This window comes from Oncorhynchus mykiss, chromosome 6 (genome assembly GCF_057628025.1).
Source record: "Oncorhynchus mykiss isolate SJ-2025 chromosome 6, ASM5762802v1, whole genome shotgun sequence".
Lineage (NCBI taxonomy): Eukaryota > Metazoa > Chordata > Actinopteri > Salmoniformes > Salmonidae > Oncorhynchus > Oncorhynchus mykiss.
This window is the reverse complement of record NC_143027.1, coordinates 36893427-37036690: the sequence shown is the minus strand read 5'-3', so window position 1 is coordinate 37036690 and position 143264 is coordinate 36893427. Positions and strand designations below refer to the sequence as shown.

The following is a 143264-nucleotide window of genomic DNA, read 5'->3' as shown; positions in this document are numbered from 1 at the left end:
CCTGCGTCTTGGTCAGAACAGCTCCCCTGGGCAGAATACGCCCACAACTCGCTTCCTTCGTCTGCGACCGGGCTATCTCCTTTTCAGAGTAGCCTCGGGTACCAGCCTCCGTTGTTCTCATCTCAGTTCGCCGAGTCCAGCGTCCCCTCCGCTCAGGCTTTTGTCCAACGTTGCGAGCGCACCTGGAAGAGGGTCAGGTCTGCACTTTGCCGTTATAGGGCGCAGACTGTGAGAGCTGCTAATAAGCATAGAACGAAGAGCCCTAGATATTGTCGCGGTCAGAGAGTTTGGCTCTCCACTCAGAACCTTCCCCTTAAGACGGCTTCTCGCAAGTTGACCCCGCGGTTCATTGGTCCATTCCGTATCTCTCAAATCATTAACCCTGTCGCAGTGCGACTTCTTCTGCCGCGATATCTTCGTCGCGTCCACCCGGTCTTCCATGTCTCCTGTGTCAAGCCCGTTCTTCGCGCCCCCGCTCGTCTTCCCCCCCCCCCCCCCATCCTTGTCGAGGGCGCACCCATCTACAGGGTCCGTAGGATTTTGGACATGCGTCCTCGGGGCCGTGGTCATCAGTACCTAGTAGATTGGGAGGGGTACGGTCCTGAGGAGAGGAGTTGGGTTCCCTCTCGGGACGTGCTGGACCGTGCGCTGATCGATGATTTCCTCCGTTGCCGCCAGGCTTCCTCCTCGAGTGCGCCAGGAGGCGCTCGGTGAGTGGGGGGGTACTGTCATGTTGTCTTGTCTCTGTCCTTTCCCTTCACCCTGTCTCCCTCTGCTGGTCGTTGTTATGTTACCTTTTCTCCCCCTCTTTTCCCCAGCTGTGCCTTGTCTCCTCCTAATTACCCATTCACCCCGTTCCCCACCTGTTCCCTTTTTCCCTCTGATTAGGTCCCTATATCTGTCTCTGTTTCTGCTCCTGTCCTTGTCGGATTCTTGTTTGTTTGTTTATGTGTCTCATGCCTGAACCAGACTATCATCGTGTGTGCTGCAACCTTGTCCTGTCCTGTCGGAATCTACCTGTCCATCTGAGCCCACGTATGTTCGTCATTAAAGTACTCTGTTTGTTAATTCGCTTTTGGGTCCTCATTCACGCACCATAACAACTACAACATCATACAACTACATCCCACTACTATATCCCACTGCTACATCCTACTACTACAGCCTACTACTACATCCTACTACTACATCCTACTACATCATCCTACTACTACAGCCTACTACTACATCATACTACTACAGCCTACTACTACATCCTACTACAACATCATACAACTACATCCCACTACTATATCCCACTGCTACATCCTACTACTACAGGCTACTACCACGTCCTACTACTTCCTACTACTACAGCCTAATACTACATCCTACTACTACATCATACTGCTATATCCTACTGCTACATTCTACTACTACAGCCTACTACCACGCCCTACTACTACATCCTACTACTGCATTCTACTACTACATCCTACTACTGCATTCTACTACTACATCCTACTACTGCATTCTACTACTACATCCTACTACTACAGCCTAATAGTACAGCCTAATACTACATCCTACTACTACATCCTACTACTATGTTCTACTACTACAGCCTACTACTACATCGTACTACTACTTCCCACTACTGTATCCCACTGCTACATCCTACTACATCCTGCTACTACTACAGCCTACTACTACAGTCTACCAAGTAAAAGTCATGCATCTTTACACAGTGTTTTGGGGCACATGCTTTTTATTTACATTCACTATGTGTAGTGTCAACATTCCTTGGCACTGCTGCTGCTGTTGTTGATATAAGTCTATCAGGCATGTTTTTGGAAGAGCATTGGAAGTGAAGGAAACATGTTTATAGTTCATTTTTCTCCATTTTTTTAAGCGCTCAAAAAAAGGTAAAGAACAGGTTTTCCATCCAAAGCAGCTGCCTGCATCTGCAGTTTGTTATAGCGAGCAGCAGGCAGATCATCAGGAAGACCATCCATTGTGTTCATTAGCTGGGCTTCCAGTCAGTTTCCCACTGTGTTTGTGTGACGTGTGTAAACTATGGCCTGTGAGCTGATACTATGGTACACAACAGTCCCAACCTCAGAGTTATGCATCCTAGTCATACCCCCAGCCCAGAAAGCCCCCCCAGCTAGCACATAATGTTCTGAGAACCATATGTTTCTTAAAGCCTGGTGAGAGCATGGTTGTCCTATGGTTATTTAGCATACAACCTTCCCACAACTTTCTGAGAATGGTGCAGGATAATTCCTTGGCTTTAGCACATTCTCAGCACATATAAGGAACTTAACATAAAAAGCGTTTTTCTTTTTCTTGGTATTTCAATAGAACGTTTCCTAGTAGTTCAAACATGGCATGCTAGCTCCAGCCTGGTGCCGCAGCAGACTTCATAATTCCATGGATAGAGATCAGAAGATTATAGGTTTGAATCGCACTGATGACGTGTCACAATAAAAAATACATGTTTTTGCATGATTAATACCTCAGGAAATTCATTTCCATGTGTCCTATCTGTGCTTGGAGTTCTAAAAAGTTAACCCAAAATAGAAAAGTTAAGGAAAAGTTAAGGAAATTATTCAAAAGCCTCCGAATAACCTATAATTTCCGTTCTCAGAACGCTAATAAAACCTTTCCCAGGAAAACTTTCAAATAACCAGAGTAAAATATTATCAGAACCTCCCTGCAACATAAAAATAAAAGTTGCCAGAACAGGCAACATTTTCACTTCTGTTCTCAGAACGTTTAAAAATCTTTCAGTTTTACTGGTCAGGAAACCAAAAACATACATTCCCGCAACTTACAAGGAACCAAATGTGCTAACTGAGCTCTTTTCTAAAGATAATTAGGCCTAGTAGGGAGGTTCAGTTTTGCAACCTGTTTATAGTTGCCGGGCCAGGAGAGAAATGAATTATGGTTTCCGATACAGATATTATTATGATAATATATGTACAATAGTCCTTTTTTAAAGTATTCATTGTATGAAAATATAATGATTTGTGAAGCCTTTTATGCACACTAAGTTTAAGTTTCGCCTCTTCAGTATTTTACAAAAGGATTCACAAAGGAACCACAACAACAGGTAACAAAATATAATATTCATAAAATATTTATAAATTAAAGACATTCTACAATATGGTCAGGGTATGTACTGTATGTTCACCCTCTGTATGCATATCCATGTTGTACAATTTTACATAATCACCTACTTGTCATAGTAAAATCAATAAATTAATCAATAAATAGGCTTTCACGTTACCCAAGCAGCAGAGAACTGTGTTACATTTGTATTACAAGAACACAGAACAACAAGAGAGGACTCCACACAGGACTCTCAGGGGAGGGGAGGAGAGACATGAAGTGCCATACTCTCCACTCATCTTCTCAGCCTGTCCATGATAACAGGCCAAATATATGGAAATCTTTTCCTTAAACGTGAAGGATTTCAGGGCCAGGGGGAGAGGGATGTATGGAAGGTAAAGACACAAAGGGAGGGAGAGGAGGTTGGAGGGGGCACATGATGGGGGTAGGTCAGTGAGTTGAGCCTGTAGAATCTGTTTCTATTAGTACCCATGGAATCTTGACAGGCCATCCCCCCCTCTCCTCCCCCCGCCGCTCCTCCAGCACCTCCAGTCCTGAGTGGTGGAGCACATGTTTCTCACCGCCAACACCTCCTTATCGGCACGGTGCGGAGGAGTGGGAGAAAGTGGCTCGCACGGCATGTGACTGACTCTGAGGCCGATGTGGGAAGGTGGGTGAGGGCTCGAGGGAGATAACCCAGCCCACCCTAACTGCTGCCCTGACCTCAGCCCACTGTCCTAAATGCCAGGGGGAGGTGGTGGGGATGAGGATGAGGGCAGGCCCCTACCAGAAGTCCAGTCCAGTCAGGTTTGTATTTCCCTTGGGAGGCCTGTTGCTGTTAGGGAGACATGCTAAATGAGGTGTGGATTAGTGTTAGCGTCTAGGGAGGGGGAAAACAAAGATAAGTGGAGAGGAAGACAGGAGATCGATGTCAGTGGAGAGCTAACTGTGGAGAACCCTATGTGGTCCCACCAGCTAGGCCTATTGGACATCACTGTATGGCTGGTTGCTGTATTGCCGGAACCCTTTGAGAGACCTAAGGATAGTTTATTTTTTAAGGTCCAAACTTTTTTCCTCAAATTCTTTAGCAAATTCCAAATGTGTTATTTAGCTTCAAATGGCATCCAACTGATTCTATTACAGAATTATGAATTGGTATCATAGATATTTTACTGTACAAAACAAAATATACATTTTCCTGAAATACAAAATATACATACACAATGTACAAACTGTTTAGTTTAGATCCATCTTATATACACATACATGTCATAGCTGTTTTTCTGTCAACTGTTCTCAACGGTGATTCTAGATTCATTTCAGAGTCCATCTATTCTAATACCAATCCTGCTTTAAAAAATGAAGTCTTTGCTTTGTTCCATCCTCACCCTGTCATTTCTTTTCACGAATGTCTCTCTCCGTGTCCATATGAACAGCAGGGTGGACTAGCTATCTGCAGCCACACTCTGCCACCACCATGCCCTCAAACTTATACTTGTACGTGACTACTCCGGTGTCATCCATGTAAAGCAGGGAGATGGGATCCAGCTTGGTGGGCACGCAGCAGGCCCGCGTCACCTTCTGTGGGCTCTTCATGCTCACCAGTGTCTGGACGATGGCGTGCTTGGTGGGCGTCACGTGTTTGGTCAGCGGGTATGTACAGATGCCACTGCACTCAAAGGCCTCGTACCCGGCAGGCGCTAGGATCCAGCTGTCCCAGCCGATGTCTTTAAACTCCACGTACAGCGACTGCTTCTTACACTGGTTGACCTTGGCGTTGCGGCGGATTCTGGAGGCCGTGTCATAGATCAGATTGGAGCGCATCTGGAGCAGGGCCTCTTCGTCCTGCTCCTCCTCCTCTTCCTCCTCTTCCTCGCCCCCCGCCCGGCCCAGCTCCCCCCACAGCCTATTCAGCTCCAGGTCACCCTGAAGCACCGCTTCCGAGGTCTCGTGTCCAATCATCTCGTTCAGCTCCCGCTTGTCATCGCGGTGATCACCGCTCTGGTCGTCGGAGAAGATAATCATCAGGGGTTTGTGTTTGTCATCTGGGCTGGTGTCTATCTCCATGTCTCCCCTGAATATCCTCCTCCCCTCTCCTTCTCCCTCACCGTCTGCTAGTGTCGGCCCTCTTTCCCCCTCGGAAGTCAGGCTTGCTATGTGGACCTCCAGCCTGTGGGTGGTGCTGTACTCTGACTTGCGCCAGTGTTGGACGGCAGCAGTTAGGTCAAAGGCCTCCCAGCCGTTATCAGTACCATAGACCTGCCGTGATGCCAGCTCTACTAACTCCTCCCGTCCTCCACCTCTTCCTCCTGCTCCTCCTCTCTCGGTGTCCTTCGCTGTTCTGTTGTCCTCTCCTGTTCCGTCCTGCTGCTCCAGCTCGTAGATGGTCACCTTGCGGTCGACCCCAGCGTAGAGGTTGCGATCGGTCTGGACCAAAGTATAGAGACGCAGCTCTGCGGCGGTGATACGCTCATTGTGGGGTATGGATACGTTGAAGAGCAGAGGGTGTTGTCTCACCCCTCTACTACCCAAACTGCAGGGAGACGAGTCTGGGGGAGAGGAATACACAGAGATAAAGGCTGTTAATGAATCAGTAGTTCTCCATGTTGATGCTTTGAATACACTGCAGAATTGATAGTACAGCAAAAGCCAAGATTTTGTTCAAAACACTTCCGAGGCAATTGTAGCATTCCAATTAACATTAAACTAGATCAAGTTGAATGAATATATTATTGTAAAAAAATCTAAATGAATAATGAGATATTCACAGTTTCATATTCTTGTCCAAATAAATAAAAACGTTTTTTTTTATTTGCACAGTGCAGAATCTCAAAAATGTAAGGTGCTACACTATTTGTAAGATGAAAAACAAACGTAAATGAAAATGCATAAATTATACTTAATTGTTTTTACACTATGCATGTTGACCTTCTACAGGTACATTTTGATACGTAATACATTTCTGATGAACAGTTCTGATATTAATACTCTCATTACACAGGGATAAAGGGCTTACAGTACTTTAATTAAAAAAATTCCAAAGCAAAGAACACCACAGCATAATGTGAAGCTAGTACGGCATAAGGACACAGAGTACAGTATAGTGGCTCTCTACCTTCGTTCTTGAAGCTGCGGATGATGTTGGCGGTGGGCATGGCGGTGTGGTCGTTGGCGAAGCGGTTGTACAGCTCCATCATGTACTCGGGCGGCTCCACACGGACACTGCCAGGTGCCTGGGCGGGAGGGCCCAGGCCAGACAAATTGAAGGTCCGGAGGCTCTCCAGCAGGCTCTGCATGTCCACGTCCCTGTCCTGCTCCAACAGAGATGGGTCTATGACGCCCCCGTGGCCATCTCCCAGACCTGGAGCAGGGCGATGTCTCTCTGGGGCCAGGGAGATGGGGCTGCCCTGCCCAGACAGGGGCCACATCAGGAGCAGCAAGGGGAGCAGGGGGAAGGGGGTCCTGGTGATAGAGGTGGCCTCTAGCCTGGAGAGCCCATTGTCCGCCATGGAGAGGAGTGCTACTGTTCTTGTGTTGTATGGTATATCCACAGGGACTATCCAATGTTGAGATTAAACAGAATTATATCTAACAAATGTGTTAATCCAATGGTCCACTGGAGGTTGGATTCAGCTTGATGAAGGGTGAGAAACAACAACCGTGTTTTTCTCTTGCTGATCCGGGTGGTTGTCGGTTCTCTGGTGACTCAAAAGGTTCGGTTGACCCTTGGAGTTGACCAGTGAGGAGGTCTGTGTTCTGTAGCTCTCCCCGTGTGTTCCTCTTGCTGTGTGTGGAACCCTGATAAATGACTCTCATGCCAGATCTCATGCCATTTATCCTAATTCACACCTTTTGATGTTGTTTTCTAAAGAGTTGGAGTCCCAGCTAGAGGGTGGCTTTGCTGTGTCCAAAGGAGGCATCCCTTGTGTTTTTTCTCTCAGTTTCTCCCTCTGTTCTCTCTCTTCTCTCTCTCTCTCTCTCTCTCTCTAGCTCTCTTTCTTTCTGTCTGTTATCTATGATATGGTAAGCTCTGCATTTCTCAGTGTTTGTGTCCCTGTGTTTGTGTGTCCCTGTGTGCGTGTGAGTGTGTGTGTGTGTGTGTGTGTGTGTCTTATCTCACCACTTCCTTAATGAGGACTTTGTAAACAATGTCCTGTAGCCTGTTCCTTGTAAAAGGGATATTTTGTTTTGTGTCGGAGCACCAGGCAAAGATGAGATTGTTCATGTGTTTATTTGTTTGGTAAATGGGGGAACTGCAGAAACAGGAATTTGCTCCATTGACCATTTGTTTTTGACAAATCCATAAAGGATCTATTGATGTTGGATGCTACATGATATGTCTGTTGGACAGTGCCTTCCCAAATTAAATTGAAATGTAATGAGGTGTGAGATGTAATGGGCAGTGATGAGAAATTATGGACTTCTGCAAGTCTGAAGAACACATAACAAACCAATTGAGATCAGCTGATGAGAACAGCACTGCACAGATGACCGTGCATTTCATTAGTATTTTATGACATAAGTTGTAATAGTTAAAAATAAAAACTTGAAAAGCATATATTTCAGTTGGAGAAAAAAAGTTGTATTATGAGAGCAAGAATTTAAATTGTGTCTTCGTCTGTTGTGGAAACAAAGTCGACCACACAACACAACTTTTCCATAATCTACTCAGTACCCACTTGTGTTTCAAAGTTTGCAGCACTTAAGTGCACTTCCTCTTTTAGTTGGCGAACACGTTGCAGATGTCACTGGAGTGTTGGAAATGGATTATCTCTGTCTGAATGTCTGACCAAGAGGCCCAACTGCCTATTGAATGCACAGGAGCCAAGACGTACAGTTTCCAGTGTGCTCTGCGCTATACCCTCACATGTCTGTCAGACATCAGTACAGTGGTTCTGAGGTCAGCTTTAGTCCAGATTCCACAGCCCAGAATGGATTGCAGGAGGGAGAGGGCTTTTCAAGAGCAGACTCCATGCTTTGTAAGGGCAGACTAGTCTCCTTGCATTCCACTGTGATTAGGGAGACAGCATGGAGTCAAAGGTGACAATGGAACTAGAACCTGGATGGCTCAAGCTAGAACACATCTCCACTGACCAATGACCAGAGGAGTAATCTACACTAACCTCCCCTTTAAAGTCACGTGCCCACTCTCTCTTTTCTTTCCCTCTCTTTTTAAGATGAACGCACGAACGGTATTTTAATGAGTGATTCCAAAACCTGAGAATCCCCTCAATACCTCATCATAACACCTCGTCATCTCAGATTTGCCTTTAAAGATGGACTCCGCTAGATTAATTAATGTTACCGCCAGTTCCAGATTCTCAATTCGGACGTATAATTTAACTGCACTTTCAGAATCTGTATGGCTGCTACTGTTTGTTTCCACATGAATTCAGGGGTCCTCATTCCTGAGTCTCTGACAGTGACCTGCAAAGATACATTCTTGATAGTGAGGAGGAGATGACATGGGAGGGAACAGGATCTTCCTTCCCCCGTTACCCATCCTCCAGGGTGACAGTTGACAGACGTGCTGTTATCTCCCCTGCGGTCCCTTTTCCGCAATGCCTCCTTTGTACACCGCCAGTCCCCATCTCTCTTCAATCTTCCTGCAATGCTGAAGAATGCTTGATAACACCAGTGTCCCACTTTCACTAGCTCCCGGTTTTTCTCACAAGCACAGACATGCCCGAACAAACGTGCTCCCACACACACACACACACACAGAATGCACAAACAGACTTGCACACACGCGCACACACATACGCACACATTCCAGCCATTTTCCCACTGGCCTTACACTATCTTTCCTCTGACCCCTTCAGTGTGTGACGACATTCTCTTTGGCCCTGATCTCATTCATTCTTTCTGTCTCTCTCACTCTATCTCACGTGCATATTACACATATCACATGCAATCCCTCTTAAAAGGTTGTAGTTCAACCATAATAATGACAAACTGTGCAGATTGTTGGTCAGTCAACTTAATCTGTTCTTCTTTATTCATTTGCTGATCAAAGAAATTTAAACATGATTCGGACCTTAACAATTGAGCCGACATGCGCAGCGTTTTACCATGAATGCGATCTCCGCGAACGTTGGCAAAATGCCTTTAAAAGCCGCATTGTTGGCTGTCCAGCGCGCAGCGCTATGAATTGAATCGCAGCCATACTAATACAGTCCATTATAGTCCAAGTGTCCTGGACATGATCTTAACCTGGACACTATGCACCAATAGCTATTGCATTTACATGCTGTATGTTATCCACAATAGAAATGTAACAGCCCCTGCATGGTCAGCAACCATCAGCATCTTATAGGATAATACACACATCACGTCCATAATCAGCTACACCAAGCAAAGGCCATTTACATACATTTGCAGCATTCCTCATTGTATGTCTATGAATGTGAAGTGTAGTCAACATCTGCTTTAGATAAAGAGTTTATACATGGTTTTTCCCACCAAACAAACTTGACAAGCTAGCAACATTTTTCAGGTCCCAGCCAGGGTTACATCTCTGGCCAAGACACTGACTCTCTACCTCTCTCTCCCTTGTTAATAGATCTCTATGTTAAATATCCATATACTGTATTGAGGGATCTCTTTGATAACTTAAGGGTAAAGGCAGTTCTAGGTTCTAGGTTGGCCCTCGTGGTTCTCTGGTGGGGAACTACTGGATCTAGGTTGGCCCCTTTGTGGTTCTAAGTTGGTCTTCCTGGTTCTCTGGAGAGGAACTGCTGTATCTCCTGGTCCAATTCCTGGTTGCGTCTCTGGGCCTCGTCTCGGCTGCGTTCTGCGTTCCTCAGCCGGATCTCCAGAGCCGACACACAGCGCTTCTCTGTATCCAGGGCTGACTGCAGCTCCGCTACTGTGGCACTCAGCTCTCTGTTCCTCTGCTGCAGGCTGCATGGGAGGGGAGAGGAGAGGGAGAGAGATTGCATTTATGAATGCAGAGTACAGTACACTTGTGTTGACATCGTGTCCTTTCCAATAAAATAGTATTCCGCATCCTAAATGACACCCTATTCCCTATAGCCTTAGTCAAAGTAGTGCACTATATAGGGAGTAGATTGTCATTTGGGAAAGAGACAGTATTCCATAATACAGACCTGGTAACGAGGTGCTCTGTGTCTCCCCGTCTGTCCTCCTGCTGTTCAACCTTACTGTCTGGTTGCTGGGCTGAAGATGAAACCCCAGCTCTTCTGGCCTCTGTCTTCTTCTCAGGGGTCGCTGGCTGAGACTTCCGCTGGGGGTCCCTGCTGGGTTTGGAATAGGGGACTGTGATGTCATCATAGGTGACTGTGATGTCACTTCCTCTCCTGGCCGTCCCTCTGTCCTCCCCGTCCTTCTTCTGGACCTCTCCGAACAGAGAGGTCCTCTGTAGGTCCAGGATCTTAAAGATGTCCTCTGAGAGAGTCTTCTCCCCCTTCTCACCTTTCTCCTCGCTGCACTCATTGATGTGGCTCCAGCACTTTATGGCCTCCAGCTTGCCGGCCATCCCGGGGACTGGGCAGTTCAGGGTGGGCAGGGTCTGGGTGCGTTTGCGGGGACTCCCGGACCAGAGGTCCATGGCTGAGGATGAAGAGGGGGCGTGGGGCTGCTGGGGCCCTGCCTGGGGGATGGAGATGGTCACTGGATCTGGCCCCAGTGTGTCTGTGTCCTCTTCCTCCTCTGGAGACTCGGACAGAGACCCCTCACACTGCAGGGACAGACAGAATGGATTTAGACCACAGAACTAAAATGAGAGAGAGATATCAATTTCTTCTCCAAAACATTCTGAAATTGAATCAAGCTTTATTTAAAGTGTTCTTACACACTGCAACACACATTAACATTTACAGAAGTGTAGCTATGCAATGCTTACTGATATAATAATGTATCATAATATACACTGAGTATACATTGAGAGGGTGAATGGTCAAGACACAAGATCTAAGTGCCTTTGAGCTGGGCATAGTAGTAGGTGTCAGATGCACCAGTTTGTGTCAAGAACTGCAATGCTGTTGGGTTTTTCACTCTCAAATTGTCCCGTGTGTATCAAGAAGGTGTTCCTAATGTTTGGTGTACTCAATGTATTACTCCTTTAGTTGTGCATGTGTTGTACCACGTTCCCGGTATGAAATAAGAGAAGAACCTCTTTAAGGTTGCGACCCAAATAGTACCCTATTCCCTTTATAGTGCACCGCTTTTGACCAGAGCCCTATGGGCTGCGTTGAAAATGATTGTGTGATGTTGTTACCTCAGCAGACTCCCAGCCCACAAAGCTGCGTGGAGCGCTGTTCTTCTTCTTGTCACTCTTCTCGATGGGGGGTGAAGGAGCCACGTCTTTAGACGGAGGGAACAGAGCCTCGTGCTGCCTGATCATCACTGTCATCAGCTTCTGGATCTGAGGAGTACCTGTGAGGAGAGACAGCCAAGCGCACAGTCGGTTCATGCAAAAGACAGTTCTGAATGGGAACGAGGATACAGAAACCATTTGTTGACATAAATGATACCGTATCTATGCATCTGCATTTCATAAATAATCAAACTGTACAGTAAGGTCGGTTTGTCATTGCGTCAAGCAGAAGTATGTCAAAATAAAGGTATGACTTTCAAAATAAAGGCATAGGCCTACTGCTGCTGATAATGACAATTACACCCCGTTGCAGCATGCACTAAAGGCCTTTTCACACCAGGGTTGGGGTCAAAACCATTTCAATTCCAGTCAATTCAGGAAGTACAATGAAATTCAAATTATTTCCACTGTTTTTCAATGAGGAAATGCTGTAATTAGAATTTGGTTTACTTTCTGAATTGACTGGAATTAAAATGGAATTAACGTCAACCCGGGTTTCACAGTGCAATTTCTTAGCCCAAGTGGTCTGGTCTCACCCTTCATCATGGTGATGGGGTCCTCAATCTGGGGCTTGAGCAGGTTGATCCCAATGACCGTGGCCAGGTTTTCAACACTCATCTTGTTCACCTTGGAGTTCTGCTGCACTTCAAATAAGAACCTTCACAGACACAGTTCACAGTTTAGACAGCAAAGTCACACAGGGCGAGTACCAAATTATACCTTATAACGTGCCCTAGTTAGGACTTAGAATCACTCACCATGCAGATGCTTTTATTTTTTGGGGTCAAACACAAAATGCTGCATGAGCAAAAGCTGTAGACTAATCATTACAGGGTAGTAATCAAATTGCTTTTCAAATGTTTCAATGGAAGCTCGTTCGTCAATCGGTTCTATGATATGTCATTCAATTGAATATTCACTACCCTGGTGTGTGATTGTGTAAGTATAAGCTCACCTGCATATGTAGCTGAGGAGGTTGTAGTTGGCTCTAGGAAGGAGGCTGATCTGCTTCTCCAGTCTCTCACGACCCTGGGTGGAAAGTGAGTTGGAATATACAAAGTTCAACTAACGCACTCTTACTCAGCAGGCCTGCATGTAGTCATTTTGGCACAGTTGATAGAAATAAAGCTAAATTACAAATGATTGTGAGAAAACAAAAATGCCCATGAACATTTGGCTACGGTCATCATTAAAGGAAGTCACCACACTTTGATTCAGTACATACTCATTTTGGCACCGTGGACAGATATAGAGCTAAATCACAAATTGTAGCCTAGAGGACATGTTTATTTATAAGAATATTTGGCTAACTTCTTTATTGAAGTAAATATTAGTTCCTACTGCAGTACTGTTGGGGTCCAGCATGGGGCTGCAGTCCAGGAAGTCTTGGTACTGTGTCCAAGGCACCACCGGCTCAGGCAGCTCCCGCAGGTACAGCTTGAGGAGCGACGCCACTGTGTGGACATCTGTGTCACTGCAGGGCACAAAACAGTCAGAAGCGGTGCACGAGCACACCCACACACAGTCACACGTGCACACACATGCAGGCACACATGCATACACATGCACATGCACACACACACAAACAAAAACATACAGTTGTGCTGAGTGCATTTCTATTTTGTGTTGAATCCAGCTACAAATCAGTTTGTCCCCCTTTTCAACAAATGTGTCACAATAGAGAGCTCCGCGTGGGGAGAAGGTTCTTATAAAACTGTCTTTCTCTGTCTACTAGGACAGGATGTGGTGTAAGCCACAGAGCACTAACAGCAGAAAAGTGTATCAGGCATCTCTGTACTATCATCCTCACTGCATCTCTCTCATCTTACTATGCAACCTTTAGAAAAGAAGCCAACGGGATTTCAGTTTGTATAAAAAGGGCGTAATAATTGTCTGTTTGTACATTGGCGCCCTTGAACGTTCCTTCAAACGCTCTTATGTAAGTTAGCTTAGCTTAGTTTAGCGCTGAGACATCTCACATTGGGAAGGAAGGTCTCTCTCCGGCGTTGAACGCGTCCCTAAACTGTTTGACTGTGTTGTCTTGTCCCGGCAGTCTGAAGATGCCTTCCTCGCTTAGTCCGTGTTCTCTGATGAACTCTGCACACTTTTGCACCAGGATGGGCACCATGTGGGGGCCGAATCGCTGCTCGTAGGTTACCGTATCACCCAGGCCCTTGCCAAATATTGCTGAGAGGGAAGGAGAGCGGTTAGAGTAAGTCACAGACCAAACTGGAGAATCAGAGACAGGGTTTTTCAAGTTTGTGGCTAGTTCCTCATGGGTTGCGGCTTTATGTCATGGGCCCGAGGACAATTCGAAAAAGAGTCCTTGAACCAAAAGTCAAGAAAATAAGTTCAGATGACTAGAGACCCGCTTTTTCCTGACCATGTGACCTGACCAGGAAAAACCTATTCTGGGTCCTAGTTATATGTTTTGTTCCTGGTCAGGTCCCTTGGTCAGGGAAAACTCTTGTCCTTTAATGTCAGCAGACTATCTGTACCTCCACTAGAGGGTGATCCAACCACCCTGCGCAGCGTGCGGACCCACTCCTCCATCTCACTGTGGGAGTTGGCCATGAGGACGTACGGGTGCCGCTCCCGATCACCACTGCTGCCTGGAATACAGAGAGGGTATGACTATCCAACATACTGGGATACATCATACATAGATTGAAAGGTATATCTTTCATTACTCTCTCAACAGAGAGACATGGTGAGGTGGAGGCTGAGAGAGAGAAATGGTGAGGTGGAGGCTGAGAGAGAGACATGGTGAGATGGAGGACGAGAGAGAGACATGGTGAGATGGAGGCTGAGAGAGAGACATGGCGAGATGGAAGACGAGAGAGAGACATGGTGAGATGGAGGCTGAGAGAGAGACATGGTGAGATGGAGGACAAGAAAGAGACATGGTGAGATGGAGGGCAAGAGAGAGACATGGTGAGATGGAGGACAAGAGAGAGACATGGTCAGATGGAGGACAAGAGAGAGACAATTGTGAGATGAGGCCAAGAGAGAGACATGGTGAGATGGAGGACAAGAAAGAGACATGGTGAGATGGAGGGCAAGAGAGAGACATGGTGAGATGGAGGACAAGAGAGAGACATGGTGAGATGGAGGACAAGAGAGAGACATGGTGAGATGAGGCCAAGAGAGAGACATGGTGAGTTGGAGGGCAAGAGAGAGACATGGTGAGATGAGGCCAAGAGAGAGACATGGTGAGATGGAGGGAAAGAGAGAGAGACATGGTGAGATGAGGCCAAGAGAGAGAGAGAGAGAACACAGAGAGAGAGAGAGAGAGAGAGAGAGAGAGAGAGAACACACAGAGAGAGAGAGAGAGAGAGAGAGAGAGAGAGAGAGAGAGAATGAGACAGAGAGAGAGAGAGAATGAGACAGAGACAGAGACAGAGTCAGAGTCAGAGTCCGAGACAGAGACAGACTGAGACCGTCTTCTGCTTACGTGGTATAATCTCAAAGAGGAATTTCCCTGGATCATCTTGATTCTGTGGGAGTTTGTTGACTTTACTGAACCTCAGCTGGATTACACCCTGGGGACAGAGAGACAGACTGTCACTGACATCTTAGTAAACAACGCATACATGTCTAGGCTACAGGAAACACAGGGAAGGACTTCAATAAAGATGGAAACATGCTAACTGAATATTGACAGCAGTAGTGTTGTTTGGATGCTTGAAGGTTTTCCTAACCACATGACCAGATCAGGAAAAGCCAAAGTTAAAGGCTATAACTAGAGCCTAGACCGATCTGCCTTCTTCTCTACCCCATCTCTCACCTGGACAGTCCCCTCCTTTTCGTCTTTATGGTAGGTCAGTGTGCTTCCTCTCAGCACAAAGTAGCGCAGCTGCCAGTTCTTTACGATGGACCTCTGCTTCTTCAGCCAGCCAGCCTTCAGAGGCCTCTCCATGGACCTCCTGGTGGAGCCGGGCGAGCCTAACCCTGGGCTGCCCTCTCCAGGCATCACACTCCTAGACCGCGCTGCAGCAGAGCAGAAACAAACAGAACAGCCGTACTGTTAACGAGAGCCTTATTAAGAGACACTTCACTAAACACAGCCAGGATGTCAACAAGGCTCTCAACATCCGTCAAGTCAGGTCTTCCTCTTTTATTAATTTGAACACGCATCAATCTGACTTGCGGCAGATAGAAGTGGTGGCCTGGCAGGAAACAGGCCGCCCCTGTCTGACCTGCCAAGCTTCCTGTTTAAGGTGCATGCTTCTAGATTCTAGTCGTGATTGTTCAATGGTAGGAAAATAGTGACCTACAAAGACACTGTGCCTTCAACAATCATGTACAATAGACTACAGGGAAGGGCAACACAAGAACAATAACACAGTACATGGTCTCAACTAGGCCTAAATGTAGACACGGTTGAGTCATTTGTCCTTTACTAACAGGCCAGTCATTGCTCAACAACATGATGACTTACTGTCTAAGTTGTCTGTGGATGATCTCAGAAGAGAGCATGAGAGAGATAAACGGAAGAGTATGAAGAACGGCTGGAGATGGGGGTAGAGTTGTAGGCTACGTGACACAATATGGAGAGAGAAAATCACGCATTGATTGGCACGCAGGGTGGTACTGTAGCTCGCTGGACAGATGGTGTGATTGTGATTGAGAGTGTTCGCTCACTTGTCGTGTAATTCACCGTGATCTCCCAGGCCAGATGAAAGAAGAGAAGAAGACGAGCCTGGCTATATAAACAGGACGTGACTGCATCGATGGGGGAAAGACTTTGAAGGCCCCCACCTAAAACGCAGACCCTTTGGTCTGTTTTAACAGCGTCATCCCTTGAAGAGGGCCATGTCAAAGGACTCTGGACAAACCTCTGGCCCACACACAGTGAAGGATGAGACGCCACGAAAAAAGGAAAGACGGACACAGACCCTTGAGGAACTTTTCAACTGGACCCGGGACCTCCTAGACCCAGGAGTCCCAATGGAGGCATGAATAAGATGTTCAACTTCTCAATCAAACAGAGCTTGTTGCAAGAATGCCAGCTCTTTCACGTCAGTGGGAATAGTGAGGGGTTGAACGTGCGTGGCCGTGGCACAATCCTATTGAGTGTACAAAGAGTCAGCAGAAATAGATGTAGTTCCAAATAAGGGTCTCAGTTACATGAATATTTAACCCCTAGAGACCAGTCCTAAATGGCACACTATTCCCTATGCAGTGCACTACTTTTGACCAGAGCTTTATGGGCCCTGGTCAAAAGTAGGGTACTAAATAGGGAATAGCGTTCTAACTTCAGCAGTTGAAATGACAGAACACACTGGCCCCATTCAGTTGCATGACTATACATATTCATTCTGTGTACATATTTCTTATCCCTCCCTACATAATGCCATTGACATGTATGGCTTTTGATCCTCTGATGAACAATCAAGGGTAGCCATGCAGTAGATAAAATGTGTGTACAGTGTACAGGTGTGAGAGAAATTATAGAAGTCATCAGGCCTTCTCACACAGTCGCTCTCATACACAAACACACACACACACACACACACATACACACACACACACACACACACACACGAGTCTGCAGAGTCACAGCTACTGTTCTGACATTTCATCAACTTCCTGCTGAAAGTACCCAAAGGGCACAGAGAAAATGAGAAACGCCTTGCTGCCTGAACTATAGCACTACATTTTCTTGAGATGAGGACTGGGGTTAAGTTCTCAGGGTTGTGAGTAACTGACTGGTAAAGTATACCGTGTGATAAATTAAGCAATCCTAGAAGTCAATCAATCAATCAATGTATTTATAAAGCCCTTCTTACATCAGCTGATGTCACAAAGTGCTGTACAGAAACCCGGCCTAAAACCCCAAACAGCAAGCAATGCAGGTGTAGAAGCACGGTGGCTAGGAAAAACTCCCTAGAAAGGCCGGTAACATAGGAAGAAACCTAGAGAGGAACCAGGCTATGAGGGGTGGCCCTCGTAGCATAAGAAGTCACTTCTTTTCATAGAAATAACAAGTCACTTGTCTCCCAGCAATGCTGATGTGTATCCACTAAACTACATAAACCTGTTCATCATAAATAGAAGTATCCACACTGTTTTCACTGACAGGTTGAGGACAACTGCACCATTCCACTAATAGTTTCAGTATGAAGTCATGACATTGCCATATAAGGCTGTAGCGGCTATATATGTATTCACATGCACTCATGCACTGTCTTGTTAAGTTATAGGTGCACCACACCTGCTGTAATCAGGTGCATGATCCTTCTGTAAGCCAGGGCCCTGGACCACAAACACAGCTTAACACAGAAATATAACCAAGTATAAGAACAACAGTCTAAATAAAACACTCTCAGTATGCCGCTGGCACACACAGTGCCACAGTCAACCTCATGTCTAGGGATGGCTGGGTTACATTGTAAATGTAATCCATTATAGTTACTAGTTAGTTAGCTGTCCAAAATTGTAATCACTGACGTAACTTTTGGATTACCCAAACTCAGTAACGTAATCTGATTCCTAATTCCTTTTAAAAAGCATTAGAAGAAGACAGAAGGGATCCATCAAATGCATTCGGTGTGTCATCATAGTAGTCTCTGACTTGTGGTCATACCCACTCAGATGGATCAAAGTTAAAGGTCCAATGCAGCTGTTTTTATCTCAATATCAAATCATTTCTGCGTAACAATTAAGTAACTTAATGTGATTGTTTTAAATTAAACTGGTCAAAAAGAAACAAAAGTAGCTTCTTAGGAAAGAGCCATTTCTCAAGCAAGAATTTTGCACGGACTCTGGGAATGGTCAGAGTGGGGAGGGGAAAACTGAACATTTGCTGTTATTGGCAGAGAGGTTTAGAACTCTCTTATTGGTCTAGTAGCTAATGTACTCCCTGGTGATATCACCAGGCAAGCCAAAACTCCATTCCACCAAAACAGGCTGAAATTCTAAGCGTTTTTTTCTACATTCTCACAATTTCACAGCAATTGTTATTATTCCAACCACAAAATGTGGAAATATAACTTTAGAAAATCCTATTTTTGACTGCACTGGGCCATTAAACCCACAGGTCCAGTCTCTATACCTCTTCATAGACGCGTGTAACACACATGCACTAGTGTACAATGCAACTGATGATACAACAACACATTTTCCTATTTACGCAAATGCAATGACTCCCAAGAATGCTAAATGTTTAGGATAACATCCAGTAACTTACCTATTCTAGATGTTTCAGCTTTGAGGGTACTGAAGTCCCAGTTCCGAGGTAGCTTGAGAGACATTATTGCTCCTTCATAGAAAAGATCAGTATCTCACTTCACAACACACGCACACACACACACACACACACTCACATATATACACACAGCACACACACATGTATGAGGGGTTTTGCTGTAGATCTCCAGTCTGTCTGTCACATTAAAACCTCTCTGTATCTGACTTCCTACTTCCTGTATAGCTGCTAATCTATCTTTTCATTTTTTTTCAACATGTCAAAACACGTTCTTTCATGTTCCCTCTACTTCCCTCTAGATACATGTTCTGCTAATCTAATACTTCGCCACACTGTAAATACCCCCTCTCCAGGTAGGTATATCATAGCAAGTGCTCTACGATAGCAGGTTTCAAATGACGAACCATTCACCAGTGTCACTTAACCACTGGTCTCCCTTTATTCTCTCTCAGGAGGAAGTGGGTTTTGTTTCTGGGTTGCAGTCTCTTCAAGCGGTGGCAATGTCGCTTAAAGGCAACATGCAGCCTAGGGTATGTGTTCACAGCCATACATTTCAACTAGATTTTTGTACATCTAAAATTGTAACATTGTGGCTTGCTGTTACAGCATTGGTGATTTATTTTAGAAGTTGTGCACTGATTAATATACTACAAAACTGCCCTAATGAGAACACACTCTGAGGAAAACTATAGTCAGGGGTGAAAGTAGACTGTAGTGTTCCTGCCTCATTCAAAGATACAGCATTCATTCTTAAAAGTCTAAGCTATTGCGGGGGGGGGGGGGGGGGGGGTTCCAAGCTGACATATAGAATTGTTTTAAGATGGTCATACTATAAATCATTTAGCTATTTGATTTGACATTTTAGGATTTGATAAAATATTGAATTTGGCCTTTACTACTGTAGGCCAGAGAAACTCATTGAATAACATATTCATTAAAGGTCAAAAGACAGTCAAAAAATACACAATAAGAAACTCGGTTTTGAAGTGTTGTCCTATATCTAGGAGATATAAAAAAGATCCGAAGATCCAATCTTTATTTTTACTATTTTCTACATTGTAGAATAATAGTGAAGACATCAAAACTATGAAATAACACATATTAAATCATGTAGTAATCAAAGAAGTGTTAAGCAAATCAAAATATATTTTAGATTTTAGATTCTTCAATGTAGCCAACCTTTGCCTTGATGACAGCTTTGCACACTCTTGGCATTCTCTTAACCAGCTTCACCTGGAATGCTATTCCAACAGTCTTGAAGGAGTTCCCACATATGCTAAGCACTTGTTCGCATACCACCCCAACAGATACACAGATGATGTAATCTCAATCGCACTCCACACCGTCCTTTCTCACCTGGACAAAAGGAACACCTATGTGAGAATGCTGTTCATCGACTACAGCTCTGCGTTCAACACCATAGCGCCCACGAAGCTCATCACTAAGCTAAGGACTCTGGGACTAAACATCTCCCTCTACAACTGGATCCTGGACTTCCTGACGGGCCGACCCCCAGGTGGTAAGAGTAGGCAACAATAAGTCTGCCACGCTGATCCTTAACACTGGGGCCCCTCAGGGGTGTGTACTTAGTCCCCTCCTGTATTCCCTGTTCACCCACAACTGCGTGGTCAAACACAACTCCAACACCATCATTAAGTTTGGGGCCAAGCTTCCTGCCATCCAGGACCTATATAATAGGCAGTGTCAGAAGAAAGCCCATAAAATTGTCAGAGACTCCAGTCACCCAAGTTATAGACTGTTTTCTCTGCTACTGCACGGCAAGCGGTACTGGAGCTCCAAGTCTAGGACCAAAAGGCTCCTCAACAGCTTCTACTCCCAAGCAATTAGACTGCTGAACAACTCATAAAAACCGCCATCGGACAATTTACATTGACCCCCCCATACACTGCTGCTACCCGCTGTTTGTTTGTTACCTATGCATAGTCACTTCGCCCCCACCTACATGTACAGATCACCTCAACTAGCCTGTACCCCTGCACGCTGACTCGGTACCGGTGCCCCCTGTATATAGCCTCGTTATTGTTATTGTGTTAATTTTTATTATTACTTTTTATTTTAGCCTACTTGGTAAATATTTTCTTCTTCTTGAACTGCACTCTTCACTGTAAAGTCTTCACTTGTATTCGGCGCATGTGGCAAATCAGGTTTGATTTGATTTAATTTGTTGGCTGCTCTTACATCCCTCTGCGGTCCAACTCATCCCAAACCATCTCAATTGGGTCGAGGTTGGGTGATTGTGGAGGCCAGGTCATCTGATCAGCACTCCATCCCTCTCCTTCTTGGTCAAATAGCCTTTACACAGCCTGGAGTTGTGCAGGGTCATTGTCCTGTTGAAAAACAAATGATAGTCCCACTAAGCGCAACCCAGATGGGATGGCATATTGCTGCAGAATGCTGTGATAGACATGCTGGTCAAGTGTGCCTTGAATTCTAAATAAATCACAGACAATCTCAACAGCAGAGCACTCCCACACTATCACACCTCCTCCTCCATGCTTCACGGTGGGAACCACACATGCGGAGATCCTCCGTCCACATACTCTGAGTCTCACAAAGACAGGGCGGTTGGAACCAACAATCTCCAATTTGGACTCATCAGACCAATGGACAGATTTCCACTAGTCTAATGTCCATTGCTCGTGTTTCTTGGCCCAAGCAAGTCTCTTCTTATTATTGGTGTCCTTTAGTAGTGGTTTCTTTGCAACAATTCGACCATGAAAGCCTGATTCACGCAGTCTCCTCTGAACAGTTGATGTTGAGATGTGTCTGTTACTTGAACTCTGTGAAGCATTTATTCGGGCTGCAATTTTTAAGCCTGGTAACTCTAATGAACTTATCCTGTGCAGCAGAGGTAACTCTGGGTCTTTGTTTCTTGTGGTGGTCCTCATGAGAGCCAGTTTCATAACGCTTGATGTTTTTTTGAGACTGCACTTGAAGAACATTTTCCGCATTGACTGATCTTCATGTCTTAAAGTAATGTTGGCCTATCGTTTCTCTTTGCTTATTTGAGCTGTTCTTGCCATAACATAGACTTGGTCTTGTACCAAAGAGGGCTATCTTCTGTATACCACCCCTACCTAGTCACATCACAAATGATTGGCTCAAATGCAATAAGAAGGAAAGAAATTCCAGAAATTAGATTTTAACAAGGCACACCTGTTCATTGAAATGCATTCCAGGTCACTACCTCATGAAGCTGGTTGAGAAAATGTCAATAGTGTGCAAAGCTGTCATCAAGGCAAAGGGTGACTACTTTGAAGAATCTCAAATATAAAATATATTTTGATTTGTTTAACACTTGTTTGGTTACTACATGATCCAATGTGTTTTATTTCATAGTTTTGATGTCTTCACTAATATTCTACAATGTAGAAAAAAAAATTAAGGAAAACCCTTGAATGAGTTGGTTGGTCCAAACATGTTACTGATACTGTATATATATAATTTTTTAAACCCTTTTTTTGGGTAGGCACAAAACTACCTTCATACTTCCATCATGTTTTTAACTGATACCGGTTTCCTTCAGAAGAGTCCCGTGACCCCTGTCATCGTGTTCGTGAGAGTTTCCCCTTTCCATAGAGTGGTCATAATAGTAGTAGATAATAATATATTTTTTCGGGATGTCTCATGGTCTGAGAAACACGGCTCTAGCTCTGCCTCCTTTCATCGCAGATGCGTAAATGCGACATCGGTGGATGCAGTGGATTGAGACGCCTCCGACGACAAAGGGGAGATTATTTTATTATGTTTCTTAGATTGATGCACCAATGCGTCAATCGACTCTAGAGGGCTAATGATAACTGGAGCTGTTAGCAGATAAGAAAACGGGGAAGTTCAGAGATACAGGGAAGAACACACAGATCATGCCATCTAACATGAACAGGGTATTTACTGAAAGGCAAAGCACATTTTCTGGCATTATCAAGAATGTACAACTTCAAACGGTTTCCTAAATCAAATACAATTGAACACAAATCATTACACAATATACAATGATAATGATAACAATACATAGAAATCATCAAATATCAATATCTATCACAGCAAAAGTGAAACAAGACCCACAGGAGGGTATATGCGACGTGTGAACAGCAAAACATAGCAGGTACAGTTGAAGTAGGAAGTTTACATACACTTAGGTTGGAGTCATTAAAACTCGTTTTTCAACCACTCCACAAATTTCTTGTTAACAAACTATAGTTTTGGCAAGTCGGTTAGGACATCTACTTTGTGCATGACACAAGTCATTTTTCCAACAATTGTTTACAGACAGATTATTTCACTTATAATTCACTGTATCACAATTCCAATGGGTCAGAAGTGTAGGTAACTAAGTTGACTGTGCCTTTAAATAGCTTGTAAAATTCCAGAAAATGATGTCATGGCTTTAGAAGCTTCTGATAGGCTAATTGACATAATTTGAGTCAATTGGAGGTGTACCTGTGGATGTATTTCAAAGCCTACCTTCAAACTCAGTGCCTCTTTGCTTGACATCATGGGAAAATCAACATAAATCAGCCAAGACCTAATAAAACAAACATTGTAGACCTCCACAAGTCTGGTTCCAAATGCCTGAAGGTACCACGTTCATCTGTACAAACAATAGTACGCAAGTATAAACACCACAAGACCATGCAGCCGTCATACCACTCAGGAAGGAGACGCGTTCTATCTCCTAGAGATGAAAAAAGTGAAAATCAATCCCAGAACAACAGCAAAGGACCTTGTGAAGATGCTGGAGGAAACAGGTACAAAAGTATCTATATCCACAGTAAAACAAGTCCTGAAAGGCCGCTCAGCAAGGAAGAAGCCCCTGCTCCAAAACCGCCATACAAAAGCCAGACTACGGTTTGCAACTGCACATGGGGACAAAGATCATACTTTTTGGAGAAATGTCCTCTGGTCTGATGAAACCAAAATAGAACTGTTTGGTCATAATGACCATCGTTATGTTTGCAAGCCGAAGAACACCATCCCAAACGTGAAGCACGGGGGTGGCAGCATCATGTTGTGGGGGTGCTTTGCTGCAGGAGGGACTGGTGCACTTCACAAAATAGATGGCATCATGAGAAAAAAAAATTATGTGGATATATTGAAGCAGCATCTCAAGATATCAGTCAGGAAGTTAAAGCTTGGTCGCAAATGGGTCTTCCAAATGGACAATGATGCCAAGCATACTTCCAAAGTTGTGGCAAAATGGCTTATGGACAACAAAGCCCAGGTATTGGAGTGGCCATTACAAAGCCCTGACTTCAATCCCATAGAAAATTTGTGGGCAGAACTGAAAAAGTGTGTGCAAGCAAGGAGGCCTACAAACCTGACTCAGTTGCACCAGCTCTGTCAGGAGGAATGGGCCAAAATTCACCCAACTTATTGTGGGAAGCTTGTGGAAGGCTACCTGAACCGTTTGACCCAAATTAAACCATTTAAAGGCAATGCTACTAAATACTAATTGAGTGTATGTAAACTTCTGACCCACTGGGAATGTGATGAAATAAATAAAAGCTAAAATAAATCATTCTCTCTACTATTATTCTGACATTTCACATTCTTAAAATAAAGTGGTGAGCCTAACTGACCTAAAACAAGGAATTTTTACTGGGATTAAATGTCAGGAATTGTGAAAAACTGAGTTTAAATGTATGTGGCTCAGGTGTATGTAAACTTCCGACTTCAACAGTATGCATACGTTCCATAATGTCCTGGCTAGCTTGGTAAGATTCATATACTACTAAAATAGAACTGTGTGATAGGAAATTGCACAATGATAGCCTATTTCATGAGCTGCATAAAATAGGTATGCTCAATATTATGATTAACCTATTGCTGAGGGAAATTCTCATTTATGTAAGAGCAAGTCGCTAAGGAGGAATAATGATGCTCATTTCCCCCTATAAGTGGTTTCCTTTCAACCTTCAGGAGATGGAATGCATCGAACTGCAGTGTTGCAGATGGAATAATAACCTTGCTGCTTTTAAGTGCAATACCGGCAGAGGCTCAAAAAATAGGCCAAAGAGGACTCTCAATTATGAAAAAGCTATTTTAGCCTTTAGCGCACTCTAGTGGCAGCTATCTGTAATACAGACATGGTATTGGCACAGTACTGTTAGTACCACCAATGAAGTCCAAGGGAAATGTACCCCCTTCTCACTGGTTGGGTTCCGACTTTACTTCTATTAATACCTCCCTTAACTACACATCATGAGACATCGCAATAGGTTCCCTTTCTTGAGCGCATCACACAGATAGCACATACTCAGTAAGAGCTTCTATAGACAGACAACACCAGCCAATATCAGGAAATACAAGACTAGCTAATGCACCAGATACCACAGCAATAAGAGAGAAAATAGCGACACGCGTATTTGAACAAAGTCTCTCCTCTAGTCCTATATTACCTGAATATTTCTCTGAACATTAGCTAAATGTGTGAGTTATGTAAATGTACAAAACAGAAGAATATAGAGAATATAATTTCTAAACTGCTGGATTTGGATGATATAATAATAATAATAATATAGAAAAACAAAGGTAAGTTTAATACCAGTACACTAGAGTATACAATTCACAGAATAACAATAACAGGCAAGGTAGAGAAGACTGACATAACATCAAATAATTATCACAAAAATGTATAGGGGGTAAAAATCATGTAACATGTGGGTACTGTGTGTTTAAAGTAGGCATTTCAAGGAGTAGAGCTGCATGGTTTTTGGAGTGTGTAGAGGTCTCCCTCTGTCGAGGGGCTTTCCATATCAATGGAGACAGATGGGATGGAAGGTGAGGATGTGAAGCACAGAGACATAATGGCAGTGGAGGTGTAGAGTAATGCAGACGCTTGCCCAATACGAAACATACCTCATTGTCTTTTTAGTCACCGGATTCCCCATTATCCCCCCTTCCTGTAAGTATAGGATCCTACATGGACTTTTCACAGCCTACATTTATACTTGATATTGCTTTGTTTCTTTTCCTGTTACATTCACAGAATAAAATGTGATACTTATGATACTCAATCCTACATAAAACATTTTACTGACAGAAACGGAGGTACCTTTTCAATATCTTTGTAGCTAGTGATTGTTCAAGTTCAAGATGCATGAGGCTTGGCTTGATATAATTAGACCTAGGCTACTCCAAATATAATGTATCAGTCTACAACATGGGCCCAATCCCGAGTTACTGTACACATATGGCATCAATTGATGATCGACTGGTTATACAGTAAATCAGCATCGGGCCCTATGTGATCAGTCAGAGTGAAAGATAATCTGTATGTGGGTCAGTCAGCCTGCAACACACCCATCTATTCAATTAAACACATAAAATCCTAATATTCATAGATAGATGAGCCTCGGGCCGTATTTGTAAAGCATCTCAGAGTCGGAGTGCTGATCTAGGATTTTGTCCTCGCTGTTCATATAATTTTATCCACTATGATCTTAAAGGCTTATCTGATCCTAGATCAGACAGCACTACTACTCTGAGACACATAAAGATGCAGAAATTGCTTCATCATTTCCTGGTTGCTAAAATGCTAATAGTTCGCCTAATTTCAGTTTATGTTGCAAAACAAGCAAGTATAGTGTAGTAGAGAATCATTGTTCCATCTAAAACGCTGTGAAATATATTTTCCATAAACAAAAATATTGTATTTTCAGTTGTTTGAAGCTGGTTTACAAAACTTAAAGTAAAAGACCCAAAAACAAAACTTAAGAACGCGAAGAATAGAAATAGATAGAACATATCTACCGCTTTTTAGACGTACTTTCAATGAGAATTACAGACCTATAACTCACATTTCGATGTGAATATGGTTGGGTCGCCCAAAAAGTTACATATTGTAGCTTTAAAGAATACAGGCCCTGGTTTCCCCACTAACACCATTAATGTCATATCACACTCAGATTGGTCTATAGACTGGTCCTTGTAAATGAACACTTGACACCGGGTACAACCAAGGAGAAGAGTTTAACCATTTATGTTCATGTGACCACAAAAGCCCCTTGGTGGTGATCTCACAATGGCAACCAGGAGGAAATACATCAACAGCATCTGTAGCTTTTATGTAGCTTTACAAAATATATTCTTAGTTCACCTGGTGAGATTGATTATGAAATAGGTGTTACTACTGTTCTCGACCCACAGGAGGGGTGTGTAACCATGAGCACTATCTGTGAGCCTGGGGTTGCATCCCAAATGGCACGCTATTCCCTTTATAGTCCACTACTTTCGACCAGGGCCCACAGTGCTCTGGTCAAAAGCAGTACAGTATATAGGGAATAGGCTGCCATTTGGGACACACTACCAGAGTTTGTACTATCAGGCTGTGGTAGTGTGGTCTGAGAGGGAACAGACTTGGCAGTGCAAAAATCATTAGCATGAAATGCTAGCAAAGTGATTATGTGACTCCATTACTGTCCCATAGCTTTGGAAACTGTACACAGCATTCACTCCACCAGCCTGGCACTTCCTATATAACACTCTATAACAGCTGAAAACAAGTGTGTGTCTGCCTCTTAGAAGATTAAAACATATATTTTTTTAAAGTATGGTGGTCATTTGTAACTATTCTTCAATTACAAACGCTGATGTAAACATGGACGGTGTCCCATCTCACTCATTCCTATGAGAACCTCAACAGTGGCCATCGGAACCAGAAATACATGGCGCATATAGAGAGAAAGAGATACAGTATATATACACTGAACAAAAACATAAACGCAACATGTAAAAGTGTTGGTCACATTTTTCATGAGCTGAAATAAATGATCCCATAAATGTTCCATATGCACAAAAAGCTTATTTCTCTCAAACTTTGTGCACTAATGTGTTTACGTCGCTGTTAGTGATCATTTATCCACCTGACAGGTGTGGCATATCAAGAAGCTGATTAAACAGCATGATCATTACACAGGTGCACCTTGTACTGGGGACAATAAAAAGCCACTAAAATGTGCAGTTTTGTCAAACAACACAATTCCACAGACCCAGTTTTGAAGGAGTATGCAATTGGCATGCTGACTGCAGGAATGTCCAACAGAGCAGCTGGCAGATAATTGAAGGTTCATTTCTATACCATAAGCCACCTCCAACATAATTTTAGATCATTTGGCAGTACATCCAACCAGCCTCACAACCGCAGACCACGCCAGCCCAGGACCTCCACCTGTGGGAGCGTCTGTGTGGAAAAACACATTCTGATTGGCTGGACCTGGCTCCCCAGTGGGTGGGTCCTACAGTATGCCCTCCCATGGCTGCACCCCTGCCCAGTCATGCGAAATCCATAGACTATGGCCTAATTAATTTTTATAAATTTACTGATTTCCTTCTATGAAGTATAACTCAGTAAAATCTTTGAAAGTGTTAACTTTATATTTTTGTTCAAAACAGCTCTGGCTGTCATCCACCATGAACTGATCTTTGATAACGGAACTTGATTGGCAAATAAATAACCATCGCTAAAACCCTAACATATCAGTCCCACACAAAAATAATTGTTTTACATAAAACCTGTGTAGTAAACTATCAGAAATGGCAATGAAATATTTTTTGAAATACCAACTAGTCTTCCTATACTATTCATTTGTCATTTTACAACTGTGTACTCCATCCAGTGCAGGAAACAGTTTGACCCTTGACCTCCATTCCGTAACACTAATGACATACTCAATAATCCGGTCAAATCCCTAGTGGTGTTTTGTTCCTAATTTAGACAGTCCACTTCCTCTAATGGTTCTACCCCCACATGACATCACACACACACACACCATTTAGCTGGATGTGAACGAAGCTGCAGGTGAAGCATGAGTGGCTACAATGACACCCTTTATAGTGCACTACTTTTGACCAGGGAGCCAATAGGGCTCAGATCAAAAGTAGTGTAGTGTATAGGAAATGGAGTGCCATTTGGTAACCAGAGAGACACACACATATGCAGCATGACATATGCCATTAGCAGAGTGAATCTCTGCGGGGTAAAATGCACATAGACAAAACACAGATTTAATGGAAGATACCAATGTAAAAACTTAACCACCAATATTATAAATACAAACAATTATTACAACGAATGAAGTAAATAAAACAGGCAGGGTGACAGGATGAGGACAATACAGTGTGAGTATGTTGAGCAGTGCATTAAAACATATATGTATCATTAAATATTCTCACACACACTAAAGGTATAGAATATTCTGTATACATGTGGAAATGTACATCTGACCTCATTGTGGTACACAAAGTGGCATGACTGTTGTAGATAATATGGCTGACATGACTAAATAAACAGGTACAGTAACTCAGACAACCTGAAACACTGAAGGAAAACAGTTTAGGACACACTGTCATAATGTACACATTCTCTGTCACACACACACACACACAAAATGGAATGACCCAAAGGCTGGAGTTATTTTCTCACACAAGCGCTACACTACTTCCCACACCTCCAGGGCTTTCTGGTGCCAGGGGGCTGCCCTCCCAGCCCCAGTAGGGTGACCCCGGCCCTGACCGTGGGGGTCCTAGGCTTCCTCCTCCAGCAGACCCCTCTCTGTCAGGTGGGTCTTAAGGGAGTTGAAGATGTGGAGCTGCTGGTCCAGGCGCAGGGCTAGGAGTTGCTGGACCACCTTGGCAGGGTTAGGGCCCCTGGAGACAGAAGATTACACAACGGATCACATACAGGGCGATATTTTGACAGCACAAAGAGGTCTCCAAGAAAGGCCTGGTTAGTCAAACTGGTTGAGGCTGCAGCTCATGTCTCTATACAACAGCAAATCCACTGGGAGAGAATCACAAATTATAAACTGGGTGGCTGGAGCCCTGAATGCTGATTGGTTGACAGCCGTGGTATATCAGACCATATAGCACAGGTATGAAAACCTTTATTTTTACTGTTGTATTTGTATTTAAGGCAGCACCTACTCCTTCTGGGGTCCAGCTAAATTAAGGAAGTTCATAACATTTTAAAAACATTACAATACATTCACAGACTGTGCCATCAGGCCCCTACTTCACCACTACCACATATATACAATAAAACATCCATGTGTACGTGTCTATGTTTGTGTTGCTTCACAGTCCCCTCTGTTTTTTTTATCTGTTAAAAAAAATATTTAAAAAATATAATTTTACTGCTTGCATGAGTTACTTGATGTGGAATAGAGTTCCATGTAGCCATGGCTCTATTTAGTACTGTGCGCCTTCCATAGTCTGTTCTGGACTTGGGGACTGTGAAGAGACCTCGTGGCATGTCTTGTGGGGTATGCATGGGTGTCCGAGCTGTGCGCCAGTAGTTCAACGATGGTGACCAGTTTATAATAGCAATAAGGCACCTCGGGGGAGTTTGATATGGCATTCAGAAAGTATGAATGACTTTTTCCACATTTTGTTACATTAACGCCATATTCAAAAACTAAAACAATTCTACCCCCATAATGACAAAGCAAAAACAGGTTATACATTTTTGCAAATGTATTAAACATAAAAAACTGAAATATCACATTTACATAAGTATTCAGACCCTTTACTCAGTACTTTGTTGAAGCACCTTTGGCAGCGATTACAGCCTCGAGTCATCTTAAGTATGATGCTTCAAGCTTGGCAGACCTGGATTTGGAGAGTTTCTCCCATTCTTCTCTGCAGATCCTCTCTGTCAGGTTGGATGGGGAGCGTTGCTGCACAGCTTTTTTCAGGTCTCTCCAGAGATGTTTGATCGGGTTCAATTCCGGGCTCTGACTGGGCCCCTCAAGGACATTCAGAGACTTGTCCCAAAGCCACACCTGCATTGTCTTGGCTGTGTGCTTAGAGTCATTGTCCTGTTAGAAGGTGAACCTTCCAGTCTTGGGTCCTGAGCAGGTTTTCATCAAGGATCTCTCTGTACTTTGCTCTGTTCATCTTTCTCTCAATCCTGACTAGTTTCCCAATCCCTGCTGCTGAAAAACATTCCCACAGCATAATGCTGCCACCACCACGCTTCATCGTAGGGATGGTGTCAGGTTTTCTCCAGACGTGACACTTGGCATTCAGGTCAAAGAGTTCAATCTTGGTTTCAACAGACCAGAGAATCTTGCTTCTCATGCCTTTTGACAAACTCCAAGCGGGCTGTCATGTGCCATGTGCCCGCTTGGCTTCCATCTTGCCACTACCATAAAGGCCTGATTGAGCTCCAGAGTTCCTCAGAGTGGACATCTGGTTCTTGGTCACCTCCCTGATGAAAGCCCTTCTCATTCGATTGCTCAGTTTGGCCAGGCGACCAGTACTAAGAAGAGTCTTGGTGGTTCCAAACCGCTTCCATTTAAGAATGATGGAGGCCACTGTGTTCTTGGGGAGCATATACCACACCCCCCCGCGCCGTATTACTTAAATATAATTATATATGTTTTCACCTGTTAACACATCAGCATTGTCAGCCAAAGCAATTAATAAGCCTGTGGTGTTCTAGCTAGTTACCTGATGAAGCTGGCGATGTAGACGTTGACGAACGTAGCCATGAGGTACTGGCAGTCGAAGCGGTCCATGATGCCACCGTGGCCGGGAATTGTGTTGGCAAAGTCCTGGAATAACAGGCCAGACGGACATGGTGACATCAGGGCAATAGGGCATCAGAGCAGAGGACAACATAACACACAGCTGGTGCACTGCGGAGACCCTTTGCTCAAGCAAAGTCAAAAGTAAGGCAATGCAGAGACTGCGTGAAACTGCAGTGGATCACAAACTACGGTGAAACAACCAAGTGGTTCCGGAAGCATAGATCATGAGCACGGCCAACTAAGGCTACTCAATTCTAGTGAGTCCACCGGGCCCAGTGATAACAGTGGTGAGGGGTTCTGACAGTCACCTTGATCTTGAAGGCCCTCTTAAAGCCGCTGGCAAAGAAGCCTCCGAAAGGTCCCATGAGGGAGGCAAAGGCAGACAGGGAGATGCTGTGAATCTGAAATGGGTAGAGGCGCAGTGTGGGCTGGAGACAGAGAGAGAAGAGAGACGTTAAACTGGTCTCACATATGGTCAAACCGTTTCGACAAAAATAGGACAAATAAGGAGACATTTAGGACAGGGAAGGGAAACTGTTTTGAAGGCCCTCAGATCAATGTATTTAATTTTTTTGGAACTCAGTCTGGGTCTCAACTTAACATTGGAGTTAGAATAGTAGAATGCATAAGGTGCCATTTCAAAATGTGGTTGTGTATCAACAGTTTCTCTCTTGTTATGTCGGTCACTGATAGTCACTCAGCCCATGTCGGCTAACATTTTTTCAGATTGGTAATTTAGTCTAGCGGCCAGCTATCTAAACTCATAGTAATCAAGGTCAAATTAAAGCCCGTGGGGCCACCATTGATTTCGTTAGTCAGTCTCACTCAGATATCATATTAAAAACTGCAAATCTTCTCTCTGCCCAATAGCAAAATGTGTATAATTGGAGCAAACTAGCTTTAAAACAGCAACATTCTCTCTCCACCCCATGGCAAAAATGTGTAGACTTGCACAAAATTAACTCTAAAAATGTTTTGTTTTTTTAAATGTTCTCTCTGGGGCACCTTAGACCAGACAGAGATCATAAGCAGAGACCAGCCAACCAGACGGAGAGAGAACAGATCAGACTCACCCATCCAGTGAGTGACTCGAGGGCGGCAGGCAGGGCATAATCCTGCAGCTGGAACAGGTCAGAGGGTTCACAGTCCACCTCAAAACTGTTACGGTCGCTGTTAAACTCCACCGGACACACAAAGAAGCTGTAGCCCGCCATCACATAGGACAACTGGATAGAGCAGGAGAAAGGGAGTAAGATAAGACTAATAGACACATTTAAATACAAAACTTTTGCACTTAGTTATGGCAATTTCTTACCAGGATCCCAAACACAACAGTTGAAAAGAATCCGCCAATGAAGCCCTCCCAGGTTTTCTTAGGAGACAGCTGCACGGAAAACAGCCACGTTAACACATTAAAGAGTGTTCAAACCTTGGAAGATGCAACATACCCATGACATATTCATAGGATCGCTACGTTGCCTGTTGACCATAGCTGTGTGACTGACAGTGCCAGTCTTGCTAACCTTAATGAGTGGAGTACGTCCAAAGAAGAAGCCAAACATGTAGGCCATGATGTCATTGCAGATCACACAGGAGATGGGCACGATGAACCTAGACAGAGAAGGAGAGAGGAACTGGTATCAACAACTGGGGCATATTCAATGGAGTGTCGTACGTTGTGCATAGCGCAGACAACTATTTACTCTACAAGAGACAGAGCGTGTCTCTTCTACATCGTTCATTTCCCTGAATGTTCTGTAAATAAGCCCCTGCCATGGTGCAATTACATCAGCTAATAGTATTTTTCACTCTGCAGTCGGCTCTCCCACTAGAGGCCTTCACGGATCCACCGTACCCGAATAACCGAGAACTGACCTGGGACCAGAGCGGGTCCGGATCCAGAATTCTAAATAAATGTCATGGATCTGGATCCGATCTGATATGATTGTCACTGGTGTGTGTAAATTGGACTGACCGTACAGATCTGAACGCGACTGCTGCAGTAGAGAAATGTTATAATGTATGCTGCTGCTATTGCGTTTCACGAGAGTGGAGGGTGGCGCGTGTTGCCGTCCAATCACAAAGCGGTCAATAGGCTACAGTCATAGATCCACCGTGCATGGCGAAAGTTAGGAGATATCTAATCAATGGAAGACGGAATTAAAAGTTAAAGGAGGAGGATAGGCTACAACGACCAATAGCCAACAGGTAGGCTGCTACTTTACATTCTGAATTAAGTTATTTGTAACGGTAGGATGAGATGGTGCATGAACTGCAACCTCAATTAGCCTAACGTTAGCTAGCTTAACTAACTTCTCCCGGTTTGACGCTACTATAGTGCGAGTCGGCTTGTTGCAGTCTCCTCTCTCCATGCCTGCTCCCCAGGATCACTCGCTCACAGTACAGCCCCTCCCCAGCATGCTAGAGCGGCACCTCTCTCGTCGCTCCCTCCTCACTGACTTTATTAGCTCCGGAACTTCTTATGGATAGGCGTTCAGTCAACAGGACAGTTGTAAATCATGTAGCGCCATCTGTCATGATCTCACATTTTAGAGAAACAACAAATGTCGGTACATATAAATGTCTTATATCGGCTGAAAGCTTAAATTCTTGTTAATATAACTGCACTGTCTAATTTACAGTAGCTATTACTGCGAAAAAAAATGCCATGCTATTGTTTGAGCGCTCCTAACAACAAACCACTTTTCACGTGATAGGTTTGATAAATTCACCATGTAATATAAATGTGTCCTTCACGATTTGCCAAAATGTGCCTGGGTGACATCACACTAAATGTCATGTAGCTTACTCATACTTCAAGTTATCAGTCTGAAACTTGGCACATACACTGCTGCCCTCTTGTGGACACCATCGGAATTGTGATGGCTAGATTTGGGACCTTTCTGTTGCATTTCAAAGATGGTGGTAGGAAAAAAACAATTTTTTCCACCCTTTGTATTTTCTTCTACCAGATCTATTGTGTTATATTCTCCTACATTCAATTCACATTTCCACAAACTTCAATGTGTTTCCTTTCAAATGGAACCAAGAATATGCATATCCTTGCTTCAGGGCCTGAGCAGGCAGTTAGATTTGGGCGAAAACTTTATTTAAAAAAAAAAAGATAAAAAAAAGGGGGCTATCCCTATAAAATAGCTTAAAACATTTATTTTCTGCTGTTCCATCACTCAGATCCGATTGGACCGGGTCTGGATCCGACCAGGTCTGTTCGGGAACAGGCCCGTGAAGACCTCTACCTCCCACTGTACAGAACAGAAAGAGTGGGCTGAGTGAAAACACTCCATGTATTAACCTCTGGGTATGTCCCAAATGACACCCTAGTCCCTATATAGCCCATTTTAGACACAACCACTGAATTTGCCCTCCCATACAGTGGAAACCAACTAGTGGTCAGAGATCTGATTAGCATTGCTGTTTACAATAGTTATGTTCTCTGTGTGCTATATGTTGTGGGCTGTGTGTGTGCATGTGAGAGAGGAAGAGACAGGGACATTCCTTACCAGATCATTCCCTCAAACAGGTTGTGGATGATGAGGTGGGACTGGGTCACAACGATCAGCAGAGTTACGTGAGTCCAGCCAAACTGTCAGGGAGGAAAAACAGAATTACATACATATATATATTGTCTTAAGATCGTGTAGTATAGGATCTCTATAGAAAAGTGATATTGAGGAACCCAAAAGTTGGAAGAAAATGATTCAATTACTGTGGTATTTACACATCTCTGCTTATTTCTAAGTGTTAATGACGTGAATGGCATTTGGCAGAGCAATCCTTACTTATAGGCGTGTCATCATTGCTCTGTGGTCTTTGCAACAACACAAACAGATCCTAGAACCACTCACGTTCAAATCTGGACCTGGAAGCCAGTTTCACTGCTTAAACCCCCCCCCTCCCATTCTTGTCCACTAATGAGGGTCTGATTTAGACCTGGGACACCAGGTGGGTGCAATTAATTATCAGGTAGAATAGAAAACCAGCAGTACTCTGGACCTCATCTGACCCTAAGGGTCATCTATGAATGTTTGAACATCTTGCCCATGTTCTGTTATAATCTCAACCCCGCACAGCCAGAAGAGGACTGGCCACCCCTCATAGCCTGGTTCCCCTCTAGGTTTTGTCCTTTCTAGGGAGTTTTTCCTAGCCACCGTGCTTCTACGTCTGCATTGCTTGCCGTTTGAGGTTTTAGGCTGGGTTTCTGTACAGCACTTTGTGACATTGGCTGATGTAAAAAGGGCTTTATAAATAAATGTGATTGGGTAAAATGTAAATACCGCTGTAGACGAAGTCCTCAGGCCAGTCAGTGTGTGGCAGTTTAGCTTTAATGCAGTGTTCAGAGCTCACTCCCTTTCACCGATTGATGTGTTACTGCAGTGTACGGTGCATTCGGAAAGTATTCAGACCCCTTAACTTTTTCCACATTTTGTTATGTTACAGCCTTATTATAAAATTTATTAAATAAATTGCTTTCATCAAGCTACACAAGGACAGAGCGAAAACAGGCTTAGAAATGTTTGCAAATAAAAAAAATACCTTATTTACATAAGTACTCAGACCCTTTGCTATGAAATTCATATTTGAGCTCTACAACTTGGAGTCCACCTGTGGTAAATTCAATTGATTGGATATGAATTGGGAAGGCACATACACCGGTCTATAGAAGGTCCCACAGTTGACAGTGCACGTCAGACCAAAAACCAAGCCATCAGGTCAAAGGAATTGTCCGTAGAGCTCAGAGACAGGATTGTGTCAGAGCACAGATTTGGGGAAGGGTAGCAAAACACATCTGCAGTTTTTAAGGTCCCCAAGAACACAGTGTTCTCCATCATTCTTAAAATGGAAGAAGTTTGGAACCACCAAGACACTATCTAGAGCTGGCCGCCCGGACAAACTGAGCAATCGAGGGAGAAGGGCCTTGGTCAGGGAGGTGACCAAGATCCCGATGGTCACTGATAGAGCTCCAGTTGCTCTGTGGAGAAGGGGAAAACCTTCCAGAAGGACAACCATCGCTGCAGCACTCCAACAATTCAGGCCTTTATGGTAAAGTGGCCAGACGGAAGCCACTCCAAAAAGGCACCTAAAGGACACTGACCATGAGAAACAAGATTCTCTGGTCTGATGAACCCAAGATTGAATGCTTTGTCCTGAATGCCAAAGGTCACACCTGGAGGAAAACTGGCACCATCCCTACGGTGAAGCAAAGTGGTGGCAGCATCATGCTGTATGGATGGTTTTCAGTGGCAGTGCCTAGGAAAATAGTCAGGATCAAGGGAAAGATGAACGGAGCAAAGTACAGAGAGATCCTTGATGAAAACCTGCACCAGAGCACTCAGGAGCTCAGATTTGGGCAAAGGTGTACCTTCGAACAAGACAACGACACTAAGCACACAGCCAAGGCAACACATTAGTGGCTTCGGGACAAGTCTCCAAATTACCTGAAAATAGCTATGCAGCGACGCTCCCCATTCAACATTTGCATTTATTAATGGATCCCCATTACTCTTCCTGTAGTCCAGCAAAATTTAGGCAGTTTATACCATTTTAAAAGCATTAAAATACATTCACAGATTTCCCACCACACCATGTCCCCTCAGGCACCTACCCCACCGCTAATCTAAAGTACAAAATCCATGTGTACGTGTGTGTATAGCGTGTGTGTTATCGTGTGAGTGTATGCATGTGTCTGTTCCTATGTTGGTGTGGAATCACAGTCCCCGAGGTTCCATAAGGTGTATTTTTATCTTATTTATTTAAATCTACATTTTACTGCTGGCATCATCAGTTACTTGAAGAGACCTCGTGGCATGTCTTGTGGGGTATGTATGGGTAGCCGAGCTGAGCGCCAGTAGTTCAGACAGCTCGGTGTACTCAACATGTCAATACCACTCATAAATACAAGTAGTGATGAAGTCTCTCTCTCCACTTTGAGCCAGGAGAGATTGACATGCATATTATTAGATCTCGGGCTATGTCCAAGGACCAGCCGTGCTGCCTTGTTCTGATCAGGTGTGACAAAACTAGGCCTGTAGGACCTGCATTGTTGATAGTGCTGTTAAGAAGGTAGGGCAGCGCTTTATTTCGGACAGACTTCTCCCCATCTTTTAGGTACTGTTGTATCAATATGTTTTGACCATGACAGTCCTCAACTTGCTTAATTCCCACATGTTTTATTACAAGATTTAGTTGAGGATTAGGGTTTAGTGAATGATTTGTCCAAATTGTATTTACTACTTACAATGCTTTTAGTTTTAGAAATAAATTACTTTAAACTTCCCTCTAAGACTGGGGGCACACACTTTATAGTAAGTAGGCTTAAATTGAACATATGGCAAATAGGAGTGGCAATATCGTCCTCTATTATCCTCAAGTCATTTTCCATCAAAGTTGTCAGACCCCAGTGGCTTGTCATTGTTGATAGACAAGGACTTTACGGAATTCAAAATTACAATGCTTGTCTTTCATAATTTGTTCAGATATACTTGGATGTGTAGTGTCAGTGTTTGTTGCTGGCATGTCATCCCTAAGTTTGCTAATCTTGCCTATGAAAAAAATCATTGAAGTAGTTGGCAATATCAGTTGGTTTTGTGATGAATGAGCCATCTGAGTCAATGAATGATAGAGCTGAGTTTGCCTTTTTTCTCCGAAATGTAATTTAAGGTGCTCCAAAGCTTTTTACTATCATTCTTTGTTATTTATCTTTGTTTCAGTGTAGTTTTCTTTTTATTCAGTTTAGTCACATGCTTTTGAAATTTGCTTGCCATTTTGTTTGAACAGCCAGACTTATTTGCCATACCTTTTGCCTCTTCCCTCAACCATACAAATGTTCAATACTTCATCAATCCAAGATCCAATCCAAGATTTAACAGTTGTTTTCACTGACATGTTCTTAATGGGTGCATGCTTAGTAGTTACTGAAATAAACAATTTCATAAATGTGTCAAGTGCAGCGTCTGTTTGCTCCTCATTACACACAACGGACCAACAAATATTTACATCAACATAGGAATCACTACAAAACGTATTGTATGACATCTTATACACTATATTAGGCCCAGCATTATAAACTTTGGTTTTCCTAGATATGGCTACTATATTATGATCACTACAGGCAGTGGATCTGGATACTGCTTTCAAGCACATTTCTGGTTCATAGGCACATGATGACAGTATACAATATCTGTAGGATCAGCAGAGACATTCAGGGCAGTTAGAGGGACATAAATTAGGTTAGTTACATTGTATCTACCAACGCCCCTGGTGTAATGTACATTTGCTGAAGAATTATGGCAATTCTGCATCACAAATGGTAGGGATTAGCTGAGCTGGGCTTGGGTCATTGATAAGTCATTGTCTCAACACAGCCTTATAACGCTGTGAAAGGATAAAGGAACCCAAATGATTTGGGTGGATCCCATCCTCCTTATAAAATGTGTTTTGTTTCCAAAATGTATCGAAATTGTCAGAAGTTACACTCACTGAGCTGCAATAATCACGTAGCCAGTTGTGAGGAGAAAGAATCCTGCTAAAGCATTCAATGCCACGATTGAGAGGGCACAGGTCCAGATATGGGTCTTTTGTTAGTGTCTAGCAGAGTCAATCAGCTCTTTTAAAATCCGTTCATAATGTCATTAAAAACCCACATGGACTACGATAGAGTCGATTTCCATGTCCTGACGTAGTACATTCGGGAGCAGCTTAGTAATGTAAATTTACTTGAGCTCCGGGATAGGACATTGTTTTTGCACCAGGAGCGGTCACATTTCTTACCATGGAGCTGACAAAAATCACAGCTGGCAAGAAGGACGAGGAAATCTGCCCACTCCCACGGTTCACAGGAGTCGGAGAACCTTTTATGGACGGGCGAGAGGCATGATAACTTGAGCCCGTTGCAGGCGTCTGACAGATGGAGAAGCCCCGTTTGATCCAGAGCAGGGCTGAAGGTTGCCGACGTCGACATCGTAGTAGTAGGCACTGCGGCCGCAGACACAGGCACCCGAAGCGATGAACGTGCAGGAAGCTCAGGCTCCAGGAGAGCGAAACTATTCCTTGTTTGAATCCACTCTGGGCCTCTCGTTGGGAGTTTAAACTGCTTTGCGGGAGGTCGCTGTCTTCGACTTCCACGGCTTGTGACATGTGACCATCGTTGATTGCCTTGCTCCTCTTGCTGTGCTCCTTCAACTGAATGGGGAGCTCCGGGCAACACCGGCAAGTCGGATAACGACACACAAGGAATCCAACAAGCGTGAACGCCATCCAGCCACCGGCTTAGAAAATGTACACATTCCACTCTGCGTTTTTTCCAGTTTCTTACGAAGGCTGGCGACCTGTGTGATCAAGGAAGCAATTGCTGCATTGGAACTATCAGTGATCCGGATTGTCCCGAAACAAAGCGTAGTAGATACAGCTCCTACAGCGCTGAAACCATTCATTTATTTCTCCAGACAAAAAGGGCTCCATTGCAACACTAATTTAGTACCAACTTCGTTAGCTTGATGGCTAGCAGATTAGCATCTCTATCAAGCAGGCCTCAACCTTTGTTAAGCAGAATTCCGGGACAAGACATAGCGGTCCTAGCTGTTAAAAGCTTGTAGCGTCATACCCAAGAAGACTTGAGGCTGTAATCGCTGCCAAAGGTGCTTCAACAAAGTACTGAGTAAAGGGTCTGAATACTTGTGTAAATGTAATAGTTATTTTTTAATATATATTTGCAAACATTTCTAAAAATAACTGGTTTTGCTTTGTCATTATAGGGTATTGTGGGTAGATTGACGTTTTAATCCATTTAGAATAAGGCTGTAACGTAACAAAATTCCGAATGCACTGTGTTTCCTTGCAGCGCTCAGCTCTTTCACTGCCTTACATGGTCAAGCCAGAGCTCAGAACACAAAGCCTCGAGCTGTGTGTGAGTGTGAGAGAGAGAGAGAGAGAGAGAGAGAGAGACAAAGGCAGCAGATAAAGTGCCTTCAGAAAGTATTCACACACCTTTTTTCCTCATTTTGTTGTGTTACGAAGTGGGATTCAAATTGATTTAATTGTCATTCTTTGTCAACGATCTACACAAAAAACAAACCTCTAAGTGGAAGAAAAATACAACACTAATATATCTTTACTAGATAACTATTCAACCCCCTGAGTCAATACATATTAGAATCACCTTTGGCAGCAGTTACAGCTGTGAGTCTTTCTGGGTAAGTCTCGAAGAGATCTCCACACCTGGATTGTGAAACATTTGCCGATCAAAATTCTTCAAGCTCTGTCAAATTGGTTGCCGACGATCATTGCTAGACAACCATTTTTTTTTAGGTCTTTCCATACATTTTCAAGCAGAGTTAAGTCAAAACTAACTTGGTCTGTGATTAGCATCATTCAGTTTCCCATTTCCAGTCCTTAATGATTACAAGCATACCCTTAACATGATGCAGCCACGACTATGCTTGAAAATATGAAGAGTGGTACTCAGTAATGTGTTGTATTGGATTTGCACCAAACATAACACTTTGTATTCAGGACAAAATGTGAAATGCTTTGCCACATTTTTTGCAGTATTACTTTAGTGCCTTGTTGTAAACAGGAAGCATGTTTTAGAAATATTTTTATTCCGTACGTTTCCTTTTCACTCTGTCAATTAGGTTAGTATTGTGGTCATTTAACTAACTGTTTTAGAGTCCCCATTGGCCGCCTCCCGAGTGGGCAGCAGTCTAAGGCACCCGGGTTCAATCCCAGGTGGTGACAGAGCCGGCCGTGACCGGGAGACCCATGAGGCGGCGCACAATTGGCCCAGCGACGTCTGGGTTACGGGAGGATTTGGCCGGCCAGGATTTCCTTGTCCCATCGCGCTCTAGCAACTCGTCGCGGGCCAGGCGCCTGCAAGACGACTTTGGTCACCAAGCTGGATGGTGTTTCCTCTGACACATTGGTGTGGCTGGCTTCTGGGTTAAGCGAGCAGTGTGTCAAGAAGCAGTGCGGCTTGGCAGGGTCGTGTTTCGGAGGACGCATGGCTTTCTACCAAGTACGTAGCGGAGTTGCAGCAAAGGGACAAGACTGTAACTACCAATTGGATATCACGAAATTGGATATCACGCTTTGTAAATAAAAGTATACCATTGACTACAAGTGACTAGAGAAGACCAGCCAAGCCTGGTATATAAAGTGCGTGGTGCGTAATGGTTTTACAGTTTAAAATAAATCTCACTGCTCCATGGTAAAGGGTGTCAATTGACCTCAAACACTGAGTGGAAGCATTCATATATAAAATATCACCATAGTCTAGTATAGGGATAAATGTAGCAGATACCAACCGCTTCCTTGCTTCCAAAGAAAAAACAGGCCTTATCCTAAAATAAATTGTTACGCAAATGTTTTGTCCCGAACTTATTTAGGCCTGACATAACAAAGGGTTTGAACACTTTATTAACTCAAGACATTTCAGCTTTTAATTAGTACAATTTTCTAAAAACAATTCCACTTTGACATTATGGGGTAATGTGTGTAAGCCAGCGAAAAAAAATAAATAAATTGAATCCATTTTAAATTCAGGTTGTAACAACAAAATGTGGAGAAAGGGGTATGAATACTTTCTGAAGTTACTGTAGATCTGGGGTTCCCAAACTTTTTCCCTCAGGCCCCCATTACAGCATTGGGGAACCTTGTGCATTCTGCTATTACAACTTTCAACAGCAAGTTGAAAGTAGGAATGTGGTGGAGAGAAGAACCCCTACTGTGGATGAGGCCCTGGTCTTATGTCCTGGAACGGACCCAGAACACTGTTGGAGGGCTTACACGTTTTTAGGCCGGGCCACATCAATAACATAATAGTAGCCAAGAGGAAGAAGGCTCATATAATACAGAACACACAAACACTATGCCCAGTACACTACACATGCACACAAACACTCACCATGTAGAACTGCAGGCGATAGTGTTTCTTCACCAGGCTCAGCACAAACATGCAGAAACCTGCAAAAAACACAAAGAAGAGGGGAAACAAGTCAACAAAGCATTTTGGGGTCAGCCTGTTTTTAGTAGTTATTGTCATTGTTTGCTTTCAAACTGAGGACCGGTAACTGCATCCTTGTATATCATCCTGAAAACTCAATCTTCAGTGACGCATTAATGCCAATTTGGTTCTGTGTTCAGAGGATAAAAGCCTGCCAAAGTCAGTAACAGATAAAAAGACAATAACGTGAATGTGCAGCATCGAACTCTTCATTTCTTACAGTTCCAAGAATTCTATTCTTCCCCAAAGCAGAGTAAGAAGACAGCCTTCTGAGTAAGAGGCTTTTACTGAATCAAACAAATTAGATCAAGCCAATGTGACTATAATCCAGTTAGGACAACTTGGACATCTGAATATTGGATGGCAAGACATCCATCCAATTCACATGATTTGGTTAGATGGGCTTCATCAGAGAAGAACACAGCTAGCCTGGTCCCAGATCCGTGTGTGCCGTCTTGCCAACTTTATGGTCATTGTGGCGGCCACGTCACAAACAGATCTGGGACCAGGCTAGAACAAAGCACACAGTGTTCTGCTAGTTTATCTTTATAGAACTAGCTGACCCTGTGAGCTCATTCTATATTATCTGGCAGTGGGGAGATGGCCCGATTACCTTAAAAGCCTTTTCCTGTCAGCATTTCCACAGTAAACGACCTGGCCTGGTTTTTATATGTACCCAAAGGGAGGAGTGAATGAAGGAGGGGTGGGGTATTTACTTTCCTCTCCTTTCACCTTGAGGCACGGAGTCGAGGTGTGATCATGCAGTCTAAAACAGCCGTTAGCAAGTCAAGTGCTGCCTGTCTTTACCACATCCTGCTGCCATTAACTGCCATACTGCTGCACCAACTGACTGAAAGCGGGAGGAGCAAGTGAAGCACAGTGGATCTTCCGTTTGAGACTTGTACCAAACCCGTAGTCAGGTAAAAACTGATAGAAATTGCAGAAGCTCCAATAGTGACTAAAGCAACACTAAAAGTGGAAAAGAGGACTGCCCTTCTCCCTCCCTCCCGTCTCACTCAATACTCCCTGAAAGCATATATCCATATATCCTGCCTGGCCAGATCAGTGATCAGGAAGGAAAACACAAGGAAGCTAGTTAGAACTTGAGCCACAGCCTCACCAGTGAGGTACATGGCAAAGGAGATGAGGCGGTGGTATTTGCTGAGGATGCGCAACGGCTCCTCCCTCTGCACCAGATTAGAGAAGTAGTCCGTCACCGTCTCGCCGTAGAAGAAATAGTTCACACACAGTAGGAAGTACCTGAGGGGGAGGATGAGGAGGGGAAGGAGGAAGGGGAGGTCAGAACTGTTGCAACACAGAACACAGATCAACTGCACTATGCACTCCAGTCTAGAAAAGTCTGGTGTAAAGGTGAACTTTGGGGTTTGCATGCATCTGAAGCCATTAAGGGACATTATGGGTTCAATATTTACATCAATAATGTTAAGAGCTTTTCACCAGGTTTTTCCAACATAGTGCAATGTGAATGGCAGGAGATCATACTACAAATACCATCCCCACTACGTTGGTTAAAAAACTACACTTCTATATACTCAATTTGATCAGCTAACAAACATGATATAGTCTATCTGCTGATTGGTTTAATAAGCTAGATAAACACTAAAGTGGGTAAACATTACCAAGACCAACAAATCTCAGGAAGTCTGCAATGAAATAAAACATGCAATTCATTATTTTGGGTGGCCAAATGGTTAGTTGCAGTTTAACCTTAAACACAGTCATAGAACTGTGTATGTGTGTGTGTGTGTGTCTCTCACCAGCTCAACGTTCTGAACCAGGGCAGGTGGTAGGAGTGGTACACACTGTAACCAATGTGGATGATTTCTTGGAAGCATTTGATCTGCACACACAGCACCTGGGCAGAGACAGATAATCCAATATTACTGCAAATATACAACAGGTCTGTAATAAATTACAGAGGTTTGCCGATGACTGTCTGAGTGTTGGTATCATCTACATGGAATTCCCCTACCATACATTTGATATCGCTCTGACAACAGCATCTGGTCTGTGTATGATTCCTCATTGCTCAAAACCATCTAATTTAATCATACACATTTGGACATGTCTTGTGCTATGACCATTTAGAGTTTGTGTTCTCGATTTAGTTCCTGCAGTGTCGATGTGGCAGCATGCTTTCTCCCTCCCAGCAAGTCCAACAGACCATTAAAGCAGAGCAAAGAAAAGCATGTTATTTCCACTGACCTACACTCTGAACCTGAAACTATTAAAGGACAGACCCAATTAAATCCCTCACCCTCTCCTAACGCTTTGTTTCTGCAGATCTGTAAGATGTGTTAGCAACATGGTAGAAGCGCCACCGATGCACTGCTTTTACCTATCCTGAACCTACTGATCTGGAAACGGCGAGGGGCCAAGGGAGCGGGGTAGGGAGCGATTTGGGATCGGCTAACAAACTGGACTGACAGGAGGCTTAGGGAGGGAGGAAGAGCACTCACAATCAGCATGAGCACCATGGGGCCCAGGTAGATGATGAAGAAGAAGAAGGAGATCATGGCCAGAGTCAGGATCCCTCGCACCCACCAGTTCTTCCATCTGAGAACACACACAGTTAATACCCGTATGCGGTGTTTAATAGATCGTGAAATAAACACAGTGAAATGAAGAGGGGAACAATAAGCATCCAAGATATTTGTTGACCAACACATTCCTAAAGAATGTCAATATAGGCCGACACAGATCAATAGGAATTCTATTGAGTATATCAGGTGCGGTTTCATAAGCATTCAATTATCCATGACTGAACAGCAGGATGTTGTTAGGAAGGAGGAAAAAACAGAAGACAGTACAAAAAAAAATGATTTAGGCTTTGTGTGTCCCAAATGGCACCCTATTCCCTATAAAGTGGCACTACTTTTAACCCGAACCCTGTGGGACTCAGGCACCGTGTGTTGTGAAACTATGATCTTTCCCTTGCTCTAAACAATTCCCAAACTGGATGTTGGGATTACCATGAGAAGGTAGTAAATAGAAATCTGTTACTTTGGTAGTGTTTACCGTGAGGACAGTCCAGAAAGGGCTTTGTTGAGGACTTCGGGGGTGTCATCAGCAGGGACTGGCACTCCCGGGGGTCCTGTATCAGGCTTGCTCTCACTGTCAGATGCCCCATCCTTCTCTGCTTTCCCCTCATTCTCAGATCCCTAAAGAGAGACAGAGAGACGGGGAGAGAGTGAGTCAGACAATGTAAATAAACACAGCTAGCTACCTATGAGGAATGCTCTCCCACTTCCTTTCTAGCTCAATTTTTTTTTGTCAGTGAATAAAAACTTTGCAAGGAATCTTGTAGAGCTTTCCTGATTTGGTGTTAGGATATTCTGCATGATAAATGTAGGTCTGATAGCGACAGAGAAATCAATATATTTCAGTGTCTGTCTGCCCCTTGATGCTCTGAGAGCTTTTGTTGTGAAACTGCATTAATCTGGATGACCCTCTACTTTTCCGTGGTAACAGTCACCAAAATGTGTTATCAGGAGACAGCAGACTGCTGTAAAGTCCTCGTTGTCGCTCCCCCCCCCGGGCGCTACCAAAGTAACACTTTTGTCTAACCTCCTAATAACACAACAGATAGCTGTTAGCCTACACGATTTCTATCTTGGTTGCAAACACACACACACACACAGCAGTAGCCATCAAGCTGATGGATCCTCCAGGCTCGCTGGTTTCCATGGAGACCATATCACGTCAGTCAGGATGCCTTGGTTAAAAATAGCCCCTCCTTTCACACAAACAACACTCCTGCTACTGAAGAGACCATTTTCATGTTTCCTGTGTAGGAAAGAGTACCAGTACACTCTTTCCCGTTTCACATCAGAAGCAAAAGATTTATTCAACCATGTTAAGTAAGTAATGTAGGCCTATGCTATTTCTACCTTGTCTTTTGACTCCTGTCAATCATGCAAGCTTAGGCCTACTCTTCTAAATTTGGCTCATATGGTTTCAACAACAACAAAACATTGAGGGTGCAGATGACAGACAACTTGTTTTCCATGGAAAGTTGCATCTGCAGTCAGGGAACTCCTACAGTGACATATGACTAAACCGAACCATAGACAGAGCTGTGGTGCTGTGCTATACCACTAGCACAACACAGGCCTGCCTGACAACAGTTGTTAACACTATCCTTCTCTTCACCAGTCAAACCCAGATTGGGGGTAATGTCAATTACTGATCAAAAACCACAATGCAAGGCCCTATGCCAGGCCACCCAGGACTACATTCTACTGAAGCAGGAATGCAAGGCGAAGTGTAGGGACACTGAAAATCTAATAAAGCCCCACACTGTGTCGACTTAGAGAACAGGCAATACACACCAAAGCTGCTGGACACTATTTTTATTAGAACTTATGAACACCCTTGACTTTAACATATAACTAATGTTTCTTTCTTCAAAAGAGCCCACAACTGGCATCAAATCACATTTTATTTGGCACATGCGCCGAATACAACAGGTGTAGACCTTACAGTGAAATGCTTACTTACAAGCCCTTAACCAACAATGCAGTTAAGAAAAAATATATATGAAAAAATGAAACAAATAATTAAAGAGCAGCAGTAAAATAACAATGAAGAGGCTATATAGAGGGGGTACCGGTCGGTACAGAGTCAATGTGCGGGGGTACCGGTTAGTTGAGTTATTAATGTGACTTATGTATAGACTTATGCATAGATAATAACAGAGAGTAGCAGCAGCGTAAAAGGGGGGGTATGGGGAGCAATGCAAATAGTCTGGGTAGCCATTTGATTAGATGTTCAGCAGTCTTATGGCTTTGGGGTAGAAGCTGTTTAGAAGCCTCTTGGACCTAGACTTGGCGCTCCGGTACCGCTTGCCATACAGTAGCAGAGAGAACAGTTTATGACTAGGATGGCTGGAGTCTGACAATTTTTAGGGCCTTCCTCTGACACCGCCAGGTATAGAGTTCCTGGATGGCAGGTAGCTTGGCCCCAGAAATGTACTGGGCCGTATGCACTACCCTCTGTAGTGCCTTGCGGTCGGAGGCCAAGCAGTTTCCATACCAGGTAGTGATGCAACCAGTCAGGATGCTCTCGATGGTGCAGCTGTAGAACCTTTTGAGGATCTGAGGACCCACGGCAAATCTTTTCAGTCTCCTGGGGGCGAATAGGTTTTGTTGTGCCCTCTTCACGACTGTCTTGGTGTGCTTGAACCATGTTAGTTTGTTGGTGCACACTAGCTAAGTTGAGGCAGTCGTGGAAGTCTATTTGTATGTGGCTACAAATGTGTATGTGGGTTGTCCTTCCTGCAGAGTTGATTGGCCTTTTCATTTCAGCCTAGCTATCGTTTGAGTTGAAATCCAACCCATACATTGGAAAAACTAGGCAGAGTTTATGACTAAATTGAAGGTCGTTCCACCTCAAAAAGAACAAGAGGATTGACACCCACCATCAGATTGTTCTGAAATCGTTTCTGTTGATAGAAAGTAAACAGATAAGATTATCATTCCAGCAACATTATTTTTGTTGAAATAATTTGATCAAGTGCATTGATTTCTCAGAGATCAAATTATATTTAAACAAAATAATATTGCGTGAATACTAATCGTACCTGTTTCTAACTACAGAAACGATTTCAGAACCATCTGAGATGGTGGGTGTTATGGCCTGCTGAAATGACATGGAACGATCTTCGATTTAATCAATTGAATACCTAACTTTAGCTGCCCTCTTTGACCTGGCAACACAGGCAAACGTTAACGTTAGATAAGATAGATAAACAGCTAACCACTGAAGTAAACGAGTGCCTTTCATGTTAGAACTAATGTTAGCAGCAAATCAGCATCCATATCATGTTGTTAACATTTTATCTATGTTTTGATAGCAAGCTAGCGCAAATGTATTAATTGCAGACGTGGCTGGTCAACTAGCTAACTTGCATTTTACACTAGATATAGTTTACTAGCTAAAACATGTGCTATAATTACTATATCATAATGTGTGGAAGGGTCTCGCTGCATCATGTGCATGTAGCGGATGTTTCTCTTCCCTTGGCTAGCTAGCTAGCGGTCTGTCCAAACGGCAGTCCATAAACACTCCGTACCTTGTCTTCGGATTGTTGATGTTGTAGGTCGTTTTCCGTCGTTCCGCGGTGCCGTAGCTCTGTCATTTGTGCAACTCTTGTCCAGGCTACTACAGAGGAGTGTATGTTACGGCTTGCTAGCTATTTTATAACCTTTGCTAGCTTGCTAAATAACAAATACGCCCGTTTGGTTCGACAGAAATTATTATTTGCCCCAGATGATGCACGTTCCTTTCACTGCGTTGCCCCTCCCACAAAGTCGTTTCCCGAAGTTGCTAAATGGTCTGAGTTGCATTCTGTATCGCGACGTTTTGTAACGTTGCTTTGCATTTGGTGCGAAACACTCTTTAAAATCCACTTTCTCTTGTCTGTTCTAATCTAGACTTGAATGAATTCCAGAGTTGGTCTGCTGGTTGTGGTTTTTGGGTTGCGTATTTCATATGCATTATTGTATATATCACTCTGCTGGTAGTGGGTTACAATTCATTTATATCGAATCTATCCCGGCTGACCTTGGAGGCATTTTGAAAATGATATATTTTTGTTTTGCAATTGGAATTTTTCACGCTATGTGGCAGCAAAGGCCCACAAATGTATTGAATGAGTACTGTGTGAGCGTGTGTGTGTGTGTGTGTGTGTGTGTGCTTGCTTGTGTGAGTGTGTGTGTGCCTGCATGCTTGCTTATGCGTGCATGTGTGCCTCTCCCTCCCCAGGAGCACAGGGATGTGTTCAGCCCTGTGGCGTGATAGGGGCACAGAGCTGTATAAATACTTAATGGCTTCCTGCAGAGTCAGAGTGAAGGGAGAGCAGCACTGCAGACAAAACACAAATGCTACGTTTTTAAGCTTCTCAGGGCGTTTCCCCTCTTTCCTCCTCTTAATAGTCAATGTGTCATCTATGTGTCATCCACAGAGCTTCAAAGTCTGAAAAGTAGGCTAATAATTAACTACAATTTCTACAAAAACATCAGTGCTCATGTGAAGTAGGTCTACTGTGAAGTAATGTTTTTTGTTTGTTACTTCATTTGATTCTTGCGTAAGTCCATTGAGACCCCTCTCACCACTGTAGCCCATGCTGGAGCACAGCACTGAGATGTACGACTCATCAAATACCCCTGTAGTGCTGAAAGAGATCAACCAATCTATAGCGATGCAGGTGTGCAGCATGTTACATTTCATTTTTGGATTATGACTGCAGTGTTGTGTATGTGATCTGTGGTATGTGGCGTTGCTTCTCCTGCAATATGTGGCACCCGACTTTGCCCAGTCATGCTATATTACGTGTTGGGTGCACGGTGGTGTGATGTCTTGCTGTACTGTCTGTCAGTGGCAGAATTTGGCTGGGATTCCTCAGGAGCTCCAACGCGACTGCAGGGCTCTGGGACATCTGCAATGCAGAAGTCTATATAAATAGCGGTGGAGAAAGGGTGCCAGAGAAACTGAAAGAGAGGGGGTGAGAGAGAGAGAGAGAGAGAGAGAGAGAGAGAGAAAGAAAGAGAGAGGGAGAGGGAGAGGGGGAGGGAGGCTGAGAGGGTGTGAAAGAGGAGCCGCTGAATTGTGGATACATGAAAACTATTATTGTGCAGAAAAAGCAGAAACACTTGGAGGAACACGTTTTTGCTGTAATTTTACCCTCAATTTGCCCATTTTCTTTTGACCTGCTGTTTTCTCCTCCATCATCAATAAGTTGCTAAAGAAAAGTTAAGAAAGCCCTTGGACGATTTGAGAAGCCAAAAAGCAGGACACATCAGTGGATAAAACTGCCCTAAGGGGCAGACTGAAAGACTGTTAAGTTGGTAACTTCGCTTAGATATAATCAGCTTCACCTGCCACATGTGCTAATGAATTCTGTAGTACAGGAGTATGCAAAAACCACAACTAAGCCCAATAAGAGATTGTATTTGAAAATAACAATAATTGAATACCTTGATTACATTGAGACATGATCACTTATGTCTATTTTTTATTTTATTTGTGAGACTACTTGGTAACAGATTTCCTAAATGTAAGTAATTATTTTAGCTGAATTCCTGGTGGTTTTACAGTCTTTTTTAATTTTGTAACGCTTGTCTTCGTCCTCCTCAGACGAGGAGTAAGAAATGTCAGACCAATGCGCAGCGTGGTAGGTGTCCATATCTAATACGAATACTGACCACTTGAACAAAAACAATAAAACGAACAGTCCTGACCAGTGACGCAAAACACAGAACAGAAAATAATCACCCACAACTCAAAGGTGAAACCAGGCTACCTAAGTATGGTTCTCAATCAGGGACAACGATTGACAGCTGCCTCTGATTGAGAACCATACCAGGCCAAACACAGAAATCCCAAATTATAGAAAAAAGAACATAGACTGCCCACTCCAACTCCCGCCCTGACCATGCTAAAACAAAGACAAAACAAAGGAACTAAGGTCAGAATGTGACACCCATGATGTAACACTTTTCCTAGATACAGAGGAGTCTTTTCTCTGATTAGCAGGATGTCTTGGTAAGTTCATTACCTTATTGTAATGTAGTGCCTTCGGAAAGTATCCAGACCCCTTCACTTTTTCCACATTTTGTTACGTTACAGTCTTATTCTAAAATGTATTCAATCTTTTTTTCTCAGCAATCTACACCCCATAATGACAAAGTGAAATCTACACCCCACAATGACACAGTGAAATCTACACCCCATAATGACAAAGTGAAATCTACACCGCATGATGACAAAGTGAAAACAAGTTTTTAGAATTTTTTTATTAAAAATATTCATTTATTAAAAATAAATTACAAATGTACATTTATTAAAAATAAAATACAGATACCTTATTTACATAAGTATTCAGCCCCTTTGCTCTGAGACACGAAATTGAGCTCAGGTGCATCCTGTTTCCATTGATCATCCTTGAGATGCTTCAACAACTTGATTGGAGTACACCTGTGGTAAATTCAATTGATTAGACATGATATGGAAAGGCACACACCTGTCTATATAAGATCCCAGAGTTGAGCAATGTCAGAGCAAAAAAAAAAAAAAAAAAACATGAGATCGAAGGAATTGTCCGTAGAGCTCAGAGAGAAGATTGTGTCGAGGCACAGATCTGAGGAAAGGTACCAAAACATTTCTGCAGCATTGAAGATCCCCCAAGAACACAGTGGCCTCCATCATTCTTAAATGGAATAAGTTTGGAACCAACAAGACTCTTCCTAGTGCTGGCCGCCCGGCCAAACTGAGCAATTGAGGGAGAAGGGCCTTGGTCAGGGAGGTGACCAAGAACGTAATGCTTCTTGGTCACCTCTGTGGAGATGGGATAACCTTATAGAAGGGCAACCATCTCTGCAGCACTCCACCAATCAGGCCTTCATGGTAGAGTGGCCAGACAGAAGCCACTCTTCAGTAAAAAGCACATGACAGCCCGCTTGGAGTTTGCCAAAAGGCACCTAAAGACTCTCAGACCATGATAAACAAGATTCTCTGACTTCGGAGCAAGTCTCTGAATGTCCTTGAGTGGCCCAGCCAGAGCCCGGACTTGAACCCGACCTGAAAATTGCTGTGCAGCAACGCTCCCCATCCAACCTGATAGAGCTTGAGAGGATCTGCAGAGAAGAATGGGAGAAACTCCCCAAATACAGGTGTGCCGAGCTTGTCGCGTCATACCCAAGAATACTCAATGCTCTAATTGCTGCCAAAGGTGCTTCAACAAAGTACTGAGTGAATGGTTTGAATACCTACTGTATGTAAATGTGATATTTCAGATACTTTAGCAAACATTTCTAAAAACCAGTTTTTGCTTTGTCAGTATGGGGTATTGTGTGTAGATTGATGAGAAAAAACAACAATTTAATCCATTTTAGAATAAGGCTGTAACTTAGCAAAATGTGGAAAATGTCCAGGGGTCTGAATACTTTCCAAAGGCACTGTTTAATAGTAATAGCATTTCATATAATTAGGCTACTGACCATTTCCCAATGTCTCAGTGAACCGTGCTGGTGATAAAGGGATAAGCAGTGGCAAGGTCAGAGAACTGTCTCCCTGCCAGTAACCATATTTAATTTAGTTTCTAGTGGAAATGTAATTATTGGGCCGTCAACATGGTTAGCGATTACTGAAGCCAAGATTTACGACCTTATCGCAACAGGTCTCGGGAGTGCAGTAAGAAGAAGATGCAATTAAATTATGTATTCATCTCAAGAACAGCAAATTTGCTGACAGCATATCTACCCACACCGTGCCAAGCTGCATGGCCGCCAGACAAATCAACGACAGCTCCACCACGGCCCAAACACAGACCACAGAAAGGGATTGATCACATTGCAAAATTATTTTATCAATCTGTCCGAATAGTGTGCTCTGTTTTGCTGTGTGCATGTCTTTTTTTCATATTTTTTTTACTATCCTTGTGGGGACCAAATCAAATCAAATGTATTTATATAGCCCTTCGTACATCAGCTGATATCTCAAAGTGCTATACAGAAACCCAGCCTAAAACCCCAAACAGCAAGCAATGCAGGTGTAGAAGCACGGTGGCTAGGAAAAACTCCCTAGAAAGGCCAAAAACCTAGGAAGAAACCTAGAGAGGAACCAGGCTATGTGGGGTGGCCAGTCCTCTTCTGGCTGTGCCGGATGGAGATTATAACAGAACATGGCCAAGATGTTCAAATGTTCATAAATGACCAGCATGGCCCAATAATAATAAGGCAGAACAGTTGAAACTGGAGCAGCAGCACGGCCAGGTGGACTGGGGACAGCAAGGAGTCATCATGTCAGGTAGTCCTGAGGCATGGACCTAGGGCTCAGGTCCTCCGAGAGAGAGAAAGAAAGAGAGAAAGAGAGAATTAGAGAGAGCACACTTAAATTCACACAGGACACCGAATAGGACTGGAGAAGTACTCCAGATATAACAAACTGACCCTAGCCCCCTGACACATAAACTACTGCAGCATAAATACTGGAGGATGAGACAGGAGGGGTCAGGAGACACTGTGGCGCCATCCGAGGACACCCCCGGGCCAAACACCCCCGGGCCAAACGGGAAGGATATAACCCCACCCACTTTGCCAAAGCACAGCCCCCACACCACTAGAGGGATATCTTCAACCACCAACTTACTATCCTGAGACAAGGCTGAGTATAGCCCACAAAGATCTCCGCCACGGCACAACCCAAGGGGGGGGGCGCCAACCCAGACAGGAAGATCACATCAGTGACTCACCCCACTCAAGTGACGCACCCCCCCCCCCCAGGGACGGTATGAAAGAGCCCCAGTAAGCCAGTGACTCAGCCCCTGTAATAGGGTTAGAGGCAGAGAATCCCAGTGGAAAGAGGGGAACCGGCCAGGCAGAGACAGCAAGGGCGGTTCGTTGCTCCAGAGCCTTGCCGTTCTAGGGACAATTAGGAGGCCTGCGTCTTGTGACCGTAGCGTACGTGTAGGTATGTACGGCAGGACCAAATCAGAGAGATAGGTAGGAGCAAGCCAATGAATGCTTTGTAGATTAGCAGTGAAACCTTGAAATCAGCCCTTGCCTTGACAGGAAGCCAGTGTAGGGAGGCTAGCACTGGAGTAATATGATACATTTTTTGGGTTCTAGTCAGGATTCTAGCAGCCGTATTTAGCACTAACTGAAGTTTATTTAGTGCTTTATCCGGGTAGCCGGAAAGTAGAGCATTGCAGTAGTCTAACCTAGAAGTGACAAAAGCATGGATTAATTTTTGGGGCCAGAAGGGGTTGGGGTTAGGGATGGTTATGGTTAAGTTCATGGCTAGGGTAATATCTAGGTTTAGGGTTAGGTTAAGTGTGTGTGTGTGTGTGTGTGTGTGTGTGTGTGTGTGTGTGTGTGTGTGTGTGTGTGTGTGTGTGTGTGTGTGTGTGTGTGTGTGTGTGTGTGTGTGTGTGTGTGTGTGTGTCAAAAACAGGTTCTCATATCCCAGACCACCATAAATACGAGGCTATAACGGTTTAAATGTGTTCTTTATCTCAAATTATTCACAGCAAACCATAGGAAATCATTCAAAAGTATCAAATAAGGCACATACTATCTTAAATAAGTGATCTCTCTGTCTCTGCTTCTTCTTGTTATTTTCTGTCACTCGGTTTGTCTGTGCTTCTCCTTGTTCTCCTCTGTTGTCACTCGGTTTGCCTGTGCTTCTCCTTGTTCTCCTCTGTTGTCACTCGGTTTGCCTGTGCTTCTCCTTGTTCTCCTCTATTGTCACTCGGTTTATCTGTGCTTCTCCTTGTTCTCCTCTTCTGTCTGTCTGTCACTCAGTGTGTTTGCGCTTCTTGCTCTCCTCTGCTTTCACTCGTCTGTCTGTGCCGAGCCTAGCCACATCCTCGTTGTGAATGAATAAACACATATATACTGTATGTTTTATTGTAATACATGATGACTTGTGTTTAATAAAAGCACTGTATTAATGTCTAGTAGATGTTTATTGGCTTCTGTGTTATAAAACTACTTTTTAGGCTATATTGATGTTAGTGCCTGTCATATGTGTTCCTCTGAATCCCCCCTTCCTTTATTAAGTGTTATTTAGCCTCCTATTTCTGTCTCGCCCTGACCTTAGTATTCTTTGTTTTCTTTATTGTTTTGGTTCGGTCAGGGTATGACATGGGCGATGTATGTGTTTTTCTACTGTCTAGGGGTTTTATAGGTTTATGGGGTTGTTTACCATCTAGGTGTTTATGTATGTCTATAGTTGCCTAGATTGGTTCTCAATTAGAGGCAGGTGTTTATTGTTGTCTCTGATTGGGAACCATATTTAGGCAGCCATCTTCTTTGGGTATTTTGTGGGTTATTGTCTATGTCTAGTTGCCTGTGTCGGCACAGTTGTAGTATAGCGGCACATTTTTTTGGGGGGGTAGTTTGTTTAGTGTCCATCTTCATTAAAATATAACATGTATTCAAATTACGCTGTGCCTTGGTCTCCTACATTTGACCAACGTGGCAATTTCATACCATATACAGCCAAAATATGAACTGGCAGCAGTAGGCTACATCTGTGTCAGTTTGTGTGACAGTGTGCCTCCCTCTGTTTTCTTCCTATAGTGACTGCACTGTCCTCTGCTGCCTCAGCAGCTGATGATCTGTCTGTGTGATAGCCTGGCATCATTTCTCACATTCACAGCACTCAGACCAGCAGAATAACCAGAACTTTTAGAAAATAAGTTGTTTAATTTTACACACTCAGCAGCGTTGGCTTCAATAGATATTTTTTGGTCTCTAATTTTTTTCGACAGCACCTTTTACAATCCATGATCTTGGCTGACTAACTGATGACAGAGTCAGAGTGGGTCTCTTTTCTGATGAACTGTTTGACTGAATGTGAATTTCTGCAACCTCAGTTCAGTCAATCAGAAAACCGGGGACCAGTCGTTGCACACTGATCAGCCAAATGCTCATTATAGATTATTATGACAACAGCAAAAATAATTTTAAAAATCTTAACAGGCCCTTGGGCCAAAGGAAATGTCACCTGTTTTTGCCGGACCAACTGAAAGATGGTCCGGCCCATCGGGCATTTGCCAGAATTGCCAGGTGGCTAATCCACCCCTGTGTGTGTGTGTCTTCTATTTCAATCCCACTGCAGAGCGATGTGTCGCTGGACTCTCCTCATTCACCCCACCGGCCCTGCCAACCCATAACTCTCTCCATGGCACACCGACAACAGGGAATCAGTCATTCTGTGCCTTGGCTTACATACAGATGCGAAGGTTGACGTTTGCATGGCCACACATGCACTGTATACACACACATGAGGAAGCTACTCTGCAAATCTAGTTTACCAAGCTACCAATTACTTCACACTGGAAGAAGTTAAACTACACTAAAGCTACCCTTAAGAAAACTATAGTATACTTTTTATTTTTACTAGGCAAGTCAGTTAAGAACAAATTCTTATTTTCAATGACAGCCTAGGAACAGTGGGTTAACTGCCTGTTCAAGGGGCAGAACGACAGATTTGTACCTTGTCAGCTCAGGGGTTTGAACTTGAACTCCACCGCTCTTAACCACTAGGCTACACTGCCGCACTTTACTAAAGTTACTTTTAAAAAGTAGTTAATTACATCCAAACTACTTTGTAAATATTTATCATTTGTAAATCGGAAATGTCATAGATGACCAATTGCAAGAACAGTTCACTTTGGGGTCCTAATGTTAACAGAATGTGTAATATAGCCAATTAGAAGTGAGAGAAAAGAAGGTCTGATGCTAGACAAGAAAAAGTTTTCTGTTTAATTGATCTGGCCTTTTTGCTGATGGCCTTTGGTCAATGCGCTGATGCCTATTTGCCCACACAGTATTACTGAGTGGCTTTGCAAAGAGTAAAGATTTCCGTTCTGAGATAAAGTATTTGCTTCTGACAGCAGCGCTGGTGGACACTCTGCTGCTGTCATCCATCTTGCATTCTCCTCCCATCCTATACCTTTGAGTCAGACAGGCAGCAGAGAAAGAGAGTGCTGAGATGGGGAGATATCGTTTGCGTCCCAAATGACACCCTATTCCCAATAGTCCCTGGTCAAAAGTAGTGCACTAAATAGGGAATAGGGTGACATTTGTGACAAAGACATCCAACTCATCTAGAGACCCAACTGACTTCATACAATACATCACTTTAGGTCTGGTGGGGCAGTTTGTTGAACTTTCCCCCAACTAACTACACTACAGTAATACATCATTTCTACTTCACATTATTATAACAACCTGTCTGATATAATGTAACTGTGATGTGTTATTGTATGGTATAGTCATTACTGGTTGGACAACCCAAATTGCTATATCATATCAGCTATTATAATTTACTGTTTATTCTAGGTTTGCCTATTGCTCTCAGGTCAGTGAGTTGGTGAAATTAGTTGTCAGCAGCATGACTGCCAATAATATATGCTATGTCATGCTAATGGTTCAGCAAAGCAGGCTGGGGCGGCAGTTTAAGTAAAGTCCATGTATTGATTTGTTCTTTTTGTGGACTATTATTGATCTCTTTTGCCATGTCCATTAGTGAAGTAATGAGTTGATATCACAGGATGTTTCACTTTACAGCTAGAATCCTGAGTTGCTACATCCGTTTTTCAACTTTTAAATTAATAATATAGTACATACCCATCTATTCTTGAAGACTATAACTTAGAAATGCCTCATGAGTTGAGAACCTACTCATTCAAGGGTTTTTTCTTTATTTGTACAATTTTAGAATAATAGTGAAGACATCAAAACTATGAAATAACACATGGAATCATGTAGTAACCAAAAAAGTGCTAAACAAATCAAAATATATTTTATATTTGAGATTCTTCAAAGTAGCCACCCCTTGTCATGATGACAGCTTTACACACTCTTGGCATTCTCTCAACCAGTTTCACCTGGAATGCTTTTCCAACCGTCTTAAAGGAGTTCCCACATATGCTGAGCAATTGTTGGCTGATTTTTATTCACTCATCCCAAACCATCTCAATTGGGTTGAGGTCGGATGATTGTGGAGGCCAGGTCATCTGATGCAACATCACTCTCATTCTTGATCAAATTTCCCTCACGCAGCCTGGAGGTGTGTTGTGTCATGTTCTGTTGAAACAAATGATTGTCCCACTAAGCACAAACCAGATGGGATGGCGTATCGCTGTGGTAGCCATGTTGTTTAATTGTGCCTTGAATTCTAAATTAATCACTGACAGTGTCACCAGCAAAGCACCCCCACACCATCACACCTCCTCCTCCATGCTTCACAGTGGGAGCCACACATGCGGAGATCATCCATTCACCTACTCCGCGTCTCACAGAGACACTGCGGTTGGACTGGTCTAATGTCCATTAATTGTGTTTCTTGGCCCAAGCAAGTCTCTTCTTATTATTGCTTAAAACTATAATTCCTATATAATAGATGGTCAGTCCTTGCATCCATAGCTCTGTCTATGAATTTGAGACAGGTTTGCTCCAGGTCCATACCTCAGCGTTTTACCAAACTGAGGTGGGATTACTGCTTTATTGTTTCAACAAAGGATTTTAGCTTGAACATTTGTCATGTCTACTGCATGCATTTTCAATGCAAAATGCTACAAATATTACAGCATTGCTTTTTGATTTGCCCTTCTTGTTCTAACCTGGCTGTGCCCAGTCAGAAAATGTTTCAAGTTTTAATGTCACATATACTCTTAGAAAAAAAGTTGCTATCCTTAACCTTAAAGGGTTCTTCGGCTGTCCCCATAGGAGAACCCTTTGAAGAACCCTTTTTGGTTGCAGGTAGAACCCGTTTGGATCCATGTAGAAACCTTTCTACAGAGGGTTCTACCTAGAACAAAAGTGTTCTCCAATGGGGACAGCCAAAGAACCCTTTTGGAACCCTTTTTTTCTTGGAGTCTACACAAGTACAGTGAAATGTCTTTCTTGCAAGCTTTAGCCCCAGCAATGCAGTAATCAATAACAATGTAATACAAAAAATAACAAGGTAGAACAAAAACACACAAGATCTAGAAATAAGAAGAACACGATGAAGTAAGTAAGAATACTATTTACAGGGTCAGTACCAGTACCACATGTACAATGTACAGAGATACTGTAACACATGTAGTATGGTTTTGATGTTACCATAATAATGGAAGACACTGACGATGGTTGTGAGTGTTTGGTTAATAAATCGCTTTATTTGGCTTTGGGAGGAATATCACAGCATGAGACAGCAGCACGTACAGTCACAGTAGTATAGCAGAATGAATGGTCTGTGTCAACACTCCTGAACCACCTCGGGAAACATGGGAAATGCAAGTGAAAAGGTTGTTTTATTGTTTTGAACATGGTTAAGGCAATTATCTTTTTTTTTACACTCAACAAGCAAAATCTATCCCATCCCCAGTTTTCAAGCTCCCAAGAATCAGGCCATGCAGTCAATGCTTGTCAATTGATTCATTTCTCAAGGAAAGGAAGAAGGAGTGATATCTACAACGGTTAAAGATAAGGCCTTCCACAGTGTGTGCCAGTCTCAGAAACAGAACATTTAACATTCTGTGAAGCTATACATTTGCCCACGGTAAGTTTACAAACATTTTGGAGGACAGGTCATTTTTATAGGATTCTAGAGTACAGGATTCTAGAGTACATTCCATTTTACTACAGTATAGGATTCTAGAGTACATTCCATTTTACTACAGTATAGGATTCTAGAGTACATTCCATTTTACTACAGTATAGGATTCTAGAGTACATTCCATTTTACTACAGTATAGGATTCTAGAGTACATTCCATTTTACTACAGTATAGGATTCTAGAGTACATTCCATTTTACTACAGTATAGGATTCTAGAGTACATTCCATTTGGGGTTTTCCATGTATTTTTCTTTCCCTAAACAAACTTCCTGCAACACTTTTCCTTTTATCACTAGAAATCATAAATGTCTCCTTCTTTAACATTTTCACTCATTCTTTATAACCTTACATATCTCTGCAGTCACTCACTGTATCCTGACCCACAGATAGTCCTGATATCGATAGCTTAGCACCTTGATGGAAGCTAGCCGGCCATATAACTTACAGTATGCTATTATGGTCCCTCTCGTGCAGCTACGATATGTCTGCCTAGGGTGTCCTGTGTACATACTGTTGCTGTCCATCTCAGACTGTGGTAGTGGGGGGGGGGGGGGGGGGGGGTGTATGGTGATAATAGCCCTTTTCTGTGGCGCAGCACCATGTGACCACCCATGACCCCAGTGGTGTCTGCACCGTCTGCCACTTGGTCCTGCAGTCCACATGAGGCTGCTTAGGGGAGGATGGCTCATAATGACTGGAATTGAGTAAATGGAATGTTATCAACCACATGGAAACCATGTGTTTGGTGTGTTTGATACCATTCCATTCCAGCCATTACTATGAGACCGTACTCCCCAATTAAGGTGCCACCGGCCGGCCGCCTGTGATGCAGTCAGAGTGGAGGGCTGTCTCTCACTCATTGTCACCTCCAGCTGTCCTTCACAGCAGCCACAGGCCTGTTAACTGTCTGGAGCAGAGCACACTGCTAAAAGCAAACACAGGCTGCATCCCGATGGGCTCTGATCAAAAGTAGTGCAGAAAATACGGAATAGGGTACCATTTGGGACTTAACAACACACACTCTACCACTCAAACCACCAGCCAGAAGGTCGTAGGGTACAGAGCAGTAAACGACCGCAGATAGTAAACAAACAAGACCTAGGCTGCTCTGGGGTAAGGAAGGGACTAGGAGAGACATTTACCTCAGGTTTAGAGAGAGTTATCTTACTTTGAGGGTATATCCATTCAGTGACAAATGAATCAATCAAGAGAGGGTATTTCAACATCAAATATAAGGGTATAGTGTGATAAATAGCAGCATTTTAAAACTCTACATTTCTCAGTCCTGAATGTTGTCCTTCTGAACACAGAAGAGGTGTTGCACAATGCACTTATCTCCTACCTTTGAAATTAGAACCCTCCCAAATAAACGCTATGGTTTCATGTACTTTTTTTCTAGAATCCATGTTGTCATTTTGCCGTGCTATGACATTCGCAGTGACAGTGAGAGGGGGGGAAGGTGAGTGGGGAAATATTGACTTTTCTGGTGATGAAAAGTGATGGAAAAGAAAGTGGCTCAATGGACAGAGCATTCCATATCTTTCTCCTGTGAATGAAAAAGAGAGGAGGGAGGAGCATTCAGTGTGCCAGTTGGTATCTTCAGCCAAGAATATGGCATGGCACCCATGGGCATGATCTTTACTTATTTCTTCAAAAAGCACCTTAAATGTTGGACTGGTAGAAGTTGGTAAATCTCTATTCTCTGGACCTCTGTGCATATAGTCGGCATAGTGTCATGTTGTCTTGTCTCTGTCCTTTCCCTTCACCCTGTCTCCCTCTGCTGGTCGTGTTAGGTTACCTGTTCTCCCCCGCTTTCCCCCAGCTGTCCCTTGTCTCCTCTAACTACCCATTCACCCCGTTCCCCACCTGTTCCCTTTTTTCCCTCTGATTAGGTCCCTATATCTCTCTCTGTTTCTGCTCCTGTCCTTGTCGGATTCTTGTTTGTTTGTGTTTCATGCCTGAGCCAGACTATCGTCATGTTTGCTGTAACCTTGTCCTGTCCTGTCGGAATCTGCCGGTCTATCTGAGCCTACCTATGTTTGGTTATTAAAGAAGCTCTGTTTCAGTTAGTTCGCTTTTGGGTCCTCATTCACTCACCATAACAGAAGAATCCGACCAAGAATGGACCCAGCGACTTCGGATCCTCTCCACTCAGCCGTCGAGATCCAGGGAGCGATGCTAGACAGACACAAGCAGGAATTGTCTGCTGCTCGACATGCCGTTGAGACCCTGGCCACCCAAGTCTCCAACCTCACAGAACAGGTTCACCATCTCCGCCTCGATCCACCGGCCACTTCCAGGGCTTTCGAATCTCCGGAGCCCAGAATCAATAACCCGCCGTGTTACTCTGGGGAGCCCACTGAATGCCGCTCGTTCCTCACCCAGTGTGATATTGTGTTTTCTCTCCAGCCCAACACTTACTCCAGGAGCACTGCTCGTGTCGCCTACGTCATATCTCTCCTTATTGGACGGGCTCGTGAGTGGGGCACGGCAATCTGGGAGGCAAGGGCTGAGTGTACTAACCAGTATCAAGACTTTAAGGAGGAGATGATACGGGTTTTTGATCGATCTGTTTTTGGGGAGGAGGCTTCCAGGGCCCTGTCTTCCCTATGTCAAGGCAATCGATCCATAACAGACTACTCTATTGAGTTTCGCACTCTTGCTGTCTCCAGTGGCTGGAATGAGCCGGCCTTGCTCGCTCGTCTTCTGGAGGGTTTCCGCGCAGAGGTAAAGGATGAGATTCTCTCCCGGGAGGTTCCTTCCAGCGTGGATTCCTTGATTGAACTCGCTATTCGCATTGAGCGACGGGTTGATCTTCGTCACCGAGCTCGTGGAAAGGAGCTCGCGCTCTCCGTCGCCTCCCTCTCCGCATCACTACCATCTTCCTCTGCCGGCTCGGGTGCTGAGCCCATGCAGCTGGGAGGTATCCGCATCTCGACTGAGGAGAGGGAACGGAGAATCACCAACCGCCTCTGTCTCTATTGCGGTTCCGCTGGTCATTTTGTCACTTCATGTCCAGTAAAAGGCCAGAGCTCGTCAGTAAGCGGAGGGCTACTGGTGAGCGCTACTACTCCTGTCTCTCCTTCAAGATCCTGCACTACCTTGTCGGTCCATCTACGCTGGACCGGTTCGTCAGCTTCCTGCAGTGCCTTAATAGACTCTGGGGCGGAGGGCTGTTTTATGGACGAGACCTGGGCTCGGGAACATGACATTCCTCTCAGACAGTTAAAGGAGCCCACGGCCTTGTTCGCCCTGGATGGTAGTCCTCTCCCCAGGATTCAGCGTGAGACGCTACCTTTAACCCTCACTGTTTCTGGTAATCATAGTGAAACCATTTCTTTTTTAATTTTTCGTTCACCTTTTACACCTGTTGTTTTGGGCCATCCCTGGCTAGTTTGTCATAATCCTTCCATTAATTGGTCTAGTAATTCTATCCTCTCCTGGAACGTCTCTTGTCATGTGAAATGTTTAATGTCTGCTATCCCTCCTGTTTCCTCTGTCTCTTCTTCACAGGAGGAGCCTGGTGATTTGACAGGGGTGCCGGAGGAATATCACGATCTGCGCACGGTGTTCAGTCGGTCCAGGGCCACCTCTCTTCCTCCACACCGGTCGTATGATTGTAGTATTGATCTCCTTCCGGGAACCACCCCCCCCCGGGGTAGACTATACTCTCTGTCGGCTCCCGAACGTAAGGCTCTCGAAGATTATTTGTCTGTAGCTCTTGACGCCGGTACCATAGTCCCCTCCTCCTCTCCCGCCGGAGCGGGGTTTTTTTTTGTCAAGAAGAAGGACGGGTCTCTGCGCCCCTGCATAGATTATCGAGGGCTGAATGACATAACAGTGAAGAATCGTTATCCGCTTCCTCTTATGTCTTCAGCCTTCGAGATCCTGCAGGGAGCCAGGTTTTTCACTAAGTTGGACCTTCGTAACGCTTACCATCTCGTGCGCATCAGGGAGGGGGACGAGTGGAAGACGGCGTTTAACACTCCGTTAGGGCACTTTGAATACCGGGTTCTTCCTTTCGGCCTCGCTAACGCTCCAGCTGTCTTTCAGGCATTAGTCAATGATGTCCTGAGAGACATGCTGAACATCTTTGTTTTCGTTTACCTTGACGATATCCTGATTTTTTCACCGTCACTCCAGATTCATGTTCAGCACGTTCGACGTGTCCTCCAGCGCCTTTTAGAGAATTGTCTTTTTGTGAAGGCTGAGAAGTGCACTTTTCATGCCTCCTCCGTCACATTTCTCGGTTCTGTTATTTCCGCTGAAGGCATTAAGATGGATCCCGCTAAGGTCCAAGCTGTCATTGATTGGCCCGTCCCTAAGTCACGCGTCGAGCTGCAGCGCTTTCTCGGCTTCGCGAACTTCTATCGTCGTTTCATCCGTAATTTCGGTCAGGTGGCAGCTCCTCTCACAGCCCTTACTTCTGTCAAGACGTGCTTTAAGTGGTCCGTTTCCGCCCAGGGAGCTTTTGATCTCCTCAAGAATCGTTTTACATCCGCTCCTATCCTTGTTACACCTGACGTCTCTAGACAGTTCGTTGTCGAGGTTGACGCGTCAGAGGTGGGAGTGGGAGCCATCCTTTCTCAGCGCTCCCTCTCTGACGACAAGGTCCACCCATGCGCGTATTTTTCTCATCGCCTGTCGCCGTCGGAACGTAACTATGATGTGGGTAACCGCGAACTGCTCGCCATCCGGTTAGCCCTAGGCGAATGGCGACAGTGGTTGGAGGGGGCGACCGTTCCTTTTGTCGTTTGGACTGACCATAGGAACCTTGAGTACATCCGTTCTGCCAAACGACTTAATGCGCGTCAGGCGCGTTGGGCGCTGTTTTTCGCTCGTTTCGAGTTCGTGATTTCTTATCGTCCGGGCTCTAAGAACACCAAGCCTGATGCTTTGTCTCGTCTCTTCAGTTCTTCAGTAGCCTCCACTGACCCCGAGGGGATTCTCCCTGAGGGGCGTGTTGTCGGGTTGACTGTCTGGGGAATTGAGAGGCAGGTAAAGCAAGCACTCACTCAAACTCCGTCGCCGCGCGCTTGTCCTAGGAACCTTCTTTTCGTTCCCGTTCCTACTCGTCTGGCCGTTCTTCAGTGGGCTCACTCTGCCAAGTTAGCCGGCCACCCTGGCGTTCGGGGTACGCTTGCTTCCATTCGCCAGCGTTTCTGGTGGCCCACCCGGGAGCATGACACGCGTCGTTTCGTGGCTGCTTGTTCGGTCTGCGCGCAGACTAAGTCCGGTAACTCTCCTCCTGCCGGCCGTCTCAGGCCGCTTCCTATTCCCTCTCGACCGTGGTCTCACATCGCCTTAGATTTTGTCACCGGACTGCCTTCGTCAGCGGGGAAGACTGTTATTCTTACGGTTGTCGATAGGTTCTCTAAGGCGGCTCATTTCATTCCCCTTGCTAAGCTTCCTTCTGCTAAAGAGACGGCACAAATCATCATCGAGAATGTTTTCAGAATTCATGGCCTTCCGTCAGACGTCGTTTCGGACAGAGGTCCGCAATTCACGTCTCAATTTTGGAGGGAGTTTTGCCGTTTGATTGGGGCTTCCGTCAGTCTCTCTTCCGGCTTTCACCCCCAGTCTAACGGTCAAGCAGAACGGGCCAATCAGACTATTGGTCGCATCTTACGCAGTCTTTCTTTTCGCAACCCTGCGTCTTGGTCAGAACAGCTCCCCTGGGCAGAATACGCCCACAACTCGCTTCCTTCGTCTGCGACCGGGCTATCTCCTTTTCAGAGTAGCCTCGGGTACCAGCCTCCGTTGTTCTCATCTCAGTTCGCCGAGTCCAGCGTCCCCTCCGCTCAGGCTTTTGTCCAACGTTGCGAGCGCACCTGGAAGAGGGTCAGGTCTGCACTTTGCCGTTATAGGGCGCAGACTGTGAGAGCTGCTAATAAGCGTAGAACTAAGAGCCCTAGGTATTGTCGCGGTCAGAGAGTTTGGCTCTCCACTCAGAACCTTCCCCTTAAGACGGCTTCTCGCAAGTTGACCCCGCGGTTCATTGGTCCATTCCGTATCTCTCAGGTCATTAATCCTGTCGCAGTGCGACTTCTTCTTCCGCGATATCTTCGTCGCGTCCACCCGGTCTTCCATGTCTCCTGTGTTAAGCCCGTTCTTCGCGCCCCCGCTCGTCTTCCCCCCCCCCCCCCCATCCTTGTCGAGGGCGCACCTATCTACAGGGTCCGTAAGATCTTGGACATGCGTCCTCGGGGCCGTGGTCATCAGTACCTAGTTGACTGGGAGGGGTACGGTCCTGAGGAGAGGAGTTGGGTTCCCTCTCGGGACGTGCTGGACCGTGCGCTGATTGATGATTTCCTCCGTTGCCGCCAGGTTTCCTCCTCGAGTGCGCCAGGAGGCGCTCGGTGAGTGGGGGGGTACTGTCATGTTGTCTTGTCTCTGTCCTTTCCCTTCACCCTGTCTCCCTCTGCTGGTCGTGTTAGGTTACCTGTTCTCCCCCGCTTTCCCCCAGCTGTCCCTTGTCTCCTCTAACTACCCATTCACCCCGTTCCCCACCTGTTCCCTTTTTTCCCTCTGATTAGGTCCCTATATCTCTCTCTGTTTCTGCTCCTGTCCTTGTCGGATTCTTGTTTGTTTGTGTTTCATGCCTGAGCCAGACTATCGTCATGTTTGCTGTAACCTTGTCCTGTCCTGTCGGAATCTGCCGGTCTATCTGAGCCTACCTATGTTTGGTTATTAAAGAAGCTCTGTTTCAGTTAGTTCGCTTTTGGGTCCTCATTCACTCACCATAACACATAGTCTGTGTGCTACTACCAGTATCCTACTATTACCTTCAAGATTACAATTGAATTGCTCCTAATAACCACATCGCATATCCTTAATAGCACATAAAGACGGGACCTTACTGGGCGATATCATCCCTGACTTCTTAATCTGACATCATACTTGCTTTAAGGCATTCTCTTTTGCTGACTGACTGGCTTAATACTGTAACGTTGACCACCTTTCCTCTGCTCCCTGTGGTAACCATCATCTATGGAGTAAAACCGTGACATAGAATACTGAGAAAATGTAGCTGCAGGTTTATCTTCTGGCAGGGTAATGCACCTCTCTGCGTTGTCTGTCTTTCTGTTTTCCACCACACAGCTGATTATTGATACCCAGAGAGCGAGAGGAGAAGGTACGTGTGTGTGAGGCATCTGGCGTGAGTACGGTAAGTGTGTGTCCTTGTGAATCAGAAATGAGGTGACAGGGAAGGGATCCATATGAGTGAATGAGTGGACTGTAGTAGGGCGAAAGGCATTGATGATCAATGACACAAGCAGTTTAGCTCTTGGTGCTCTTGCTGGGAGCACCCCCCTTCTCTTCCTTCTTCTTCTGAACGTCATCCTCCTCTTCCTCATCTTCCTCCTCATCCCCATCTCCATTCTCCACTACATTCTCATCTCCATTCTCTTCTCCATCCCCTCCCTCCTCTCCTTCCTCCTCGTTCTCCTCTTCCTCCTTCTCTTCCTCATCCTCCTCCTTCTCTGGTTCCTCAGGCCTGGCTCCCCTCATCCTGTAAGGGGCGGAGGAACCCAGGGCGTAGGAGCGGCTGGACGAATAGGAGAAGCCAGAGTAACCTGACTGCAAGATATTTCCGCCAACTGTACTCAGACGGCACTCTTCACCTTCCAGCAGCTTCCTGAAGAAGGGGATGAAGATGGAGAGATGTAGATAAAGAGAAAGTCAGTTTACAAACATTTATTAAATTATATTGCTGTGCTGACGAGGTGTTCAAATGTTTAGAAAAGGGGGGGTGCTCATAAATCTTTTAAAGAGACACTGTGGTGCATCAACAGTGGCCTGATTGCTGAGCTGACTGAAATACTGACTAAATCAGTGGAAGAGAGTCAGTTTACAAATGTAACAAATTCCAACCGTTCATACTTTTCAAAGCACTCTGCTGACTTGGAATTCAAATATTGAAAAGGTGTTTAGAGTACAGGAAAGGCACTGTGGTTTGGATCAACGATATGCTGAATGCGGACTTAACTTTATCAGACATATAGACTCAGACTAGGTGATGACTAACCTGTAAGCAGCGATCTCAATGTCCAGGGCCATCTTGACATTCAACAGGTCCTGGTACTCACGCAAGTGACGGGACATCTCCCCCTTGGTGCTGCGGAGGGCAGACTCAAGCTCCTCGATGGTCTCCTACAGGCAGATTAACATCAGGATGTGTTACTAATGATAAATACCTCACTATGTTCATTTCCTAATACCTTTTTACATCTGTTGTGCTACAGTGCAATTGAAATGACATCACACATACCATCTGTGATATACACCTGTTACTTAGGAGGGGATAATTCTATAGAATCCATAGGGTAAAGCCTGTACTGTAGCAATTAGTGTGGTATACAGTAATAGCCAGCCTGTCCTACTTCATGTACCTGCATCTCTCCCATCTCGTTGCTATGGCGGTCCTCCAGCTCAGCCATCTGCCTCTCCAGGGCCTTGTTGTGGCCCCTGAGAGCCTCGATCTCCAGGCTGCGGGCCTGCACCTGCCTGCGATACTCATTTAGCTCCTCCCTGCTATGCTTCGCCTGGTCCTGGTTGCGGGAGGCTGCCTCGTTCACACTGGCAAACTTAGAGCGGTACCACTCCTCGGCCTGGTTCTGATTCTTGGCTGACAGGACCTCGTACTGGGCACGGATGTCCTTCAGGGCCACGGCCAGGTCGGGTTTATCATCCCTCATGTCCATCTCCACTGAAACCTGGGACCAGGTAGGGACAGAGGGGAGTTAGGGTTGGGTATGGTTACCAGGTGTGAAGAGAATGCTTCAATGGCTACATATATACATATTTGTAGTGTAGCGGAGATTCAAATATGATAATATTTCGCTTTAGTATTCGTTATTATATTATTATTTTTATGTTCGTATTAATGCTAATTTACTGTAAATGTGAAGTCGGCTATTATAATAAATCCAAACCAAAATTGTTGCAACATCCATTTTTTTGTTGTTGTTTTTTTTACTAAATATAGTAAAAGGTTTGATAATCACTATTGAAATCTATGTCAAACCACACAGACCATCATGGGCTTATAGTAGACACATGGGAGCTATGAGCCCTGGGCTAATGTGATCTATCCAGTGAGGTAAAATACTGAGGGCTGATGTATTGAGCCCTGAGTCAGGGCTCTGTGCACCACCTTAGGTGTTGCTTTCAATCGCTTCCATGGCAATTATATCTCGAGCAGGGCAATAGAAAACCCCTGGAGAAAACAAACACTTAATTATCTTTCCAATAATGAAGATTCTCTGTTGCATCAATTGATATTAAATTGTAGATAAGACTTATTTTTTTATTTAAAGAAAAGCATTTAGAGTACTATCACCTTATCCAATGATCTATCCAAAATGCCACTGCCTTCTAAAACACTGTAAGCTACAATAGTGTTGTTTAATTGTTACCTTGATTAATGATTATATTGCAATTAACCTTGTGTGACAACATGAATCAGTACCATGTTGATCTTGTAAATAACAACAGCTAGGCTATGTGCCAGCAGTAATTAACCTATCGAAATCGTCCTGTAAAATGCGTTTACAAAGTGTGATCGTGATAGTTGATCATCGTGAGACTGACTACGTAAAATTCAACAAGGGCCATGATTAATCTTTATTTTCGTATACGTTCTGAGTTGACCCTATCCTATCCTACCCTACCCCCCCTCCTACATGCTAGGTCGACCACACCTAGATAATGCGCTACTATTTCTCTGCATCATCAGTGGGAGCGCTAGCATCCCTATCAACCCATATGCTCCCCCTCTCTCTCCTCCCTCTCGATCTCCCTCCCATTCCCTCTTTTTAGCACACTGGCTCTTGCTTTAGACTGTATAACACTTTCAGACTATGCACAAAATCGATTTTCAGTAACCATTACACCATTTCAATTCTATTTTATAGTTATACAACTTCCCTCATAGTTTATATATAGTTAGTGTCATATGTCAATGCTAGGTTTGAATTGACAGAAGAGAGGGAGTACTGCATGGTGCTGTTTTACGCAGAACCGCAGTGCTGTAAAATTTACTGCCACTTATCGCAGTGCGCAGTGTTCACTGGCTTCAGCACCAAGGACAGCGCATGTGCTGTTAATTAACTTTGACTCAGTGAATGTGGATCCACAGTGAATGTGAATGATAAGATAGCCAGCCATATGATAACAAGCTATGAACAGTGTTAGTTATTTGGCACTGGTTATCACCATAAATGATAAAAGTTATCATCAAAACATACATTGCCTAACTTTTCCCTTGGTATATATTTGGTAGGCTATTTGGTGGCGGCGAGATGGGGAGATGAGGGTAACAAGTGACAACTGATGGGGGTCATGAAGGGTGATGTGATGTTGGCACCTGTGTGGCTTGCAGGGAAGCCTGCAGCTCTTGCTGCTCCTCTTCGTGCACTTTCCTGAGGAAGGCGATCTCATCCAGCAGTGACTCGACTTTCTTCTCCAGCTCGAGTCGGGACATCGTGGCGTCATCCACGTCCTTACGGTAGCTCTTCAAGGTGCCCTCCGCCTCCTCGCGGAGCCTCGTCTCCTCGTCCAGCTTCTCTTTCACGCGGTCCAGCATCTCGTTCATCTGCACGCAGTCTAGGTGCATCTGGCTCTTTTCGTGCGTCAGCTCCTCGACCCGCGCCCTCAACTCCCGGATCTCCTGCTCGTACAAGTCGTGCAGACGGGAGGGCTCTGTGTGGCGCTGGCGCAGTAGAGTCACCTCGGCTTCCAGAACCTTGTTCTGTTGCTCCAGGTTGTGGACCTTCTCAATGAAGGAGACGAAGCGGTCGTTCAAGCCCTGGAGCTGCTCCTTCTCGTTGGTGCGGATGATTTTCATCTCGTTGGTGACGGCCGTGGACTGGGTCAAGTCCATGGAGTCGGGCATGGAGGAGTGGAAGTTGCGCCCGGCACCCGCCTTGCGGTAGCCGGAGGATGTGACCATGGATGGGGAGCCATAGTTGCGGTGTGAGCCGCTGGAGCGGTATCCGCCGGACAGGCGAGAGGGGCTGCTGCCCACCGACATGCGGCCGGAGCTCCGGGGCGCATCCCCGAAGATCTTCCGATAGGAACTGCTGGAGTAGACGTCGCCGGAGTAACTCATGTTTCCAGGTGGAGAAGTGGAATGCTAGTCTGACCTTTGCTGCTTGCGGAGTCCCTTCTCACTGCCCCGTGTGAGAGTGTGTGGGAGAGAGAAAGAGAGAGGAAGTGAGATACGAGTGATGCCTGGCAAAGACAGGTGCTTTTATAATGATGAAACTCGAGCATCATTTGACGCAGGGGCAGGAGCAGGGTAAGGGAAACCTGCAAGCTCCTGCAAAAAGAGCTATTCTCAGGGGAACACGAATTCAACTTGTAAGTATTTCAGGCTAATCCATGCTGCACAGACAAGCCAAGATAGACCTTTGGTCAATGCGAGAGCATCAAATGATAACTTGTAGGGGACATGTAAATAGTTATTTTTAATAAGACCAAAAGGCCAGGCCTACTAATATCCTGATGATAATGATTGTACTAATTAAAGCTAAAAATGACTTTACTATTAAATGTTGATACTGAGGCCAACGTAGGACATAATAGGCCAAATTGACATTGCCTAGACTGTTTCCGATGAAGTATTGTGAAACTTCCCATGCAGGTTATCCGATCTTGTAAACACTGTCATTACAGTATTGCCGTGCTGTCCCAGCAGCCCAGGCATGGGATCGATGCATGTTAACTGTGTGCCAGGACTGAGTATGTATAAACGGTACTGCTGTATTGCAGTCTGCAGCCATGCACCTTTCGTGCCCGACCACCGCAGTGTCAGAATACAGGAAGAGACACAGACACAAAGGCCTGTTTGCATGACTCCCCAGTGCCCACACATCATATTAAATAAACGCAAGTCACATAATAGCCTAACACCTATTATCAAGTTTAGCCTAAACTATATTGAAAACACAAGCCTGTGAAATGGGTCAGTCCTGCAGACATTTTCCAGAATCACAAAGCACTTTTGGGGGATGATTCAGCATATGAGAGAGGATTATTGATGGTGCAGCGCTGTCTTCTTCTCGCGCGATGACTCGACCTGCTGGATCTGGCCTTGGCCCTGATCCAGGTTACCGACCACTCCATTTAGAGGGTAAAACACACGCACCCAGAGCTGTCGGGACTGCAGAATGCATAGCTCAATAGCTATCTTATCCCATATAGTAAACATTCACTTTGACATTTTTTAAGTATTCATGAAGCTAACACATTCTAAACTAGTTGTTTAGCCACTTTTAATGTTGATGGGGTAGCCTAGGCCTCGAAGATTTATGAGATATTGATATCTTGAACTATATGCTATTATAAGATTGCAGCAGATTGTAACTTGGGCAAGGGCATGTCTTGATGGTCAAGTTATTCCTAATCAAATTTAATCATGTCACTGAGGCTTTACATATGGAACCACAAATGCACCAACAAGGAGTAATCATGGTTATTATCTGAACAGAAAATAAAATACTGTTGAAAAAATAAAAAATAAACATATTTACACTGTAGATGCCTTGTTTACCATGATGTAATACAAATGTTAAAGTCGATGCAATGCATTTGCAAACGTCCCATTTTAACCACTAGAGGGCAGAATATTCTTAGTAATGTGCAACATCTCCACTTGGCTTTGAGAGATGCCAGGCCAAGTAAACAATGGGATAACCTCATCTCTACTTCTACACTTACCAATCACCATCAGCAGCTAGACAGGCTGTCTGTCCTGAGATCTTCCTTCATATGAAAAAATGATTGTCCTTATTTATTTATTTCATACCATTCACTCTTTCACTCACAACTGTCTCTTCATAGACATCGCATTGTTTGCTTATGGCATGTATTTGAATCCTCTCTCTGTTTTATAGCAGGTAACTCTCAGCTCATATGCTCCCAGACATAATCACCAGACTTCAACCAAAGTCACCTTGACATCCAGAACACAGTGTCACCCACATGTACAGACATGTACATTCAGCACTCCCACATAGTTCCAGCCTACACCTCCTCTATCAAAAACACCTTTTATAATTTGCGTGAGACATACACACATCCCACACCCCAACTATACCAGTGGAGGCTGCTGAGGAGAGGACGGCTCATAATAATGGCTGGAACGGAGTAAATGAAATGGCATCAAACACACGGAAACAATGTGTTTGATGTACTGTATTTGATACCATTCCACTACCTCCGCTCCAGCCATTACCACCAGCCCGTCCTCCCCAATGAAGGTGCCACCAACCGCCTGTCCTACACACACCCTGCCGCCACCTCACCAGCGAGCTCAGGCCAGCCATTTCCAGCAGCTACAACAGCAGGCAGCAACAAAAGGCCCATTGAGACAGGAGACGACCGGGAGTGACTCAGCAGCAAATGACAGGTAGAGGTATCACCTCTTTCTCGGCCAACGTTTGTATCGTCCAGTCTTCCTTTCTCCTGCTCCAGTTCAGCAAGTCAGTGAACCTCGAAATGGGAACATTTGTTGTACTGAAAGAGAGAAACTGAAAACAACTCACTCCTGTCAAGGTGTAAATCTATGAGATTTGTAAATGAAATGTGTGATTCACATGCATTCACTTTGCAGTCTGCAGTTCCTTTCCTGTTGGGACAAATGCCATTTTTGAAAAGCAGTACCACTTTGAGAGCAATTTCCTTTGAATGCTGCAGTATTGATCTACAATGTCTGTAGTATCTCCATGCTTAGGCTCTCACTCAAAAGGCTACTTTAAAACATTCCTATCCCAGGTGCTTTGATTTGCCAGGTGCTCATGAAGTAGCTGTACCAAGACCAACTGTATGTTACTGGCCAGTAACCATTCTGTTCATATTTTTTTCTTCCTGAAAAACAACTGATCCTGTCTGATGTGCACTACCTCGTCCCTCTGGTCCCAAGAGACCCTCCTCCTAATGCAGACTATCAGCTCCATCTGTCAACAAGACCACTCATTCACAGCACGGCCCCAACCTTACCTACATTTTTTCTCAGTGTAGGGATGGGATTGTCAGTCACGTCCTCTGTCTCGCTTAACACATCATTTATATTCTACGATACGTAATAACTATGAGACAGAAGGGTCCTTCTACCAATTCGGCAACATTTGTATTTCACTTTTTTTTTAACGTAATTTTAACATTCTGTCATAAAGAATATGTTCAACTACATAAAAACCTGTTTTCCCATCTCAAGAGGTGAAATAAAAAAAATACTATAGTAAGTAAGTAAGTGTCTAAGTAACATGGTTGACCGTAACAGAGTTGCCAATTTCATCTTAATAAATGATAAGGAATAAGGTTTTGAAGTGTCTGTACTATATCTAGGACATAAAAGAAAACACAGGAAATATCGTTTTTTTTTATACATACATTGCATTCGGAAAGTATTCAGACCCCTAAAATGGATTATATAAATAACAATCTACACACAATACCCCATAATGACAAAGTGAAAACAGGTTTTTAGACATTTTAGCAAATGTATTAAAAAAAACACGATGGCAATGGCAATCATGGCAATTTTCATGAATTGTTCTGCAGTCTAATGGCTTGGGGGTAGAAATTGTTGAGGAGCTTTTTTGTCCTAGACTTGGCGCTCCGGTACCACTTGCCATGCAGTAGCAGAGAAAACAGTCTATATCTTGGGTGACTGGAGTCTCTGACAATTTTATGGGCTTTCCTCTGACACCGCCTATTATATAGGTCCTGAATGGCAGGAAGCTTGGCCCTGGGCCGTTCGCACTACCCTCTTTAACGCCTTATGGTCAGATACCGAGCAGTTGCCATACCAGGTGGTGATGCAACCGGTCAGGATGATCTCGATGGTGTAGCTGTAGAACCTTTTGAGGAACTGGGGGCCCATGCCAAATCTTTTCAGTCTCCTGAGGGGGAAAAGATTTTGTCGTGCCCTCTTCAATACTGTCTTTGTATGTTTGGACCATGATAGTTTGTTGGTGATGTGGACACCAAGGAACTTGAAACTTTCGACCCGCTCCACTACAGCCCTGTCGATGTTATTGGGGGCCTGTTCAGCCCACCTTTTTCTATAGTCCACGATCAGCTCCTTTGTCTTGCTCACATTGAGGGAGAGGTTGTTGTCCTGGCACCACACTGCCAGTTCTTTGACCTCCTCCCTATAGGCCGTCTTATCGTTGTCGATGGTCAGGCCTACCACTGTTGTCTCATCAGCAAACTTAATGGTGGTGTTGGAGTCGTGTTTGGCCACACAGTCGTGGGTGAACAGGGACTACAGAAGGGGACTAAGTACACACCCCTGAGGGGCCCCAGTGTTAAGGATCAGCGTGGCAGATGTATTGTTGCCTACTCTTACCACCTGCGGTGGTCCATCAGGAAGTCCAGGATTCAGTTGCAGAGGGAGGTGTTTAGTCCCAGAGTCCTTAGCTCAGTGATGAGCTTCGTGGGCACTATGGTGTTGAACGCTGAGCTGCAGTCGATGAACAGCATTCTCACATAGGTGTTCCTTTTGTCCAGGTGAGAAAGGGCGGTGTGGACTGTGATTGAGATTACGTCATCTGTGGATCTTTTGGGGCGGTATGCGAATTGGAGTGGGTCTAGGGTGTCCGGGAGGATGCTGTTGATGTGAGCCACGACCAGCCTTTCAAAGCACTTCATGGCTACCGATGTGAGTGCCATGGGGCGGTAATCATTTAGCCAGGTTACCTTAGGGTTCTTCGGCACAGGGACTATGGGTCTGCACAGACTAAGGGTCTGCTTGAAACATGCTGTTATTACCAACTCAGACAAGGAGAGGTTGAAAATGTCAGTGAAGACACTTGCCAGTTGGTCTGCGCATGCTCGGAGTGTGCGTCCTGGTAATCCGTCTGGCCCTGCGGCCTTGTGAATGTTGACCTGTTTAAAAGGTCTTACTCACATCGGCTGCGGAGAGCGTGATCACACAGTCGTCCGGAACAGCTGATTCTCTCAAGCATGTTTTAGTGTTACTTGCCTCGAAGCGAGCATAGAAGTTGTTTAGCTCGTCTGGTAGGCTCGTGTCACTGGGCAGCTCTCAGCTGTGCTTCCCTTTGTAGTCTGTAATAGTTTGCAAGCCCTCCCACATTCGATGAGCGTCGGAGCCGGTAGAGTACGATTCGATCTTAGTCCTGCATTGACGCTTTGCCTGTTTGATGGTTCGTCGGAGGGCATACCAGGATTTAGCATCTCCTTCATCTGATCACTTTTTTATAGACTGAGTCACTGGTGCGTCCTGCTTTAATTTTTGCTTGTAAGCAGGAATCAGGAGGATAGAATTATGGTCAGATTTGCCAAATGGATGGCGAGGGAGAGCTTTGTACACGTCTCTGTGTGTGGAGTAAAGGTGGTCTCTTGCACATTTAACATGCTGATAGAAATTACGTAAAACAGATTTGTTTCCCTGCATTAAAGTCCCCGGCCACTAGGAGCGCCGTCTCTGGATGAGCGTTTTTCTGTTTGCTTATATAGCACATTGAGTGTGGTTTTAGTGCCAGCATTGGTCTGTGGTGGTATATAGACAGCTATGAAAAATACAGATGAAAACTCTCTAGGTAGATAATGTGGTCTACCTCAGGCGAGCAAAACCTTGAGACTTCCTTAGATATCGTGCACCAGCTGTTGTTTACATATATGCATAGGCCCCCGTACCGTTTCTTACCAGAGGCTGCTGTTCTATCCTGTCGGTAGAGTGTATAACCCGCCAGCTGTATTTTCTTAATGTTGTTGTTCAGCCACGACTCGGGGGAACATAAGATATTACAGTTTTTAATGTCCCGTTCATAGGATATACGTGCTTTCAGTTCGTCCCATTTATTTTTATTTTCCAGCGATTGAACATTAGCTAGCAGGATGGAAGGCAAAGCCAGATTAGCTATTCGTCACCTGATCCTTACAAGGCACCCTGATCTTATTCAGCAAAATTTCCTTTTCCAGCGAATGACGGGGGATCTGTGCCTGGTCGGTTGTCTGTAGTGTCTCCCTCCGGCTCATTGAAGAAAAACTCTTTGTATAATCTGAGGTGAATAATCGCAGTTCTGATGTCTAGAAGCTCTTTTCGGTCATAAGAGACGGTAGCAGCAACATTATGTACAAAACAAGTTACGAACAATGTGACGTCATACCCAAGAAGACTCGAGGCTGTAATCACTGCCAAAGGTGCTTCAAGAAAGTGCTGAGTAAATGGTCTGAATACTTATGTAAATGTGTTATTTCAGTTTATTTTTTATAAATAAGCAATGAAAAATGAAACTGTTTTTGATTTGTTATTATGGGGTATTGTGTGTAGTTTGATGCTACAAACAGAAGTTGGCACATTGACGTTAACAACTTCAGATGAGTCCCGTTTTTTGTGAGAATACCAATTTTTGGGATGTCTCATGGTCTGACAAACAACTGTAGCTCGGCCACCTCCCACCGCAGATGTGGAAGGCCGCCATAAGCGGATGCGATGGATTGAGTTGCAGCCCATGCAGATATCTCTAGCTTAAACTGAACCATTTTGATGGGGCTTTTTTACATGAATTAGATTGACGCACCGATGCATCAATAGACTCTAGGGAGTTACATCAGCCATAAATAACCTAGTGACATGAGGAATGGAAGCTTGTGCCAAAGTGCAAACGTTTTCCCACCACAAAACACCAGAAAACTGCCAAAAAGAGTAGAACCAGCTCACCTGCTTTTACACTATGATTTGACTATCAGATGTCCAATGTTTCTTTTGAAATAAATATTTAAAATGGAATAGTTTCAACATATTAAAAGAGTTCAGTTCACATAAGTGTCCCTCATTTTAAGGCCAACAGATGTACACTGCTCTTTCCATGACATAGGCTATGAAATCTATGATCCCTTATTGATATCGCTTGTTAAATCCACTTCAATCAGTGTGGATGAAGGGTAGGAGATTTTTAAGCCTTGGATCGGGTATGTGTGCAACACTGAGGGGTGAATGGGCAAGTCAAAATATGTAAGTGCCTTTGAACGGGGTATGGTAGTAAGTGCAATGTGCACAGGTTTGTGTCAAGAGCTGCAACGCTGCTTGGTTTTTTACACTCAACAGTTTCCCGTGTGTATCAAGAATGGTCCGCCACCCAAAGGACATCCAGCCAACTTGACACAACTGTGGGAATCATTGGCGTCAACATGGGCGAGCTTCCCTGTGGAATGCTTTCGACACCTTGTCGAGTCCATGCAACGAATTGAGGCTGTTCTGAGGGCAAGTCATCTTCAGAAATGACTTTGAGAAAGTGGGTTAAAATCTTCCTAGAAGTCACAGACGGACAGGCCAAAATGCTGGATTTTGGCACTATAGCAAGTCTTTATTCATATTAAAAATCAGATTGATTGAATTCCACATGTGGTCTATAGGGCACTTAATTTAATATAACAGGATTTAAAAATTAAATATTGGTGGACAATTTTTACTTCAAATATAAAAGGGCATTCCATTTGTGGAACGACCCAGAATTCTGTCTGTATGTATTTTTTTGCTATAAATTAGGCCATTTGATCTCACAGAGAGAATACTTCCTAACTGCAGCTACCGGTTTTGTTTCATATGCCAGTGTTTACATTTGAATAAGAGGGTGCGATCTGGCATGACTGCTGTGTGAGTCTCTAAACATATTAGGGATAATGCCGAAAGCAAGCATCTGCAGTGGTGATTCAAAGTACATAAATGATAAGAGTCATGTACTCAATGTTTATTTCCCAAGGGCATGTTGCAATTGTATTGCAAAGTGTTATTCGGGCCCAGGGGCCTGTTGCACAAAACTAGGATAAGGGATTAAGCCAGGATATCTTGGTGATCCTGGCTCAATTGATCCGTAATCCGGTTGCACTAAAGATGGATAGGGGGCAGGAGGATATGTTATGGTATAAATTACCATGGAGATTTATTCTGTGGAGCTAGCCTGCTCCAGACCAGGCTAAATTCCAGGATCTATTTAATCTCATCCCTAATGTCAGTCAGCAGTCACCACAAATGGAAACCAATAGTTATTTCACTGCTCACTATACATTGTTATCACATATAACTAGACCCACTGTTATTTAAACGTTTGTGATCATTAATTTCAATGATTTTGGATAAAAAATGATTTTTAGATGATGTTGCTATCATTAGATAATTTACAGTTTCCCATAGACTATAAGGCTATATATAAAATGCTAGAATATTAGGGCCACAGAGGGGAAAAAAACACAAGTCATAATATTGTAACCAGTTGTTTTAAAGGAGGACCGTTGTTAAAATGACAGATGTGGGGCATTTCGTGAAATTGTACTTCAGTATGGTTTCATAAACAAAGACATGCTGATGTGCCAGAATATTAAGTATCACATTGTCATAAGTATCAAAACTGTAAAAACAATATGTAGCTTTTCTGCAGAAAGAACCAGCCTCATAAATTTATGACTTTATCCTTTTTCTTCAGTGTGGCCCTAGTACTCTGTCATATAAACAAATACACATTCCATATGAATATAAAAACACAATGTGTAACATTATGTTCCTTTATTGAATAAGGACAAAACAAAGCAGGTAAACCATCAGCTCCTTTCAAAACTGAAGTCACAGTGACTCTACAAGATGGAAAGCACAGAATCTAAGCATATTATACAAAATGATACATATACAGACCTTTGAATGTGTATAACACACCCTGCATGTCTGCACACTAAAATAAATGCAGGACAAATCCATACACATCAACTGAACAGACAAATGAATGGATGCAGTAGCCTCCCTGCAGCCTTGTATTACACACAGTATACCGCACAAACATCATAAGAGGCCAAATTCGTCAAAAAACGAACCCAAAAAAACCCAAATTCCTCTGCCACCGCAGGACATATTTAACCAAAATTGAAAGCACACATACTAACTAAAATAATTCAACACATATTGGTCCCTCAGCAGCCGACCACTGTCGTCATCAGGGAAGATTGCCGGATTGTCCCAGTCCATGGCTGGTGGCACTCTGGGGGCCCTCTCCTTCCTCAGGCAGGCCACATTGTGGAGGACAGCACAAGCCACAGTAATATCACATGCCCTAACAGGGCTGACCCTTAATTTGTGAAGGCAGTGAAAGCGTGCCTTCAGGAGGCCAAAGGTCATTTCAACTCTGGCCCTGGTCCTGGCATGGGCATGGTTGTAGGCCTGCTGTGCTTCCTGGGGGTCTGTGAAAGGTGTCAGGAGAAAAGGCTGGCAGCCATACCCCCTGTCTCCCAGCAACACACCAGAGAATTCACCTGTCAACACAAAATCTCATCATTACTACCTCATAAACACAGTGATATTCTTGACACAGCCATGATGGTTATAAATAGGGGTTGTGTGGCTTACCTTGTGATAGGCACTGATAGATTTCAGAGGCCCGAAAGATTCTGGAGTCATGGACTGAGCCAGGCCATTTTGCCACAACATTGCTGATCACACAGTCAGCATTGCAGACCATCTGAAATCATAAGATGAGGAATATTACACCAATCAATGCACATCACTGGCAATGCAGAGTGTTCGTCAATGGACAATATCAAAAAGTTATGTTCACCTGAACATTAATGCTGTGAAAGGATTTCCTATTCACAAAATCGGCCTCATGGGCACCTGAGGGGGCTTTTATCCTTATGTGTGTGCAGTCCACTGCACCAATGACATTGGGGAAACCTGTCACACAAAGTAATGAGTATCCTACTATGTGTTAACAGTTGTCCTGTAATTTGTAGATCCTCTTACCTGCAATCCTATAGAACTCCTCTTTGATGTCACAGAGTCTTCTGTGGCCAGGGAAGGAGATGAAGACATCTGCTAATGCTTTGATAGCCAGACACACACTCCTTATTGTGCGGCAAATTGTGGCCTTGTTCAGCTGTTCTGCATCCCCCACTGAGTACAGGAAGGCTCCACTAGCAAAAAAGCGCAAGGCCACACAAACCATTTGCTCCACACTCAGTGCATGGCTCCGTGCAGTGCGGTGCTTAATCCTGGGACCCAGTAGTCTGCATAGATACCTGATGCCATCTGCAGAAAACCTGTATCTTTCATATAGATGGTCATCAGGGAAGGCCAGTGGGTCCAACCGGTCCCTGAAGACCCTTTCTCACCTGAAGGCTCTCCTCAGCACAAGTGCTTCTTCATCCACCACATCTCGCACGAATGGGCATGCCATTGTCAGAGCAGAAAGGAACACACAATTTTGGGCCTTCATATAGGCTAGTGGCCACACCTGGTGCTGGGGGGGGTGGGCAAAAGAGGGCGATGCCTTATAACGATGACTTGGTTGTACTGATTGCTGGGAAAATAAAAAAAACCTTAGAAAGATGCCACCGTCCTGTGTGCTCACAATAAGAGCTCATATGTCATGGCTCACTTGACTTTACGAGAATATACCTAATTTTTATTTTGAGCTGTGTCATCTTCTTGGAGCTGGGGGAGGAAAGAAAAATAATGATTAATACATTTGTGTTACAGTTAGCATACAGTGTACATTGAAGGCATATCTCACCTCCCTCTCAAGTTTTTTTATTTCAAGGTCCAGTTTCCTAATTGTCCTCTTTTTTATTTCGAACTCCAGTGCAAGATTTTCCATCTTTTTCTTCTTGTACTGAATGTCTATGTCTGCCAGTTCTATTTGGCACCGGAGGTGGTTGCCATACAACTTTCTGATAGCTTGTGAGCTCTGTGAACACAATACAATTAGCGCAGCTGGAATTTGGCAGGATGTGGTGTCCTTTTATTAATACGCACTATGTTGCCAGGCTGGTTTTCCCACTGTACAGCATCTGGGTCCTGTAAAATAAATTAGATTTTTTGATTTTGATGAGGACTCCTCACCATTGTAGAGTAAATAGTACTTCCACAGTCTTAACATGATACCTCATGCCTTCTGGAATCCAGAGAGATGGTCTCCTCCTCATCATCGTCTCCATCATGTGCTGTTGCTGCTGCACTGGGGCCTTCACCCTATCACATTTAATCGGATTCATATTGAAGCTAGTAGACAAGACATGCCAGGCCTACAGTATGCCTTTGATGGAGTACTCACTGGATCAGCATCGTCTGGTGCTTGTGCTGGTGGCTCTAACAGGAACACAGTGCTGCCAGACACTGCAAGGCAATAGGTAAACCAAAGTCAGACAGTCCAAATTGATTCAATATGAATGTGGTTGTATCCCATGTAGAGATGGAAGGACATACCTTGAATGAAGCGGGTGGCATCTTGGGAGGAACCTATGCTCGTCTCTTTCCCCCCAGGGATCCCCTCTAAGACGGGCCTGCCTTTATTTAGCTCCAAGGCCATGTCCTCTGCTGGGGTAAGGTCAGCCTTTGGTGACCCACCACCCGTGCCTTGTCTGTGGGTATTCTTTTTCACTGCTAAAACAGTACAGACAATGTGTGAGCAGGCACCTTCTGGGTACAATATATGCTTGTGCTTTGTTAAATATTAGTCAGGGACCATACCATTCTGCAGAATGTTCTTGTATTTGATTTTGACCTGCTGCCATGTCCGTTTTGGCCCGTTCATGTTTAATCTACACACACACACACACACACACACACACACACACTTAATGGAGTCACACTGCAAAAAATTACTTGGTATTTTTGTCTTGTTTTCAGTAAAAATATCAAAATTTTTATCATAGCTTTATACAGTGTGATGGAGTTACTTTACACAATTTCACTCATATCTGCAGTGCATTTCAATAAAAAAAATTAACCGTTTCATAATTACAGTACAACTGCATTTTTGGAGATGTGAATTAAATATTTGAATTGTAATTGTGATGTTTCAGCGGAGCGGTGAGTGTGTAATTGTGCACTACTTACGCATTCAGGCGGTCTGCAATACTTTGCCACGCTTTTTCTCTTTGCTTTATCACTGTGGCGGTGTTGCCTTTCTTCTTAATTATATCTTTTACCTCCTCGTATGCCTCCATGAGGATTTGTGCTTCCGACGGGGAAAAGTACGCGGCTCTAGTTGCCATGGTAAATCAGTTAATCTGTGATCTGTGGCGGGGTCTATTTGAGTGAGCGCGCACCTATCCAGGATTGGTTTCACCTGGCTTAATGAATCCGTGTCTGCTCATCCTGGCTTGGTCTTTGTGCAACCAATTAAGCCTGGACGCACATGTTTTGGCTTCATTGAGCTCAGCTGAGTCATTTATCCCGGATGTCTTAATTCTACTTTTGTGCAACAGGCCCCCGGTGTGTGTGTGTGTGCGCGCAAAGGTTGTGGTTCGTTGGGTCTGCAGGGTTGGGATAAACTGATGGATTTGCCTAATCTGACAGCCAGGGGGATGGAGGGGTCACAGGGACTCGGATCCCACTGACAGAATGTAGACACACGACACACACACATTTGTCATGGCATGCACACACGTCAATGATAAAGCCATCTTTGTACACTCGTCATCAAAACACTGACACGATAGTGGACCTGCAAACCAGTAACAGATGCAAGTAGAGAGTAGGCTATTCCAGCTATTGCAGCAATGACAAAGACAACACTATATCAGGTAGCGTAGTGTTGTGGGAAAGCATTTAGGGTCAGAATTGCAATGCAAAACATGTATGCCCCATGAGACAATGACACTGATGGCATTCAAAGACTGTCCATTCATGTCTTTTGTTTGGAGTCTATATTATATTCAAGGTTTCCTTGACAGTTGTTTTTATCCCCCCCCCCTGGACCTCCCACCTACTGGGAGGGTAGACTCACTCCCCTTTAAGAATATCCCCTGTAGACTCACTCCCCTTCAAGAATATCCCCTGTAGACTCACTCCCCTTTAAGAATATCCCCTGTAGACTCACTCCCCTTCAAGAATATCCCCTGTAGACTCACTCCCCTTTAAGAATATCCCCTGTAGACTCACTCCCCTTCAAGAATATCCCCTGTAGACTCACTCCCCTTCAAGAATATCCCCTGTAGACTCACTCCCCTTCAAGAATATCCCCTGTAGACTCACTCCCCTTCAAGAATATCCCCTGTAGACTCACTCCCCTTCAAGAATATCCCCTGTAGACTCACTCCCCTTCAAGAATATCCCATGTAAAAGCGATTTAGTCATGCGGGCATACATTTTATGTATAGCTGATACCGGGAATCAAATCCACTACCGTGGCATTATAAGCACCTTGCTCTACCAACGAGCTACAAAGGACCTCCACTTCAGATTTCCTTTGGCCAGTAGGTTATAAGCAGTGAGCATCTCATAGATTGACCTGGACACATATTATTCCAGTCTGAATTAGATACTGGAAGAATAACTCATCTCAGTCACCAGGAAGGAGAAGGGTGAAAGGCGTGCTGGAATCATATCAGACAGAGGGTGTAAGAACAGTAATCCATAGTAGAATATCCACACTGCACTCTCCATCTTCCTCCCACTGAGTTGGCAGCCAGACAAGGACAGACTGCATCACAAAGGTGCCAAAATATAGAAATTGCTTTGCGATGTGTCATTTGTGACTATGTGCAAGTGTGTGTGCATTCCAGTGTGCGTGCGTACCAGTGTGTGTGTGTGTGTGCTTTAGCAGTGAGCAAAAGGACGACAGACTTGAGAGGAAGGATGCCGATCAAGGTTCCATCACTCCCTCCTCTCCTCCCTCCATCTCCTGGTCATTAAACAGCTGCAGACTTATCTGGTCATACCAGGGATTTAGACAGGAGATTACTGTCAGAAACGAGTTATTCTGTCTGCCAGAGCTAGCTTTGATTACCTCCCAAGATGATGGCTTTGTTTTCCTGTCTGATATCATTCCACATTGAAAAGGTCTCATCAAACCCAAGCTGATTATTGCTACTATAGAATATAGGTACTAGAGGCATGTCCTCCGCATTAGATTCACATGACATTTTGGTTCTTTAGCAGACACCCTTTTCCAGAGTAACTTACAGCCTGAGTATTCAATTAAGGTAAGACAGACATATCTGCTATCAGCATAATCATAGAGAAATACATATTTCAATTCATCAGACCAAGTCATAAATACAAAGACAAGGAAAGTAGCTAGGTAAACAAGGTTGGGAGATGTTTTATTCCTTTCATGTTACTGGCGAATATAAATTACTGCTCCACATTTCCCCATTTTTTCTCTCTCTCCGAAATGTTTAAGTGCTTTCTTTTAAAGTCAATATTCAAATTCCCCAATTCTAAAATGGAAGTGCACAAAACGTCAACCTTTTTAATAGTTGAACCAACCCTTTAAGCCATCGTTTTTCTGACGTGCGTGTATGACAACGTGTGTGCGCGTATGAGGGAGAGCAACACACCCGAGACAGTTACAATGAAAATAATGACATTTGTAATAACACGTCTATACTTACATTATATACATTCATATATAATATACTTTACTATGGTTCTCTTACAGTTGTCTGTTTTAAGGCTTAAGCCACTTCGTACGAACCTAACCCAAATATACACACACATTTTTATTTATTTTGAATTCCTAGGGTGATATCCCATATAGCTTACACAGGACTACACAGAAGCCAACTGCAGTGATCTGCTTGTTCTTTAAGAATCCACACCTGCTCAAGGCAGATGCTGAAGCACCAAGGGTGTTAACAGAGTGTAATACGGGGAGGTAGGAGAGCTGCAGCTATACTGTACAAACAGCCCAGTCTGCTCCCTCAGGCTCCCTCTGCACCATGGTGGCTGGCTCACAGCATGTGGGAGGAGGGGGACCACCATAGAAATTAATCAGGATCTCTTCTCAATGGGAGCCACATTCACACACGAGGAGTGGAAGACACAGAAAACAGGCCATGGACGGAGGGAAAGAGAAGTGTGTGGCCCCAGAATAACAGACAATGCTTAGGTTAAAGTGATGCTACAGAGGTTTCGTATATTTTCAACCAGTAGTTTTGAAAGTAGCACTCAAGACAAAACGGGTCCCAGAAAATTGTGCACGTCATCCTTTTTTTCCCCTTCTCAATTCGTATGTTACGAATTCCAATTCATACAATATGTTATGAATTTGTAAGTGCTTAAGATCCCATTCGATCTTTTAATAATACATGAGGTCTTCTTTGAAGAGGTGGGATTTAAAAAAAAAAAATGTGTAAACAACTAAAAACATCCATATAAGTGCCATTTTTATCCCCCATTCAAAACAACCCTCCCTCTCCCCAAAGCCTTATAGTTTCTCTCTGAAGACAGTGACGGGACATACACACACCTGCCCCATAACACCAGTTTCAGCCAGGGGCTCAATTCACAACAATCCCCTTCTAGCATGGCTACATCGTTCCTCTCCTTTTGGATAGCTTTTTTTAAGTGACACAGAAGTGCAGCATTCCACACACACACACACACAACACTAAACAACCCTAATCCTATATTTTTTTTGTCTGTGTATCGACCATCTTCCCATTCTAACGAGATTCTGCATGTGACAGGTTCCAGGTTCGCCATTGTGCTGCAACAGTGCAGGAGATAGATTACAGGCTAGTCAACTACATCCAACCGCTACTGCAATCCTCTCCAATTTATCCCCCAGGTTATTGAACCCACCATTTCCTCCTCTCGCTACACTATGTTATAATCTCTTGGGTCAAGGAGCCATTTTGTTTCAGGCTCTCAGGCACAAAGAAGGGTGAAACCTCACTGTAGCTTCCCACCGTCACAGCAATGCCAAAGCACCAACACCAGCTTCTCTTAAATTATATACATTTTTATATTCCATTTTTTAAAATGATTATATTCATTTAAATTATTTTCCTATTGACAGAGGATGTTTATTATTATTTAAAAATATAATCAACCACGAAACAATTTCATTCATTTCTAGGAGCACCGTGCCAATTTCTGAAAGGACACAAAAGTCTATAGGCACAAAAGACAGTTCTAAAAAGCTATGGATTGACTATGCTGTGCAAACCAACCACACAAACCTCACAAGAATAACATAACTAAAGCGATAACTAATTAACTAGATATTTAGATATAATATAAATATTTTTTATTCAATATACATAGAGCTCTTTCTGTGTCAACTATTTACATAAACATGACTACATTTGGCTAAAATAATAAATAGCTCTATAGGCCAGGCAGATATTTAGTGTACAGTAACCTTTCTGCTCTTTCCTTTTCAGAGGTGAACTAATTCAATAGACGTCGACTTTCCTTGTTCTGTGTTTTGACTGAAAGGCAAAGCAAGTCAGCAAATCTGTTGTGTTCTGCTTGTGGGTAACCTGAAACTGATAGCTAGATCCTTCCTGTCATTAAAACTGCAAAACGCTCTCCTTCATAAATATGGGCGAAGGTAATTCTCTACTAACACACCTTACTTTCTCTCTAACATGGAATGTGCTTTAATCTCTTTACTGGTTTATTTCAACAGTTAATGTACTGTCTGTCTGTGTGACTTCCCTTCAGACACATTTAAGTGATTACCACTGGCTACAGTGCGTGACCAGCAGCAACACAGACACGTACATTAAAACACAAGCTAGACGCCACCGTCATCAGAGAGAGGAAGGTACAAGTTGCCTTAACCCCAATCACCCCACCCCTTAATCTCATGCTGCACATTGTTCCTCACAAGGTTTTTTTTCCTACACCCCCCCCCCCCCCAATCATAAAAATTCTGAAATGGCAGGTGTGGACAAAAAAATGACATCTTAATAACCCCCCCACCCCATAAGAGCCATAAACATGGAGGTATGTATCCGGCCGCTAAGCCTGGTAGAGAAGAGAGGGATGGATGTATTGCTGCCGACCACAACAACGAAGAGGTTGTGGAACATGGATGACGTCACAGCCGTGCTTAGCGTCGTAGAACTCCCAGTGAGGCTTCACGTGGACAGTGCAGGTAGACGATTATTTACCATAAAGACTTACTGAAAGACTACACCTGATAACATTACTACAATAGCTGCAGTGTAGATTGTTTAAAATGACCACGCCACAGCTCGTTGACCAAGACCATCCATTCCTATACTCCATTCCAAAATACCATGCTGTGATTGGTCAGCTGGTTAGTCAGGTGGCACAGCTCTGCTGTCTGTATCACCACCACCTATGGAGGGGCCAGTCTCATGGGAGAAATGGGCGAGATGGGATTTAGAACTGGGGGTCGAGAGGGGTTCTCATCATGACTGGATTGCTTCAGATGGCTTCTGAACAAGAGAGAGGCAGTGGGGTGTAGGTGTGGTGTTGTAATCACATTCTCTAGCTGTCTTAAGTTTTCGGACGCTGGAAGGGGGACACTGCATGGATGTGAAAAGTCAGTCACCTCTACTTGGCTCTTGCACTGAAACAGACAGCAGAGCAGGAAGGAAGGACAGAAGGAAGGGGGCAGGCTGGTGGACACAAAGGGACGGACGGAGTGTCTTATCTTCCTAATCCCACTCATCAAAAAGCTCTGATTGGGCAGTGCCACAGACTGATCCTCCATTTTAGATGGAGGATCAACGGTTGAGATAGGACGGTGGGTGTATCTAAGAGGTGTTGCATTAGGGGTTTCAGGGGGGAAAGAGGTGGAATATAGCTGGAAAGGAGGAGGGGGCTTGGTCAGAACAGGCCAGTCCTGCTGGGAGTGAGGTCTGATTGGTAGAGACTGGTTGGAGGGCGGGAGTTAACTGGACGACAGAGTGACGGGATTGGATGGGGGCTGGGGGGGGGTCAGAGGTTAAGGGCTGTGCTCTTATAGGCTGCAGCCCAGCTGCTCAGCCTTCTCCTGAGTGTTTTGGTTCTGCATGCGCAGGCGCAGGCTGGCGCTGGAGTAGCCCTCGTCACTGCAGCTGCTGCGCAGGCTGCCCCGCTCGTCAGAGTCACTGACACTGCTGGTGCTCCACTCCAGATCCCCCAGCAGGTAGTCAGTCCCCTCCACATCCACATCCAGCTCCTCCTCTGCAACACACAACACAGGTCAATATTATGCAGGTACCACAATCAGCCCAATGCGTTCTCTACTGAGCTCATATTCAAATTCACTAACTTTGGTTAACATAAAGCCCCATCACTAAAGAAGGGCGGAAGGATTGGTGGAAGAGAATGGACACCGTTACATTGTATTATGGTGTGCTTTGATGTAAAAACGCGAAACTTTGACAAAAAAACAACAAAAAATAACATGTTATACTGTAAACCTCCACAAAGCATTAATGATCCCAGTTCAGTTTGTAATGTAGAAGAGGGATTCCCTTGTGTGCTCACCCTGGTCTGAGTCAGGATTGTCGGAGGAGACAATGGATCCTGTGCTGTCCATGCGTGTTCTCTCCACCCCCAGCTGCTCCAGACGCCGTTGCAGGTGCCTCTGCTCTCTCTGCAGCTGGTCTAAGGTATGCTGGGCTCTCCGCTCGCTCTCCTCCAACCTCTACAGCAGAGACACATACAGCAATAGACACTGGCCCTCACTTTGTGTGCGCGCTCTTGTGACAGCTGCCTTTTGCCCTCCTGCAACCTCTGACCTCGGTATGTACAGTGCCGTCAGAAAGTATTCGTACCCCTTGACTTATTCCACATTCTGTTGTGTCGGAGACAGATTCTCTCTCTCTCACCCATCTCCACAATGCCTCATAATAATGACAAAGTGAAAAAATGTTCAGACATTTTTGCTAATGTTTTGAAAATTAAACAACTCTCATTTACATAAGTATTCACATTGATGAGTCATGTTGTAGAAACACCTTTTGCAGTGATTACAGCTGTGAGTCTTTCTGGGTGTCTCTAAAAGCTTTCCACACCTGGATTATACAATATTTGCACATGATTATTAACAAAAAAATCTTCAAGCTCTGTCAAATTGGTTGTTGATTATGGCTAGACTCCAATTTTTCAGGTCTCGCCCTAGATTTATCTCCCAGTGTCTGGTGGAAAGCAGACAACCAGGTTTTCCTCTGGGATTTTGCCTGTGCTTAGCTCCACTCAGTTTATTTTTTATCCTGAAAAACTCCCCAGTCCTTAACAATTTCAAGCATACCAATAACATGATGCAGCCACCACTATGCTTGAAAATATGGAGTGGTACTCAGTAATGTGTTGTATTGGATTTGCCCCAAACATAATTGTTTTGCAGTATTACTTTAGTTCCTTGTTGCAAACAGGATGCATGTTTTGGAATATTCCTTCTCACTTTGTCAATTAAGTTAGAATTGAGGAGCCATTAAACACCGTTTTAAAGTCACCATTGGTCTCATGGTGAAATCCCTGAGCGGTTTCCTTCCTCTCCGGCAACGGAGTTAGGAAGGACGCCATTATCTGTGTAGTGATATACCATTCAAAGTGTAATTAATAACTACACCATGCTGAAAGGGATATTCAGTGTCTGCTTTATATAAATCTACCGATATGTGCCTTTTTTTGCTAGGCTTTGGAAAATGTCCCTGGACTTTGTGGTTGAATCTGTGTTTGAAATCCACTGCTTGACTGAGGGACCTTACAGATAATTGTATGGGTTGGGTGCAGGGATGAAGTAGTAATTCAAAAATCATGTTAAAACACTATTAGAGAGTGAATACATACAATTTGTGGCTTAAGCAACTTTTCACTCCTGAATGCATTTTGGCTCGTCGTAACAGGGTTGAAAACTTATTGACTAAATACTTTTCAGCTTTTCATTGTTCATTTGTAAACATTATGGGGTATTGTGTTGGGCCAGTGACAAATCTCAATTTAATCCATTTTAAAATCATGTTGTAACAACAAAAATGTGGAAGAAGTCGAGGGGTGTGGATACTTTCTGAAGGCACTAACAGTGATTCATTCATATCCTGGCCTCCTCCTACCAACCACACATAGTTAACCATAGACAGGTTCCTCAACAGTCTAGTCTACAAGGTAGGTAAACCCTGGTCCTGGAGTGATGCAGGGTTTAGTTTTTACCAGGCGCCGCTTTACTCTACCTCATCAAACCCTGATGTACACTAGTCGCTCACCCGAGTTAGCACTACACTAATCACCCTCTAGACCACGAGGGTAACAGACATAGAATTAGAATACTAGAATTAACTTGAACCTTCTTATGATGGTATAAAAAGTCAGCCATTTTGGTCAGGAAGTTGATCAACCGTAGTTTGCCAGTGGGAGTTGGTCAACCATGGTTTGCCAGTAGGTCGATAAGGTAAAACAATGCATTTGAAGAATTTATCTGCACTCCGTTTGTTAGCTAGCCAGACAGTTTGAGGAATGAGCCCATTCATTTTTCTAAATTAACTGCCAATATACCATTCAAACGATGCAGCCAATCCACAGCCATACACTAGCAGAAATCAGTTGATGAGAAGATATCTATACTTGTCCGAGTCCTAACACAATGGAGACATTTATGGTCTATTCACATATTTTAGAGGCTATTTATATAGAAACTTTGTATAAAATCTGTATGAACCAAGATTATTTGACAATATTTTTTTTAATTGACGATAATTCTATTACACAATTTCTGATATATCAAATGCCTTTTATTTTCCTACATAAGTAAAATCAGGATTATGCCTCTACTGCCATTCATTCCAATTAGATTGGTTTGGATTTCTCCTGGACCAACATGGCTGCCATTTTTCACCCCTTTCTGGAACTAAGGGTTTATTATATAGCTCCCTCTAGTAATTTAATAGGGTCTCCATGGTAACAGATTTCTTTCTATTTTAGTCAACTCTGTGGCTGTAACCACGCCAAATGTTGCCATGACAGTAAAAAGGGAGTTGGCTGAGGCAGAAACAAAGTGGCACCGTTTATTACCCTCTTCCAATGGTAGAATAAATTGCCATCTTGAAACTGTAAACACTTTAAACTGATTTCTCATTACTTCTCCGCCCACCATCACCCACCACAATGTGTTTCTTGGCCCTCATCAGCAGGCTGAGCGTGGTATGCCTGTTGGAGTCTGGTCCCAATGGAACGAGGGATTTCAGTCGCTCTAAACACAGCCGTAGGTGTGCGCGTCTGGAGAGAAAGAGAGAGATGCATCATTTCATCAGCTCCCTATAAAAAAAGGCCAAGTGCCGCCTAAATTCAGTTTTTCCCTGTGCTTTGTATCATATTCTGCAACAGCTGATGAAACTAACACAGGAAAAGTGAGAGAAAAAAAAAAAAGTTATTTCCTGATTGTATTTTCAACCAGGCAATCCTGGTGATGTCACCAGCCCACAAATGGGTTAAGATATCTCTGCAAATAACAGCTAGCTTTCATTTCCCCACTCAGACCACTCCCAGCTAAATTCTTGAGAAATAGTTTGAAAATGTTAATGGAAAACTAAGAATTGTTACGCAGAAATATGATATTGATATGAAAATGACCACATTGGGCCTTTAAACCCCCTCAGACGTCATTGGTCACCTCATATGGTGTCAGATCTCTAACTCCCTGTAGCTCTCCTCCAGTCATTTCACCCCTGAAAGAGATCACTTTCATCCACAAACACTTGTCTGCCTAGGGCCTGCCCGGTGATCACAACATTTACATTAAGCTGCTCGAGATCACTTTATTATCCCCCTCATCTCCTCACTCCTCGCTTGGCAGCTGAAGGGGAGTAGTGGGTGTCGATGGGTGACCACATGACCCCCGTTACACATCCCACCTCCAACTGGAGGCTGCTACATGCACACAGGCAGACAAGGGGCATGACCTCACTATTTACTCCAGGTGTGTATGGCGATCTTAAGATGAATGCTCTGGATAAGACTGTATGCTAAATGACTAAAATGTGCATACCAAAGGCCAACGCATGAGTGGGAATAACTTCAATTGAAAACGATTACACAAAACGTGGGATAGTTGAGAACATCTGAAATGCTATTTGTAGCTCAAGGCTAGGAATATGAAGAATATTTAGTACTGGGAGTACTGCAGAGATGATATAGTATGTGTTTATCCATTCCAAATGCAGTGTGAATGACTAAAGAATATTCTAAAGTTAATTGGAGAGAGACACACACACACACAGCCAACATGACACACACAGCCAACACACACAGTGTAGATAAACAAGTACATAAGAGTGGGACATATCCAGGTGTGCTCCTCTGCTAGCCTAAAGCTTTGCTTAATATGAACTATTCCAAAGGGCAGGAAACTGGCATGACATAATGTGACAGAGTCCGAGCAGGAGCTCTGTTGTGATAGAATCAGGATGTAAAGGGAGGCTAATGTTTGTTAAACAATGTCAACTGACGGGAGGGCAGAGTCATGCATGTTACGGTAAGCAGGCCTACAGTACTAAGCCGGTGTTATGTGGTCTGACTAGGGTTACAAAGCCACTGGTAATTAACTAAAGGTACCAGAATCTTCAGTAGTTTTGGAAATTAACAGAATCTATCTTAACTTAGACTTGAATAATGTTTTATTTTTTTTATTCATATATAGTATATATATTTTTTTCATATTGTCCATGAGATTCTAGTAGATAGACCATATGGTTCAAGAGGAACTTGCCTAATTAATTTTTTAAAAGCATCTAATCAAGAATGGCATTATTTTAATTTACCTCTGCAACTCTTTTTTTTTATACCACAACTGCCATCAGTTTGACACCAAAACATTAACAGTGCGTAAAAAAACACACAAAAAACACATTTCATGTTGAAACTCAATAAACACCAATGATATTCAGTAAGTTGATTTATATTTAGTTAAATGTTTTACATCTTTGTCAAATTTTTATATCACCGTATTTCATTATTTCATACATTTTTAAATGTGATAAGGTCAGAGATAAATTGCAGACACCTGTGATATTCGGAAGTACCCAAAGGAACCACTAGATGTCTTGTGATAGATGACATAAAATCCTTGAAAGATAGCAAAATTCTGGTAGTTTACTGGTAAACTTAGAAAGTTTTATATAACCCCTCTTTTCAACACTAGGTGTGACTGAATGGCAGGACTGTAAGGGTGTGGTAGGAAGGACACAAAAAACAGGCTATTTCTGCAACAGGATATTCCAGGGATGTATACACTTACAACGTATCAATGGGGTGACTGTTTATGGGTCTGTGTTCGTGTAGCCTATATTTCTGTGAGCCTGTACCTTAGCCTTTTGACAAATCCCAGCAACAACATCAAGCGTTGAAGTCCAGACCAGGGTTTCCGTTTGGAAAATGTGGCCCCGGACAACGTGACCGGGAAGATTTGAATTTAACGGCCATTTGAGAAATTTACCAGACTCGTATGCATTGGGTGTGTAACCCATTAGGGCATCCACCCACTGTGCTCAGAATGACAGGAATCACATTTTAGATTATGGTAATTCATCTGAACAGAGCATGCAACTCCTGTAATGAAGAGGCCAAAAATAAATCATTTTCGAAACATTTGCCAAAATGCAATTTGCGGGAAATGTGTGACAGAGATTCAATTCTCTGTTAGGAACTTAAAGGGTGAATCTAAAGATGCAACCACTAGGATGGGTCGCTAATATGACTAGGATTGTGCCTTTGGCTTCTGGACAACGAAAGAAAGTTGATATGAAAACCAATAGAAAAGGAGAGAAATGGCATATGAGGAAGGTCTTTCATAGTCTGCTCGCGTGGCAAAAAGCCTAACTGATTATTGAGTTGCGACTGACAGTGAAAAGCATATAATATATATGTTGTGTGAATTGATTGCCCTTAATTTTCATAAATTCCACACGTCACCAATAGTAAATGTACCGTTAATCCCCCGTCATTTGGTTATATTCATTTCTGTATTACTAAATCGACCTACAGTTATTTACCGTTCTCATTCTCGGAGTGGAAACGTTGTTTGCCTGCAACACTTGAGAGAAACAAGTTTGTTTATTTCATAACCATCAGTTATGACTTTTTTCACTGTCTTTTGTCTGGAGTGCTCCATGTGAGCAATGACCAAGGGTCTGGTTTATCGGTCTTGTTAATGTTGAGGGAGCGTGCGCGCCCAAGCACGCATAGAACCAGCCTACCTGGCCTGCTGCGCATAAAATGTAAGAAAATGCCCATTTGGGGCTGTTTGACTTCTGACTGTTAACTCAACACGTCCACCTCTGATAAGCTGAACTTGTGTTACGTTTTTCCTTCACCTCACACAATAAATCAACAAAGTCTGGATGATAGCCTACTGTTAGGAACTAGTAGGATATTTGTAAAGTCTTTCCAACAATCACCAAGTCTCGGTGTGAAAGAGCAAAATATCATCATCATCATCATCATCATCTGATAATCCCATATATCCTGTGGAAACGTCATTAAAATACCGTTTTGTTACGCAATAACAGCCGTCTGTCCCAAACTCACTGGCACAGAAAACTGGGGGCCCGGAATAGACTAGTTGATACAATGTTGCAAGTTCGCTAGAGACAGCTTCAGCTGATCCAGTTGATTTGATACAATCAATGTTGCACTTCACTAGTATAGCTCAAGTCAAGACAGAGAAAAAGGCAGGCAGACGGACTGTTAAGAGATGAATGTAATTGAAAGAACCAGAATTTTCACCGGTATAATTTCTATTGTTTTTAATGTGTCAGCGTTAAAGTATTTTTACTTATTTGAAAATGGAAGCTCATTTAGGCTATTTAGCTGCCAATGACTCACGGTGTATCAATGTGTCCATATGGCAGAAGCTGGTGCGCTCGCATTAGTAGAATCTTGACTTTTATATTTGAGGATTTTTATGATGAACCCCATGACGATTTTGAAAAACAAAAACGTTACTGAAATTAAACCACGAAAATGCGCATATGAAAATCATAACAGGCACGCAGATAGGTAGAAATAGTAGAATATATTGTATCCTTCCCCAAACTTGAAACTCACGCGCCCCTTATGAAGTCTTTATAAAATAATTGCCATGTTTCTACGGTCGGATTTTCAAGTAAGTTAAGACATGCCTCATAATATGGAAGTAAAACATTCAGGTTTCAAACAATTAGGCATGTTTTCAAATGCATACTGCCTACAGCTCACATTGTAAAGTGGTGGGTGACGTGCCGATAGCCTGCCTACCTTTTTCTTAGTCAATTTAGCCGGCAACAGTTGGATTTTTAAATTTTTTTACAAAAGCCGGCCATTACCGGCTAACGGAAACCCTTATCCAGACATTTCAGTGTTGTGTAATATATAGACCAGAGACAAGACCATGCACGGGCAACTCCCTCCGCTCCAACCAACATGATCTCTTACACGGGCAACAGGGCCTCCTGAACGCAGGCCTTCCACTTGCCCTGCGGCCTGTAAATCATCCTCCTGTACCGTCTCTGACCTCAGGCTAATTGCCCCAGGCAGAGGGATGAGGACAGTAATGCAATCCATACATTCCATTTCTATGGGGATGAGTTCGCACACACAAGGTGTGGTGGAGAGAGGAGTGAGGTTACACAGATGGCCAGCTCCGGCAGGCAGACTCCGCTACGGAACTCACTGCAACAGAGGACATGGACCGAGGCAGGGTGGTAGAAGTGTAGGTGGGGGGATTCATTTGAGCAAACATAGGAGTAGAAAACATTGAGCCCATCTAGACACACACAACGACTGACAGGTAGATCAAGTCTCACCGTCCTCTGGCTGGCAGTGGGTTTGTGTTTCATCATTGGCCAAACAAAAATGTTGCCTTGCAATAACTGCCATCTTGTGTGTTGGAATAAGGGGCCATGCAGGTTATAATTTGTAGAATATTTGTCATACCCGTTGTCAGTGTTGTGAGGGGTATAACGGTACGCGTATTCATACCGAACCATTCGGTACGAGGACCTTGGTTCGGTTCGCACTGTAAACCTGAATGAAAAAATAAAACAAATATTTACAGCAAAAACACTAGGCCTACGCTTCGAGTGAATCTGAGCTGAAAAAATATCTCAGGTCATTTCGTTAACAACTAGAGCCTATGCGCACGTTGGAAATCAACATTTCAATCTTAAATTGCCGCATTTCAAAACTGTACTTTTGTGAGGCGCAGCTGGGAACTAGTTCTATACAATGGTGAGGTCAAGAAGCCAGAATTGGAGGATCCTCCATCATCGTTTAAATCTCGCTTGGGAACGGCTTCCCAGTAGATTACAACGACGCTGGACAGAGAGTTGTGGATAAAACATTAACAGTATGTCGCCGCGCTTTACGAGAACAGCCTACGCAGCTGCCAACACCTCAAATATGTTGTCACATTTACCCAGACTTCACCACAGTAGACCGAAACGCAAAGAAACAACATCGTCTCCCCTCTGCAGCCCTTGGCAGGTGATTCTGACCGGGCCAAAGAAATTACAAGAGCGATAGATTAAACATTTTTTACAGTCTTTGGTTTATTGACACAGATATGCGCCTATTCTCAGTGGTTGAGAATCGGTTGGTTTCAGTCAGCACCTCGTAAAAGTACTTGAGCATCCATCTTGCACTCATTTCAGCAAACATGTAGTAGCCACTCTAAAGAAAGCCAAAGCTTCAATGAACTGACCAATGCACTCTGTGTTGCGCTTTCTTAACAGTGACCGCCCATCACATTACCCACAGAGGGGAGATGTACTGTGCTAAAGACAAGCCCCCACTGACAGAGGCAGTGTCATGGTGCGTTCGTAACCAAGATGGAAACGGGAATTTACCACATACAGCTGGGGGGGGGGGGGGGGGGGGAAATCCACTTGAACGGCCCTCACCCTGGTAATTACTAGTGGGAAACTCGTCTAGCATCATGAGCACCCAAACGGTGACCTCGGACTTCACCTACTAAGTAAATGGCCTCTATAACAGCATTTTCACCATTTAAAATGTAACAAAACATTTATGAAAAAGGAATCTATTAATGTAGTTTTTGAAATCTATAAAATGTGTTTACAGGCATGATAGCTGTACCTTTAGTTTATGGTTGACGCAGTTTGTTGGCCATTAGTCAACTCTGCATTTCTCAACAAGTTCAAATCACATGAACGGGTCAAACTGGTATTTACGACTTCACAACTGGTAAATTCCTACCTCCCACATGGTTACAAACACAAAATCAAGAGTGGAAACTTGAGGCCCAACATAACAATAGTCACAACAGACAATGGCAGGAACATTGTGTATGCTGAACATTGTGAATGGCATTTCATTTTCCTGCTGTACCAAAACCGAACCAAACATTGACCCCAAAACCACAATACGAACCTAACCATGGGCTTTGGTGAACTGTTACACACCTAGGAGGGATACATTGATAGAGGCAATAGGCAGCAGGAGTGAGATGGCTGCCTTCCTTCCAGTTAAGGGAATGTGTACGGGCTTATAAAGCCTGAGAATCACACACACTCTCATGCTGTGCTGCTGTTCCCAGGCCTAAGCTCCAGCGCCATGCATTATTCAGTCAGTCTGCCTGCGCACTGAGTCATTAGCCCTGGTTGAACCAGAACACCACTCAAACCCTGCCTAGAACACCAGAGGGACAGGGACACCTCCAGGGAGAGACTATGGAAACAGGGAGACTCCAGGGAAAGCCAGGTAGAGGTCAAAGAGAGACCAGGGATGAGGCCTGTAAGTCCCTTTTTGGATAAGCTGCATTCTGCACTGTTCATTTCACTCTCATTACTCCTTTCTAGCCATGTGGGACTGAGGAGAGATTCAATGTCTAATAGGGTGGTCTGACAGAGCTAAGAGAGAGACAGTGATGTGGGGATTCAACGTACCTGTTTTTCTCCATCTCGTTGTGTGTAGATCTGTGAACAGACAGACAGAGGTTAGGAAGTGTCTTTACACATCATCACACAGTAGATTCAGCGTGCTTCAGTAAAGTGCTTTAATAATAATAGACGATCCCTCTCGGTTCGCAACCACTGCAGTCAACCAGGGAGTTATTGCAGAGAGGGAGAGGCTTGTGTTGTGTGGGAGTTTAAGAAGCGCCAAAAAGCACAGGGAAGTTCAACTCTACAAAATGAGAAAAGGCAAGGATAGAGAGATATATATACACACACACACACACACACACACACACACACAGTGGGGCAAAAAAGTATTTAGTCAGCCACCAATTGTGCAAGTTCTCCTACTTAAAAAGATGAGAGAGGCCTGTCATTTTCATCATAGGTTCACTTCAACTATGACAGACAAAATGAGAAAAAAAATCCAGAAAATCACATTGTAGGATTTTTAATGAATTTATTTGCAAATTACAGTGGAAAATAAGTATTTGGTCACCTACAAACAAGCAAGATTTCTGGCTCTCACAGACCTGTAACTTCTTCTTTAAGAGGCTCCTCTGTCCTCTAATCGTTACCTCTAATGGCACCTGTTTGAACTTGTTATCAGTATAAAAAGACACCTGTCCACAACCTCAAACAGTCACACTCCAAACTCTACTATGGCCAAGACCAAAGAGCTGTCAAAGGACACCAGAAACAAAATTGTAGACCTGCACCAGGCTGGGAAGACTGAATCTGCAATAGGTAAGCAGCTTGGTTTGAAGAAATCAACTGTGGGAGCAATTATTAGGAAATGGAAGACATACAAGACCACTGATAATCTCCCTCGATCTGGGGCTCCACGCAAGATCTCACCCCGTGGGGTCAAAATGATCACAAGAACGGTGAGCAAAAATCCCAGAACCACACCTAGTGAATGACCTGCAGAGAGCTGGGACCAAAGTAACAAAGCCTACCATCAGTAACACACTACACCGCCAGGGACTCAAATCCTGCAGTGCCAGACATGTCCCCCTGCTTAAGCCAGTACATGTCCAGGCCCATCTGAAGTTTGCTAGAGAGCATTTGGATGATCCAGAAGAAGATGATTGGGAGAATGTCATATGGTCAGATGAAACCAAAATAGAACTTTTTGGTAAAAACTCAACTCGTCGTGTTTGGAGGACAAAGAATGCTGAGTTGCATCCAAAGAACACCATACCTACTGTGAAGCATGGGGGTGGAAACATCATGCTTTGGGGCTGTTTTTCTGCAAAGGGACCAGGACGACTGATCCGTGTAAAGGAAAGAATGAATGGGGCCATGTATCGTGAGATTTTGAGTGAAAACCTCCTTCCATCAGCAAGGGCATTGAAGATGAAATGTGGCTGGATCTTTCAGCATGACAATGATCCAAAAACACACCGCCCGGGCAACGAAGGAGTGGCTTCGTAAGAAGCATTTCAAGGTCCTGGAGTGGCCTAGCCAGTCTCCAGATCTCAACCCTATAGAAAATCTTTGGAGGGAGTTGGAAGTCAGTGTTGCCCAGCAACAGCCCCAAAACATTACTGCTCTAGAGGAGATCTGCATGGAGGAATGGGCCAAAATACCAGCAACAATGTGTGAAAACCTTGCGAAGACTTACAGAAAACGTTTGACCTCTGTCATTGCCAACAAAGGGTATATAACAAAGTATTAAGGTAAACTTTTGTTATTGACCAAATACTTATTTTCCACCATAATTTGCAAATAAATTCATTAAAAATCCTACAATGTGATTTTCTGGATTTCTTTTCTCATTTTGTCTGTCATAGTTGAAGTGTACCTATGATGAAAATTACAGGCCTCTCTCATCTTTTTAAGTACAAATACAATCCACCTGTGTGTAATCAAGTCTCCGTATAAATGCACCTGCACTGTGATAGTCTCAGAGGTCCGTTAAAAGCGCAGAGAGCATCATGAAGAACAAGGAACACACCAGGCAGGTCCGAGATACTGTTGTGAAGAAGTTTAAAGCCGGATTTGGATACAAAAAGATTTCCCAAGCTTTAAACATCCCAAGGAGCACTGTGCAAGCGATAATATTGAAATGGAAGGAGTATCAGACCACTGCAAATCTACCAAGACCTGGTCGTCCCTCTAAACTTTCAGCTCATACAAGGAGAAGACTGATCAGAGATGCAGCCAAGAGGCCCATGATCACTCTGGATGAACTGCAGATATCTACAGCTGTGGTGGGAGACTCTGTCCATAGGACAACAATCAGTCGTATATTGCACAAATCTGGCCTTTATGGAAGAGTGGCAAGAAGAAAGCCATTTCTTAAAGATATCCATAAAAAGTGTTGTTTAAAGTTTGCCACAAGCCACCTGGGAGACACACCAAGCATGTGGAAGAAGGTGCTCTGGTCAGATGAAACCAAAATTGAACTTTTTGGCAACAATGCAAAACGTTATGTTTGGCGTAAAAGCAACACAGCTCATCACCCTGAACACACCATCCCCACTGTCAAACATGGTGGTGGCAGCATCATGGTTTGGGCCTGCTTTTCTTCAGCAGGGACAGGGAAGATGGTCAAAATTGATGGGAAGATGGATGGAGCCAAATACAGGACCATTCTGGAAGAAAACCTGATGGAGTCTGCAAAAGACCTGAGACTGGGATGGAGATTTGTCTTCCAACAAGACAATGATCCAAAACATAAAGCAAAATCTACAATGGAATGGTTCAAAAATAAACATATCCAGGTGTTAGAATGGCCAAGTCAAAGTCCAGACCTGAATCCAATCGAGAATATGTGGAAAGAACTGAAAACTGCTGTTCACAAATGCTCTCCATCCAACCTCACAGAGCTCGAGCTGTTTTGCAAGGAGGAATGGGAAAAAATCTCTCGATGTGCAAAACTGATAGAGACATACCCCAAGCGACTTACAGCTGTAATCGCAGCAAAAGGTGGCGCTACAAAGTATTAACTTAAGGGGGCTGAATAATTTTGCACGCCCAATTTTTCAGTTTTTGATTTGTTAAAAAAGTTTGAAATATCCAATAAATGTCACTCCACTTCATGATTGTGTCCCACTTGTTGTTGATTCTTCACAAAAAAATACAGTTTTATATCTTTATGTTTGAAGCCTGAAATGTGGCAAAAGGTCGCAAAGTTCAAGGGGGCCGAATACTTTCGCAAGGCACTGTAAATATATATATAATAAAATTCAGGAGGCACACACACAGAGGCCCGGGGGGGTAGACTTAGCAACAGTAACTAGAAACAGCCTGCTGCCTGGTACCAGCCAGGCTACAGAGTGAGTAAAGGGTGAAAAGAGAGTAGCGGTTGGAAGAGGGACAGAGAAAGAGAAAGAAAGGGACAGAGACTATTTAAAGGTCATGTAGTGATTGTGTATTGGTGGCCACCTTGCCTCCTACATTGCAGTGTAAACTGCATTGTTCACCAACAGCCTATGGTCCTACCAGCTCTACCGGAATGAGGCCTGTAGTCCCTTGTAGGATAAGGGCACACAGATACGCACCCCTCTCTCCAAGCTCCACACAGGGCAAGGAAGCTGGCCAGGTCTCTTTTTCATAAAGAATCTGCAAATGGGGTGAGAGGGAAAGGGCACTAGGCAGAGGGACAGGAGCAAAGTCCTCTTCTCTCCACTACACAGGAACTCCCCAACCTCCAGTCCCAAAATAGACCAACCTGCACTCTGCAAGCTGACTGCTGTCAGCACCCCGACAGCCTTGGACCCCCTCCGAAAGATCAACCACGCACTACAGACAACACAAATACGAGTGCTTGCTTGCCCCAGCCAGAGAGTACAGTTCATATGACAGCACAGTAGAGCTGACTGGTAGAGAAGACTAGGATTTGGATATGAATAGGGCTACCAGTGTAACCCATTTCCCATGTGATGGGGGGCGGGAGAGGCATGCCACTGCCAGAGACCTTTCCTCTCCTCTCCTCTGCCAGGTCATATTACTGTGCAGGACAAGGCCACCTCCCCCTTCTACTCTAGGTGCTGTCTACCTGGCATGCTGTACATGAGGAGCCCATGCATTACCGTACAGTTATAAAATAGAACAAATCATTACAGACCGATTGACTTGAATGGGGATTAACGATCTAGTGATTCTGTGTGTACAGTACAGCAGTCATATGATCAATGTAATAAGCAATGAATTAGGCTACACAGTATTCCAGCTATGTAGTACCACACACAATGGAAGAGCTTTAGAATAAGGATAAACATAGCTGCATTGTTGTCGTTAGCTATATATAGTCTAATCAGTCAGTGTTTCCCCTGTGTTCTCCTAAGGTGGAGAGCTAAGGACATCCTGGGCAAAATGTTCAACTGAGTCCAAGAGGCCATAACACCAATATGATAAGATGATTAGATAGATATTCAATATCTTCCTTTCCATGACTTCATAATAGAGTGGAATAAACCAACCACCAACACAATAGCATGTCAGGCCTGTTTCTGTGTGCACAGGGAGCAGGGGAGAGAAAGAAGTAAGAGAGGAGGAGAGGACCATTTCTGTAATGGAGGAACTGAAGCAGCATTGACTGCCAAGAGTGAACAGTAGAAAAAAAGGGAAAAGAGGGGAGCGAGAAAAAAGGAGAGAGAAGAGTACATTCATAAAAAGTGCCAGCATTTACATTGTTACCTAGCAATGCACTACTACTACTTTTACAGATCCACTGCCCAGCCATGCAATTTATAAAACTTGATCGCCACTGTAAGAAGCATTTAGACCAGGGATGGGCAACTAGCAGAACTCAGTCAAGCCCTCATTGATTGTTAGTCAATCTCACTCAGATATATTAAAACCTGCAAACATCAGGGCCACCCGAGTGGCGCAGCGGTCTAAGACACTGCAGTGCTTGAGGCGTCACTACAGAGACATTTTTTATCCCGGGCTGTGTCGCAGCTGGCCGTGACCGGGAGACCGATGAGGCAATGCACAACTGGCCCAGCGTTATCCGGGATAGGGGAGGGTTTGGCCAGCCGGGATGTTCTTGTCCCATCGCGCTCTAGTGACACCTGTGGCAGGCGCATGCACACTGACATGGTCACCAGTTGTACTGTGTTTCCTCTGACACATTGGTGCGGCTGGCTTCTGGGTTAAGCGAGCAGTGTGTCAAAAAGCAGTGCAGCTTGGCAGGGTCGTGTACCGGAGGACGTATGGCTCTCGACCTTTGCCTCTCCCGAGTCCATACGGGAGTTGCAGCGATGGGACAAGACTAATTACCAATTGGATTTCACAAAAATTGGGGAGAAAAGGGGTAAAGAATGATCAAATAAAAAAAATAAAACTGCTAACATTTCTCTCCATCCTATGAAAATTTTTGTAGAAGTGCAGGAAATTAGTTAGAGCAAATGTCCCTCTCTGGAAAAATGTGTAGAATTGCAGCAAACCCGCTCTAGAGGGAGACTGCTCAAATGTGTTGCTCGCAATGTGGTGTGGTGGTGGTGGTGGGGGGGGGGGGGGGGGGGGAATTTCACACACCTCAAATACAGCAAATAGATGGCTGAACAAGACAGATCCTGAGGTGGGCGGGGCATAAACATCAAATAAAATTGTATTTGTCACATGCACCGAATACTACAAATGTAGACCTTACAGTGAAGTGCTTACTTACAAGTCCTAACCAACAACACAGTTAAACATTTTTTTTTAAAGTAACAAATAATTAAAAAGCAGCAGTAAAATAACAATAGCGAGGCTATATACAGGGCTACAGAGTCAATGCACGGGGGCACCGGTTAGTCGAGGTAATATGTACATTTAGGTCGAATTATTAAAGTGGCTATGCATAGATAATAACAGAGTAGCAGCAATGTAAAGGGGAAGGCAATGCAAATAGTCTGGGTAGCCATTTGATTAGATGTTCAGGAGGTTTATGGCTTGGGGTAGAAGCTGTTAAGAAGCCTTCTGGACCTAGACTTGGCGCTCTAGTAGAGAGAACAGTCTATGACTAGGCTGGCTGGAGTCTGACAATTTTTAAGGCCTTCCTCTGATACCGCATGGTATAGAGGTCCTGGATGGCAGGAAGCTGGGCTGCACGCACAACCCTCTGTAGTAGCTTGCGGTCGAAGGCCAAGCAGTTGCCATACCAGGCAGGGATGCAACCATGCTCTCGATGGTGCAGCTGTAGAACCTTTTGAGGATCTGAGGACCCATGCCAAATCTTTTCAGTCTCCTGAGGTGGAATAGGTTTTGTCGTGCCCTATTCAGGACTGTCTTGGTGTACTTGGACCATGTTAGTTTTTGGTGATGTGGACACCAAGGAACTTGAAGCTCTCAACCTGCTCCACCACAGCCCCGTCGATGAGAATGGGGGCGTGCTCAGTCCTCCTTTTCCTGTAGTCCACAATCATCTCCATTGATCACGTTGAGGGAGAGGTTGTCATGGCACCACACAGCCAGGTCTCTGACCTCCTCCCTATAGGCTGGCTTGTCGTCGTCAGTGATCAGGCCAACCACTGTTGTGTCATCGGCAAACTTAATGATGGTGTTGGAGTTGTGCCTGGCCGTAAGGTCATGAGTGAACAGGGAGTACAGGAGGGGACTGAGCACGCACACCTGAGGAGCCTGCGTCTTGTGGATCAGTGTGGCGGATGTGCGGTTACCTACCCTTACCAACTGGGGGCAGCCCATCAGAAAGTCCAGGATCCAGTTGCAGAAGGTGGTGTTTAGTCCCAGGGTCATTAGCTTAGTGATGAGCTTTGAGGGCACTATGGTGTTGAACACTGAGCTGTAGTCAATGAATAGCATTCTTACATATGTGTTAATTTTGTACAGGTGTGTGTTACGTTCCCCAGTTTCTGTGTTGAAGTTTGTGTATTTGAGTGTGTTTCAGATGGCTTCCTGAAATCCCCCAGCAGCTGATTGGTAGACTCCACGATTAATTGGAGAGCTGACCCCACCCCCTCATCAGGTGTGGAGTGCAATAGAGATTGCATCATCTGTGGATCAGTTAGGGCAGTACGCAAATTGGAGTGGGTCTAGGGTTTCTGGGATAGTGGTGTTGATGTGAGCCATTACCAGCCTTTCAAAGCACTTCATGGCTACAGATGAGTGCCACAGGTCGATAGTCATTTAGGCAGGTTACCTTGGTGGTCTTGGGCACAGGGACTATTGTAGTCGGCTTGAAACGTGTTGGTATTACAGACTCAGACTCAGTGAAGAAACTTGCCAGTTGGTCAAAGCGTGCTTGGAGTACACGTCCTGGTAATCCGTCTGGCCCTGCGGCCTTGTGAATGTTGACATGTTTAAAAAACGGCTTACTCACATCGGCTGCGGAGAGCGTGATCACACAGTCGTCCGGAACAGCTGATGCTCTCATGCATGTTTCAGTGTTACTTGCCTCGAAGCGAGCATAGAAGTAATTTGGTTCGTCTGGTGGCTTGTGTCACTGAGAGGCTCTTGGCTGGGCTTCCCTTTGTAGTCTGTAATAGTTTGCAAGCCCTGTCAAATCCGACGAGCGTTCAGAGACGGTGTAATACGATTGGATCTTAGTCCTGTATTGACGCTTTGCCAGTTTAATGGTTCGTTGGAGGGCATACCAGGATTTCTTATAAGCTTCCGGGTTAGAGTCCCACTCCTTGAAAGCGGCAGCTCTACCCTTTAGCTCAGTGCGAATGTTGCCTGTAATCCATGGCTTCTTGTTGGGGTATGTACGTACAGTCACTGTGTGGACGACGTCATCGATGCACTTATTGAAAGCCAGTTACTGATGTGGTGTACTCCTCAATGCCATCGGAAGAGTCCCGGAACATATTCCAATCTGTGCTAGCAAAACAGTCCTGGAGCTTAGCACCCGCTTCATCTGACCACTTTTTTTTATTGACCGAGTCACTGGCGCTTCCTGCTTTAATTTTTGCTTGTAAGCAGGAATCAGGAGGATAGAATTTTGGTCAGATATTCCAAATGGAGGGCTAGGGGGAGCTTTGTACGTGTCTCTGTTTGTGGAGTAAAGGTGGTCTAGAGTTTAACATGCTGGTGGAAATTTGGTATAAAACGGATTTGTGTTTCCCTGCATAGTCCCCGGCCACTAAGAGCGCCGCCACTGGATGATCGTTTTCCTGTTTGCTTATTGCGGTACACAGCTCATTGAGTGTGGTCTTACTGCCAGCATCGGTCTGTGGTGGTATGTAGACAGCTACGAAAAGTACAGATACTCTAGGTAGATAGTGTGGTCTACAGCTTATCATGAGATACCCAGGCGAGCAAAACCTCAAGACTACCTTAGGTATCGTGCACCAGCTGTTGTTTACAAATATACATAGACCACCACCCCTTGTCATACCAGAGGCTGCTGTTCTATCCTGCCGATACAGTAAAACCCACCAGCTGTATGTTGTTCATGTCGTTGTTCATCCATGACTCGGTGAAACATAAGAAATTACAGTTTTTAATGTCCCATTGGTAATTAAATCTTGCTTGTAGGTCATTGATTTTATTTTCCAATAATTGCATGTTTTCCAATAGAACGGATGGCAGTGGGGGTTTACTCGCTCGCCTACGAATTCTCAGAAGGGAGCCCGATCTCCGCCCCCTTTTTGTCCGTCTTCTCTTCACGCAAATGATGGGGATTTGGCCCTGTTCCCAGGAAAGCAGTATTTCCTTCACGTCGGACTCGTTAAAGGAAAAAGGTTCTACCAGTTTGTGGTGAGTAATCACTGTTATGATGTTCAGAAGTTACTTTTGGTCATAAGAGACAGTAGCAGCAATATTATGTACAAAATAAGTTTTTAAAAAATAAGTTAAACGCAAAAATAAATACATTTGAACAAAATAACATGGTTGGTTAGGAGCACGTAAAATGTCAGTCATCCTCTCCGGCGCCATTCTACTTTGCTACAGTCATTAGAATTTAACATGAACATTTGACTAGTGTTAAAACTACCTATGTAGCCTAATATCTAATATGAATCAGGTTCCTATTACAACAGACTGAGGCATAAATAGATCCATGCGACCCCTCCTTACTAGTTTAGATTTAATATCCAGTTATCTCGAGTTACTGCCTCGCCCGGCCACCCAGCCATACTGCTTAATCTTTGTCAGGGTTAGGTAGGAGACTGCCGTAGGAGGCGGTTTCTTCATAGCTAGGTGTCTTGGTAAGCTGGATAACAACAGACAGCTGGCCAGGCGAGGGTATCCTGTCCTTCCAGGAGGAGAGCTGTTGATCAGGGTGAACTGCTTGACTGCTGCAGTCTGTCCTCGGACACCCTGATCAACCTCAATCTGCTTGGATTCCCCACTACTGCATGTTGCTACTTGCTTAACTCTGCCTAATTCTGATTGATGTTTTTCCCGTCTGGGATACTGCAAGGGCAAAAGGCTATTAAAAATGCTCAAAGCAAACTTACAGGCACAAACACACTCAGACACAAACTCAAAGCATCAGTTTTATAGAGTTTCAGAAGGACTGGGTTGTTATAGATTATGATAATACAGTTAAAGATTATCATTGGCTGTAAACAGACCAATTGAGAGCATAACATTAAAGATCAGAACACAATCACAATGGACAGCAAAGAAACAACTCAACAGAGCCCCTGCAAGTTGGTAAAGTCGAGTTGTTTTTGTCAGTGCTGCATGCCTACACCGTGCCACCACGCCTATATGACATTCACTACATGAGTGAATGTAGGACGAGGGGGGCTCTGCCTGCACATGGATGAATAACACATCATGATGAGGGGGTGCTTCAAAACTGGACCACACAAACTGCTTGTTTTCTGAAAAACTGATCTTGCCATTACAGCTGAATCATTGAGGGGGTCTACAGTACACAGGGGATTATACACTACTGTTAGTCAAAGGACTACCTGCTATTGGAGTTCTTCTTGCTTTTGTTTTTCCGTTTCAAGCTGTCCTTCTCTTTGCTGCTGGTGAACGGTAACATGGAGGCATAGCCATGTTCTGCTTCTGCAAATACATGAGCAGGATACAAGTCAATCACATCATTATAATTCTCAACAGTGCAAGGAATGCATTCAATGCAGCCATACACATTCCAATGAAAATTGATGAGGGACAGAAATGTTAGATGATTTTTGCCTAGGTAAGATGAGACAATTTGTACAAAATATCGATTTATTTTAATTTTCCCCTTCAGCCAATGATGTCATCTGAACTAGAGTAAACCCTACCAAGCTACCCAGCAAACCACAACAGAGAAGTGAAGGGGTCGCTTGGAGAGAACATCAAGATCAAATCCAATGAAGCAAGCAGGAACCCTTACCGTGTGAATGTGGAAAAAAAATGTTTTGTTATAAAATACGGTCATTTTTGCATTTCAGTAAGATTGCAAACACTATACTTTAAAAAAGTGTCTAGATAAATACCCTAGTAGTGTCGACTAATTATTGCTGTACATTTGTTGTTGCTGTGAACATATTGCTGCCAGCTTCCCCTATTTGTCGATGTAGCCTAGTTACAATGCAATTACTTAGCTATATGCATTCTTGCTTAATATGTGGTCTGCAATAATAATCAATACATTATTTATAGCTAATCAACCTGACAAATTGATTATAACAGGTGCGTCCACCAGCAATGCAATTGAGGCACCGTAGTACTAACGCAATCATTCATTTAAAAAAAATAAGAATGCAAAATGTTATCACTACTGTACCTCTTTCTCTGCGATCAAGGTATTCTGCTGCTTCGATCAACATCTGCACCATTTCGATCGCCGCCATTTTCAACAATAGCACCGAAAAAAATATGACAATTCGGGTCTGAATTTGGATACACAACTACTTCTGTGGGTTAACGTTAACTACTTCACGTTCAATTACGTTTTTTTGGTAATGATTAAAATAAGCAAGATCTATACTATCTCCCACAAGGCAATTTATCGATAACAGAAGTCAGTTATCGCTGTGATACTGCTCTGATCAGCTTGATAGCTTATTTATTGGCTAAGTTGTTTTTGTCAAATTCGCTTGACTGATGCTGGCTCGCAGTTACAATCGCTGTCAGTGATGGCAAGCTAACGTAAATGCTAGCCAACGTTCGTGGAAGTCACCAACAAAAATCTTGCAGGCAGAATTAGTGTTGAACCAAACGTCACGCCTTGTTGTTGACAAAGTAAAAATGACAACCGGTAGCTAGTTAGTTATTAGAGGATAGCTTTCAAAAACAAAGTACGTATAAACTTTGCCGCACAGGGGGGGAAAAGTATAGCTTTCTTGCTAGCGTGTGAATCTAACGACACAGCAAAGAAATTAACCCGTTTTAAAATGTGATATCTGGTCTATTCGAAATTTCGAACCAGTGAATGTAGCTAGCTATCCAACGTCAAAACAGCCTTGTCGAATTCAAATACTGTAGTAACAAGCTGGTTAGCTATGCTGCTCGGTCTCGAGCTGCAAAGGCTGACACAAAAAAATAAGTTAACAAAATATTTGAAAAGAGCGGCTAGCCAACCTGCTACCTTGCAACAGTGTTGAACAGACCGCAATTATATTGGTAAACTAACTCCTGTATTTTTTGCCAAAAAGCTTCTGTGAGATGAGATGCGATTGGGTACCCTAAATAGTAAATGCCTTTCTTATTGGACCTAGCCACTGTCGCTTCAACCAATAGGGCTATCACATACCCCGAGCCATATGCGACTGGTCAACATGTTTCGCCATTTTGGCTCAATCATATCCTGGGGGGAAATCGCAGTTGCATTCTCCTCCTCAAAAGAGAAGGTAGGAGCGACCTCTGACTTGCTCATGTATTGGTTTTTGAGTCGAGAGGACGCGAGGGGTATTTAATTGAGATTCTCCCACAGTAGTCTAGCATTGTTACAATACATGATCCACAATGGAGTCTTGTTTCGCTTTTGTTGGCACCAATAAGTGTTTTAGCGTTCCACCATTGGTTGTTCTCACCGAGACTGGTCACGATTTATCAACAACTCGCACGAGCTGCGGTGGCAACACCCCTTTTTCTGCGAAAGACCACGCCCCGTGGACATGCTGCTTTCGCTGTGTACATTGGTGATTGGTTTCTCAGTGTTGTTTGCCGTATATCAAGATCAGCGTTTGGCTGAATTCACATGCTGTTCCACTATTGGTCTGTCTCGTTTAGTGACAGGTACCTTTGTTTTCCTGATGAGATAATATGGACCGCAGAAGTAATGAAGCATTTTTAACCATAACAATTACTGATAAAAACAATTTAATTCTAGAAAGCTTGACAGTGGAGAGCCGATCTTAATTCATTTTGCATTTAGGTTAGAACATCTTTTACCACTTGGAAATCTCCAAATAAGCTTGAAAACTAGATTGGTAGATTGATTCATAGCAGGTTGTGCAATTGGCATACTAGCTATGAGGGAAAAAGCCAGCGTTGAATTGCATATGTTGCGGCAAGACTACACAAAATATATTATGTGCATGCTTGACAGGACCAGAATCAAATCTATTTAATTCGAACGCAATTGTTCTTGTATGCGAGAAAGATTAAGACAGACCAACAAGAACTTTGGCCATGCAAGGTAGATCACATGGGAGGCATTCACTAGGAACCAAACGGAATGAAACCATTATTATAGCAGTGAACGAAAAAGAAACATCAGACCTTCCAGCGCTGAAAACTATCCCACTTAGAACCCACATCTCGATCTAATATTTATATATTTCTTAATTCCATTTTTTGTACTTTTAGGTTTGTGTATATTGTTTTTTAAATACTACTGTATTGTTGGAGCTAGGAACACAATAATTGCTCTACACCCACAATAACGTCTGCTAAATATTTGTATGTGACCAATAACATTCGATTTGGTTTGATTAGAGCACTAAATTTCAACAATTTGTTTGCTTACATGAATCATAACTATGAGAAGGGGCCATGATCTGAATGTAAGTTTTTAATCTGAATCAAAAACATGTTAAAATGCATTATGAAACACATATTAACCCAGGCATGTTGTTAACAAGGCTCATTCTTAAAATAAATCAACAAAACTGATATTACAGAAACATTTACTTATTCAGTCGCATGAGTATTTGCAGAACTTATATGCAGTGCAGGGAGTCAATAAATATAAAAGGAACAGACTATACCATTTTTAAAAAACTTTATCACCAAAACACACAGTGTCACAGTAAAGAGAGACCACAAGGCAAGTACATTTTAGGTAACATCAATGAGTCTGTTGTTTATCCTACTTCAAGCAATGCCTGAAAAGAGAGGGGGAAACGTTACATCACTGCTACCCTTGCAGCACTTGTACATTACATCATCATCCACCAATAGGAGAGACGATCTGTCTGCATAGAAACACCTGCAGAAGTGATTGGCTCCAGTGAGAATGAGCACTGTTCAGACTGCTCAATATCAGCCAGGCACTTGTGTCTTGCAGTTGCAACTGTTGATTTATAAACAAACCATGCTATTTGGCGCATACATCAACAAGATATGCTACTTAATTACAGGTGGCCAGAATGTGATGGAAAATAAAGAATAGCCAAACATGAAGGACTAGATACTGAATATGCAGTCCCACTCATATGCAATATTATGAATAATAGATGCAGTCTATATTATAGCATTTACACGAATACTTGCGGGCAGTTTTGAATGTTATTTGTGAAATGATAAACCACATAACACCTCTTGTAGTTTCTAAAGACAATGAATCAATCAGCATGCCTGTATTTCCTCTTCTGGGACACATTGATAGCATGTGCATGGACTGCGCCATCGGTCTTCCTTCCCTGTTGGCAAAGACAGCCACATTAACACATCACACTTGGAAGTAGGTCAAGGTATCATCCAAAAACAAGCGATTGCCACCATTGAATGAATAGTGCACAATCACAACTTAAATTGTTTCAAATGAAAACATGTTCTTGCAATAAAAACTGCTACACACAAATGGAGACCTACCCTTTTGATAAGAATCACAGCCCTAGCAGATTCCCTTAGTCTTATAAACTGTGAAGTGTCACACATTCTTTATAATCACTATTATTACCATATGGTTCTTAGATCTGTGATTGTTGTTGGTGAAGAGCACTGTACAATCAGTTTGGTTTATGAGCCTGAGCAAACTGTGCCACCCTGTGGAGAATTGGACTATTTGCGCACTTACCTGCCTACAGCAGTGGTTCTCAAACTTCTCCTCCGGGACCGTCACACATTTAATAATTTTATGGTCGGGTGTAATGATGACGCTGATCGTGTTGCAAAACGTTTCGTCTGTTGCGAAAACCGTTAACTCCAAATGGAAAACGCGCAAAAAGTGTTTCTATTGGACAAATGCAGTTCGGTCCCTCCCCGTTTTGTTTGCTCCGTTTGCTTCTTAAAACGGTAAAAGGTTACCGTAATGAATACACCCCTGAAGTAGCATACTTGATTCACTTATTAAGGGTTAGGTGTTAGTTGATAACTCAAATACGTGGAACAGCTAGGGGTCACCAATGAGAGGTTTGAGAACCAGAGGCCTACGGTATAATACAAATAATATATTATCTATAGATATCTTTGACAAGCCTAACCAGGAACCTCTAGGTTTGAGACAAGTCGACAGAATCCTTACTTTTGTGGTGTCAAAGTTGCCGAAGCCCATAATCTTCATCATCTCAATCTCCTCTTTGGTCTTGCCCTGCATGTCTTCCTCTGTAAACAATACACACATTTTGACACTAAGCAGGTTTCCATCCTACCTTTTTATGCGAGTAAAGTACGTTGGATTAAAAAAAATGTCCTGATGGGAACAGCAAATATGTCCATAAACATTATAAATTGACAAACCATGCCAGACAAGGTTGGATCTTTATGTGTCTGTAAAATTAATTATACAAGAAATGGCAGTGGAAATTATTTTATGTGCAAATATTGAAATAAGCATCCTTTCTAAGTCCCACGATGATAGTCTATGTTATGTGATCCTCCCACTATGAACTTTCAAGGGTAGTGAAAGCATAGTGATGAGCTTGATGCTTCTTTCCAATAAATATCAAGCTTTTTATTTTGGTGACATGGATGCTTGCCTGCCCATTTTAGTGCCTTCTTGTGAAGGTCTTCAAACAATAAACAAATTCAAAACCTCGACCATTTAACAGATCTCTTCCGTTTGATTTCAGTAACCCTGAGTCCGCAGATGAAAAATACAGGGCAGGAAAAACGGAAGCCCTCAACACAGAAAGCGATCTTGACTGCCCCCTAGTGGGTGGAATCGATATGAACGAAAATTGTATGTGGATTTCGGTAATTAATTTCTATTTCTATTTCTTATTTTTCTTCTTCTTTGGGATTGGGTTGGTTGATCGCGTCCAACTTTTATGGTGTATTCACACTGCCACCTACTGTACTGGTGTGGGAGGCCAGTCACGGCCTAACTAAATAAAATTATATTCATTCGTCCTGTTCCTCTAAGAAAGTGAAATAGAGCCCTAGACATCACTTCCCTCCCCCCACTACACCACCCAAACCCCATCCAGCTTCTCTAAACCTTTCACACAATCTCTCATTATCTACGTCATACAGTTCACAAAATATCAACACATGCTCCTCCACTAAACATGCATCACACAGGCCTGTTTCTTGTCTCCCTATCATCCACAGCGTGGCATTCAAACCTGCGTGCCCAAACCATAGTCTACTAAACATAACTTCCTCTGCCCTACATCCCACCTCTTCCTTTACTGATCGGTGCACGCAATCAAATTGCCTCCCCTTACTACTAGTATCCCACTCCCTTTACCAAAGATCTAACCCATTTCCCAGATCAAGGACTTGACTGGCGGCCCAGCGGGACCTGAATATCTATCCCCTCTCTCCGCACAGCACTGTTAGCCACCACATCGGCCTTCTCATTACCCTCCACACCCACATGGGCGGGAACCCAGCAAAAGTTTACCAACACTCCCATCCTCTCCAATCCCACTAACCTCACCATCATCTACACAAACAAGTCTTCACTACTCAACATTGCAGCCGAATCAGAGCAGATCACCACTCCGAGTGGTTTCACCTCCTCCACCCATCTCAAACCTATCTGGGATGTACACCCACCCTACCACTGACTGGATTCTTTTAACCATCTATATCCTTAAAAACAAATAAAAACGACTATCTATAGCTCTCCATACACAGTCTGACGTCCTCAGCCCATTCTCTCCTGCCGTCAATCATGTCCACATCTATACTTGGTTTCGGAAACAGCCGCAGAGGAATGGTCCCCAATGCAATTGCGGGCCCTATCTCTCTCTCACCCTGTCCATATTCTACCACCTTCTGCCTGATTGTCCACCCGTACGTCCTCTGCTTACCCACTCCTCGCTCCCAGCATTCCCCAGTTGCCGTGACCGCAGGTTGTCCTTCTGAACTCCCTTTCAACCTCCCCAGTATGCTAATGCCAGTTTGTCCCGCCTTATCCTCAGTGGGAGTTCCCCACTATCCACCTGCAATGCCTCAACAGGTGTCGTCCTGAAGGCACCCACACGCAATCTCAGGGCCCTTGACTGTATCCTATCCAGGCGCTGTAGTACCGTTTTAGCTGCCAATCCATATACAAAGCACCCATAATCCAAAGATGACCTGATCAATGCCTGGTACACACAGTATACAACAGTGTTTGTCTATTCGACCTCCAATCATATCCTGCCACTGCCCTCATGAGGTTCAGCGCCTTCCCTACACTCTATTTAAATATACTCAACATGTCTCTTCCACGTAAGCCTCTCATCAAACCCCATTCCTAAATACTTCAACTTAGACATCCTACCTATATCCTGGCCGTATATTTGCAGCGTAACATCTTTAACGTTCCAATGTATATTCTTCTTTTTCTTCTTTGGTATTATGGTGGTCCGCAAACAAATGTTTTAGTTGCATGCCGCCGCCTACTGTATTGGCTGCATATCAGCCTACTATTCTGTAGTATGAATTCATTACACTGTGGAAGAAATTGCCCTACCAACTAACCCTACACCCATTAAAACATCATCACTTTTCCACTACTTTGGCCCTATCGGATCCTGCACCAGGCCAGCAGCCTGGGAGGACGGGACAGTCTCATTTAAAAACACCTTGTAACTCTCCTGCAGTAAAATATCGTACACCCAAGTACTTCTCTGTAGCTGCCACCTTAATATCTATCATCCGTGAATGACGTTCTATTCATATGGTACATTTGACAACCATGGCCATGGAGGCAAAAAAGAAAACAAAACGTATTGAAGCACATGTTATTCCTATCACACGTGAGATCATGTCTTGATAAGGCATATCTAACCAAGATGAATTATTAAAAAGTTAGGCAAGGTATATCAGAATGGCAACTTTACAGTACCTGAATCTCACATGATTAAGTGCAGTTGCTAGTGTAACGAACAACAGATCAAACCAAACTGGATTGAAATCAACTTTGATCTTTAATGACTGGTACATTTTAAACCTTGCAACTTTTCACTTTACATTCTAATACGAAATAATACATTAAAAAACAACAAATATCACACATCAGCATTTTGATAACAGCTACTGATCATAAAAATAATTACAGCTGTAGAGGTATTTTGTACACATATTTCAAAGAAAAATTTGGGGAAGAGTGGAATGTTTAGTACCTTTTAGTTGGGCTTCAGTTTGCAACATCAAGCGACACGTTTCTTCCACAATGCTTAGATCATATCCTTGCTTGGTATTAGTGGCATTTATAGCTGTCAGCTTAATGTTGGGGACTTTCTTTTTTGTGTGTATTTATTTTCTTATTTGTCCCTGCTGTCTATGACTTGAATAGTTAGTTTAATTGGAACAAGACTTCTGCTAAAAAAAAAAAAAGAGCACGTTATTATACCTGCATAATTCTACATGTACTGCACCTGTGCTCGTATGTACATACCTGTCACCTTCGTCTGACTATTAAAAACGAATAAGCATGACCAGGCCAGGGGGTGCCTATGAGGATACTTCAATGCAACATTGGTTTATATACACACACGTGTCAAGTGTGTTACTTCTTATAATAAATAGGGAGTGCATAATTCAGGTGGTGTTGTTGATTCTATTTCATTTAGAATGATTGTGGATTGTTTCAAGATCATTTGAGAGTTGAACAGAAACAATATTGCCCCCCCCCCCCCCCCAAAAAAAAAAAAAAACAGAATTAGAATTACTTCTAGACGTGATGTGTGACTGAGCTATACATACAGGAGACTTGAGTGCGTGTTAGTGTGTTTGCCTCCGTGTATATGGCTAGAAGTGGAGGGTGCGTGTCAGAATCATTTTACATGTCCCCTCAAGTTTCAGCTTTCTCTTTCTGCTCTTTCTTCTTGCTCTTCTTTAGGAACGAGGGGGCCTTGAACTTCTTTTTCTTCTTAGAGGGGGACTTGGAGGGGGATCCCTCAGGGGTGTTGCTGGGCGGTTTAGCGGGTGGGGCAGCAGGGGTGGTGGAGGGGGGTGTAGAAGTGTCATTGGTAGACAAAGCCTTCATCCCTTTCTCCAGCTCCTCCGTGGTCTGCTTCTCCTCCTCTCCTTTCCCGTTCTGAACTGCTGTGGAGTCTTTCTTTGTCTCATCTTGCTCATTTATTATTGGAGTAAAACAAAGCAAAGGAAAAAAACTATCAGAGTAAATAGATTGTTTTTGTGTTAGCTGCATGGAACAGTAGGGGAGAGTGGAGTAAGTCCATAGTATGCGGGAAGTACACAGAAAATATACAACCCCCACCATCGATATAGCCGTCTGTAGAGCATGCAAAAAAACATCCTTCCTACATATATTTCAGGATGTTGTGTATCCCTGGGAATAAGCAGAATTCATGTAAAAACCTAGCTTGCCCCCCAAAAAAGTGATACGGGTATGGGGTAAGTTGAGCCGCAGGACAGGGTACGTTAAGCCACCTTCTGCCCTGATTTAAATATTACCGCTACCTTTTTAAAACTCTGTCTTTATTTCCCCTAATTCAACACAATCCCTTTTTGTCTTTAAGTCATTTTAAGCATATTTTAACACAGGCTTAACACCTAATAAACACTTTGTGCTTTTTAAAAACACTTTTAAATAGGCCAGGCCCTGTTGTTACCTCATATCCCAGCGATAATGCCTTGCATTACGCCTGGGAAGAAAACACTTACATTTGCTCAACTTGCTATTAACTTACCCCATGCCCACTGGCTCAACTAAACCCAAGGGAAACATTTTGAATATATTAGCCCACACATCTACAAGGATGCACTTTCATGCTCGGACATGTTTAAGACCTCATATTGAAGCTTATAGAGACCCCAACTGATGTATAACAATCTTAAAAGGATCTACTTTGGTTTAGATGCAAGCATCATGGAACTTCTGACACAACAAATGAATTAGACTTGCTTACCACTTTTTCCATGTGGTTTCTTCCTTCACAGACTCCATGAAATGATGACCTCTTTCTAAATATTTGGTCAAATTATTTTTTGGGGTATGGTTTCAGAGAAAAAAGGGTGGCTCAACTGACCCTTTTGGCTCAACTTACCCCACTCTACCCTTCACTGCAGACATGTCATGTCATTGCAGTTGTGCCCAACAAAACATGCTCGGTTAATGAGAGTGCAACCATGTCTTACAGTTTGTTTCTCAGTACTTACTTACTATTGAGACAAGATCTCAGTACCAGAGGGGTGCCCTATGAGTCAGTATAGAGGAGCATAGACAAAGACGAACACAGAGACAGAAGGAGAGAGGTACATACAGTAGTTGTGAAGACAAATGGGCGTCACAAGACGGCGCTGAAATGTGACACATTTACAACAACAACAAACACCACCACACACACACACACACACACACATCACTCAGCCACTGAGCTTATTGTACAATATTCTCCTAATTGAGATCCATGCACGTAACTCCATACATTGATGTCAATGCATGTTTAATGCGAACGTCCATGTTACATATCTCAAGTTAGGATTGAAATATTTAGGGAAATATTCAATGATGGTGAGCGCAACAGGGGTTGTGGAGACAACAGTACAGGGTCCCACATATTGTCATGCAGGAATTTGAGCGGTCCTTCTCCCCTGTATGCAAGGCAAGCAGAGACAGCTGTGTGTGTTCAGCACTGCAGGCCGAGTCTCACCTGAGGGTGGGGGATTGCAGGGGGTAGGGTTGTTGGTGGGGGGGGTAGCTGGGAGAGACTCCTTCTCGTTCTCCACCTCCTCCCCTACTGACGCACAGAACGACAGACAGACACAGGAGAACAGCGCATAGAGCTAATTCTAGTAAGCCGCGTGCAAGAGTTGTGAGGCAGAGTGAGAAGTGAATTAGGAATTGGTGAAAGAAAGGCACATTAACTGTACAGTCTGAGGTTTCATTGCTGTGAGTATAGCGAGCCTTGCCTGGCCACCCAAACTCCTTGCTCCTGGTCCAATGCTACACCACGCCCACGGACGTTAGTCTCTTCTCCGCAATGAGCCTGGATCTGAGTACCTCCCCAAAGATTTATAGAAGGCAAACACATTCTAACCGTTCTGAAAACGATGGGTTGGGCCAGAGCCAGAGCCATAACACACATGGGCAAATACTCTGATTGGTTAGAGATGAACCAATCGCTGATGATTTTCTACAACACCCCTCATTTGGACGTCACCAGAAACGACTTCAACGACGGCAGTCTCAGACTGAAGTATGTAGCGAACATAGCGGAATAATACGTTTGAGTCATAAGGCAATAGCGAGCCAGTAGTAAGACACATTTAGAGTGAGGGATAGTGTAAGGCAACATTTCGAGAGCTTGGGACTATAAGGTTCTATCTGCAAAAAGATTATTCTGAGATAATTGGCTTTAAAGTTCCCGAACCCTCATTGGTTTGAATGGTGTCAGCAATTTTTAAAAATATTTTATTCTTTTGAACTTAACAACATTAATTGGGATATTTAGAGAACTATACACACTGTAAGTAGCGAACATTGAACAGAACATAGCTATGTCAGTAACAACATTTTGACAAAAATGCAGATAGAAACTAATAGTCCAAGCTCTGGATTCAGTGTGAGGGATAGCTTTTGGGAGCAGTGCACTTACCATCTGTTTGACCTCCTGCTTTCCTCTGCACCTCCTTGCGGTACTCCTCCAGCTCATTGTCTGTCAGCTGGTTAAACGGGTTGGGGGTCTCCGCCTCAAGTATCGCAAGTTCTGCCGGGTCTGGAGACTAGGATGAAAAGGAGAAGGAAAGGATATTACAATTGTTTTGGTTTTGATAATCACTGTCGACCCAAGAGGCTTCCCATCTCATTTTAATTTCCCACTCAAATGATTCGTTCCCAGGAAAGTTGAACATTGCAATATCTTCCAAGTCTTCTTTGCGTTTGCTCTAAGAAGAGCTCCTGGGTTTAATCGTCTTCATGGTTCATGATTCCTTCCCTCTCTCAGACTATCTTATTCATTTGTTTACCTTTACTTTGATGCTTTTGTTGACTGAGAGCACACTCTTTTTTACAGCAACATGCAGTTTTTTCTGGACCTGGGGAAGATTAGCAGGGTGGAGGATGAGGGGTTAAATGAATGAATGAATGAATGGACTTTACAATGAGAAACAGGGGAGAAAGGAGGATTAGTGGGGATGGTTAGGTGGCCAAAGTAGCTTCTGCAGCTGGGTTAGGAATCGTATTTAACCAAGACAACAGGGTAAACAACCCATCTCTTGCGACAAGACCATAGGGCCTCAGTTTAACACCTAAGACAGAAATACCGTACATCAAATGAAGATGTAAAAAGCAAGAATTCATACATACTCCAGCACTAGTAGGCACATCACTGTAGACCTAGTACTTGAGCCTTACCAGTGGACTACCGTCCGTTATGACACCGGCTAGTACTTGGGACTGGGGTCCTGCTGTCTTCATGTCCTGACGGTTCTGCTGCCGGATCTGGAGATACACAACAAGAACCCGAAAGGCTGAAAACCCAACACCAAACCATGATCCCTGTAATACATCCAATACTGTGACATCATCGCTCACTGGGAGCAGTTAAGGCAGACGTACCTTATTTCGTGTTTCCAGCACCTCTTGAGGGTTGGTAAAAAGAGGAACAAACTGATTTGAGTTCTCCATCTTGATGGCTCCTTGTTGCATCTCCTCTGTCTTCAGCCACTGACGAAAGAGAGATGAGTGTTGAGGGTTAGGAGTTCGGCTGCATGACCCATCCCATAAACATTGCTTCAAATGCTTTTGCCCCATCAACACGTTTGTGCTTTCAATGACATTTTCTGGGGACAAAGTTGATCTTATATATGACAGTGTGTGAGCGAGAGAGAGAGAAAGGCATTGGGCTGGGCAATGTGCCTTTCTCGAATGTCATCCTCCTAATATTCTATGGAATCCAGTAAAGAATATTTTCACCATGGTCATTTCTCTCTGAATGCATGTTTAACTGGAATCAAGACACAACAATAACCAGGGTGTTATACAGTGTTGTTGTCATTCTGAGTGCAGTGTTATTATTATCACGTGTTCTCAGACAGAGAAACACCCCTGCAGTGACTTTCTTTTCCACCACCAGAGGGCAGATAGCACTGCAGTAATCAACACCAGTACTGGGCTTTCCCCTGCAATGCAGAGGACAGGGGAAAGAGAGGTTGGGAGGTACAGGAGAGAGAGAGAGACCGGGAGAGTGAGAGCTAGTCTCCTCCCCTTGCCTGATGTAAGAAGGTCTCTGCCTTGGCTGGTATTGTTCTGTCTGAAAGGACTCCATTGCTGGAGTACTCTATAACAATCTCTCTCCCTGAGGTACTATAGCAAACACCCTGTTTTAATTAAACACCTTTTCACGCACACAAATAAAGGTTGCATCTGCATCCATTAATTAGCCACACACACACCTAGCCTTTAATGGCTGTTCAATTCAATTGCATTAGTGGAAATTCTAATATAATAGATATTTAAAATAAAAGCAACAATGTTGAGGGAACATTGCCCTCAGATACTTACTGTGGTGTGCTGGTGTCCGAGGCTTGCCCTCAGATACTTACTGTGGTGTGCTGGTGCCCGAGGCTGGCCCTCAGATACTTACTGTGGTGTGCTGGTGTCCGAGGCTTGCCCTCAGATACTTACTGTGGTGTGCTGGTGTCCGAGGCTTGCCCTCAGATACTTACTGTGGTGTGCTGGTGTCCGAGGCTGGCCCTCAGATACTTACTGTGGTGTGCTGGTGTCCGAGGCTGGCCCTCAGATACTTACTGTGGTGTGCTGGTGCCCGAGGCTGGCCCTCAGATACTTACTGTGGTGTGCTGGTGCCCGAGGCTGGCCATCAGATACTTACTGTGGTGTGCTGGTGTCCGATGCTGGCCCTCAGATACTTACTGTGGTGTGCTGGTGTCCGAGGCTGGCCCTCAGATACTTACTGTGGTGTGCTGGTGTCCGAGGCTGGCCATCAGATACTTACTATGGTGCGCTGTTGTCCGGGGCTGGCCCTCAGATACTTACTGTGGTGTGCTGGTGCCCGAGGCTGGCCCTCAGATACTTACTGTGGTGTGCTGGTGCCCGAGGCTGGCCCTCAGATACTTACTATGGTGCGCTGTTGTCCGGGGCTGGCCCTCAGATACTTACTGTGGTGCGCTGGTGTCCGGGGCTGGCTTGGTCTTGGTTCACCCTCAGGTAGGAGTTGGGGGTGTTGAGCCAGCGGGTCTTCTCCAGTTGCTGCCGCTGGGCGTAGGGGTGCTGGCGGGGTAACGGGTGCACTCCCTCCTCCTCAAACTGGAAGGAGTGGACTGTGGCAGGGACCTCCACCTCCCTCCGTGTCCGAGCGCGCTCCAGCAGCACGGGGAAGCGGTAGGCGTAGCCGGTACGGTAACCCTGGATGGTGGGGGGAGGGAGGTTTATAGAAAGGTTTTTGTCTGATTGATGTATTGTAAATGTCCAATGTCCAGGGGTAAAAGTGATCCATGTGATCCACATCCTGGAGGGTTAAAGTAGGTAAGACCTGTGTCTGGAGCCCTCTTAGTCTCTGCACATTCTATGTACTGTTTATCCAGTGTTGTGTGTGATGGATGTTAATGGATTCGTGCAGGGGGACACACGTGACCTGTTTGATAAGATCCAGTGCAGTGCATGTCATAAACAGCATTTTATTTGCCCTAATGACTTTCCCCATTCCACAAAATTGACAATGCTTGTAGCATTGTAAAACAGTACATTGAATCATTCCACTAAATTGAAAAAACTTCTAGCATTGTATGCAATGCTTCTGTCTTTTGATCTCACCAGGTTGTCCAGAGTCCTCATGAGAGCCTCAAACTCGTGCTCCCCGAGTCGACTCTTGGTCAGGGGGCCGAAGGTGGATCCAGCCCAGCCCACGGTGCCTGCAGCGTTGGGTTTGTGGGTGGAGCGGTCCAGCATGATCAGGTTCTGCTCTCCTCCAGCACTGCACAATGCTGACACCTGTCAGCACAACACAGGATTGCAGCAGTGTGTTATGCTTTGTGTTTGGCAAGCATACAGTTACAGTACGGCACATGCAACAGTCACAGTACAAGGGTACTAAGGCAAGGACAAGCATTCAGGAGTGAAACTGTCAAAGCTGTGCATGTGTGTGCTGTTACTCTCTCTCGTACACACACATACACAGACATTGAGCTATGAGTCTGGCAGTTCTCTCCCTCTCCGTCTCCCTCTCCCTCTCCCTCATCCTCTCCCTCACCCTCATCCTCTCCCTCACCCTCTTCCTCTGTCTTTCTCTCTCACGCACACACAGTCACTGAGCTATGAGTCTGGGAGTCCTCCTTCTCTCTCTCAGTGTGGTTGTCAGAGTTGTGCCTCAAGCCTTTGGCAGGAGGGAGCAGCAGAAGCGATGTCAGTACGTGTGTCTCTGTACCTGGATCTGACAGGCAGCCTGTATGTGGTAGATGGTGTAGAAAGCCTCCTCCACTGACTCCCCCAGGGCCACGATGCCATGGTTTCGAAGCAACAGCACCTGGGAATAAAGATAGACTTCAGCAAGAGAAAAAAATGTAGTAAAACCCTCTTTTGCCTCAGAGTACACTCTTATTTTTGTTCATTATCTCTCATTTCCTCCTCTTTCTTCGGCCCTGTCAATGCAATTGTTATTGTTTAACAAATATATTGAGTAAAAGTAACTCATGTTTTCACTATTGATGGTGCCATTTTTTTCTCAAGCAGCAAATTAGCAGTATCAGGACAATCACAAGCCTGTTCCGTTAACCCTTGCTCTGCCATAATGTTTTCACCTTGCAGGTGGGCCCGAGACTCTTCTGAAGCTCCACCCGGTCCTCCTCGTTCTCCATCAGCCCATTGTAGTCGTATGACGCCACCTCACCCACCAGCAGAGCCTCATGGGACAGTGGCAGCAGGCCACACTTCATGGCGGACACCTGCACACACAGACAACTATAAGTCACATTCTGGAATGAAGGATTTGACATGCTTTTTCAACACTGGTCATCATTAAATGTGAATAATGTCTATATCTTATACTAAACAGTATAATCTCTAGTTCTACCTAGTCCTAAAACTCGATTATTTTAGAAAAAACATTTGAGACTTTGTGAATATATGTTAATGATAGTTCTGAGTGTGCCCTGTCCCCTAGGCAGGGCCCCAGTGTGTGTGTGACTCACGGCGGCAGTGGCGGGGGTGTGGAGGTGCACCAGACAGCGTACGTCTGGCCGGGTAGAATAGATGGCTGAGTGGAGGCTGAAGGAATCCAGGTCTACCCCCAGGGTGGTGCTGCCCCTCTCCACCACCTCCCCAAGGATATTCACCTTCGCCTGGGAGGACAACAACGCAGAGCAACACTAGCATTAGAGCTCAGTGTCACATTCATTTATATTTGTGCAATGCTTATTGCGATGCGTATTGGTTATTACAATGTTCAACTGTTATTAAGCCCTTGTTGAAGGAGTTCTGTGATAACAGGGGCAAGTTAAACTAAGCATCAGTGAGATGACTGAATAGTTAGTGCTTACGTGTATCGGCCAGTATAAAAGTACCGTTTACGTTAGCAGCTAAACTCAAATGTGAATCAGGCTATTTACATAATAACCCACAGCAAGTAGAGAGGTTCGCTTTATGACTGTGGAGCAGAATTAGTAGTGAACTCACCAGGCTAGAGGCAGTGACCTCACCATAGGCCAGGCCATTGGGCAGAACCAGGAAGTGCTCCTGTTCCTTACTGACACGCAGCTGACAGGAGACAACACACACACACACACACACACACACAGCTCTGTCAGATACCAAACTTTACGAACAGGGATAGAGAAAAGGAAGGGATGGATAGAATGCAAACAGAGCGAGAATAAGGCCAAAGGTATAAAAAAAAATAATTAAAAAACAAAGATAGAGTGAGAGAAAGTAAAGGTAAAAACTGAGATGTTGTCCTTTTAAAATGAGTTACACAACGGCATAGTCAAGTATCTGCCGGTGATTGTCAAAATAACTGGTCGGTCTCACGGTAATTGACAGTTTATTAACATAAACACATTTAGCATCTCCTGGCTTCCTACGCATAGGTCTGGTGATGCAGAGCTTTGAAACAACTACATTTTAGAAAGTCTAATAAATCAATGTAATATAGCCTGCACCACATACATCCTTCACAATAAATCCATTATTTATTTTAGACAGATCTAAAGAAGCATGATATGAAGAAAATGTAGTCTATTTGAGAAGAACAGAATAGCATAGTCTGAGTTGTCCTTATGTTAGGTCCTGATCTAGCTATACCATATGGCTGTGGGCTACACTAGTTCATTTAGCAGACAAGATTTGCTTAGAATTCCATACCATTATTTTATACTATGAAGAATACAATTGAACAAAGCTGAATAAAACAGAAAGGATATTTTCTCCAAACGATTTGAGGGAGTGTGCATTCTGTGTTGAGTGGATAACAAAGAAATACGTACTCCTATCTGCTTAATTTAGAGTTATAAATGTAATGTTAGTTGTTCTACAAACATTGGGCTATGTTTTAGATTTTTAATACATTGTAAGGCTGCATGATACGACTCTAATGATGATATGAAAAAAGTTGCTTGAAAAGGCATGAGCTCTGCTTTGTGTTGTGTGCAGGCTGTACACACTGCATCAGTCTCTCATTCACAATTTGACAAGCACTTGATAATGCCTAGAATTTCACGGCGGCATCCCCTTTGTGTGGCCATAAAGCCCCCTAAAAAAAATCCTTGCCTTTCGCGGCTAGTGGCTATTGTGCCCTTCTCCCTGAGTACTGCATGCTCCATCACATGATCGAGTCTTTCGCACAGGCTACAAGTGAAGACAGACACATCAGGGATGCAACTGCACACGTCCTTATCCAATTCCGAGGTGCTTATTGAAGATATTGGAAGAACTGTCCACATTTACTTTTTGTCAGCCAACAAGATGAGTAGGCCTAACGAACCACAAAAGCACTAGCCTATGTCAATCTACCATCCCCCATAGTACAAAAGTCGACCTAATCTATTCTGTGCAAGAAATAAATATTCCAAACATAGTCTGGGACAGTTGTGGGACGCGATCGATTTTTATGCAATGTGGCTGACGCAACAGATCAGAACATTTATCTTAAAATATTGATAAACTATTAGGCTATTTCTTCACATTATAAGGGCAGCAATGAGCTCATGGTAGTAGGCTATAAGCGCAAATGTTCCATTAGCAGGAAAACACCATTATCAAAAGTAACCGCAAATGCAACTATGCACATAATGCTTTTATTATAAAAGGTGCATTTTTATGGTGAAAATGATTTTCCCCAAACATGAAACTCACGCGCTGCTTATGTATGCCAGTTAGGCTCTACATACCTTGTAAATTGGATTAATGTCCTTAATTTTAATAAGTTATTTGGCCACTTTAGTTGTGATACAAACCTTATTAAAACATATAGGCCTATGGAATAGGCTACATGAGGTGTGTGACTGTGATTAGAAAAAGTCGCAAAAAAAGGGCATTGTTTCTTATGCTGGGCATCATTCACAACTGATAATATATACTACAAGTGATGGGCTAATATTGTCACCCATCAGACTATTCTTGATTTATTAAGCTTGTCTTTACATATACAAAATAATATATGTGTGAAATTGGTTTTGATTTAGAATGGACCATTATGATGCACCTGTATCGAAACAGAGGCAGTGGGAAAAAATACATGTCATCTATGCACTTAAATAGCGAATGGAGGACGCTTTTCCCCGTGGTTTATTTTCATGCCAGCAAGGTAGGCTATACTCCTGTTGTAAAGATAAGCAATGTGCTTAATATTAGGAAAGTTGAGAAACATATAGTAGGCCTAGCCTATAGAAAGCTGATGGGATCCTCCTATTTTTATTAGCGGCCATCACTCTGTTTTCTCCCGCAATTACATAGGCTATAGAAATGCTCCGCAACATGAGCTCTCATGAAGTGTTTGATTAGATCTTCGATTACATTTGCGTTGATGTCAGAGTGATGAGAGGGACAATAGAGTGCTGAGTACCAGGCAGTTAGCAAGTTTGGTAGGCTACTAATGACCGTCAGCAGCATCAGAGCTTTGAGAAGCCTATGACCGCCGGTGTGGCGGTAATACGGTCACCGCAACAGCCATACTCATGGACATTGTAATGGTAATGATGGTACTAAAACCATCCCTTAGAACAGTAGTGCTTTTTGCATTGTCAAAATAGGGCTCTAAAAGAACAAAGCAAAAGAATGATAGAGAGAAAGAAACACAGAAAGAGAGTGTCAGCCAGGCAAGTCTACTCACGGTGAGGCAGGTGTGGCTGAGCTGGGCCCAGCCGTAAAGGTCCAGAAGGCGGTGGACACTGGCCAGTTTACAACGCATCAGCCTCTCTCCCTTCACCATGCTGCTGGGCTCCAAGCCATGCAGGTCGTTGATGGGCGTCACCATCATCATGCCTACACAGAGAGAGAAGTCAATAGCAGATCACCGAACATTATCTTGTGTGTGTTTTTTTAATCTGTTGGTGAGGCGATTCAGGGAGTTATTTGTCTGTGTCTTGATGTTAGAAATCGATTGCAAAATTGCCCTATTTGGCTCAATGTCTGGGTGACGTCTATTTTAACAGGAGTATGTCTATGAGTATGTTTGTGTGTGAATGTGTCTATGTGCGTGCGCATGTATGCGCGCGTGTACCTGTACAGTACCTGTACTGGAGGGGGAGGCGGACAGGGCGGCAGGTGAGCCATGAGAGGCCATGTAATCAGCTAGCTGCCTCAGAGCCCAGAGGTTGGAGCTGCTGCCTCCCTTCTTCATCTGTTCCTGGATCAGAACATCCAGCTCCTCACGGAACGACTGCACACACACACACACACACACACACACACACACACACACACACACACACACACACACACACACATCTATTAGTCTGCATGCTGCTAAAACGCACACACAATTAGCCTGAGGGCTAAAACACTCACCCAAACACACTCACAAATACTGCATAGAGCAGAGCAGCATAGTTCCTAGAGCAGACAGACACATCAAATGTTCACAATAAAAGGCTTTTAAACCGCATCATCTAATGCATTTCTCTCTCGCCATTCATTAGCACTGTCCGCTGCTACTGCCTATCTTCACAACTCCAGGCCTCCTTTTTGTGTCCCTCCCACACACACACGTGCACACAGGCACGGCACATGCACACACACACACACACACACACACACACACACACACACACAGAAACACACACACACACAATATGGCAAAGGCTCCCGTATGCAGCTGTCAAGTGGTGATTCAGAGCAGATTAAATCTGAGCTGTGGAGATAATCATATCTTTGGAGATCTAATGAGGGGGAAGGGAGAGTGGAGGGCAGAGAGATTGGACACAGGGTGTACATGAAAGGGTGGAACGATGGGATGAGGGGGAGGTCAGGGTAGAGTGAGTAAGGGATGTCCATAATGCTAAACTGAAGTGGGACTTTTTAAAACCGCTCCTTGAAAAGTTATGTGCATATGCACAAACAGACACGTGTGTGCGCTCACACAGACCCAAACAGACTGGACGCACACACATGAACACACACACACACACACACACACACACACACACACAGTGTTCTACTCACCGGGCTCTGCAGGAGGCTGGAGACACGTTTCTTGTGTTGGGGCCCGGAGGAGCCAGGTGTAGAGTGCTGTGGAGACACAAGAGCCTCGAGGACCCCATCACTAGGGCCCCCATCGCTGGAGCTCTGCTGCACAGGCGTGCCCTTAGGGGTGGGCGTGGTGCTCATCTTCTACTGCTTACAAGGGGGTGTCACAGGACGTGGGGTGGGGAGAGCTGGGAAGAGGAAAAGAAGATAAATTAATTTATGTTTCAAATATATAGATATACATTTAGAAAATAGAATTTTAAGTCATGCAGAATTTTAAGTCATGCTAGTGACGCACACACTCTTAATTTATGCAACAATAAATACAGTGCATGAATGGACTGTATTTTTTGTTGTTTTTATTGTAATCTACTGTAGGTACCAAGCCTCAACTTTCAACATAGACACAGGAGTTTACCTCCCACCCCAAAACCAGGGATGAGATATTCCACAGAGTAAAGCCTGTGTGGGATTTTGGCTAGCGGAACCAATAGGAAGTGGAGAAATGCAGCATTAGCAGTAAGAGCTCAGACAGCAACATTACAACGCCCGCCAGCAGGAAGTCAACTCAATCATAGAGGGCCAGTAATGGGAGAACCAGTAAAGACTTACCGTAAAGGTTTTCAAAAAGAGCCAACCAACCCTCCCCCAGTGAACATACACATTTCTGCTAACAGCAGATAAGACCACAAACACGCCCTCTCTCCTGTGCTATCTGAAACTACTCTGATTAGCCACATGCACAGTGCCTTCAGAAAGCATTCAGACCACTTAACTTTTTCCACATTTTGTTACATTACAGCCTTTTTCTAAAAGTGCTTAAATAAAATAATTTATGAGTTATTTAGAAATGTCTTACAAATAAAACACAGAAATACCTTATTTACATAAGTATTCAGACCATTTGCTATGAGACTCGAAACTGATCTCAGGTTCATCCTGTTTCCATTTATTATCCTTGAGATGATTCTACAACTTGGACTACACCTGTGGTAAATTAAATTGATTGGACATGATTTGGAAAGGCACACACCTGTCTATATAAGGTCTCACAGCTGAGAGTGCACATCAGAGCAAACATCAAGCCATGTTGTCGAAGGAATTGTCCGTAGAGCTCCGAGACAGGATTGTGTCGAGGCACAGATGTGGGGAAGGGTACCAAAAAAAATCTGCAGCATTGAAGATCACCAAGAACACAATGGCTTCCATTATTCTTAATGGAAGAAGTTTGGAACCACCAAGACTCTTCAAGGAGCTGGCTGCCCGACTAAATTGAGCAATCGGGGAGAAGGGCCTTGGTCAGGGAGTAGACCTAGAACCGATGGTCACTGACATAGCTCTAGAGTTCCTCTGTGGAGATGGGAGAACCTTCCAGAAGGATAACCATCCCTGCTGCACTCCACCAATCAGGCCTTTATGGTAGAGTGGCCAGGCAGAAGCCACTACTCAGTAAAAAGGCACCTGACAGCCCACTTGGAGTTTGACAAATGTCCCCTAAAGACTCTCAGACCATGATAAACAAGATTATAATATCATGCCTGGTATTGTAAACATCTCAAGAATAGGCAAACATGGTGATGAACTCAGATGCTAAATGCATATTTAACCAAACATACAAATCTATGTGCATTTCTTTGAATTATGAAAATGTATATTTTGGTTGAACTATCCCTTTAAATAGTCAATGGTGAATTTCAGGATATGCACTTTGTGTTGGTAAATTTTCCCAAGCTCCCAAACTGTTTTGACCCATAATCTGTAAACATTCTACTACTATCTAAATCAGTGGCGGCTCCTCAGAGGAGGAACGGAATCACCATCCTCCTCAGTGAATTTCATAAAAATAAAATAGTGAAACATTTAAAAAGTTTTCCTTTTTAGCTAAAACTATACTAAATACATTCACGTCACCAGATAACTAATTAAAACACACTGTTTCACAATGAAGGTCTACAGTAGCCTCAACAATACTCTGTAGGGAAGCACCATGGTGTAGCTGGAGGACAGCTAGCTTCCGTCTATGGAATCCATATCCGTCTTCCTCTGGGTACATTGACCTAGAAGACTCATGGTTCTCACCCCCTTCAAAAGACTTACACAGTAACTATGACAACTTCTGGAGGACATCCTCCAACCTATCAAAGCATCTGCAGCATGAACTGGCATGTTGTCATTAATCTACTACTGAAAGCATAAGCTACAGCTAGCTAGCACTGCAGAGCATAAAATGTGGTGAGTAGTTGACTCAAAGAGAGAGAAAGACAATAGTTGAACAGTTTTAAACAAATAATTGTATTCAAAAGTGTAGAAGCAAGAGAGAGAGAGAGCGAGCGAGAGAGAGAGAGAGAGAAAGATACATAGATTTCCTTGTATTTCTTCCACTTTACTTACTTCGGTAATTAATGCAGCTAGCTAGTTTAGCCTACTCACACCCAGCTCAAACAGCGAGGGATTCTATGTTAGCTAGCAAGCTATGGCTATCCAACACTTGAACTCTTCCAAGTCAAGGTAAGCTTTTGGTTTTACTAATTTATTGCCACCGAGGGCTCGCCAGTGTAACTGCTAAACTGCTTACTGACTGTACACTGTACTGGATGATTGTAGCGGTGTCACGCCCTGGTCTTAGTATTTTGTGTTTTTTTTATTATTTTGATCAGACCAGGGTGTGACATGGGTTATTTTATGTGGTGTGTTTTGTCTAGGGGTTTGTTGTAGGTTATGGGATAGTGATTAGTGGGGTTGTCTAGAATAGTCTATGGCTGCCTGGAGTGGTTCTCAATCAGAGGCAGGTGTTTATCGTTGTCTCTGATTGGGAACCATATTTAGGCAGCCATATTCTTTGAGTGTTTTGTGGGTGATTGTTCCTGTCTCTGTTTGCACCAGATAAGGCTGTTTAGGTTTTCCACGGGTATTGGTTTTTTGGTGTATTCAGTTGTTCATGTGTACTATTTCGTATTAAAAGAACCATGGTCACTTACCACGCCGCATATTGGTCCTCCGATCCTTTTCGGAAGAAGAGGAGGAAATCCCTAACAAGCGGGTTTACTAACGTGTTTGTTCTATTAGCTTTGTTGACTATGACATTACTTTAGCTAATATGGTGACAAATGTAGGCTGTTTTTAGCGGTTATGATATGGTTCGGGATATTAAGTATTTTTTTGCCTGGTCACAGACATCTGATGTGTTGTGCATTGAAATCCACAAGCAAGGGGAAAAGGTGAGAGGAAGAGAGCATGTAGATGCAAGAAGGAATACAATGTGGCTGCTATGAGAGTGAACTGTGTTTACGTGTGATCAAGGTTGTATTCTGTTGAAAAACGTTTCTGAAATGGAAGCAAATGGAGCGAAACGGGAATAAACATACCTGCACGAGAAAGTCTTGTTTGCAACTTTAGGACTAATGATTACACCCTAGATCAGCTAGATGCAGGCAAGAGTGTGAAAGGCAGTATTGAATGTGTCACTGTCTGTCCTTGTGTCACTGTCTTTCACCTCAAATTTTTCTCTCGACGTGTGCACCTATGTTGTAAACTTTCATTCATAGGCTAGGTTGTAGCAACCTCATGATGGGTATAGAGAAAATTGAAGCATCATGTAGTAGGCTAAACCTATCAATGTTACATTGAACTGGGTGAATGGAATAGCCATCCAATTTGCTGTAATAGAAATAAGGCCATGCTCATAAAAAAAGAATCACCCTCCCTCATCTTAAACTGCACCGACCGCCACTGATCTAAATGCACTCGTAATTCCTCCTCCCTAATGCATTAAATCTATTCCCAAATACCAAGTCACTCCCACCACCAGGCCTAATAGTATGGATGAACTGCTGCCCACAACCTGTCATTTGAAGGAATCTCTTCTGTGGTGGTACAAACTTTAATTAACCTTAGTGCACAATGCTTTCTGTGTACCATCACAGAAAAATCTTAATTATGTGTACTGTAACACCACATTCAGGTTGATTTTTCATCAGTTTTAATACAAGTTTACTTATTTATTTGCCTAAGCTTTCCATCCATTCCCTCTTTCACTTCAGCAGTGATAAATTCATGAACTTATTTGACGAAAAGATCATGATCATTAGAAAGCAAATTACAGACTCCTCTTTAAATCTGCGTATTCCTCCAAAGCTCTGTCTTGAGTCTGCACAACACTGCCAGGACCTAGGATCAAGGGAGACACAAGTGTTTTTAATACTATATCTCTTGACACATTGATGAAAATAATCATGGCCTCTAAACCTTCAAGCTGCATATTCCAACTAAACTACTGAAAGGGCTGCTTCCTTTGCTTGGCCCTCCTATGTTGAACATATTAAATGGCTCTCTATCCACCAGATGTGTACCAAACTCAATAAAAGTGGCAGTAATAAAGCCTCTCTTGAAAAAGCCAAACCTGGACCGAGAAAATATAAAAAACTATCGGCTTATATCAAATCTCCCATTCCTCTCAAAATGTTTTGAAAAAGCTGCCTTCCTGAAGACAAACAATGTATACGAAATGCTTCAGTCTGGTTTTAGACCCCATCATAGCACTGAGACTGCACTTGTGAAAGTGGTAAATTACCTTTTAGTGGCATCAGACCGAGGCTCTGCATCTGTCCTCGTGCTCCTAGACCTTAGTGCTGCTTTTGATACCATCGATCACCACATTAATTTGGAAAGATTGGAACCCCAAATTGGTCTACACGGACAAGTTCTGGCCTGGTTTAGATCTTATCTGTCGGAAAGATATGAGTTTGTCTGTAGATGATTTGTTCTCTGACAAATCAACTGTAAATTTCGGTGTTCCTCAAGGCTCCGTTTTAGAACCACTATTGTTTTCACTATATATTTTACCTCTAGGTGATGTCATTCGGAAACATAATGTTAACTTTCACTGCTATGCGGATGACACACAGCTGTACATTTCGATGAAACATGGTGAAGCCCCAAAATTGCCCTCCCTGGAAGCCTGTGTTCCAGACATAAGGAAGTGGATGGCGACAAATGTTCTACTTTTAAACTTGGACAAAACAGAGATGCTAGTTCTAGGTCCCAAGAAACAAAGAGATCTTCTGTTGACGCTGACAATTAATCTTGATGGTTTTACAGTCGTCTCAAATAAAACTGTGAAGGACCTCTGCGTTACTCTGGACCCTGATCTCTCTTTTGACGAACATATCAATACTGTTTCAAGGATAGCTTTTTTCCATCTACATACTATTGCAAAAATCAGAAACTTTCTGCCCAAAAATGCTTTTGTCACTTCTAGGTTAGACTACTGCAATGCTCTACTTTCCAGCTACCTTGGATAAAGCACGAAATAAACTTAAGTTAGTGCTAAACACGGCTGCTAGAATCTTGACTAGAACCCAAAAATGTGATCATATTACTCCAGTGCTAGCCTCTCTACACTGGCTTCCTGTTAAGGCAAGGGCTGATTTCCAGGTTTTACTGCTAACCTACAAAGCATTACACGGGCTTGCTCCTACCTATCTTTCCAATTTGGTCCTGCCGTACATACCTACACATACGCTATGGTCACAAGACGCAGGCCTCCTTACTGTCCCTGGAATTTCTAAGCAAACAGCTGGAGGCAGGGCTTTCTCCTATAGAGCTCCATTTTTATGGAATGGTCTGCCTATCCATGTGAGAGACACAGACTCGGTCTCAAACTTTAAGTCTTTATTGAAGACTCATCTCTTCAGTGGGTCCTATGATTGAGTGTAGTATGGCCCAGAAGTGTGAAGGTGAACGGAAAGGCACTGGAGCAACGAACCGCCATTGCTGTCTCTGCCTGGCCGGTTCCCCTCTCTCCACTGGGATTCTCTGCCTCAAACCATATTACAGGGGCTGTGTCACTGGCTTACTGGTGATCTTCCATGCCGTCCCTAGGAGGGGTATGTCACTTGAGTGGGTTGAGTCACCAACATGATCTTCCTGTCCGGGTTGGCATCCCCCTTGTGTTTGTGCCTTGGGGGAGATCTTCGTGGGCTATACTCGGCCTTGTCTCAGGATGGTAAGTTGGTGGTTGAAGATATCCCTCTAGTGGTGTGGGGGCTGTGCTTTGGCAAAGTGGGTGGGGTTATATCCTGCCTGTTTGGCCTTGCCCGTGGGTATTGTCGGACGGGGCCACAGTGTCTCCCGACCCCTCCTGTCTCAGCCGCCAGTATTCATGCTGCAATAGTTTATGTGTCGGGGGGCTAGGGTCAGTCTGTTATATCTGGAGTATTTATCCTGTGTTATCCGGTGTCCTGTGTGAATTTTAGTATGCTCTCTCTATTTCTCTCTCTTTTCTCTCTCTCTCTCTCACTTTCATTATCCCTCTCCCTCTCTCTCTCTCTCTCTCTCTCTCTCACTTCCATTCTCACACGTTCATTCTCTCACTTTCATTATCCCTCTCTCTCTCTTTCTCTCACTTCCATTCTCACACTTTCATTCTCTCACTTTCATTCTCTCTCTCTCTCTCTCACTTTCATTCTCTCTTTCTCTCTCTCTCTCTCTTTTTAGTATGCTCTCTCTATTTCTCTCTCTTTTCTCTCTCTGTCTCTCACTTTCATTCTCTCTCTCTCACTTTCATTCTCTCTCTCTCTCTCATTTTCATTCTCACATTTTCATTCTCTCACTTTCATTCATTCATTCTCTCTCTCTCTCTCTCTCTCTCTCTCTCTCTCTCTCTCTCTCGGAGGACCTGAGCACAAGGACCATGCCTCAGGACCACATGGCCTAATGACTCCTTGCTGTCCCCAGTCCACCTGGTCGTGCTGCTGCTCCAGTTTCAACTGTTCTGCCTGCGACTATGGAACCCTTACCTGTTCACCGAATGTGCTACCTGTCCCAGACCTACTGTTTTCAAGACCTACCTGTTGCACCCTCTACAACCACTGTGATTATTATTATTGGACCCTGCTGGTCATTTATGAACATTTGAACATCTTGGCCATGTTCTGTTATAATCTCCACCTGGCACAGCCAAAAGAGGACTGGCTAACCCTCGCAGCCTGGTTCCTCTCTAGATTTCTTCCTAGGTTCCGGCCTTTCTAGGGAGTTTTTTCTAGCCACCGTGCTTCTACACCTGCATTGCTTGCTGTTTGGGGTTTTTGGCTGGGTTTCTGGACAGCACTTTGTGACATCAGCTGATGTAAGTAGGGCTTTATAAATACATTTGATTGATTGATATAAACATACTCATTTCTGTTGCCTCTGCCCTGGCAGGTTCCAGTTCATGCTGTGCTGTGCTGTGGTGTGGTTGTGAGTGTGTCTGCATCCCAAATGGCACCCTATTCCCTATATAGTGTACCACACTTGACCAGAGCCAACCGGGTCCTCTGGACAAATATACTGCTCCTCCACCACTACTTCCTCCTCCTGCTGCTCCCCAGCCTCGTCACCTGAGCTCCAGGAAAATCCGGAGGAAAGAGAAGGAGAGGGGAGCTCTGACAGGGGAGCTCTGACTGCTGGTTATATGATGAGCCTCTGCCAGTCCAAATTAGGCGCTGGGCATGTGGAAACCACATTTAATGTGCATGTGTGCAAATATTTATTGATCTGTGTAAATGCACCGGCCTCTTTCCCTGGATTGATATGGCAGCCAGGCCTTTCTCCTGACTCCTGCATCTCCTGAGCTGGAGAACCAGTTAGAGGAAAGAGGGGGTGAATAGGAGAGTAGTCCCAGATTGATTTCTCTGGCCAGGCTTTCATTAGGTTAATGAGAGAAAGTGCAGTTAGTGGATACAAACTAATTATGGAACTACTTTGGAAAAAGTCAGCATTGATTCTGTCTTGTTTATCCATGCTAACCCACTTTCATCTCAGCCAGTTGTCACTACCTAGCTAACTTAAACAAATATATCTGGGTGAAGATACAGTGTCTTTGTCATTGGCATTTTAGATCTAGACACCCTTTTCATCTCAAGTTCTAAAAATAACAGAAAACTCAGCGTTGATATCTTCCTGAATATTCAAGCATAATTATATGCATAATTATGAGATCATCTTTCATAAATGAACAGGCCAAATTGCGTTGGATTGCTTTAATCAAAGTTCCTCTTGAGTATAATTGGTAGGGATGTTAATGTTTTAAATGAACCCTTGTATAATATTAGTCGTCTCTTCTGTGCTCCGGTCCTCATTATTTAGTCAGATTATTTAACTTTTTACTGCAGTGGGCTAAATCAGGGTCATACAGAATGTTTCTTAGTAGGATTAAACAAATATACAGACCACACACACATGGTTATGGGCTTTAAAAAAAGATAAGAGTTTAAATGTATATGATTTTGAGTTTGCGTCCCAATATTACACTTTCTATATCACTGAAGACTGAAATATAACAAAACCGTTTGTAATAGAAACACCTGATTGTCAGTGGGTTTTTGAAATAATGTTTATTAATTATGAAATGATGAACGATTGTTTGTATGCTGTTCTTTGTATGCCATTTTAATATTTGATAATGAACCAATGATATTAGGCCACTCTTGGCCATGATTACAGACACCTGTGTCTTTTGACACTACATAAACGAGTCACCCCGCAGTGTTTGTGATTATACCCTGATGAAGACAGCTTGGCTGTCAAAACGTTGGTAATTAAATTTAGCATCTGAGCTCCTAGAGTGTGTGGCTCTCTTTTATTTTTATTTACATGTTCTGCTATATCAGCTGGGTAGATTTCTAAACTGGCCAGGATGCTGGAAAATCGTTGCAGAAAATCTGTCAAACTAGCAGCATCTAAACACGCGAAACATGCCCTGAGATTAGAGCAAGGCTTCTGAAAGGATGTAATTATGGTTTTCATTTATAGTTATCGACAATTATGCTCAAACTTGTGAACTATACACAATCAGTGATGAGTGGGCATTCTTCTGAGCCAATGGCTGTCATGCACTACCTAGGTTGGAACAACACATTGAGGAGGATGAAGGATGTTAACCGGAAAGAAATATCAAAATGCACACTCAACAATAGAAAATCTATGAAAAATAGACAAACAGGCAGCTTTAAAGTTCAGCAGAACAACTGGGAACTTGAGAATGCATTTTCATTACATGTTTTAAACAGAACATGGAGCCTAGATAAAACGTAGTCTAAAAAGATACAAAGACAGCTGGAGTTGAACCAAGGACAGGGCCAGGAAGGGTCTGTCTACCTTTTAAGCACTTTCCTGGATTCGGTAAATGGGGACAGTGCATCTCTCCAGACAGCAATGTCTCCACTGTCTCCTCTCTCCTGCATCTTGTCTCCCTTCCTCTTCAGCCATTAGGTCTCCATACATTATTGATTTTCTGACTTACTTCATACCGATAATGTTTATGATAAGTATTCGTATCTGGAACATAAAAGATATTCCACATAAGCTTGTGTGTAGTTTATCTGTACACTTAGGCTACAATTGAAGCGATTCCATTGTGAATAGCTGCATTAAACTACGTAGGCTAATGCCATGGAGTTAAGAGCACGCCATGAGCTCACTCCACAGCTAGCTTGAAATGTCGCTAATGGAGCTGTCGAATTAGACATGTTTCTGTCGTTCAATCGGTTCGTAGTTTGTCAAGGAAGGCGGTCACGTGTGTTTGTGAGCAGAGGACCACTAGTCCACTAGGGGCAGTGGAGCTATATTGTTAGAAGCACACGGACTTCGGTTTCACCTACTAATGAATGATAATGCCGTGAAATAGACTCCATTTAGTAATGGAACCTGTGGCGTCCCACTAAGGATAGATACACCGGCATGTTATACATTGAGACTATCAGAGTTCCTAGAAACTAATCCTCAACAGTCTCCATGATGTGGCTGGTTCACCAGAGACCAGATTTCTCTCAGAGTATAAAGGGCTTGTGCCATGAACAAATGCTGGGTGCTTGTCTTATCTACATACACCCACCCATTACTCCACATATAAAAGTCTACCCCTCCACTGTGAGGGAGAAATATCAAATCAAATCAAATGTATTTATTTAGCCCTCCTTACATCCGCTGGTACCTCAAAGTGCTGTCAATCCTGTCTCAATCCTGTCTCGGAGCTCCACGGACAATTCCTTGGACCTCATTACTTGGTTTTTGCTCGGACATGCACTGTCAACTGTGTGACATGATATAGACAGGTGTGTGCCTTTCCAAATCATGTCCAATTAATTAATTTACCACAGGTGGACACCAATCAAGTTGTAGAAAAATAACAAGGAAGATCAATGGAAACAGAATGCACCTGAGCTCAATTTTGAGTTTAATAGCAAAGGGTCTGAATACTTAAGGTATTTCTGTTTTTTATTTTTAATACATTTGCAAAGATTTCTAAAAAACAGTTTTTGCTCTGGCCTTATGGGGTATTGTGTGTCGATTGATGTGGTAAAATATTTATGTAATCCATTTTAGAATAAGGCTGTAACGTAACAAAATGTGGGAAAAGTGAAGGGATCTGAATACTTTCTGAATGCACTGTACATGAAAGAAGCCATTTGATTATGATTACTAAAGCCTAGGAAAGGGAAAGGGGGATACCTAGTCAGTTGTACAACTGAATGTCTTCAACTGAAACGTGTCTTCCGCGGGCGCCGAAGACTTGAATGTCGATTACGGCAGCCCCGGTACCTCTCTGATTCAAAGGGGTTGGGTTAAATGCGGAAGACACGTTTCAGTTGAAGACATTCAGTTGTACAACTGACTAGGTATCCCCCTTTCCCTTTCCTAGGCTTTAGTAATCATAATCAAATGGCTTCTTTCATTTCTTGCTCAGGGGCAGAATGACAGATGTTTATCTTGTCAGCGTGGGGATTTGATCCAGGAACCTTTCGGTTACCGGCCCAACGCTCTAACCACTAGGTCTGTTCAAAACAAATTATCATCTGACGAGAGCAATGCTTTGGGGAGGTGAAAGTGGATTTAAGTGACTCCTTAAAAAATAGGCCTAGCCGCCCCATTTTGTTCAGTTCCTCCATAGCAGCATCCCTCATATGATACCCCATGGCCCCTGCACGGCTGCCTAGCAACCAGGCGAGCAGCGCTGCAACATCAGCTCCCACTGCGCGACTGATGTTTCAGCCCTGCCTGGCAGGAGGATCTAAAATGATGGCCACCCGCAATATGCCGAGCTATGTTGTGGTGTTACCAAGAGGTGAGCGGAGACGCTACTTTTTGTCCTCAAGAATCCATTATAGTCTGGCTACACAGGCCCCAATTTGCATAATAAAAAGCGAAATGACCAATCCCCTAAAATTACAAATAAAGGGCGCACCCATGCAAGACGGTCCCTCCTCGTGACATAATCCAATTCCCTTTATGCGGTTTGACGTTGGAAAATAAGAGCATCTGCCATGCATGGGCTATGTCAACTCGAATATAACAGAACCACCATGTACGTTTAAAGCCAAAATAAACGAATTTCTAACATCGAAAAGAATAGATAGGCTATACTATTCTGACGAAGAATGTCCATAAATCATAGGCATCCATGTCTGCTGCGGCAGAACAGATTGCTGGTGATGATTAGCAGACCAATGAAAATGTAGGCCATAGTAGGCAGCACAGCTGGGAGAAAAAGGTGGATCAGCTAGGCTTTTGAAATTATATTATAGGGAATTAGAAATGTTATTAATTTCAGGTTGGAGATGGTTTTATTTTCTACATCACTGGTCATTCTCCCATCAGTGTTATGGCAGGCATGCATCACACATTATAGTATAGGCTTACATTTAATTGCGGAGCAATGTCACCAAATGAAAAGTGTGTATCGGCAAATGGATTATCACGAATATGTTGATAGGTTAAATTACTCAAAACGAATTTACATCAAAGAAAAAAAACATTCAGGTATCTTAAGTTATGTTGAGCGCTTACCTCAGTGCATTTTCCGCGCCTTGTCCTTTGTGGGTGCGCGTCACACCCTCTGTCGTAGGAATTAAAACCCAAGTAACACTATCTGCAGGAATTAAAATGCAACGCTAATGTTTACAGTGCTTGGTGATTCCGCTATGTCTGCCTCTACCGTGGCCGTTGGTATATATCCCCGTTGTTTTTCATCGTTGAGCGCGCCTGGACCTGCCCATCGCTAAGCCTGCCCACACTCCAACACCATGACCTCCGTAAATATCTTCTGCACGATCCGACACCGCCTGCACTCCACAAAATTCTACAGCAATTTATTTGATTTGATATAACTTTTTGTGAGAAAACTTCACCTTGGAATTCAATGTAAATATGGTGCACACCCCAATGGTGTTAGTTTTATTTTTGTCCTATGGCAGCCTGGAATTGTAATATTGTAAAAACATTGAAGCTGTGAACACGAATTACATCAAACTGGCGCCACCTTGTGCTCGAGGTTGAAAATAAGGACTCAAAGGAAAAACAAACAAAGACCATTAGGGCCTACCCTTCATAGGCATGGCATTTAGAGGCAGAAGCTATAGGCCTGGCATTTAGAGGCAGAAGCTATATGTATGTAGGGGTGGCGGTCAATAATCAAATATGACTATATTAGTCAGTCAAATTACATTTAGAAGTGCATGTGTATTGTTTACTTTGTTAGGTGATAATTTAATTAATTATTATTATTATTTCATGCAATCCTATACATTTTGCCATGAGGTGTTGAGAAAATGTTGCTGTTTTAAACAAGTTTGTTGCAATTCTACACATTTTGTCATGGGGTGGAGAGAAGATGTAGCAATTTTACAGGTCATTTCGTGCAATTCTACACATTTTGCCATAGGGTGGAAAGAATGTTTTCAGTTTTTAATATGATATCGAAGTCAGACTGACTAACAAAATCAATGGCCGGGCGGTTATTCGACCATGATTACCACAAGTTTAGATAGCTGGCTGCTAGACTAATATACCAATCTACATGTTTTTTTTTTTGCTGACATGGCCAATTGAGTGACTATCACTGACTGACATTAGAGAAGAACTGCTAAAGCATAAACACATTTTGAAATTGCACCTTGGGTATTCTACTATTCTAACTCTCAACTCTATGTTGAGACGCCCCTTTTGTTTGTGGGAAATTGATCAAACGGTTCAAATAAGGAAATCAGTCAATTTAAATAAATTCACTTGGCCCTAATCTATGGATTTCACATGACTGTTGGTCACAGATACCTTAAAAAAAGGTAGGGTGTGGATCAGAAAACCAGCCAGTTTCTGGTGTAACCACCATTTGCCTCATGCAGCGTGACACATCTTCTTCGCATAGAGTTGTTCAGACTGTTGAATGTGGCCTGTGGAATGTTGTTCCACTCCTCTTCAATGGCTGTGCGAAGTTACTGGATATTGACAGGAAGTGGAACACGCTGTCGTACACGTCGATCCAAAGCATCCCAAGCATGCTCAATGGGTGACATGTCTGGTGAGTATGCAGGCCATTGAAGAACTGGGATATTTTCAGCTTCCAGGAATTGTGTGCAGATGCTTGCGACATGGGGCCGCGCATTATCATGCTGAAACATGCAGTTTTGGATGAATGGCACGACAATGGTCCTCAGGATCCCGTCACGTTATCTCTGTGCATTGAAATTGCCATTGATAAAATGCAATTGTGTTCGTTGTCCGTAGCTTATGCCTGCCCATACCATAACCCCACCGCCAGCATGGGGCTCTCTGTTCACAACGTTGACGTCAGCAAACCACTTGTCCACATGACGCCATGCACGTGGTCTGCGGTTGTGAGGATGGTTGGACGTACTGCCAAATTCTGGTAGAGAAATGAACATTCAATTCTCTGGCAACAGCTCTGGTGGATATTCCTGCATTCAGCATGCCAATTGTGTAACTCTGTGTTGTTGTTTTTGTCGCACTGTTTAATCAGCTTCTTGGTGTGCCATACCTGTCAGGTGGATGGATTATTTTGGCAAAGGAGCAATGCTTATTAACAGGAATGTAAACAAATGAGTGCACAACATTTGAGAGAAATAAGCTTTTTGTGCACGTGGAACATTTCTGGGATCTTTTATTTCAGCTCATGAAACATCTTGTTCAGTAATGACCTTAGTGTACAGCAAGCAAACTTCATGGCTGAGTCCCAAATGGCAGTGCAATCCCTTTATAGTACACAGGAATAGGGTGCCATTTAAATTGCTAATAATTTAAACACTTGCCCGCTATTCACCCCTTTCTATGATAGATGTGTAAATATTGTACTATAAATTGTGTCTTCCTGTATTATACTGATACTAAAATGTTTATTTTATTCTACTGAGCCATTTACTTTATGTTCATATTGTTATCTTTCATTATTGTTGCATTGTCGAGAAGGAACCTGCAAGTTAGCATTACGTTGGACGGTGTATACCATGTGTATCCTGTACATACGACTAATTCAACTTGAAACATTTGGTATGCACACAGCTGTTGTAAACCTACCTGTAAGGTGTTTGTTGACAAACAGGCTTAGTCTCTCAGACATTCCACTCAGTTGGGCTGGAACATCTGTAGCCTTCAAACTCAACTCTGGACCTTGATGCGTGACCCACTGCATTTTTTCATTGTTCCCCTTTAATCAGGGACTGGTTTAGACCTGAGACACCAGGCGTATGAAATGAATGATCAGGTAGAAAAGAAAACCAGCTCCGGACCTCATAGAGTAAGAGTTGAACATCCCTGATCCATAGAGAGAAAACGGGTTGTGCGGTGCTGCCTGCTAGTACAGTCTAGGCCTGAGAGAATATCACAAGCTATAGACTGAGTATATAAAACATTATGAAAACTTCTCTTTCCATGAAACAGACTGACAAGGTGAATACAGGTGAAAGCTATAATCCCTTATTAAATCCACTTCAATCAGTGTAGATGAAGGGGAGGAGATAGTTAAAGAAGGATTCTTAAGCCTTGAGACATGGATTGTGTATATCTGCCATTTAGAGGGTGAATGGGCAAGACAAAAAATGTAAGTGACTTTGAACAGGGTATGGTAGTAGGTGCCGGGCGCACTGGTTTGTGTCAAGAACGGCAAAGCTGTTGTTTTAAAATAACGCTTTCAACAGTTTCCTGTGTGCATCAAGAATGGTCCACCACCCAAAGGATATCCAGCCATTTTGATACAACTTTGGGAAGCATTGGGGTTAACATGGGTCAGCATCCATGTGGAATGCTTTCGACACCATGTAGAGTCCATGCCCTGACAAATTGTCGCTGTTCTGGGGTGCAACTTAATATTAGGAAGGTGTTCCTAATGTTTAGTATACTCAAGTGTATACAGGGTTGTCTTCTAGCAGTCTAGGCCTGAGAGAATATCATAGGTTATATACAGGACTGTCTGCTAGCGGTCTAGACCTGAGAGAATATCACATTT

General features: G+C 43.7%; 7 protein-coding genes and 2 long non-coding RNA genes across 54 annotated transcripts; all 9 read right to left on the bottom strand.

Moving 5' to 3' along the window:
- Positions 1-1729: 1729 nt before the first annotated feature.
- On the bottom strand, positions 1730-8624 carry LOC110525870 (bone morphogenetic protein 10-like). Its single transcript, XM_021606342.3, has 2 exons — positions 6209-8624; positions 1730-5642 (listed from the first exon to the last, which is right to left on the bottom strand). Exons 1-2 carry the CDS (start codon positions 6600-6602, stop codon positions 4543-4545), a joined length of 1494 nt encoding a protein of 497 aa, XP_021462017.2. The 5' UTR covers positions 6603-8624; the 3' UTR covers positions 1730-4542.
- Positions 8625-9063: 439 nt separating this feature from the next.
- LOC110525869 (rho GTPase-activating protein 25) lies at positions 9064-19102 on the bottom strand. The gene is made up of 11 exons (XM_021606341.3): positions 18624-19102; positions 15219-15421; positions 14886-14973; positions 13930-14043; positions 13411-13618; positions 12773-12905; positions 12387-12460; positions 11968-12089; positions 11333-11490; positions 10203-10792; positions 9064-9996 (listed from the first exon to the last, which is right to left on the bottom strand). Exons 1-11 carry the CDS (start codon positions 18685-18687, stop codon positions 9795-9797), a joined length of 1956 nt encoding a protein of 651 aa, XP_021462016.2. The 5' UTR covers positions 18688-19102; the 3' UTR covers positions 9064-9794.
- A 7525-nt stretch (positions 19103-26627) lies between these two features.
- On the bottom strand, positions 26628-48858 carry LOC110525868 (phosphatidate cytidylyltransferase 2). The gene is made up of 13 exons (XM_021606340.3): positions 48304-48858; positions 45249-45391; positions 44690-44786; positions 43988-44085; positions 43330-43469; positions 42111-42169; positions 34714-34796; positions 32716-32803; positions 32508-32576; positions 32266-32418; positions 31501-31620; positions 31113-31216; positions 26628-29309 (listed from the first exon to the last, which is right to left on the bottom strand). The coding sequence occupies exons 1-13, from the start codon at positions 48367-48369 to the stop codon at positions 29186-29188; spliced, it is 1344 nt and encodes a 447-aa protein (XP_021462015.1). The 5' UTR covers positions 48370-48858; the 3' UTR covers positions 26628-29185.
- A 10161-nt stretch (positions 48859-59019) lies between these two features.
- Positions 59020-72163, bottom strand: LOC110525867 (low molecular weight neuronal intermediate filament). The gene is made up of 4 exons (XM_021606339.3): positions 69713-72163; positions 67737-68060; positions 67373-67497; positions 59020-66982 (listed from the first exon to the last, which is right to left on the bottom strand). The coding sequence occupies exons 1-4, from the start codon at positions 70454-70456 to the stop codon at positions 66625-66627; spliced, it is 1551 nt and encodes a 516-aa protein (XP_021462014.3). The 5' UTR covers positions 70457-72163; the 3' UTR covers positions 59020-66624.
- Positions 72164-78844: 6681 nt separating this feature from the next.
- Positions 78845-81138, bottom strand: LOC149982845 (uncharacterized). Its single transcript, XR_016496641.1, has 2 exons — positions 79712-81138; positions 78845-79617 (listed from the first exon to the last, which is right to left on the bottom strand). It is a non-coding gene; the product is annotated as an uncharacterized LOC149982845 (long non-coding RNA).
- On the bottom strand, positions 81138-81998 carry LOC149982844 (uncharacterized). The gene is made up of 4 exons (XM_090237864.1): positions 81830-81998; positions 81566-81742; positions 81414-81475; positions 81138-81331 (listed from the first exon to the last, which is right to left on the bottom strand). Exons 1-4 carry the CDS (start codon positions 81891-81893, stop codon positions 81233-81235), a joined length of 402 nt encoding a protein of 133 aa, XP_090093990.1. The 5' UTR covers positions 81894-81998; the 3' UTR covers positions 81138-81232.
- Positions 81999-84383: 2385 nt separating this feature from the next.
- Positions 84384-109585, bottom strand: LOC110525866 (max dimerization protein 1). Its single transcript, XM_021606338.3, has 6 exons — positions 108572-109585; positions 107763-107862; positions 97933-97962; positions 91156-91270; positions 88541-88700; positions 84384-88234 (listed from the first exon to the last, which is right to left on the bottom strand). Exons 1-6 carry the CDS (start codon positions 108636-108638, stop codon positions 88029-88031), a joined length of 678 nt encoding a protein of 225 aa, XP_021462013.1. The 5' UTR covers positions 108639-109585; the 3' UTR covers positions 84384-88028.
- A 1203-nt stretch (positions 109586-110788) lies between these two features.
- LOC110525865 (uncharacterized) lies at positions 110789-113050 on the bottom strand. Its single transcript, XR_002473833.3, has 2 exons — positions 112478-113050; positions 110789-111653 (listed from the first exon to the last, which is right to left on the bottom strand). It is a non-coding gene; the product is annotated as an uncharacterized LOC110525865 (long non-coding RNA).
- Positions 113051-115297: 2247 nt separating this feature from the next.
- On the bottom strand, positions 115298-140305 carry LOC110525864 (beta-adducin). Of its 46 annotated transcripts, none has more exons than XM_090237835.1 (18): positions 139814-140215; positions 132091-132157; positions 127967-128178; positions 127037-127184; positions 126636-126787; positions 123986-124066; positions 123502-123651; positions 123112-123255; positions 122739-122837; positions 122129-122305; positions 121475-121720; positions 119915-120022; positions 119711-119797; positions 119323-119391; positions 118953-119079; positions 118008-118094; positions 117514-117551; positions 115298-116460 (listed from the first exon to the last, which is right to left on the bottom strand). In XM_090237835.1, the coding sequence occupies exons 3-17, from the start codon at positions 128129-128131 to the stop codon at positions 117517-117519; spliced, it is 1875 nt and encodes a 624-aa protein (XP_090093961.1). In that variant the 5' UTR covers positions 128132-128178; positions 132091-132157; positions 139814-140215; the 3' UTR covers positions 115298-116460; positions 117514-117516. The 46 variants fall into 46 exon arrangements, with proteins under 46 accessions (XP_090093961.1, XP_090093962.1, XP_090093964.1 ...); XM_090237836.1 differs by having other exon boundaries at positions 117518-117551; XM_090237838.1 differs by having other exon boundaries at positions 118008-118091.
- Between the last annotated feature and the right edge of the window lie 2959 nt (positions 140306-143264).

What these genes read in the sequence shown, in the direction of transcription:
- LOC149982844 (XM_090237864.1), bottom strand. Translation starts at nt 81,893, where the DNA reads ATGAACGGGCCAAAACGGACATGGCAGCAGGTCAAAATCAAATACAAG. An exon ending in TGCCACCCGCTTCATTCAAG is followed by an intron (nt 81,476 to 81,565) that starts GTATGTCCTTCC and finishes ATTGCCTTGCAG; the next exon opens with TGTCTGGCAGCACTGTGTTC. An exon ending in CACCAGACGATGCTGATCCA is followed by an intron (nt 81,332 to 81,413) that starts GTGAGTACTCCA and finishes TAAATGTGATAG; the next exon opens with GGTGAAGGCCCCAGTGCAGC.
- LOC110525867 (XM_021606339.3), bottom strand. Translation starts at nt 70,456, where the DNA reads ATGAGTTACTCCGGCGACGTCTACTCCAGCAGTTCCTATCGGAAGATC. An exon ending in CTTCCCTGCAAGCCACACAG is followed by an intron (nt 68,061 to 69,712) that starts GTGCCAACATCA and finishes ACCTGGTCCCAG; the next exon opens with GTTTCAGTGGAGATGGACAT. An exon ending in ATTGAGATCGCTGCTTACAG is followed by an intron (nt 66,983 to 67,372) that starts GTTAGTCATCAC and finishes CCCCTTCTTCAG; the next exon opens with GAAGCTGCTGGAAGGTGAAG.
- LOC110525864 (XM_036980018.2), bottom strand. Translation starts at nt 128,131, where the DNA reads ATGAGCACCACGCCCACCCCTAAGGGCACGCCTGTGCAGCAGAGCTCC. An exon ending in AGGCTGCCTGTCAGATCCAG is followed by an intron (nt 122,306 to 122,738) that starts GTACAGAGACAC and finishes TTGTGCTGACAG; the next exon opens with GTGTCAGCATTGTGCAGTGC. An exon ending in TGAGGACTCTGGACAACCTG is followed by an intron (nt 121,721 to 122,128) that starts GTGAGATCAAAA and finishes CCCACCATCCAG; the next exon opens with GGTTACCGTACCGGCTACGC.
- LOC110525869 (XM_021606341.3), bottom strand. Translation starts at nt 18,687, where the DNA reads ATGTCTCTCAAGCTACCTCGGAACTGGGACTTCAGTACCCTCAAAGCT. An exon ending in AGCTGAAACATCTAGAATAG is followed by an intron (nt 15,422 to 18,623) that starts GTAAGTTACTGG and finishes GCTCTGCTGCAG; the next exon opens with CGCGGTCTAGGAGTGTGATG. An exon ending in CTCCTCAGCTACATATGCAG is followed by an intron (nt 12,090 to 12,386) that starts GTGAGCTTATAC and finishes GTGTCTGTGAAG; the next exon opens with GTTCTTATTTGAAGTGCAGC.
- LOC110525868 (XM_021606340.3), bottom strand. Translation starts at nt 48,369, where the DNA reads ATGACAGAGCTACGGCACCGCGGAACGACGGAAAACGACCTACAACAT. An exon ending in ATCAACAATCCGAAGACAAG is followed by an intron (nt 45,392 to 48,303) that starts GTACGGAGTGTT and finishes GTCTCTCTTTAG; the next exon opens with GGATCTGAGAATGAGGGGAA. An exon ending in TACATCGCCAGCTTCATCAG is followed by an intron (nt 29,310 to 31,112) that starts GTAACTAGCTAG and finishes TTCTGTCTCCAG; the next exon opens with GGGCCCTAACCCTGCCAAGG.
- LOC110525870 (XM_021606342.3), bottom strand. Translation starts at nt 6,602, where the DNA reads ATGGCGGACAATGGGCTCTCCAGGCTAGAGGCCACCTCTATCACCAGG. An exon ending in CCGCAGCTTCAAGAACGAAG is followed by an intron (nt 5,643 to 6,208) that starts GTAGAGAGCCAC and finishes CCTCTCCCCCAG; the next exon opens with ACTCGTCTCCCTGCAGTTTG.
- LOC110525866 (XM_021606338.3), bottom strand. Translation starts at nt 108,638, where the DNA reads ATGGCGGCGATCGAAATGGTGCAGATGTTGATCGAAGCAGCAGAATAC. An exon ending in AAGAAGAACTCCAATAGCAG is followed by an intron (nt 97,963 to 107,762) that starts GTAGTCCTTTGA and finishes GTCTGTTCACAG; the next exon opens with ATCTACACACAACGAGATGG. An exon ending in AACGAGATGGAGAAAAACAG is followed by an intron (nt 91,271 to 97,932) that starts GTACGTTGAATC and finishes CTTTCTCTCCAG; the next exon opens with ACGCGCACACCTACGGCTGT.